General features: G+C 43.0%; 3 protein-coding genes across 7 annotated transcripts; all 3 read left to right on the top strand.

Annotated features, from left to right (window-relative positions):
• The first annotated feature begins 2,927 nt into the window (after positions 1 to 2,927).
• Positions 2,928 to 93,961, top strand: ppp1r9a (protein phosphatase 1, regulatory subunit 9A). Of its 3 annotated transcripts, none has more exons than XM_079523162.1 (20): positions 2,928 to 3,160; positions 4,883 to 6,408; positions 39,615 to 39,747; positions 41,849 to 41,969; positions 49,357 to 49,461; positions 55,988 to 56,123; positions 63,831 to 63,980; positions 65,860 to 65,913; positions 73,558 to 73,787; positions 75,648 to 75,744; positions 77,547 to 77,709; positions 79,092 to 79,177; positions 81,001 to 81,160; positions 81,342 to 81,411; positions 82,638 to 82,697; positions 84,154 to 84,202; positions 87,738 to 87,857; positions 88,616 to 88,639; positions 89,955 to 90,137; positions 90,588 to 93,960. In XM_079523162.1, the coding sequence occupies exons 2-20, from the start codon at positions 5,038 to 5,040 to the stop codon at positions 90,765 to 90,767; spliced, it is 3,492 nt and encodes a 1,163-aa protein (XP_079379288.1). In that variant the 5' UTR covers positions 2,928 to 3,160; positions 4,883 to 5,037; the 3' UTR covers positions 90,768 to 93,960. The 3 variants fall into 3 exon arrangements, with proteins under 3 accessions (XP_079379288.1, XP_079379287.1, XP_079379289.1); XM_079523161.1 differs by having other exon boundaries at positions 63,828 to 63,980; XM_079523163.1 differs by lacking the exon at positions 88,616 to 88,639 and having other exon boundaries at positions 63,828 to 63,980; positions 90,588 to 93,961.
• LOC306938641 (nucleoporin NDC1-like) lies at positions 69,571 to 71,844 on the top strand (the record flags this gene model as incomplete). Its single annotated transcript, XM_079522903.1, has 1 exon — positions 69,571 to 71,844. The coding sequence occupies one exon, from the start codon at positions 69,571 to 69,573 to the stop codon at positions 71,842 to 71,844; it is 2,274 nt and encodes a 757-aa protein (XP_079379029.1).
• Positions 93,962 to 94,695: 734 nt separating the features above from the next.
• asb4 (ankyrin repeat and SOCS box containing 4) lies at positions 94,696 to 103,141 on the top strand. 3 transcript variants are annotated; one of them, XM_079521795.1, is made up of 8 exons: positions 94,698 to 94,889; positions 95,058 to 95,228; positions 98,522 to 98,821; positions 99,592 to 99,834; positions 100,381 to 100,646; positions 101,319 to 101,432; positions 102,387 to 102,460; positions 102,894 to 103,141. In XM_079521795.1, exons 2-8 carry the CDS (start codon positions 95,171 to 95,173, stop codon positions 103,006 to 103,008), a joined length of 1,170 nt encoding a protein of 389 aa, XP_079377921.1. In that variant the 5' UTR covers positions 94,698 to 94,889; positions 95,058 to 95,170; the 3' UTR covers positions 103,009 to 103,141. The 3 variants fall into 3 exon arrangements, with proteins under 3 accessions (XP_079377920.1, XP_079377919.1, XP_079377921.1); XM_079521794.1 differs by having other exon boundaries at positions 94,696 to 95,228; positions 100,399 to 100,646; XM_079521793.1 differs by having other exon boundaries at positions 94,697 to 95,228.
• Positions 103,142 to 114,387: the final 11,246 nt, after the last annotated feature.

The raw sequence follows: 114,387 nt of genomic DNA, 5'->3' as shown, positions 1-114,387 counted from the left end.
GTTTGTTTTCATGTAGCTCCGAAAAAGTGTAACCAAATCAAATGGATGAGTCCTCCGGCTCCTCGGAATTTAATTAGCTGACTAGCACTGGTTAAAGACATTAAAGTAAAGTTTCCTGACTTTCTATTTAAGGGTCATTCAAGCTCATAGAGGCTAAGTTACAACTACATGAAACATTGGATTAAGGGACATCACTCGTCCGAAATGAACTAATACATTAGTTATAGTATACACATAGAGCTCTTCACAGGTTCAAAATGGAACACAATCAACAGCTAATGAAGGTCCCCCGGTGCCCTTTTCAGGGCCTCAAACCCAGTACCGCACAGTCCAGTTTCCCTGAAAGGCCCCTGAGGGCCAAGGACCCCTGGGGTGCGGCCCCACCGTCCAAATGGCTAATTTGGCCCTGAGAGCAGGAGAGAAAAGAAATACACATAATAGAAACAGGTCAAATAATCAAAAAGATAGTTTACCAGGGGTCCGGTACCCAACCCATGCACGTATTTGACTCAAGATCTATACTTTTAGACTGACCAGCTCAACAAGATCTACGTACCCACCAAATAAAATAATTATGCCATTGCTGAAAATAGTTTAACATTAGAGGGGAGGATTTTTTAATATATATAACTTTAATGCTACTGACATGTGTGCGTAACACTGAACACACAGTATTGCTTTGTGGGTTGCTTTGTGGGTTTGAGCTTATATGTAGTGTATGTATAAGTATTTGACAAAGAATACTACGTTAAATGTTATGAAGTGGCAGAGCCCTCATAGAAGTGGCCTTCACCCTCCATTTGTGGTCTTTGAATTGGTAGGGAATTGAAACTGTCTGTTATGTATTCTTGATCTTGACACAGCATCTTATGTTTTAAGAATCATTATGAAATGCAAAATGCATGTGCTGTAAATGTTACACAGTGAAGGTTATACTAACAATGCACCTCATTGTTCATGAGTGTAGAACATAGACTGTAAAAAAATATGGACAAAGCGTTCTCCGGGTCTAACACATAGACTGTAAAAGGTGTAGAAGTGGGTTTTAAAATGTAAAATGGGGCATGTACCCTGCAGTTCTCTCCCAGTTCTCCCCAAAAAGAGTGCCCAATACTGGTTTAAAATAGTGCCCAGTTCTCCCCAAAGCTTTTGTAGGCCTACAGTTTCATTTTCCCCAAAAGCCCAGGTCTAATTCTCTCAAGTATACGCAGTTCTCTGGGCGAGGGAGCGACACTAATAAGGCTCAGCTCCAGGGTGAATGGGGTGCAGGGGCACACATCATTTTTATATAGTAAAATAATCTGTACATGAAACTTGCAGAATTTGCAACTGCAGGTATAGCCAGGCCCCCTCTGGCACCCCGTGGTGCCGGGCCTGCACTGTAATGAAGTTCAAATTGGTCTTCATTCTATTTGAGCAAGAACTCATTGTCCTCCACATGCCATTGCTAAAAATAATGAGTTCTCAATCAACTTCCTTATAAAAACACGGATGCGGTCCACTTCTGTTGAAGAGAGACTGTTGAAATATTAAAAACAGTTACATAATAGGTAGGATTGGTATAGATATAATTATAACTCATATGACTATATCTATTCTGGACACAGGGTGAGGCATAATGAAAAACTAAACAAATTCAGAACTCTAGTCGCGAAAACAATGCCCTCTTTGTGATGTAGTCCTACAAGCACAGCATACTGTAGCTGCTGCTGCCAGGGCCAAGTCACAGTTTCAACCCAGATAAACCTTTGATTCTCTAACAGTGGAAAAACAGAATTTGTTGATTGGTGCGCATATACATTAAAGCATGTTGTGCCACATTAACCCACCCCTTCATTTAATTATGTGCTGCTAGAACATCCCATATAGGCCATGTGGTGTGTGTGTGTGTGTGTGTGTGTGTGTGTGTGTGTGTGCGCGTGTGTGCGTGTGTGCGTGCGTGCGTGCGTGCGTGCGTGCGTGTGTGAGAGAGTTAATGTGTGGGTCAACTGTGCAATGTCACGCATACCACCACCAGTCCAGCACAGTCAATTAAACAGTACAGTCCCCATTGATGTTTTCTCACCACACAGCGCGCTTCATAATTTTTTTATATACCACACACAACACAATAACAGACCCAGTGAAGTTATTGTGTGTTGGCAGTGGTATGTATAGTTTACTTAGCCTAAGTAGGCCTACTGTATTTAAGTACAATTTTGAGGTATTTGTACTTTACTTGAGTATTTCCAATTTCCAATACTTTTACTTCTACTCCACTACATCTCAGAGCCACATTTTTTACTTTTACTCCACTGCAATAATTTGAAAACTTTAGTTACTAGAGATTTTAATTTTGATTAGATAACATACATTAACCACTTTTGATCACATTTGAAAATAGCAGCTACAATTGTGAGCTTGTAGATCTGCTATTTTCAAAAGATTTTGTACACATTTTGAACTTTGAAATGGGACATTCTGTACTTTAAGTACATTTTGATGCCGATACTTTTGTGCTTTTACTCAAGTAGGCCTACATTTTGAATTTCGGACTTTTGCTTGTAACAAAGGATTATTGATACTTTTGAGTACTTATGTTCCACCACTGTGTGATTTGGTATTTATTCCAGACAGACTGCAGATATTGTTACAGTAGACTAGCTGCTGATGGAACCCCCGCCAAGCAGACCATTGGGCGAAACCATTGCAGAAAAAATATAATTAAGGTTTAAAAACACCTGTCGTACTCTAACAAAAAATAGTAGCCAATGCTTTCCTACACGGTCAACTGTACTGAGCAACGCGTCACGCGCGCGTGTGTGTGTGTGTGTGTGTGTGTGTGCGCGTGTGTGCGTGTGTGTGTGTGTGTGTGCGTGTGTGTGTGTGTCCTCCTTGTCACACAGGGAATCAGACCGTCATACGGGCGTCCAAAGCAGTATAGCGACACCCCCATTGTGCAGGTTGGCTGGCACTGGCAGCATCACACAGCACTGCCTGCCCTGCAATGGCGTTGTAGACACCCGGCTTGTATGTCTGCCCTGGATACCAGTCTCTGTGTGGGATGTTATATATATATTCGAGTGGATTTACACAACGAATGCGCTTATTTTTCACGAGTTTATCCCCCGGGATATCGTTCCGTTCCTGCCATTCGTCAAAGGAAGCCGAAGCAATGAATGTAAGTGACTCTTTTGTTTTGTAGACAGACACAGCAGTTGCAACATTGTTGCCATGTAGGCTGTACGGTTACACGGAACTTCTGCTTTTTTTTTCTTTTTTCCCCCCCGAAAATGTCAGGAAACGTTGAGCATTCAAAAGCTGTTCAAAAACGTAGAAGAGACATATAACTATGTTGTTGTGCGTTGTTTCACATGCGGAAAAAAATTGAGCTGTCATGTTTCTTTGCGGTGTGTGCGTTCATATGGATGTGCAGCGACAGGGTATATCTGGGGGGTCTGTTTGTCCGCTAGGCTCCATCGAACACACACAACATTACGGTTTAGTTTATACACTAGTTTAATCCTCCTTCTGCTCTCGAAAATGACACCGGGACAGGCCGGCCGTTCTCAATAGCATTTGCAGTTTTTGCACGAAAACATAATCTAGGTCCTGTACTGTACCCACCCAGTGAGAGTGTCTGACTCCAGCCCAGGAGATGAGTAAAGCTAGGAGAGGAGGACGTGTTGTAGGTTTAACGATTGCTGATGCTGATATGCATTGAGAGAATATAGCCTAGGTTTAATGAACTGACGTACCGCTGCTTAATACCCAGATGCTTTAATCGTATTTAATACTCTGCATACTGTTACTGTAGAGCCTACGTTGCCTATTGAGATTTAATGTACGGTAGACAGACTATAAAATGACCTACTCAAATTTGTACAGGCTAGAAGTCCTTAATGCTATATGGACCAGAGCTATAGCACAGGCCTATCCATTCAGCCTAACATAGTTTAAAATTTACGTCGTGATATATTGACCAAAGGCTCTGACTGTGTGTGTGTGTGTGTGTGTGTGTGTGTGTGTGTGTGTGTGTGTGTGTGTGTGTGTGTGACTGTGTGTGACTGTGTGTGTGTGTTTCGTGATGTCAACACAGAGATCTCTGCAGTGTTCAACAGCATTCCGTCTGTGCAATAGTAGACTACAGGCTTGTTTGTGAGCCTGCATGGTGAATGGTGATGCTTGGGTCTTACTAAAATCTCAGTCGTGGTGCAGACTGCAGAGCGCTGTGGGCAGGGGTGTTGGTGCTTATCGGTGGTGAAGGGTCAACGCACGCGCACGCACGCACAGAAGAGAAGAGGAAGAGACTGAATACTCAGTCGATTGCCAATGTTGTTATTCAACTGAAAAGTGCACATTTCATAAATGCCATTAAAACATTGTCATATTCGTAAATACAGGATAAGGTTTGCTTAAGCTCAGGATGCCTCACCAATCAATCAATCAATCGAGTATACAGTATATTTATTCACTGGTAGGCTATAGCCCAAATACACAGTGTAGCTCCCCACTGTGTAAGCACAACATGCATGTTGTCGGCAACTCGGCATATCATTGATGTATTGATTGTAGTTGGTAAACAACAGCCCACTAATGATGAATGGACACCCCATCATCACCAGAGTGCTTTCAGAGTCCAATTGGCTTTTATAGTGCTTGCTTTCATAGGAGCTTATACTGTACATGAAAAAACCAGGCTGTGATTTGCCCTTCAAATCTCAGTGCTAGTGTGTTGTAGATTGAATGTGAAAAAGTATCTTTCTGCAAGCTCTGTAACTGTCTGTCACGCTGGCTAGTGGCTATATTAGTGGCACTTTCAGCCTGTGATTTCTGTGAGTTTGTTTTAGTAGCTACTGTTATGTTTTATGTCTGTCTGATATCTTTTATCTGCTCCTCACAGGTGTGAATGGACCAGAACGGAAGTATAACATCCCTGTGATCAGATTAGACAGTGCTGCTGTGCTACAGTAGGTCAAACAAGACATCGCTTGCACACACAAGCTGTAATGAGGCCAGGGCTATGCTGAGATCCCCTCAGACACCAGAGACGCCACCATGTTGAAGACGGAGAACTCTGGGGAGAGGACGACCCTCCGGAGTGCCTCCCCCCATCGAAATGCCTACCGGGCTGAGTTCCAAGCCCTCAAGAAGGCCTTCGACCAACCTCGGATCGATGGTGGTGGCGGCGACTCCAAGCCGGCACGGGTTAAACAGCCAAGAGGGCGCCAGTATGGTGCCCACGTCAGTCGCATCAAGGACATGTTCATGCAAATGGAGACGGAGAAGGTGCCGGGAAAGACCAAGGTTCCGGAAGAAACCTCGCCGCAGAAAATGGTCAAGCCGACCAACTTCATCAACAAGGCAGATGGATCAGTGATCAAGCTCCAGCATTCTGCATCGGCCGACAGAGTCGGAGCTATCGGAGTCAAGTTTTCCGAAACCAGGAGATTGTTTGAACAGCAGTCACGTGACCAGTCACAATCGCCAGTCTACCCCTATGGACGAGACAAACGAGGATCCCATGAGCACTTGGATGATTGGCGAGGTGCGAGGTCCAATCGCGGCAGCACGGACTCCTTAGACTCACTTTGCTCCAGAACGGAAGCGTCCTCGCCAACCGTCAGTCAGCTCAGTGCTGTGTTTGAACACGCAGACCAGAACACGGGATCACTCTACAAGGGGGTCAGCAGGCGGGCGCTTTACTCACCGGACGGATTTCACCGGGACCCGAGTGAGGATGATTCTCGCCAGTCCCCGGTTCGTGGTTCCTACCCGAACCGGACAGGTGGCAAGCTCCCCGTGTCCTCATCTTCTGAGGACCTCCTGAGTCCCAGTCCTCTGGCGGAGACGACTGAGCTCTCTGAGAATAACGCCCAGGTGAAAACTGACCAGACTGGACATGATGTAGGCAGGGGGCATTTCCCCCGTGCTACCACCAACGGGGGCCAGGTGAATGGATCCTGTGAAGACGAAGAAGAAGAAGAAGAGGTGAAACTCTCAGGAATGAGAAACTCATTTGAGGACATAGTGGTGTCCGGTGCGTCAAAACCACGTACAGATGAGGCTGTTATCAGAGATAAAGTGTCCGACGACACCACGCCTGAGCCCCTACCAACTCCTGCCACACCCGCTGGGGAAAGCCAGGAGGAAGAGAAGCCTTCTAACACCACCAAAGACCAGGCAGAAGAACGGGATGAGGATTACACGGGGAACGAGCGGGTGATTTTTAATGCAGATGGGGATGCGTGTTACCAGGGCTGGGGAGAAAGCTGCACGGATCCAGATGAGGATGACCTCTATGGTGACGATGAGGATATTGTCTATGATCCGGGCTCGGAACTCACAGAGATTCCTGGCCTTCCGGAAGAAAACCCAGAGGAGATCCCTTCGAAGAGGAGGATTCACTTCAGCACTTCGCCCATGACGGTAAATCTGGATTTATAATACTTGATACTTGAAGTGTCATGCACCGAAAATAGCAGATCTACAAGCTACACAACAAATGGTGCAGGAATGGGTTGTGAGCTTGTAGATCAGCTAAGTTTAGTAATTTACTAACCAATGTAGGAGGCTAAACAGTAACAGTGTACACACACTATGTCAGAACACCAACATAAAGGCCTGCTGCTCTAACTACAAGCAGGCTGGAGCCACAAATTTGCTTTTGTGTGTCTTTTTCATGTACCACCAGTCACTGACACTGTTGAACTGATTGTTAAAATGAGCTGTTTAATCTGATTTCATACTGTGGTAAATGGAATCAACTTTAATATTTCCCAGGGACCTTGTGAAACATTTTTTAAATGTACTTTAGCTACTAGGCTATTCATACATTTATAAACACAATGAAGATCTCTTGATGATAATCTACACAGTATATTCCATCACAATCTTTTTATATAAAACAGCTTCTCTGTCAGGAGTTTGTAGCTATTTTGCGATGTAGAGCTTAAAGGTCAGAGAATTTCCCTCTGGGTAACCGACTGCATGTGCTTGAGGAGAACATCTGTGCATGTGTTAGTCACACCGGTTGTGCGCCCACACAGTTTTCACACCACCAGAGAGATACCTTGATTGTTTTCCAGAATTTCCACCAGTACCTTCTCTGCTCATTTACCTCTCTGTCTTTCATATCATCAAAGTATTGAGAGCAAGGATGTTTTGTCAGCTACAACTTGTATTGTGAAAATTAGTAATTACAGTATTCTTTGAACATCAGTGAATCCGTTGTATCGGTGCAGTGTCTGTAGAACGACATGGCTTTTGGCAGTGGAACCCTATGAAAGTGGCCTTGGCTTGTTTTCTGTTGTTGAGGGAAAGCCTTACTCCATCACATGGCGTACAGAGATTAAAATCGGGTGCATTTTGCATCCAAAAACGCAGTTTATAGTTAAGGGACGCAATAAAACAACGACCTCTGCATCCACAGGATGCACTACTGTACTGTTTTATTCTAGTTTATTTTGCTAACTTTAGTTATAATAATAATTTCTTCTTCTGTTTTCTACATAAAATATGACTCCTATAACGTCGTTGAAGTGGGACTCATAAAATGTCCCAGGGACCATCCCTGCATCCCGGGACTCATTACATTGAAAACCCATTTACATCACTGGGCGTATATTAGGATAAATGGCAGAAAACCTCCTGTGGTTATGGATCTTATGCATCATGTCATTTGAAGGCATCTGTAGAGGACGGAGATGTGATGATTACAACACGATGAGGATTCTCATTCATGAAATAGCCATGATGCCCACTCAATTCTCACAGGACACGTATCTTGTAACAAGTCAGTCCTTCTTAGCGTATTGAATTGTGCACAGAAATGTCTTGGGAATAATACTTATTGCGACCATAGGTTACATTTTTAGCCCCTCCTATACAGCTTTTTGTCCTTAACTTGTGTCACATTTGCCATTGACAATGAAAGGAGTATTTACATACATCATATGTGTCTGAACAAATCGGCTTTTTGTGGCAACACAAACAGGAGAATTTACGTCATACTGTATGTGGACGAGCAAATCGGGTATTTTGTCCTAACACATAAATTCAGTTGTCATCTTACATGATCATGGTGAAAAGATGAGTTTTTTTTAAACATTGTATCATGGTTAAAAGATAATAACATAAGTTGACAAATTAATTCATGAAGTATATTCATTTTTAATTGGATAATGTACGACGACAAGAGCGCCCCTCACTTCACACGGGTGATTTTTTTAAATTATGAAAACATGCATCTCCCGTCTGTCCGTTCGTCCGTCCGTCAGTTAGTCACCCCACGCCTCCATATATGGTTACGCCTCGTGACATCACACCTCCATATATTGTCACGCCTCGTAACATCAGTGTGACATCACACCTCCATATATGGTCACGCGACTCACGCCTTGTGACATCACGCCTCCATAATATGGTCACACCTTGTGACATCATGCCTCGTGAGTCGTGACAGGTCACGCCACCATTTATGGCCATATCCATATGTGAAGATCACAACACTGACCTCATCTAACTTTGGATACCCATACATGGAGAAGACTGGATCATCACCTAGATCTGCATATATGGAGCTGGCCAGCAACTCTACATCTGACCTCAAACCCTTAGATATCCATATTGGAGCTGACCTGTTGATATATGTTGATCCTTCCACACCTGTTCTGACATTCCATATGTTGATCTGACCTAATCAAACCCTGTACACTCAAGATACGCTCCATATATGGCCAGTACAGAATTCATTCCATATGTTGATCTGACCCATCATGCCAAAGCGCCAGTGCTCGCCCAGCAGTCTGACGTCTGGGCGTCTTACTGGTTATTACAAGATTTGTTTTCTTGTCTTTATTTTAGTCTTAAGAAGCTTAGCATATTTGTAGTATCATTATGTAAGTATCAGTACTCTAAAGCTGCTGTGTATTATTCAGACTGCAAGTTTGTTGGAAAACATATCTTGAATCGTGTGTGTGTGTGTGTGTGTGTGTGTGTGTGTGTGTGTGTGTGTGTGTGTGTGTGTGTGTGTGTGTGTGTGTGTGTGTGTGTGTGTGTGTGTGTGTGTGTGTGTGTGTGTGTGTGTGTGTGTGTGTGTGTGTGTGTGTGTGTGTGTGTGTGTGTGTGTGTGTGTGTGTGTGTGTGTGTGTGTGTGTGCGCGTGCGCCTAATGCACACATTCCACAGGTTGAGGATCCTATTAGCATGCTATATAGTGCAGCAAAACAATTAGCCTAGTTATTCCCCAGGAGAAAATGTGACGTTGGTTGACTAATCTGCCTTTACACTCACTGCAATATGCACATGTGAGTGTCTCCCCCTACCCTGTCATTGTGTTTCATGTCTCCCTCTCTCCTGTACCATAGTCCACTTTGGTCTGTCTTTGTATCTCTCTCCCTCTCTCATACAAGATTGTCTGTACAGTACAGTTGGGTGCCACCGATATTGTCCCTTATCATTTGACCCATTTAGGCCTGACCTCAACATTTTTAAAAATCCTTCTAAATCCTCCAGTTTTCAGAAATAAATATTTTCACGATTTTTCAAAAATAGCAGACCTACAAGCTCGTAGCGCGCCACTCGGTGGCACGCTATGAGCTTGTAGATCTGCTATTTTTCAATAGCTAAATTATAACATAATGTTTAAAACACCAAAAGGGGTTCCCGCCCAAAATGGGTTAACTGTCTTTTTGCGCAGATCACGCAAACCTCAGCAAAAAGAAAAGGACAATATCGATGGCCTCCAACTGTACATACACACACACACATTTCCCTCTACTCTAGCCTACTGTATAAGGACGAGAAGCTCTCTGAATTAAAAGGCTGCTTTTTGTGTTATCATCAGGTTCATCGTAATTCTTAGAATTGGATGATGACGACACAATCATTATCATCCTCCTCCGTGCTATGACCATTTTTAATTCTCAAGATTATCTGACTGTTTAATATGGCTTCATTACTGTTGCTCCACTGTGTGCTCTCCAGAATCAAGGCGATGGAGTAAGACCTTGTTTTGACAATATGAAAAATGGCCTTCCTTCACAACAATTCTTTAAAAAGTGTCGCATTATGCAATGAATAGAAAATGGCAAAGAGCATAGAGCCAGTCTTCCTGTTATAGGTCAAACAGGCAGGGAACACACCTCCTTTTATGTGGGCATAATTATCAAATAAATACGAAGGGCTCTAGGCTTTTGTTTTGAAAGGAATCTATGCTCTTTAATCATATAGATTAGAATATTCAACAGAGCCCCCCCCCCCCCCCCCTCACACACACTGCACTACGCTCACACACATACATGCAGCCAGCCCACCAGAACTCAAACCAGAAGCCCCTCCTCTCGCCACACGAGGAACAAACAGGGTTCTGTCTTTTGTTCCTTTTTTTTAAAAAGCGGAGACAAAGCTATAGTCTCAGCCCTCGGCCCCCTCTGGCCCGCTAGCCCCGCACGAGACTGCTCTGACCCCACGTGGGAGGAGACGGCAAGGAAGACATTGGAGGAGGGAGAAAAAAATAAAAGTCATGTGTAGCTCGACCCTCCCACCCACTTCATGTACTATTCCTACTGCCCTTTAAAGCGGATGAATCATTTCAACATCCCTGGCTCGGAAACATTATTTAATTTTGAAATGCAGCCAAGATTGCACATGGTCAGCAATTTTGACACAGCGTAAAACACACGCTTTCGGCTTTTTTTCTCCATGAAACGGAAGATGATGAATTGTGAATGCTTGTCTTAGTACCACATTATAAAATTAGAATGTGATGTTATTTTCTGGTGATGCGCATGTGATGGTGAGCATTTACAAAAGATATTTATTTTATTACTTATTTTAATATCATTTAGCATCTAACATAACCACATAATAAAATGAAATCAACAAATCAATTGATTGTGAAAATACTTCCAGCCCTAACCTACTGGTATAGTTTATTTTTTGAGTGGTGTAAACCACTCCTACAACTGGCTTTGTTAGTCTGTGCAGAAAAAATGAGCATGGTTGCTATGTTCACCCTGTTCACCCGGGTGTGATTTCATTACGTCAGACATGATTTCATTACGTCAGACAGGCTATCTAAGACCTTACACCACTCAGTTCACACGGGTGTGATTTTTATTTTTTATCTAGAATATACTGCATACTGCCAGCCATAGTGCATACTCCACTGAGGTATAGACAGTTTCGTGGCCCAGTGAGTGCGCCGCTAACCCTAAGGCTAAGGCAGCCTCTCTGTGTGGAAGCATTGACCTATAGAGGATAACACGTTTTCATGTTCATTTAGCCTACATTTTATCCTCTCTTGTCCATGTTCCTTCTGTCCCGAGTAGTCTTCTGGTGTTCACAGAAGTTAAACGTTATAGTGTCTTGCTCTGATCATTCTCAACCCAGCTCATATAAGCTCCAAAAGTTCGTGACAACTGACTTTTGGACAACCGATCTCGACCGTGATCTGACCCCAAAACCTTTGCACCATCTCACGCTTGGTGGTATGCCTTCAGTGTTGTTACTAGGCATGTAACGATTCACTCAACTCACAATACGATTCGTATCACGATATGAGGTTCACGATACGATTTTTCACGATATTAAAAAAATATATATTTTAAAGAAAAATTAGTTTTTTTTAATTTTATATAATTTATCTTCCCCCCTGAGATGTTTTATTTAACTACATTGCAAAAGAAGTAGCATTACTTTTGACAGTGCAGAAACATAATTGCCTTCCTTGATGAGCATCAACGACCATCATCACCTGGGCACAGTCACACACAGCTCCCCTCTACAGTGCTCTACTACTGAAAGTGACTATCATTTCTCTCCAAAAGCACTTGAATATGATGGAATATGACTAAAGCTCACATTTCACATCACACACTAGCCCCCCTAAAATAAAATAAAATTGAAAATCGATTTTTTTATTTCAATGAATCGATTCGAATCGATTCATATCGTCGGGATTAATATCGATATATATCGATATACGATATATCGTTACATGCCTAGTTGTTACTACTATAGGGTTACTACTGCCTTTGCAGATGTTCTACCTACGCAATCCTGACTGTGATCTGACTGACATTAGATCCCAGAACCCTATCCCCATCTCACACTCTTTTATGGTGGCAATGCTTTGGCACTGCCTGTAGTGTTGAGTTTCTCCATTTTGCGGAACGCCCCTCTCAGATGTTGATGACATAATAAAAATCATACCTGTCTGAAGTGAGTGGGGCTGTACTGTACTAATACTGTAGTACTGTACTGTAGGCCTACTGCACAAGCCCTCCTCCCTGGCGTGCACGCGTGGGATGCTGCGCAACAGTGCCATCCAGTGGTGAGGTGTTTCCTCACCTGCGCAATGGAGTGGCTGCACCACTCAAAAACATTGCCTCTCGCTATGCAGTGAGCCGTGTCCCTCTCCTCTAATCCCCCCCCCCCCCTTCCCTCAGAGAAATTGTGTTTTCCTCAACCGAGACATTTACGATCTTACTATCTTAATGGAATTAAGCATAGTGGGACGGGACGGGACGGGACGGGACGGGGGGGGGGGGTGACGGGGGGGGACTAGGGAGTGGAAGATTGAATGGGCATTTTGAAATCTCATTTTTCCACTGTCTGTCAGTGTATACGACGGATACCGTCTGATCCATTAGATCAGGGGTGGGCAACTTTGAGGATGCAGAGGGCCACTATATTTCCACACTCACTCCAGAGGGCCACTATATTTCCACACTCACTCCAGAGGGCCACTATATTTCCACACTCACACCCGAGCGCCACACGTGCATATTTCTGTCGTAGAAAAAATAGCCGATCTACACGCTCAAAATGCGTCGCACTGTGAATATATCAATATTTCATATCATATTAACCTGCGGTTAATATAAATTGAGTGAAGGTGGGGGCTGCATGTGGCCCCCGGGCCGGCCAGTTGCCCATGTATGCATTCGATTGTAGATTGGTGGAATGCTGAGTATAGGACCAGACCTGTGGGATATAATTGTTAATCGCATGGCACACTTTGGTGATAGTTTTTGTTCCCCCAAATAATACATTGCAAATAGTTACCTTTTGACTGTAGTGTGTAGTATTGATAAGAAACATGGACTGGAGAGGCAGCTCTCAAGGCTATCTTGAATTTGCGTTTGGTGTCTGTGCTTCCAGTGTTAAATATAACTGACATATTTATGTTTTTATTATTGCAGTTGTAAAATAGAGTAGTGCAAACAACACAGGCATTGAGGTTGTGACTATTAGTACAGTCACTGGAAGGGGGTATCATGCACCCCCCGGAATTATACTTCTAATCAGTGTTTTCTTATTGGAAAAAATGTGCTGAAAATGATGAGCTATGATAAAAAGTTGTCAAAATGTCCCACCTACCTCAAAACCCCCTTTTTGGTATATGGCTCTGGCGAAATTGTGTAAAGGCAAATATTAATTCACTAAAATTACATAAATAGACATGGTGGTCTGAAATTGGTCATGGAGTATCTTGACACATAGGGGTAAGTAGCAGAACAGGATTTGGTTGGTTGCTACCATTATATTCTTAAATATGACCCACATCATCCTCAGAAACACCAAAAAATATGGTGTCCGCTTGACTAATAACAACAAAGATGGTTATTTTCCAACACATTATGGTGAGTATCACTGCCTCACTTGTATATAGAAAACTTCTCATATCCCCAAGCTTCAATTTGAGCCCAAGATAACCTTTCTATCTTGTAAATTACTCTTTCTGTCGCCAAAATTATGAACTATACCTCAAATCGGTGAAAATTGTATATTCAGTCAGTATCAGCTATACATTTGGAATAAATGAATGAATGACTGAGTTTTAACTCACTCCACATCATGGAATATTTCTTACTTGAATAAGCTATGTTAAAAAGTTTGCAAAGTGTCCCATCTACCATTTTTATGCAAATGAGTGCCTCCATTATAAAATTATCGATTTTCACTATATCTCAGCCAATATTGCACTTAAATAAACAAATAAGGTGTCTAGACCTATGTTTTGAGGGTCGAGGATCTCAGTGAAACTATTCCTAAAGTGACCACATGTGCCCGTGGCATGCTGGTGTACAAATCAGTGCCGATTAAATCAATTCCTCTATCTCGTCGGCTTCTTGTCCATGCTCTCCAGACAGTGTCAAGGAGATCAACCAGTGAGGTTGGTAGGACTGCACCGCAGGACACACTGGATTAAAAAACTCTTTAGTTTCAACCCCCCCTGCCCTTCATCATAGGGTTTTGTTTTTTCCAAAAAAGCTTCAACAGCTCGCTTGTATAAGACACGATGGTTCTCTTCAGAGCAGAGTAGCATGGAGGAAGACGAGCCAGGTCAACTTTAGATTTAGAAATTAGTTTGTCATCTGCTCCCACCACTGTTTCACTGAAGACTCACAATTCAAATAGCTCTATAGCTCAAGCCAAGCCATGTGGCCCATAGGGCAGGAGCCTAACAAGTACACTCCCTGGCATGACTAGTATGTCGCAGGGACTTACCCCAATCCAACCCTTTGGTATTACCCAGCTGGGGATCGAACCTCTGACCATCCAGTCTCAGGGCGGACGCTCTAACTACAAGGCCACTGAGCTGTTGATGATATCCAGGGCCTCTTACGGGTGTGTAACTTTACAGTGTGTACAGAATGGAACCAAATGGACCTGTAAGCCTTGCAGAGCCATGAGGCCCATAGGGCAGGAGCCTATCTCCTGTTTCTGTAGTAGGAGGCAGCTTGATGTACAAGTACACCCCCTGGACATGACGCTAGTATGTATCAGGGACTTACCCCAATCCAACCCTTGATGCTGAGTGCCAAGCACGGACAAGCAGGGATGTACTGGGTTCCATTTTTCGGAGTCTTTGGTATGACCCGGCCGGGGATCGAACCCCGACCTCCCAGTCTCAAGGCAAACGCTCTGACCACAAGGCCACTGAGCTGTTGATATGCAGGGCCCCTTACGGGTGTGCAACTCTGAATGTACAAATGGAACCAAATGGACCTGTAAGGGTTATGGGGGTCCTTCAAATGTGCCTTGTGCTACACTATATGGAACAGATCCTTAATTAGTATAGTTGGAGCAATTCATCTGTCTGCTGTATGGACAGAGTTGCGAGTCTTCAGTATGGTAAATGGTGCATTTATAAAGCGCCTTTATCCAAGGCGCTTTACATAGACACACACATTCACACACACATTCATACACTGATGGCAGCGGAAACCATGCAAAGCACCAACCTGCACATCGGGAGCTGTTAGGGGTTCAGTGTCTTGCTCAAGGACACTTCGACACTAACTCTGGGGGAGCCCGGGTTTGAACTGGCAACCTTGCGGTTACCATCCAGCCACTCTACCCCTGAGCCACCGCCGCCCCAGTGGACGTCACCCGTGCCAAGTTGCTGCGGACAATGGTGGGGGCAAATGACAAACTCACTTCTTAAATCTAAAGTTGACCTGGCTCGTCTTCCTTCATGCTACTCTGCTCTGAAGAGAACCATCGCCTTATACAAGCGAGCTGATGAAGCTATTGTGGTAAAAACAAAACCATATGAAGGGCAGAGATGGTTGAAAATCCTTGTCATTGGAGACCATGGACAAGAAGACAAAGAAGACTGATGAGTTCTATGAACACGATGACTGATTAATGTGACGTTTGTGCATTTTGTTCTTTATGGTGCAGGCTAGGGTGGTCACTGTTTGTACACTGTTTACATTTTTGCCTTTGAGTGTGTATAGTAATAGGATGGAATACTGTTACAGGATTGTGTGACTGTTTGAATTTTGTACTGCATATTGCAGGCCATTCTATAGCGTGTATACTGCCGTATACTATTGTTCATACTAAGAATGTTTTTAGTTTTTGATGTTATGCTACAGTATATTCTAAATTATAAAGCTTGCTTAAATGCACAGCACCTGTCTAGATACCTTATTTGTAAAAGTTATATGCAATATTGGTATCTCTTACTTGGTATAAATGTGACTTTATTGTAATGGCAGCACTGATTTGTACACCAGCATGCCACGGGCACATGTGGTCACTTTAAGAATAGTTTCACTGAGATCCTTGACCGGTTGACCCTCAAAACATAGGTCTAGACACCTTATTTGTTCATTTAAGTGCAATATTGGCTGAGATATAGTGAAAATCGATTGTTTCATAACTCATTTGCATAACAATGGTAGATTGGACACTTTGCCAACTTTTTAACATGGCTTATTCAAGAAATATTCCATAATGTGGAGTCAGTTCAAACTCAGTTATTCAATCATTCATTCCAAATGTATAGCTGAAACTGACTGAATATACAATTTTCACCGATTTGAGGTATAGTTCAGAATTTTGGCGACAGAAAGAGTAATTTACAAGATAGAAAGGTTATCTTGGGCTCAAATTGAAGCTTAGGGATATGGGAAGTTTTCTATATACAAGTGAGGCAGTGATACTCACCATAATGTGTTGGAAAATAACCATCTTTGTTGTTATTAGTCAAGCGGACACCATATTTTTGTGTGTTTCTGAGGATGATGTGGGTCATATTTAAGAATATAATGGTAGCAACCAACCAAATCCTGTTCTGCTACTTACCCCTATGTGTCAAGATACTCCATGACCAATTTCAGACCACCATGTCTATTTATGTAATTTTAGTGAATTAATATTTGCCTTTACACAATTTCGCCAGAGCCATATACCTAAAAGGGGGTTTTGAGGTAGGTGGGACATTTTGACAACTTTTTATCATAACTCATCATTTTCAGCACATTTTTTCCAATAAGAAAACACTGATTAGAAGTATAATTCCGGGGGGTGCATGATACCCCCTTCCAGTGACTAGACTATATACAGTGATATATATCTTCTCTGTCCTTGGGCAAGCCTATGCTACTATAACTAGTATCATAGTGCAGGGACCAAGCCCCCAGTAAGGCTATCCAACGTTGAAGATGCCACTACCTACTGGCGAAATGTGGAATTGCAGCACTTAATGGAAGTGGACGGACGTTCATGACGTCACGTGAAAAGCCCGGACCTCAAATTTGAGGTCCGGGGCTAGGCTAGGCTAAACATCCGCTCGCTCGAGCCATTGTGTTATAATTATACTTCCGGAAGTCTTCCGGGTGCTTCAAAACGCCACTGAGCAACTTCCACTGAAATGAATAGTGGGGGGCGGGGCTAACGCTCCAGTTCGGTCTCTATCCTTCTTTATACTCTATGGCAGGGACCCACAACATGAATGATAATGGAATGGCCAAATATTTGTTTTTCAAGCTCCCGACTCCAGAGTCACAAAAAGGAGCCAAAAAATAAGTCAAATAATATACAACATAATCTATTATTTATTTTTGTATTATTGCATTTGTGTATTATTTTGTCGTACCACAGAGTATGAATTAGGCTTTTACAGTATCATGCTTATGTGATACTTTGAATCCAAGAACCTCGATATTGATTGTGGTCTGACTCTACACGGAGCAACCTTCAGCATCTACAACTCAAATCACACTAAATCAGGACTGTCACCTAACATTGCGGCTGACCGTGTTAGGCTAAATGAAATGGCCCCTAGCCACCAACGGTGGCGATATCCAAACGTTTCAGATGGAGAGGATTAGTCTACTTAGGACATCCAGGGCCTGCTTGTTAAATAACGTACTTTCTTACAGCATACTTACTTACAACATTTCTCACATTTTGGACCCAAATTTGGACATTTTTATTTTCTTTTTTGCAATGCCAAGTGTAACTAACTACTGTGGGCGGCTGTGGCTCAGGAGGTAGAGCAGTTTGTCCAATGATCCATGGGTCGGCGGTTCGAATCCCGGCTCCTCCTGTCTACATGTGTCCGATGTGTCCTTGGGCAAGACACTGAACCCCAAATTGCTCCCGATGTGCTGGTTGGTACCTTGCATGGCTTCCGCCACAATCGGTGTATGAATGTGTGTGTGAATGGGTGAATGTAATGCACAATCTATGTAAAGCGCCTTGGATAAAGGCGCTATATAAATGCACCATTTACCATTTTTACTGTAGCCTCAGATTAGCCTTTTTCCACACTGTAGTTCTGCAACTTAGAATGTATTTTGGGTGAAACTCATTTAGCACCCCTATATCACAAATATCATACAACAAACCAATCGATATTCCAAACATAACTAAATTGTCACACTGAAGAAGTGTTGCTACACTGTAACACACTGTAACGCCCCTATATACTTTTAGGGGAAGTTCTCGATATAAAGCCCTTTTGGCTTCTAACTTCTCCTGCACAATATTAACATGTAGGCTACAGTATGTGTCTTTCTTCTGTTTATTTTACGTGCTAATAAATAAAACGTAAAAACCTAAACCTAAAACCATACAGCACAGCCATTGATTTGCTTAATTTAGGCACTGCGCAACATCACTGTCTGTTGCTATAACTTCCTTCCCCCTCCTGTTATCCACCCTCACTTCACTGTGTTGCCTCTGTGTGCTCGGTGAAGCCGCATGGGCCCAGAGGCTGTGTCTGGACGTAATGGGACAGAACAGGGTTTGATGGGAGAGAGTTTAACCCATTTTGACCTGACGTCGAAATTTCTAAAATGTCTTCTAAATCCTGACACATTTTCACGATTTTTCAAAAATAGCAGACCTACAAGCTCGTAGCGCGCCACTCGGTGGCGCGCTATGAGCTTGTAGATCTGCTATTTTTCAATAGCTAAATTATAACATAATGTTTAAAACACCAAAAGGGGTTTCCGCCCAAAATGGGTTAATGGTGAAGCGTACGGTACAATGGCGCTGAACCATCAGAAATCCAGAACTTTGTACTGGACAAAAACAATTCTAGTGCTCGAGGATGCGTGGAGACTCTACTCCGGCAGCCATGATGCAGAATGTTGTAATACTGTTGGCCTACACTGTGAGGGAAATATAATTATAGGGATTTGTCCTTGTCCCTCCAGTCTTGGAAAAGGGACTATTACTCCAAATTGCGACGTCAACTCGCAAGTGTGTATATTTGAGCGTGCATGCTGTACAGTATCATGGTCCCTCCATTATTAATGCTGTGGTGTTTTTGTTTTCCTTGTTTTGGTGACACCTGATCCTCCCAGGGTGATGTATTTTTAATGATCCAGGAAAAGCGAGATGGGCCCTGCGGTTTCGTGGGATCAGTCAGTAGTAGTCAACACACAGTGAACAATGTTGTCAGTCATCATTCAACGCCTCCCAAAACCGGTCCCCTACTGAATCCAATGACATCATCAATGTGCCTGTTGATATGTGTTATTTAGTTTACTTTTCAAAGTATATATTTTTTCATCATATGACTTGGGAATAAACCTTTCTTTTGATTAAGATGCAGCAAGATATACAGTATTTGACTATATATGACTTCATTCAATATTTTCCTTAATGAACTTTGATCTGACTTACAGTACATAGGTAGTAGCTATAGTACATGCTTATCTGCTGTCACTGTAGTCCGGCAGCCGGGGGCATGGAGTGGGAAATTTGGTATACTGTAGTTGTTGTTTTTTTTGCCTAAAATATTGTCTACTGACTCTACTCTATACATTCATGAATCCACCTGCTGACTGAAATAAAACGTCTGGGTTTCCGAGGCTACCTGCTGACCGGCTGTCAGCAGTGAGCACATTTGTGACATTACACCTGTAATCAATGTAGGCAGCTACAGTTTCAACATAAATGACAAACGTCTAAAAATAAATAAATAATAGTTTTTTGAGGCAAGGCCATTCCATTTGTAGGCCTATAGCACATTTCAGCCACAAGGCAATTTCTTTACACAGGACATCAAGCAAAGGAAACACAATTTTAAGCATTAGGAGGCATAAAACAAAATAAGTAAAAATAACATTCAATTACAGTGCAGAGGAGAACGAAAAAAGAAATTCAGTAAGTAATTCAATCAGAGGCAGAGGCAAACAAAAAGTTTTTTTTTAGTTAGTTAGTTTTGAAAGAAATAAGAATGGTAGCAGACCTGCAGTGTTTTGGGAGATTCTTCCAGATATGTGGATTCAACTAAATGCTGCTTCTTGTATTTGGTTTCAGGGACAGAAAGCAGACCTTTCGCAGTTTCCCAGATGACCTGAGAGGTCTGGATGGTTCATGAATGATATCACACAAGATCCGAAATTTATTTTGGCCCTAAACTATTCTAGACCAATAGTAGTATTTTGAAATTAGTTCTTGGTCACACAGGGAGCCAGTGTAAGTGTAAGGGTTCACCATTGTATTCTTTTTGAGCAGTGCACACCGCTCCAATGACTGGCCGCGTGTGTCTGTATGTACAGTTTGTCTCTATGTATGTCTGTTTGGCGTAAGAACAGCTGCAATTCCGCTGGGTGACCTACCTTCAAGTGGTCCCTGTTGAGCTTCACAGTTCACACTATGCACTATAACTATTACAGTACAGTACAGAGTAGTACAGTACTCCAGTACAGAGTAGTACAGTACAGTACAGCTGTTGAGCTTCACACTGAGCACTATAACTAATAGTACAGTACAGAGTAAGTAGTACAGTACAGAGTAGTGAGTACATTATGGAGTACTGTACAGAGTAGTACAGTACAAGTAGTATGAGTAATACAGTACAAGTAGTACTGTACAGTACGAGTAATACAGTACAGTACCTCTGCATAGTACAGCACAGTATGCATAGTACAGTACAGAATACATGTAAAAAGTACAGTACAGTCCAGAGTGCAGAACAGACCAGAGTGCAGAACAGTCCAGAGTATAGAACAGTCCAGAGTAAAGTATAGTACAGTACACTACACTACAGTACAGTACAGAGCACCGTACGGTACAGAGATAATTGTACTGTGATAGTTACTCTGTACTGTATACAGTAACTATCACAGTACGATTATAGTTGCACTGCTCAGGTCACACAGGTGGGATTTTAATATTTTATAATAGCGTTTGGTTGGTTTTCACAACCAAGTGTCTCTGTTGCGCACGCGCGCACGCACGCACGCACGCACGCACGCACGCACGCACGCACGCACGCACGCACGCACGCACGCACGCACGCACGCACGCACGCACGCACGCACGCACGCACGCACGCACGCACGCACGCACACTGTAAGATGATGTCGGGTGTGACAGTACAGTACAGTACAGTACAGTACAGTACAGTAGGCAGGCCGGCACCAGGGTGCCAGACCCTGTGGGTCTGGAGGACTTCTGGGGACCCCCCACACAGAGTTGCACCACTCACTTCACACGGGTGTGATTTTGTTTTTGTTTTGCTCAGTGTCAGTGTGAACAGCCTTTTACAGTTGGTAGTCAAGTCTACTGAAGATGGATGCATGGAGTTTTTCTAGATCCTGTTGAGACATATAAGTTTAACATGTATATTTTTGAGGTGATAGTAGGCTGACTTGGTGATTGTGTTAATGTGGCTGTTGTAATGTGGCAGACCTGGCTTCTGCACTCACTATGTCCTTGTTTTGTAGACTTAAATTGCCGTATCAATCCAGTTCACTTGCAGACAAGTTGAGAGGAGAGTTTCACTGAATATGAATGACAGTGAAATTAAAACTTAAACGGTGATAATGAGTGAGTGGATTAAGTTTTTTTTTGCCAAATATCCTTGTCAAGAGAATCTAGTCTCTAGACACCAACTCCCTCACATGTGTGTGGTATTTGTGTTCCATATGCACAGCACATGCTGGACATTTAAATGGCCTGCATAAATACCTGAATGATTCAAATAAATATAAATAACCAAACATGCAGGTCTCAAACTGCCAAGTCATTGTAGCAGGCTAATCAAATACAACAACAACAACAACAACAACAACAATGACAACGATTACCATATCATGTGGGCATACATGAAAGAGACACGTGTGTTTGTGTGCAGTAACTAACAATACGTTCTTGTCAGCATTGCCAATGTTATTCCCACATTTCTGATTGTACCCTCCCACTTATAATAAATGACCAAGACACAACATAAAGGAAGCCATTGTTGGCTATATAGAAGTGTATATTTGTACGTCTCTAAATGTGTGCGTGCGTGATGTGGCCACAATGAGAACCACCCATCTCCTGCCGTATAGGAGAACGGACTCTACCGCTGCGTAGAAGAAGCCGAGTTTGATTTGACTGGGAAGATTGGAGTTCCATATGCTATATTATTTGGAGACGGAATCACTGCATCTCAGCCATGTCTCTGTAAGACTAATCTAGTTCTGTCTGCTCTGTATGTTTGTCAGTCTGATGTGTGTGTGTGTGTGTGTGTGTGTGTGTGTGTGTGTGTGTGTGTGTGTGTGTGTGTGTGTGTGTGTGTGTGTGTGTGTGTGTGTGTGTGTGTGTGTGTGTGTGTGTGTGTGTGTGTGTGTGTGTGTGTGTGTGTGTGTGTGTGTGTGGGGTTTAACTACCTATTATGTAATAACGCAGTCAGAGGAGTTTTGGATAGCAGCAGCTAGGTTGCCATGATAACGGATACACAAACAATTACCACGTGCAGTGAGATAACATACTACCACAACAACAGCAGCATTCTCACCTTTCCTCAAACCTACATGGGCTGTTTTATTATTATAATAAATGTTAAAAATAAAACTACATTACACTACATTACATACTGTGTATGTGCGTGATGTGGCCACAAAGAGAACCACCCATAGGCATATATGTGTGCCTAAAGGACAACTTCACCACTTTAAGTCTTCATATAATTGGTCCTCAGACTCCTCACTAATGTTCATCATGGTAAAATACTTTTCTTTTTTTCAAGTTGTATCTCCCGCGGTCAGCACCTCCCCACTATTGGTGGGGAGGCTCCTACCTCTTTGTTTGTTTTGGCATGGTAAAATACCACAATTTTTTTGTTAGTTAGTGTTAATTAGTGTCTCATAGGAGGGCTGCTGTGAGCAGTTCAGAAACCCGTCTTCCAGTGACATCATTAGGCAGATCTTTCTTGACCATGGTGGCACTATCCACTGTCCTGTGGAGTATGATGCAAAGGGGGCCAGGCCTGGCATGCCCAAGGCTCCCTTCGTTAAATAGCTTCAGTGACACCCAGCTGGACATGCGGGCAAGTATCTTGGGGTGATGAATAACAAATGCCTAGTGAATGGAGAAGAAAGATAGGGAGAAAATAGATCCCCCTCCTCCAAACACCACCTCACTGCACTTTATTTTATGCCCAAGGCCCATCCCCCTCCCCTCTTTCTTGCTGTCTCATTGCCTGTTTCACTTTTCAATAGTCCCACTGTCTGCAGCCTGTAGCCTGTGAACCATGTGAGTGCGAGTGACTCTCTCTCTCTCGCTCCCCCTCTCGCCAGGGCCTCTGTTCCATTCTCCTCCTTTCCCCTCTACTCTTAGAGCTTACTGCACCCTACCCTCCTCTTCTTTTCCTCTCTACTCTTAGAGCTTACTGCACCCTACCCTCCTCTTCTTTTCCTCTCTACTCTTAGAGCTTACTGCACCCTACCCTCCTCTTCTTTTCCTCTCTACTCTTAGAGCTTACTGCACCCTGCTCTCCTCTTCTTTTCCTCTCTACTCTTAGAGCTTACTGCACCCTACCCTCCTCTTCTTTTCCCTCTTCTCTTAGAGCTTACTGCACCCTACCCTCCTCTTCTTTTCCTCTCTTCTCTTAGAGCTTACTGCACCCTGCTCTCCTCTTCTTTACCCCTCTACTCTTAGAGCTTACTGCACCCTACCCTCCTCTTCTTTCCCCTCTTCTCTTAGAGCTTACTGCACCCTGCTCTCCTCTTCTTTTCCCCTCTACTCTTAGCTTACTGCACCCTACTCTCCTTTTCTTTTCCCCTCTACTCTTAGCTTACTGCACCCTACTCTCCTCTTCTTTTCCCCTCTACTCTTAGCTTACTGCACCCTACTCTCCTCTTCTTTTCCTCTCTACTCTTAGAGCTTACTGCACCCTGCTCTCCTCTTCTTTACCCCTCTACTCTTAGAGCTTACTGCCCTGCTCTCCTTCTTTTCCCCTCTTCTCTTAGAGCTTACTGCACCCTACCCTCCTCTTCTTTTCCTCTCTACTCTTAGAGCTTACTGCACCCTGCTCTCCTCTTCTTTTCCTCTCTACTCTTAGAGCTTACTGCACCCTGCTCTCCTCTTCTTTTCCTCTCTACTCTTAGAGCTTACTGCACCCTACCCTCCTCTTCTTTCCCCTCTTCTCTTAGAGCTTACTGCACCCTACCCTCCTCTTCTTTCCCCTCTACTCTTAGAGCTTACTGCACCCTACTCTCCTCTTCTTTTCCCCTCTACTCTTAGAGCTTACTGCACCCTACCCTCCTCTACTTTTCCTCTCTACTCTTAGAGCTTACTGCACCCTACCCTCCTCTTCTTTTCCTCTCTACTCTTAGAGCTTACTGCACCCTGCCCTCCTCTTCTTTTCCTCTCTACTCTTAGAGCTTACTGCACCCTACCCTCCTCTTCTTTTCCCCTCTACTCTTAGAGCTTACTGCACCCTACTCTCCTCTTTTCCTCTCTACTCTTAGAGCTTACTGCACCCTACCCTCCTCTTCTTTTCCCCTCTACTCTTAGAGCTTACTGCACCCTACTCTCCTCTCCTCTTCCTTTCCCCTCCCTCCCTCCCTCTCTCTGTCCACCCCAGGTGACCTACCATACCATTACAAATCCATCACAGCACAGTAGAGGCAGAAACTGAAGTTAGCTGGAGAGACGGAACAAATAAACAGACTGTTTGCAAGACAAACAGAGAGACAGATAAAAATGATTTAACGTATCCAATGCATGTACTGATTCTCTACGTACCGCTCCCGGCTTGCCCTACACAGGCTTACCCAGGGCCCAGGTTTATTATTTTGTGTACCTGTATGGTACTTGGAACAGGCCATGTACAAATACAGCTATATGCCTAGCCTACACACACACACGTTGTGAACACAAACAACACAGTGAGCGAGAGGGAGACATAACATTTGATTAAATTCCATTCAGAGTGAGAATCGAGGCTCCGTTTTATTCAAGGGATTGGTTCCTCATCCAGATATCTGCATCAATGGATTAAGACGGATATTTCAGGTGCAAAGTGTTTCTTATGTTAAGCTGGCCATGAACTCCCTACTCTCTGCCATGCTGGGAAGAACGTGATTCCCGAAATCTGGACCAACCACTGAAAATAGCCTGCTCTACAATCTGCACGTCGCATCAGGCATCAGTATCTACTTTAGAAAGAAGATTGTGTGGGTGTGTGCAGATGATGTGAACGTGTGTGTGACTGTGTGCATGTACAGTACATGGTGTTGGCGACGGCGGTATTGATCGCGGTCCTCCGTGGATGAGCGAGGGAAATGGGGGTGGATGAAGAGGAGAGGGAGTAGAAGCTGGGCTTAGTGATGTTGATTCTCCAGCACATTTTTTCAATTCAATTCAATTCAAAGGGCTTTATTGGCATGAGAAAACATACGTTTACATTGCCAAAGCAGAAAGCACAATACAACAATACATCAATACAATCGAAACAAAAAATATGTACATTTGAACGTCAGAATCTTCAATAGATCAATTTCTATATTGTACCAAGATCACTGGATGCAGATATAGTGCAGGAATATACACAATGATTAGTCTTTAGGGTGGTTGTGTTCCGTTTGATATCCTTCTCCTATCACAGCAACTCACATACTCACATACTCACAACTCACATACTGTAGGGTTCTCTTTGTGGCTGTAGGCTACATCAGATCTACATCAGATCTACATCAGATCTCGGTGAATGACGTGTGTGCACACGTTTGTCCATGCATTAGTGTGTTTATGCATGCATGTGTATGAGCAGTTTTTGCCTCCAGAACCTTGTTGTAGCCTATGATTTCAGAAATGTCTGTGGAAAATGTCCCCTCCTGAATTTCTGAATAGGTGACTTTGTTTCTCCGAAACAAGCCTTTTCATGTGACGGCGGTGTTACGCTTCAGAGTTATTCCCCCCGAAAACTCCAGCTAGTGCAAACGAATATTTTTAAATGTAAATGGTTTTGCTTAATCCCCCCCCCGCCACACACACACACACACACAGTCACACAGACACACAGACACACACACACACACACACACACACACACACACACACACACACACACACACACACACACACACACACACACACACACACACACACACACACACACACACACACACATTAAAACACCATTTCAGTTCAGCCCCAGAGGGCAGACGAAATTGGAGCATAATAGCCAGTGTCTGTTATGCTCTTTTTCCAATTTGGATTTGAATGGTGGTGTGTGTCGTTGTGCATTGCTTCTTCCGTAACAGATGAAATTACAATAATTGTTGGTAGTACGGTTCATAGAAACATGTCTTTCAAATGGTTATCGATGCACTCCCTGGGGGAGTAACACAAACGTAAGAGAAGAGCTCTTCTCAAACTCTGGACCAAATTGAAGACCAGAATGTGTCTGTTGATGTTCTCTCCAGGGTCAAGTACCGTATGTCTTTACTCAAATCAAACTTCTGAACAAGCTTTGATTGAATCAACTCTAGAATGAATCAAGAAATCCTAAAGCACCAGTGTACTAGTGCAGGGGTTCTCAGCCTGGGGGTCGCCACATTATTTTGGGGGGTCCCCAGATAATTAAAAAAGAGAAAAAATGTTTTTTGTTTTTTTGCAACTTGAATGGCTGGAAAATGGAAAATAAGAGTTTACATAGTACATGCATAAACTTTCCATAAACATAGATTGCCGTGATTTTTGTATTTTTTTTACTAGTTTTTGAGTGGTGCAGCCACTATCTTACGGAGTTCTGTGTGTGGGTGGGTGGGTGGCTGGCTGGGTGGGTGCCTGCCTGGCTGGCTGGGTGGGTGCCTGGCTGGGTATGAGCACGAAAACAGCATGGTTGTTTTTCACCACCTGTGCGCAACGCACACACAAACACACACGCACGTATTAACTGTATATATGATGATTTCGGGTTTGCCAGTACAGTACAGTGACAGTACAGTACTGTACAGTAGAGGGACCGCCACACGCTAACTTTGTCATTTATCAACCGTTTCGGACGCGGGGCGGCACGCTGGAACCGGGCCGGCACCCTGGGTGTGTTCCTGTGGGCCTGGACTTGAACAGTGCGCTGTGTATTGTGGGCCTTGTGGCCTTAACTGTATTCCACCTAGCTCACGAGTAGAGTTATTAATAAATAAATCAAACTGGACCAGGTCTCCCGTGAACTGACTTGTCGGTTTGTCTCTCGTTTTGTTTCTCCCGCGGGCCACAGGTGCCACCAACGCCTACTTTATGGTGCGTCAGTCAATCTCTGAACCCGTCAATCAAACCGTCACATCAAATCATGAACATAGATTCATTCAAACCCCCCTTCAAACAAAATCAAAACGTATATCACAAAAGATAGGACCTTACCCTTAAAGGATGGCGTTAATTAAGGACTATTATTAAATATAGACATACACTTTTAAATGCCATATTAAAACGAATCCTTTTTTTTAACCGTTTGTGGCAGCGCTACAAGTTTTTATTGTTAACTTTTGAATATTCTTTTCTCCACATTAAAGGCGGCATTGGAAATGGCAACACAACAACAGTAACAGTGCGTTTTAACAGCGGGCGACAGCTGTCAATCTTGCTTTGGGGCCCGGGGACTGTTCCCACCGCCACTGAAAAGAGGGCATGGAGAACAGTTTACGAATGTTCAAAGGTCATGGAGGTACAGGCCACATTCAAATGCTTTATACGGTAGTTGGTTGTGCCGTGCAATGGTGGCAAATAAGTAAGTAGCCTTGCCGAGCCATGAGGCCAGGAGCCTATCTCCTGTTTCTGTAGCGTGAGGCAGCTTGATGTACAAGTACACCCCCTGGACATGACGCTAGTATGTCGCAGGGACTTACCCCCAATCCAACCCTTGATGCTGAGTGTCAAGCAGGGAGTCACTGGGTCCCATTTTTAGAGTCTTTGGTATGACCCGGCCGGGGATCGAACCCCGACCTCCCAGTCTCAGGGCGGACACTCTAACCACAAGGCCACTGAGTGGCAAATAGCAGAGCTACAAAATGTGCAAACTGCAAATCGGGCTTAATGTTGACCACAGCTGTTTACCAAAAGCAGGCTTGGCGTTCGTAACTGCAGCTCTCTCAACCTCATCTCCCCAGTGTCACAACCAGCCCAGGTAGCAGTTTCCTAGCATGTGCTGCCAAGGTTAAAATACACTTGTACGCTATCGCTCTGCCCTCTAGTCTTAACTCACAGTCTCATCATGTCCCAGTCCCGTTTATTCTGCGTATTTCCCTCCATCGCTGGCTCTTTCTTTCATGAGCTGTTACTCTTTAAACCTGAGTCTGCATCTCTGTCTGATCCCCTCTTTATCTCTTTGCTCTCACTCAGACCTTCGCCTCTGGCCATGCTCCCTTTTGAGTGTACTCTTTCATTTTTTTTATCATTGTCCTTCCTCTCTTCTGCTCTGTCACTCATTCGCTCCTTTTTTTCTGTCTGCCTGGCGCTCTGTGTCTCTTCCACCTCCCCCTCTCTCCTGTCCTTTTCTAATCTCCTTTGATATATCTATATATATATATATATATATATATATATATATATCGCCCCCCCACTCACTCCTACTCGCCCCTCGACATCTCTTCTTCCTCTGTCTCTTCATTAACCCTCTCACTCTCTCCCACTCTCGCTTTCTCGCCACTCTCTCTCCTCCATCTTCACATGTCCCATGTCAAGATTTCAAATGTATGAAATCTTTTGAAAATAGCAGATCGGCAATTTTCAAATGGCCGAAATGTATGTAGGGCTGAACTTGGTTAATGTAGGTTTTGTAATAACAATCAAAATCTACAAAGTAACTAGTAACTAAGGTTTTAAAATAATTGTAGTGGAGTAAAAGTATTGGATATTGGAATTACTCGAGTAAAGTACAAATACCTCAAAATTGTACTTAAGTACAGTACTTGCATCAAATCAAATCTAATGTATTTATATAGCACATTTAAAAACAACTCTCATTGTATTTGTATCTCATTGAGATACAATCTCATTGTATCTCATTGAGGGTCCTGATAGAGGGGGGGGATATGATAGGAGGTCGGTGATGTAGAAGGGGCCAGCCCGTTTAGGGCTTTGTATACAAAAAGGAGGGTTTTAAACAGGATTCTGTACCGGACCGGCAGCCAGTGGAGAGAGGCCTGGACAGGGGTGATGTTGTGATCTCTCCTCCTGGTGCCGGTCAGGAGTCTGGCCACTGCATTTTGTACCAGTTGGTGACGGGGACAGGGATGACTGACTAATCCCAGTGTAGAGGGCATCGCAGTAGTCTAACCGGGATGATATCAGTGCTTGGATGACAATTTCAAGTTTGTGTGTGGAGAGAAATGGTTTGATTTTGGAGATGGAGCGGAGGTGAAAGATTCAGTCAAAAATTACTCCCAGATTTTTGGCATGAGGTTTGACAGAGGTGGAGAGGGTGCCGAGATTGTTTTGGTTTTGTGTAGTGGAATCAAGTGGACCAATTACCAAATAGTACGACCTCAAATTTACTGTCATTTAGTTGGAGATAGTTTTGTGCCATCCAACATTTAGGGCTCCATTTTCGTCACCGTTAACTCTTTGAGAGTTTCAAGGATTTCTATATAGTTTTTAGACTTCTCTATGGCAGAATGGCGTTTTTGAATGATTTATTGAAAATTCTCTGTTGTGAATGTGTGACAACGAAAGACCTTCAGAGAAAGCTTGGCTTGTCTGCTTCCAGGAAAAAAATGAACTGAGTTGATAAAATGTTTAGTTTTTGTGTTGGAAGCCATGTAAAAGAGCCTGCATTTACACTGGGTAGTGTTTCTAGGACAACAAAAAAAGTTATGCCCGGTTGAAGTTTTATTTTCTAAATAACTTTTTTTCTGCTGGGCGTACATAGCCATGCAATATCTCATTTTAAAGGGTGAGTTGTCTAGTTCAATTAAAATAAAATAAAAAGTTTCTCACATGTACCACTGTAGATATTTTGCCATCTATAAATAGCATGGTCAGTCATGATCAATCTGACCTATCCAGCTAAAAGTCCCCCTAGCTCTGAAATGGAACATCATATAAACTCAATTCTTTTTTGGGGTAAAATTAGACATTCTAACGCACATTTTGATATATACCATGTTTACATAGTCTTACCAGTACCTTGTCTATTCATGCATGTATCTCAAAAACCTGTTGTGAAGAAACAGTTTTGATAAAAAAACACATCCAAGGACATTGTTTTGATATGACTTTGTGCCCATGATATGTATCAAAATATAGACTTGAATGTATACTGTATTATAACAAAAAATTGGGTTCTTACCATCTACCGTTACAGAGTAAATCACAGTTGAAACTCGCTTAGTCAAACCATAAACCTCAGAATAGTGAACAAAATAGCCATGACAGGTCTAACTCATTGTAAAGCGTCTTTTATTTTTTATGACTACTAACATAATACAATTATAATAAATATTACAGAAAATAAATAGGCCTACATACAAAACAGTTGTCCCCAAACTCCCCAGTGTCCCCAAACCACTGCATTCCAGTTGTTCTTGACGGTGTGTGTGTGTGTGTAGGCTAAATTAAAAAAAAACAACAACTGAAATGAATGAATGCATCCGGTTCAGTGTCGGAGAACTCCATCGCAGTCTTGACTCTTCGTCTTCATCATCATCATCATCATCATCCTCCTCCTCTGATGCCAGTTCTAAATATATAAAAATAAACATTTAGCTGTAGTCAGCCCGGCCAATAGCCAGTTGGGGGTGGGGGGGACGTAGGCTATCTGACATCATCGTCATCATCATCATCACACGGAGACACACTAAACAATGTACAATCATGATAGTATACAATATTCAATTAATGCGATTATCATGCAAGCTCAGACGTCAATGAAACGTCATACAGATCTTATATAATACGCTACTGTTAGCTTCACTCCCCGTCCCCCCTCCGATCCTTGTAGCAAGGTCATCATATTCACACGTTGCTTCAGTAAACGATGCATGTTTGTTCTCCGTCTTTGTAGACAGTAAATAAAAGGAGCGAACATTACTCTAAAGATCAGATCGCCTATAAGGCACGCTACAATATAAAATACTTGTACTGCCATGCGTGCATGCCTGCTACGATACATTTGTACTGCACCGACCAACCGATCGACACCATTAGCCAGCACCTTTGGTGCTGGCTAATGGCTGGGGGCCATCGTGGTGAGTCATTCTGGCGTCATGATCTGACTAGTAGTAGTAATTATCCAAGCATCTATTTGTAGCGATCATCTTATGATGTCTGATCACTATAGAAGGGCATTTTCTACAATAAGATTACCTCAAAACATTCCGGGTTGATCGTCTTCTTCAATGGTTTCCCGGTATAGCTCATCGGACGACGATGGGGAGACAATGAAAAAAGGAGGGAGGGAACAGCGAGTCTCGCTGTAAGCACTGGACCACTGGGACGCGTATGGATCAATACTACTACCACAAAACTCGCTCAAATAAATAGTACTGCTTTCAACTTTTTCTGCTAGAAAATCGCTCGGGCGAGACGGGTAAACAGGCAAAACAATGAAAACTATGAAGACTCCCTCTGCCCCCACTGTTTACAGGGGGTGGGACCAGCTTCCAATGGCAACACGTACACGTGTGTCACGTGACACGGGTTTTCTGGGTAATGTAGTTGGAATATAAGCTCAGGAATTTAAACAGCGCTTCGGAGCATATTAATATGTTTAGATTAATCAAAAACGGCGAAGACGCCAATTGGCGTCATTGATCATTTACGGAATTCTGATGAAGACGCCAATTGGCGTCTTTCACCTTCTAAGGGTTAAACCCCTTATCCCTAAACTTCTTTGCCTTTTTTTACTATTTTGAAAGACATTTTTGAATAGTTCAACTAGCCAATCTACATTGACACGTTGTGAGCTTGTAGACTGGCCATTTTAACTATTCAAAAATGTTTAGCAAAATAGTAAAACAAGGCAAAGAAGTTTAGGGATAAGGGGTTTAGCGGTGACGAAAATGTAGCCCTGAATGTCAGTAAGGCAGTTATTTAAGTTGGTGAGTGTGGAGTGGTCATTGGGTTTCAGGGGGAGGTATAGTTGAGTGTTGTTTGCGTAACAGTGAAATGCGATATTATATTGTCGGATAATTATTTGGCCAAGGGGGAGCAAATAGAGGAGCCTTGGGGGACTCCGCATGCAGGAGAGGTTGGTGGGGGTGGAGGAGAAGCTGCCCATGTTGACGGAGAAACTTCTATCTTTAAGATAGGATTCAAACCAGCGCAGGGCTGTGTTGTGAACCCCAACATGGGACTGCAGGCGGTGCAGCAAAATGAAAATGGGGTGGTCCACCGTGTCGAACGCTGCGCTGAGGTCCAACAGCAGTAGGACGGCGCAGTCCCCAGCGTCAGCGGAGAGGATTAGGTCATTGTGGACCTTCAGAAGTGCGGATTCTGTGCTGTGGTGGGTTTTAAAGCCTGAAAAATGTCCATGATATTGTTTTGATGAAGATATGGCATTAACTGAGTGAGAATTACTTTTTCGAGTATTTTGGACATGAATGGTAATTTAGAAATGGGTCTGGAATATTGGGCAGGGAGGGGTCTGAGTTGGGTTTTGTCAGGAGTGGTTGAACTATTGCGTGCTTAAAGCAAATCGGGACTATGCCAGTGACCAAGGAGCTATTAATTATTGCGAGGATACTGGGACCAGCGGTCTCAGCGACCTCTTTCAGGAGGGCAGAGGGGACAATGTCTAGTTGGCAAGTGGTGGAAATTATCTTGATAATGGTGGGGAGTGTGATGTGAAGGAAGCTGTGTAATGTGGAGGTACAGACTGATGGGGCCAATAGGTCAGATGTGGGTGGGGGTATATTCTATTTCTGTCTAATGTTATTGACTTTGGAGATGAAACATTGAAGAAACTCATTGCATTTTGCAGTGGAGAGGTCCATGTTAGCTAAGTAAGAGTACTTAGTTACTTTCCACCCTCTGCCTGTTTCTCTCTCTCTATCTTTCTCTCTGTCTCTCTATCTCTCCCACCCTCTGCCTGTTTCTCTCTCTCCCCCTCTCTCTTGTTCTCTCCCTCTGTCTCTCTCTCTCCCCCTCTGCCTGTTTCTCTCTCCCCCTCTCTCTCTTGTTCTCTCCCTCTGTCTCTCTCTCTCCCCCTCTGCCTGTTTCTCTCTCTCCTCCTCTCTCTCTTGTTCTCTCTCTCTCCCTCTCTCTGTCCCTCCCTCCCTCTCTGTCTCTGTCTCTCTCTATACCCTGCCCCTGGCTGTGTGCTAATGTACAGATGTACAGAGTACAGAGCGACCGCTGAGAGGAGACTGACTTTAAGTGGTGTAGTGTCCGCCAATATTAACATCCAGGACAGGGCGAGAGCTGGGGTGAGCAAATCCGGGGTTGGCACTCACTCGTCAGCACTCACTCGTCAGCACTGTCACTGTGTGTGAGGGTGAGTGCAAGGGTAATGTCCAGTACTTTGCACGAGTGCGTGTGTGAGTGTGAGTGTGTGTGGGTGTGAGTGTGTGTGGGTGTGGGTGGGTGTGGGTGGGTGTGCGATATGTGTACTGCTGTATTTATGACAATACAGCAGTACAGATAGCCAAAATGAGATGACGAAGATGAGGAAAATAACTGACCATGAGTTCAGTTGGTGGTCCTCACTTTTGCAAGTTGGCTGTTTTAGGCTTAAAGGTTTCATTGACATTCATTTTCATTTCAGTTTGTCTTTTAGGTTTTATGACCTCAATTACACCCAAACAACCTGAACTTGGAACATTCATTGGATTTTCTGTGGTCTGGGATTTTCTCTTGTGTGCAAAAAACAGGCAAAATCCCTCAACATCTGCTGGCAAATGTTATATGGGATTTGTCAATTCACCTTCCACAGGCAAATCAGAGCACTTGTTTGAGCCTAATTATCCAGAAAACCACAGAAAATCTACTGAATGTTCAAAGTTCAAGTTTTTTGTGTGCAATTGAGCTCAGAAAACCTAAAACAAATAATTAATTACACCAGACCGTTTGGACGCCACAGACGATTATCCAAGTTTTATTTAATAATGCACAGGTTACCCAAGACATTAAGACGAGGTATGATAAATTAGGCTTAATCTAGAGTTTTTTTGAAAACATGTTTCACCTTGATTTAGCTTCGGTCGCTAGCCGCCGCTAGCATCCATGTCAGAAACAGCCAAAATCCCCAATCCTCTGCACGTGCACGCCATCTATAGTGTCTGTATGTACCATGATCGGAGCCTAATAAAACATGAATTCAAGCTCCCGCTAAACAAAACAATGATCGGCTCGCTGGTAGGCCTCTGTGAGCCTCCGTAGAACACGGCACTCTGCTACTTTCGAGCTCTTATCTCTGCTGCTTATGTTGCTCAGTTACAGTAGGTCACACAGGTGTTTAAAAAGTAATTCATTCATTCATTCATTCATTCACACCTTTATTTATTCTCGAAAGACATTGAGGTCATCCCCATTTGCATGTGTCGTCGAGATACAACATAATACAACATTTCAAAGCAATAAACAAAAACAGAACAGAACAGCAACATTTCCTCATTGCGTGACGTAGCACGCTTGTTTAAAAACAGTTGCAGACACTTGGGGGTAAGTCTGCAATCAAATATTTAAATTGACTATGTTATGGGAGAACAGATATTTAATCTAAGCTGTAGGTAATTCCATGTGGTTGGGAAAGGCTGGTTTCCCCAACTATGTGTTTACATTTGGGACCTTTAGTGGAGCGTGTCCTATATGTTACAGGATTCCAGTCCAGCAGAGGTTTAATATACAACGGTAAAGTTCCATCAATTGCTTTAAAAATAAACAGATACTAGTGTTTATTTCGCCAAGGAGGTCCAGCCCCTGTGTCATATACGGTTTGCACGCTGAATACACAGTACACCACACAGACGGACGGCTGATGGGACCGCTGTGTGCCCTTCATGAGAGTAAATAACTCCAGGCCAATGGGGGGCAGTAGTCTGAGTAGAGCATTTTTATGCTACTCCCTAGGCTCACACTCTCTCAATTCAAAGGGCCTTTATTGAGATGAGAAAACATGTTTACATTGTCAAAGCAAAAGTGGAACAATACAATACAAAAATTATAGGCCTGTGTATGTGAAATTAAAAGGGAATACAAAATAATGTGTATACAGAGCTTTGTTACATTGCCACTGAGAGAAATGTATCTTATGAAACTCTCTCTCACTTGCATGCGAGCGCACGCACTCACGCACGCATGCACGCACGCACGCACGCTTTCTGTTTCCGACTCCTGACTTGACATTAAGTCTAAGTCTGGTTAGTCATGTAGTATCTTTGGAGAATCTTGTTAGTCATGTCGTGGTGGTGGTTAAGGTTAGACTTATGCAACGAGTACAGCCAATGGAAATCAGTCACACTTCCTCAGAAGTACAATAGAGCAGCACTAGGAGAGGTGTGCGTGCGTGTGTGTGTGCTGTGTGTGCATGTGTGTGCCTGCCTTAATAATGCAGGGCTGTTGATCACACTAAATGATTGATGACAGGGAGGTCATGGATAGAAGAGAAACACAAGAGAGGAGAGCACTCTCTGGTATAGCGTCACATGCTAGCTTCAGTGTATCCACACACGCTGCGTGAACAACATCACCTAATGCGCCTTAACAGAGCACCATCTACAATCCACCTTGGGCTCCTCTGCACAACCTTTGATCAGTCAAACGCCAGGCCACATCAAAGTGTCCTTGGTCCTTATTTTTCTAGCATGCTATTTGGGATATGTAAAGAACAAATTCACTTTAATCCACTTATGCTTTATTAGATGAGACGAGGAGATTAGATTGCATCGCAGGACCTGAGCCAGCCGGCTTCATTCATGTGGTCAAGGGTTACTAATTGACAGAGCCACCATGCAGAGGCGGACTCTCTTTCAGTGCACCAAACATAACTCAAATATTGATCAAGTATTGATAAGCAAGAACCAACTTCCTCATTGTTCAGATGTACTATCTGCCTTCGGGGCACTCTGCCCTCTTTCAGTCTCTGCACAGCACGGCTAATAGATTTGTGAGCCAGCTGCGTGCTGCGCTGCTGTCTAACCTAGATCCAGCCTCATACTGGACACACGAGACCCAGATCATGTTTTTACACAGGCAGTTCACATTCACAGACGGCCAGATCGGTCTAGAACAGTGGTTTATTGAGCCAGTGGTTTTCAACCCTTTTCATATCAAGGCCCATTATTTATTCTGCATTTGAGCCATGATGGGACCACCATTTGATGACATTTAGCCTCTCAGACCCAAAGCTTACGATATTTTGTTGTCGTTGGATAATATTTTGTCCACAATTCCATGCTGTATTGATGTTAGTACCATTAGGAGAGATAACAGGCAAACGTTGATCAAAAATAACAATCATTCTATCTTATCTATCTCTATCGATAAATGCACCAAGTCTCTGTCTGTACGTACGTATGGTGGTACTGGGCCGGCACCCTGGCCGCGTTCCTGTGGGTCTGGAACTTCCGGGGACCCCCACACGGAGTTGCACCACTCACTTCACACGGATGTGATTTTTAGCAATAATTTAACTTTTGAGAGTGTAACATGTATGGTTTCATTTTACGCTCTCAAGAGTATACTGTGTAAGGGTCCATTTGGTTACCAACTCACCATCATTTAGCTGGGGACCACCTGGAACCCCCTCAAGGACCAGTGGTGGTCCCCGGACCACTGGTTGAAAACCACTGGTCTAGAGCAAACCTGTATTGTTATTTTTTACTCTGCTGTTAATTTTGCTAATGTGTCACAGGTGCCGCACAAAAAGTGCTGTTCATCTTGTTATTGGTGTGTGGGCGTTGTGAATGATATCGGTGTGTGAATGTGTGAATCTCTTGTCAATCAGAGTTTACGGTTACACGACACACGATGTGTGAATGCTGCCGTTTGGCAAATGTCACTTGTTCCTGAAATCCTGACTCAGATATACGATGGTTATACATAGCAGCAGCTGCAGTCAGTCAGGCGGAAAGGGGTTGCAGGTGTTTGTGTGTGCGTGTGTCCATGGGTCAAAGCGTCTGGAGACAATAGCCAATAACATTGCAGGAAGTAAAAAAGGTCTTTTTGACCTTAGGTCAGCTTGTGTGGCCTTACTACAGTCATGCGAGTGTTAATGGCATTTAATGTTTGTTAGGGACAAGATGACGTACATTTTCCCTTCATTGTCAATGGCGTTTTTAAAACAAACATTAAACCTATAGGAGGGGCTAGCGCCCCTCAAAAATCGGAAATGTGAAAAGGCTGCTGGCTTAGTTTTTAGAATTATAATATCTCGGATTCTTCTTCTTTTATCAAAACAACTTGACTTGCGGCTCATTTCTATAAACGATATGATCGCCGGTTACAAAATGTATTATTTGGGTGAATTAAATAACATTCGTGGGACACGTTACATAGAAGATTTTTCACTTCCTGCTTATACGTCTTAGAGTATAAATTCAGCCACCAGGTGGCGTGTTGGCGGGGAATGAGTTAACTCATTCCATGCCACGTGACGCCTTTGGACGCCTCCCCTTTATCAATAAAGAGAATTTAATGTTTGTTTTGACACCGTTTGTTTTAAATCACCATTACATCATCTAATCATATAGCAACATGAGTTAGACTTTAATATATTAGCGCCCCTCACTTCACACGGGTGTGATTTATTCCCCCCATCGCACCGGAACCAGAGTGTTACAGGTGCTAGCACTAGCAGAATGGAGTTGTGAAAACCGTAATCAATATGTATCATTTTTCTGCAGAGGTCTGCAGTACCGGTTGACAAGAGCGTGCACTTTTGAACCAGCTCATGCACACACCCGCCCAGCCCTCTCTCTCACCACTCCGGTGCAGTGAGTGTGTGGTGGTCTGCTGTGAGCACTTGGCTGTGATGAGATTGGAAGTGACGGAAGACTGTTGTTGTGGAAGAGAGGCTCCCGCGAGAAGAAATGGCCAGTGCAGTCACATCAGACAAGGCTTTAACCACTTAAAGCCCTATACTGCATACTTAAATATCGCGAATACCCGTAGTAGGCCACATTTAGACTGCAGTAACATCAAGTCAAATCCGATTCAACATTCTTTTCCCCCTCAAATCCGATCTTTTGGCCCGACCTTTCACACTGCGGTTTGCAAGTGACCAGAGTCCCGATCTGTGTGTTCAGACTGGCAGCCAAATCTAGCCTGAATCAGATCTGTGCCACATCAAGATTGGAATCTGATTTGTTTAACCCATTTTGACCTGAGATCAGATTCTAAAAATGTCTTCCACATCCTGACAGTTTTCTGAAAAAGCTATGTTTCTATGTCAGTCGTTCTTCGATTTTTCAAAAATAGCAGACCTACAAGCTCGTAGCGTGCCACTCAGATAAGATTCCATGTGACTTGTATGGGACCTGTCCGCATTTAGACTTATTTAAAATTGGATTTCAATCTTAATGTGGCACAGATCTGATTCAGGCTAGATTTGGCTGCCAGTGTAAATGTCTACAAGCTCAGTTTTATTCGCTTTTGTAAGCTTCTGCTATTTTAGAAGGCCTTTCTTTCCATAGCGGTCACTAATATATAAACAAAAAAACAAGACCAAAAAAAAAAAACTGTTATGGCCCGGACGGTTACCGCACGGTTACCGGACGGTTACCGCACGGTTACCGGACGGTTACCGGGCGGCGTGCCGCGGGTTCAACTCCCGAGCCTGACGGCCTTTGCCGCGTGTCACTCGCCATCTCTCTCCCCCTTCCCTGTCTGTCTACTGTCACTAAAACAACAGTTATTGTTGCAGAAGAATGCTATAGACTGCATAGGATTAGGTTCATTGTTGACCTGGTCTTCAAGTTTATTCGAGGCACTGCTTTGCTCTCTCTGCACTCTGTTTACACGACTATTTATTTACCTTGTTGTTTATCGATCTAAGCTCATGCTTACTCTGCTTCTTCTGATTTTGCACTTAGAGTAACACTTGTGCAGCAAGTTGCTCTGGATAAGAGGGTCTGCTAAATGCAGACATCGTAAAGTGTAATACAGCAACTCAAACATCCACATAGAACCACAGAAAACTCCTGTCTGTTTTTGGCGTAACTCCTTGTGCCCAGGCACGTGCACATATAGACATCAAAGGGGGCTTCAGCCCCTGCCCTTTTACCCATCTGTAAAACCAACTGCCCTCTCCAGACCATGAATGCAGCATTTGCTACGGTGAAAGAAATGAAAATACCACTCCTCTCCTTTCCATGCCATACCCAAGAATTGCTTTTGTGATTTTTTTTTTCTGATTTCTGATTTTTTCTTCCTGATCTTGAACGCAGCATTTTGCATTGAAAGAATTTGTTTAGAAATCCATGTCATCGGCGCATCTCCAGTATAGCAGCCAACGAGTGTGGGGTCGCGCCAGGGAAAAATAGCTGTAGATCGGCTATTTTCTTCCAAAAGTGCCCTCTTATGGAATTTCAGCATCCGACTCCAAAAATAGCAGCTCACAAGCTCACAATGCGTCCAACGAGTGCCCTTTTTTACAGCATTTCTGCTGCCTCCTCTGTATCACTCTCTGCACGTCACTGATTGTGCCCCCATTCCCGTCCCCAGGTGTTCCACACATACTCCAACGAGGACTACGACCGACGCAACGAGGAAGTGGACCCTGTGGCGTCGTCGGCCGAGTACGAGCTGGAGAAACGGGTGGAGAAGCTGGAGCTCTTCCCTGTGGAGCTGGAGAAAGGTGAGATGCAGTAAGACTCTTCCCTGTGGAGCTGGAGAAAGGTGAAATGCAGTTAGACTCTTCCATGTGGAGCTGGAGAAAGGTGAGATGCAGTTAGACTCTTCCCTGTGGAGCTGGAGAAAGGTGAGATGCAGTTAGACTCTTCCCTGTGGAGCTGGAGAAAGGTGAGATGCAGTTAGACTCTTCCCTGTGGAGCTGGAGAAAGGTGAGATGCAGTTAGACTCTTCCCTGTGGAGCTGGAGAAAGGTGAGATGCAGTTAGACTCTTCCCTGTGGGGCTGGAGAAAGGTGAGATGCAGTTAGATTGGGTTTGGTTTGATAATTCCTTTGGTTTTTGAACGAGGTCAGCCGTTCTATCGGTCTCATTCTTTCTTTCATTCATTCTTTATTTCTTGTCAGTTAAAAATTCTTGTTTTTCTGTCCTGTTAAAAAACAGTCAGACCTCTCTGAAATTAACTACTGTACTATTCTGTGCTGTACAAGCCGTGTGTGTGTGTGTGGTGTGTGTGTGTGTGTGTGTGTGTGTGTGGTGTGTGTGTGCTCACACGTGCGTGTGTACGGAAAAAAAGGAAGCTCAACAGCACCACTTTGTCACCTGTTGGTACTACAGACAGAAATAGGGACCCTAAACATAACTCAAAAAAGGTTGTTAGGCTTTGAGGCTAAAATTTCCTTAAACCTTAATAGAATATATGGATTTAATAGAATCATTCTATTCTAACTTTGTTTGCTCTGCTGTCCTCTTTCCCTGCGGACTCCAAGGAATTGAAATGAAACCTCCTTCCCTTATTCTGTGTGTTTGTCCGAGGGTTATTCGACTCAGGGATTCAGTATTTTCCACGCACCTGAAATAGAATGACGACTAGCATACAATTTGGGATTCCTCCATCCACTCTGGTGTTGTTATGTAATACCAGACCGGCTTGTGAATCATTAATACAGGATATGGTACAGAGAGAAGCGGTTGGATTCCTCAGTGAGGGGAGTTTCCCCCAGAGTAATCTAGTAAGAGAGTGACGACACGCTTTGATCTCGCCGCAAAGCGGGTGCCTATGGGCTATAGTTCCAAACATTGGAACTATCCCATTGAGATAGAATGAGCACTTTCGCATTCCATTGTTACAATGGGACTCAACGCTAGTGTCGCCACTCTCTTACTAGATTACTCTGGTTTCCCCTACGCTGCACGTTTCTCCTTTTCTGCGAAGCCCCTGGCTGTGTGTTCAGGAAATCACCCTCTGTACTGCCCCTCTCTCCATTAATAAATCAAAGGTTCTGGTCTGGTATCCATTTGTCTGAGCGTATTCATCTGTCCATCCATTCTTGCTGCGTTCAGTCCAAATATACATTGTTAATGGTACCCCAACTTTTGACCTGAAAAACCTGTTCCACTAAATCCATGAAGGAAAACTTTTAATATTTGATGTAGGAGGGTATTAGGACCAATGAAAACTATATCACATTACTATTGCAATTTATTTATCTTTTAGCTTAGATTGACTGGCCCATGATGCACACAGAGTGGTGTACCCATAGACATATAAACGTAGACCCCCTTTCTGGCTCTGGAGTGTACAGTATGTGCTCAAGGGAGGGCAAAACCTTCCCGAGATTCCTTGCGAAGCACCACGGAAGCATGAGCGTGCGTCACATAGTGCATGTTCGGGTCTGTAAGTCCCGGAAAAGATGCGCTGTGATTGGCCAGTAATCACTTGATGCGTGATGTAACGTGCCTTCCACACTTCCGGCGTACTTCCTCCCCCAGTGTAAATTCTTCCGCCCCTCCCGTCGACACACATCGCCCCAACGAACTGCAGCGGCCAATGAGGCATCTATTTTTTTTACATCTATGGGTGTACCCACTCACACACATCCAGCTAATTGCCAGTATTAATTTAACCACGTTAACTTTGGCATCCCTATGTTGGGGAAATGTTCATTTCATGATCTTTTCTTGTCCGGAATGGGCGGAGCAGCTAATCTCTGGCACCACTGGACTGATTGCCCTGAAACGTTGCGCGCACACACACACACACACACACACACACAAATAGATCTAATTCTTATACGATTTGTCCTTTTTGTCCGATTTGTGTTTGTAGATGAAGATGGCCTGGGCATCAGTATCATCGGGATGGGCGTCGGGGCCGACGCTGGCCTCGAGAAACTGGGCATCTTCGTCAAGACTGTGATTGAGGGCGGAGCCGCAGAGAGGGATGACAGGTGAGGAGAGCAGTGTTGAGTTTTACAGCACATTTTGATTTTAGTTTTAGTCATAGTCTCTTGAATAGTTTTCCTTTTTTTTGTCACATTTTAGTCACCTGGAATGTTTTAGTGTCTGTCTAGTTTAGTCGACTAAATATCATAAGGTTTTAGTCGACTAAATCTACAGTTGATTTAGTCGACTAAAATGTGTTTTGGTGGGCCTGGTGATGCCGTCGTAATGACAGATTTTACACAGATTTTTACAAAATTGCCGATCTACAAGCGCAATGCGTTGTGAGCATGTAGATCTGTGTAAAATGACTTATACTGGATCTCTTGTCCACTAGTCCCTTCCTAACATTTTAGTCTAGTTTTGTTTTCAGTTAGTTTCCATTTAGTTTTCGTGAGTTTTAGTGAAAAAAGGTACTCGACAAACATTTATTTTCATAGTATTAGTCGACGAAATCTACAGTGGGTGAGAGCTGTTCTCTGAATGGCTGTGGTCGTAGTGACAAGCCTCTGTCTATCGGTTTTAGATGGTGTACAGCACTGGTTCACAAACAGTGGGTCGGGACCCATTTGTGGGTCGCGGACATTATTATTATTTCAAAACATTTTCAAAAAACATTCCCAAAAAAGCAAAACTTTTCATGAATTAAACCAAAATTCAATGATTTTTTTTCAGTAACTTCCATAAGAAATTAAGAAATTCCATACATTTGAAGAAAATAAGTAGTGAAAATAGCCGATCTACAAGCTCATAATGCTGCGCGAAGCAGCACGTTGTGAGCTTGTAGATCTGCTATTTTTGCTAGGTTGGATCCCGGAAGAATGTCTTAATTTCTGTTTTGGGTCACGGGCTAAAACGTTGGGGAACCACTGGTGTACAGTATATATTCCATGTACAGCTCACCAAACATGCATGGTTTCTTCATGCTCAGTCCTTGTCAGATTAAGCACTATGCACGAGGATGCTTACGCACTAGGGCTTTCACTTCTAGTGATTTTTACTAGTTTCCTAGTTTGACTAGTCGACTAGTTGTTTAACTAGACCTATACCTATTATGTATATTTGAACATTTAAAAACTGTGTGCATTGGTGACTATAACTATAATCTAGCTGATCTTGAGGCCTACAAAAACAAGGATTTATTTTCTCATCAACTAGTCAACTAGTACCAACAAGGTCAACTAGTGGATTTACTAGTCGACTAGTTGAATAGTCGACTAGTTGCTTAAAGCCCTATTACGCCCACCAAAGTCCTTGTAGCTGGGCCGGCCCACAGGAGCTAAACTGAAAAAACAAGAAAGTGGCCACACACACTGATAGCCAAAGTGCCAATATTCTATTTTGGACGCAGCAGATTAAGACAGGAAACAAACGTTTGGGCCGTTAAGCCTTCCCTGATGAAGGCTTAATGTCAAGTTTAGCCGCTTCTGTGCCACGCTTTTAACGATCAATCATTTCTCGGTAGCTGCTTTCGTTTTCGTCAGAGCGCTGTTACAGTATACCGCGTCGACCGCGAGGTCGCAGGGATTTTTAATTGAGCTCCTAAAAACATGGATGTTCTGTATGATCACCTCAATCCGAGCTTCAATTCCGAGATAAACGCCGCTAAAGATCGTCGCTAAGATTAGTATGGACGGAGGGAAAATAATCAATGACATCACAATGCGGAAGCGAAGTGTTGCCAGGCATAGGAGACGCCAAGAAGAACCGGTACAAATTATATTAGCGATGCTGGATGCATTATAAACGAATGGGTCGTTCGATGTTGTCCTAGGCACACTGGGACTATTAATAAAAGTCGTCCAATGTCGCCTTTAGCACAGAATGAGTTAACCCATTTTGGGCGGGAACCCCTTTTGGTGTTAACATTATGTTATTTCATTTCAACCTTTATTTAGTTCTCGGAGAACACACTGAGGTCTGAAACCCTCTTTTCAGTGGTGCCGAGATTACAACACATCAACAATGTACAATGGGGGGGACAAAGAAAACGAAACATAAATGAATAAAGTAAATTACTGGTAATAATAAAGGAACATTACATAGTGATCAACTCAATTAAAACAGGTACAGTTGATATTTACCAACGTTGATATATCAAGTTGAAAGTGATAGAGAAGGAAGAGAGCTGTACTTTAGTGAAGTTTGTAGGGTGTTCCAGGTATGTGGGGCAGCGCACTTGAAAGCAGATTTTCCAGAAGTAGTGGAGGTATGTATTGTCTCAAGCATCAAATAATCTTGAGAGTGTGTATGATAAGAAATAGTTTTCCATTGTAAAAGAGAGTTTAAATAAGAGTGAGTTCCCAATTAGAGCTTTATAGATAAATAAAAACCAGTGTTGGTCTCTTCTTGTCGCAAGGGAGGGCCAACCAACCTTATTGTACAGTATGCAATGATGGGTGTTATAGCTGTCGCCTGTTATAAATCTGAGGGCAGAATGGTAAACTGGGTCTAAGATTTTAAGTGTGGTAGCTGATGCGTTTCTGTATATAATGTCCCCGTAGTCCAAAGCGGAGATGAAAAGTGCTTCAATTAGTGTCTTTCTAGTAGGCCAAGGAAAGCAGGATCTGTTTCGGTAAAAAAAGCCAAGCTTCATTCGCAATTTCTTTGCTAAAATCTCAATGTGTGTGTTAAAAGTAAGTTTCTCGTCCAGCCAGATCCCGAGGTATTTGTAATAAGGTACTCGTTCAATGGTGGTGCCATTTGAGGTGTATAGCTGAGGCTCATTTTCATTTAAAGCTCTTCTCTTAGTAAAAAACATAAGTTTGGTCTTTTCAGCATTTAAAACCAGTTTTAGGTCCAGCAATGATTTCTGGAAAACATCAAAGGCAAGTTGCAACATATGAGTAGATTTCTCCACAGAGTCTGAGAAACAATATAAGATTGTATCATCAGCATATAAATGTATATTACAGGTCTGTAATGTATTTACAGTATTATTGATATATATAATAAACAGTATGGGACCCAAAATCGAGCCTTGGGGTACTCCTTTAGATATATGGAGGAACTCTGATTTTACAGTTCCAACTTTAACACATTGATGTCTCTCAGAGAGGTAATTTACTAATTTTTAAACCATGTAAACCATTAAACCATTATGCTTTAGCTATTGAAAAATAGCAGATCTACAAGCTCATAGCGCGCCACCGAGTGGCGCGCTACGAGCTTGTAGGTCTGCTATTTTTGAAAAAAAATCGAAGAACAACTGACATAGAAACATAGCTTTTTCAGAAAACTGTTAGGATGTAGAAGACATTTTTAGAATCTGATCTCAGGTCAGAATGAGTTAAGCAGCATGAGTTCAGGATGGGATCAAGAGGGAGCGGCACATCCACAAACATAAAAGAGAGACACTGCCAGACAGTCACGCGATATGTTTGTCCCCGTTTTGTGCCTTGTGGGTAAAAAGAGAGAAAGAGCAGGCTATGAATTTGCACTCCTCCTGTGTGCCGCTGTGCGCACATTCATGCTGGTTTGTTTATATAGTCAACCGTGAACAACACTCTGAGCACTCAAGCTGGGGTTATATGGAAGTGATGACGGCTCCCTAGCAGGCCATTTTGGGTTAGCTTCCTCTGCTCCAATCTCTCTCTCTCTCTCTCTCTCTCTCTCTCTCTCTCTCTCTCTCTCTCTCAGGTTCACAGATTAAATATGCTACTGTATATAAGTACTCAGTGCATTATGACAGCTGTGTTGCTCTGTGTCTGCATGATGAACCATAATGTACTGGAGTCGTTTCCTATGGGAACGTTTCAGTAGCAATAATAGTGTGTGGAGATCGCCATCGCCGTGTATTGAGTACCAGCAGACCTGTGCACACTTCCTCACGAAGAATTTCCTGTTTGTTTTCTTATAACATTTAAGAGAAAACAATTTTCCCCCCGCAAGTAGGCGTACAGTACAACACACTCTCTCGTACGCACCACAATGGCACAAAACCAGACCACAATGCACCAAAACAACACAACATAATGTAACCAGTTAGGGCCCTGGTAGGGCCGGTCCTTAATTTTCGGGCCTGTTGAGAACTCTAGTTTTGGCCGGCTGCCGAGCACGGCTGCGCTAATAACTTTGGGGCAGGCTCGTCTAGAGTTTGGATGGACAGTTATCAGTCCAAAGGGAGACATCGAAGAGGAAGGACGCGTGGGGAAGGATCAACATATGGAATGTCAGAACAGGTGATCTAGGTGACCGTCCAGTCTTCTCCATGTATGGCTATCCAGGGTTTGACGTGATCTTCATATATGGAGACGGCCATATATGGAGTGTGTCACGACCGGACGGACTGAATGACAGGTTTTGCAGGTCACAATAACATACATGTACTGTACATGCACAACACAACAAAAACACAACAGACATGTGGTTCCTCTCTGGTACTGTAAGCTGGTAGAAGGGCAGGGGGGAGGTGAGAAAGAATGTAATTTCCTATCATCATTGCCTCAATCGCTACAGAGCTCTTAATGGTCTGACACACAGACACACACAGACACACAGACACACACACACACACACACACACACACACACACACACACTCACACTCACACTCACACTCTCACACACTCACACACTCACACACTCTCTCACACACTCTAAGAGGCAGACAAATGGGCATTGTACCATTATGATGTCTGTTGCTGATGACCTTTTTGTGTAGGGGTAGAGACTAGAGTCAAGGGGGAAAGGGTAATATATCTTTGCTGTGGTTTTTGGTACCTACCTCTCTCCCCCACCTCTCTCTCTCTCTCTCTCTCCCCCTCCATCAGTCAGAGAGACAGCAGCAGATTAAGATACAGCCAGAGTCATGTTCCTGTGAAGGTCACCATGTGATTGAGTTTGCAGCTGATTGGCAGTCACCTCTCTCTCTCTCCTTCTGTCCACCTGTCAGTCTGACATATCTGTGTACATTCACATGACAGCCCGTGCCTGATGTGTTTTCAACGCCACGGGCAGATTGAAGCACACACGCTGACACACTGCTGCATGCTGGGAGCGTGTCGAGTCCAAAGCGAAGGGCGACTGTCTGCAGATGTGCCCGATTTGCACGCCCTGTGCATGTATGGAACAGTTCATGGATAGGAAGACATCTGCACTTCGCCAAGTGCCATGGCAAAGTGACTTAGTGACACTGAGCAAGGCAGCATACGCACAAGTGCTCAAAATCTTGTGGGTGTGGGTTGAACTGAAGGTTGGGGGGTGCACAAACAAAAAGCAGCTAGTTTCTACTTTCTCCTTGATTGGCCTTAGAAAGAGATAGATTGGTTGATTGAACAGTTGATTGATTGAACCATTGATTGTCTAATTATTGATGAATTGGCTCATTATGTTTAAAATCACATTGATTCAGACTTCAGAGCCTTAATTGCAACAGATTAGCATTCTGCCTGCTGCCAGCACTGCAGCATGAGGGGGGTTGAGATTTAACTGTCCTACACAGAATACAAAGTTTAACTCAAGCATGTCACAATACATTATGGTCCTTTTTAATGTCAGATTACCTGAACATTAATATTAAACATTAGCATGAATACATGAATATTATTATGTATTATATTATGTGTAGCACATTGCCTGAGGCAATGTGCTACACAGTAAAATCCTCAATGTTAATTCATCCACTGTGTGGAGTACTTTGATTGATTGAATAGTTTATTGAACATAAATGTAAAAACAGCAACAGAGTACAGTCAAACACTCAGTTCAAAAGCGGTCTTGTTTCCATTAGGCCCTATGCAATCAATTCATAGACATGACATGAAGAATAACAACAAGATTCAATATCATTAATAACAACAAAAGATCAAAAACATTTCAGGGGGGAAAAAAACTATGCACAGTGTGGGAAAAGGAAGGGGAGCGGGGTGATCACCTGTTTAAGGTGGATATTCAGGCCTGTTTTTAAAGATGTAGGTGATCTGCATTTCTTTTTAGGGAGGAGGGGGTCAGGGCATTCCACGCCTGGGTGGCCTTGTTGTAGAAGGAGAATTGACCCATGTTTGTTTTGAGGGTGGGTGGTACCAGATTGTTGTTCACGCTCCCTCTAGTATTGTGGCTGTGGGTTTAGAGGTAGTTAGTCCGGTATGCAACGGACCCATAATGCGCAGGATCTTAACAGTATGCTTAGACTCCATGGCTCCATGTCGCTATTAGCCCTCCTAAAGGCCTTTGAGCCTGCTTTCCTTTGTCTGTAGGTAAGGCAATACTGGAATAATGGAATGTTTTGCGTGACGCTCTTCATAGGCCAGCTCATTTGTTATGTGCATACTTCTTGCAGTGGTTTTCCCCGTATCGTTCTGAAAAAGCCTGAAGCGTATAAGAGTATTCCATTTCTTGCTAATTATGTATTTTGGCAGTATCATAATGATCACATTTCCATTGTCACTGTAGGATGATACAGTAGTACAGTATCGATATTGTGTATCTATCTAAAAATGTCTCTGTCTGTACGGCTGTAATCCACGTAACCCAAGAACCGTTCGCCCCACCGACTTCAAATTCAACATGCACGTTGTAACGGTTTCCTCAGTAGCTTATTTGGGGTGCCAGGCAGGCGTGTACCTACCAGAGAGGAACTTAGCCTCTCCTTTTTTGTGTAGCCAGGTGGTGTCAAGGAAAACGAACAAAGGACTCAATAAAAGATAAAGATTGTGTGTTAGATTGGAACAGTATTTGTATTGAAACCAGGGTGCATGGGTTAGGTTACAACATTATTTACTTTTCAATGAAAACAAAAGCATCAAGTGGCATTCAATATTCAGAACGAAAATCAACAAATAACAAAACCCCAACAAAATAATGTAATAAATGGTCAACTCAAAATCTTGGGCACAAATGGGGTTATTAATTCAATTCACCACTCGTTTGAAATAAAGCAAAATTGGTCTTTGAGAGTTCAGTTCACACCCCCACAAAGATGCCGTGCCCGGTGTCGAGTCGGTCGGACCCACGGTTGTCCAGAACCGCAACAAGAGGCCTCTGCCCGGGCTCTGGACAGGGCCCCTGCCCAGGGTCCATATATGGAGCTGGCCTGTTCTGATATCACTCTCCATATTTGGTCATGCCTGACACAGAACTCCATATATAGAAATAAAGGAACACAGAGAGAGAGATACAGAAATCTCCATATATGGGCATAAAAGGGACACAGACAGATGGGTGGAACAGGTACTCTGACACGGGTACAACAGGTATTGCATAGCCGGGTGGGGCTAGGATCTGCAGCTTCCATCGTTACAGACTCGGTGCTCTACAGCCGGGCACCGGTCTAGTAATATCTAATAATATATAGAATATCTAATAGTATGAAAAGGGTTGAAAACCACTGCTGTTCAATCGCATATATGTATGGAGCTTACTAATGACGGCTGTCCTTTGTGTGTTTGCATGTCAGGATCAAAGTCAACGACCAGATTGTGGAGGTTGATGGGACCAGTCTGGTGGGAGTCACACAGAGCTTCGCTGCCTCGGTCCTCCGAAACACAGCGGGAGTAGTCCGGTAAGGTTGCACGCACGCACGCACGCACAACACGCACGCACGCACGCACGCACGCACGCACGCATTTTCAGACAATTAAACAGTGTTAAACTATTAGCCTTAAGTAGCTTATTTTTCTTTTTTAAAGCTACAGACGGGTTCACTTTTCATGAAGACACTGAAGGGCCTCTTTACAGAATCAGATCAAATACATTATTGTTTAATAAGGTCAGTCATAATAAGAACATCATATCTTTCATAATTTGTTTGTTTTTTTACTGTAAAATTGTACATGGCATTCATACTGTATGAGCTACAGCGTGAAAAGCCGGATTAAGAAGCCGTGCCCTCTCCTGTCACAGAGTGCCAATGAGAACTGGCAGACCTTTTAACCTCATCTCAATAACTGAAATGAGTTGAAGTTATGGTAAAGAGAGGGCCATTCATGACTAAAGACTCCTGTGTTGTTTTAGAAGAGTCTAGTCTAGTGTTTGGCAGCCAAAACCAGCAGAGAGCCAGACAATAGACACACAGCATGGCAGGAAGGCTTTGATTTGGGGAAGCCAGTTCTTGGCCGTATGACCGAGAAGACTCATTATCCAACTCTTTTGAGTTATCAGTATACTTGTTTTCCTGTTTTGGCAGCGAATGGAGTTGTGCATTCTTCTCCATTTCTTTCTTTGACAGCTAATTTAGATTTTAGTCTTGTGAATAGTTTTCATTTAGTTTTAGTCACTTCATTTTAGTCACCTGGAATGTTTTAGTGTTAAAGTCTAGTTTTTCTCGACAGTTGATTTAGTCGACTAAAATGTGTTTTGGCGGGCCTTGATGCCGTGGTAATGACTGATTTTACACTAAATAGCCGATCTACAAGCTTGTAGATATGTTATTTTCAGCATGGAACCAAGTGTAAAATGTGTCTTTTACTTATACTGGATCTCTTGTCCACTAGTCCCTTCCTAATATTGTAGTCTAGTTTTTATTTGTTGACAAAGTTGTCAATATATTTAGTCGCAATAGCGTAGTTTTCATTTATTTTCCATTTAGTTTTCATCAGTGAAAAAAGGTAGTCAACGAACATTTTTATTCATAGTTTTAGTCAACAAAATCAACTCTGCTCTCTCTGATCCAATTGGATTCTCAGTTTACTGTTTCTCTTTTTTCTGCGTGTCTTGCTTCTGCCCTCCTGTTTTAACAGATGTGATCTGTAGTTTCCTTATGTATTATCAATCCACTGTAGAGTGCACAGTGAAATGCACAATGCTCTCCGTCTTCTTTTCGGCTTTTCCCTTCAGGGGTCGCCACAGCAAATCTCATCTGCCTCCATCTCACCCTGTCCTCTGCCTCCTCTTCTCTCACACCAACTAACTTCATGTCCTCTTTCACTACATCCTTAAATCTTCTCTTTGGTCTTCCTCTAGGCCTCCTGCCTGGCAGTTCCAACCTCAACATCCTTCTACCGATATACTCACTATCCCTCCTCTGTACATGCCCAGGCCATCTCAGTCTGGCCTCTCTGGCTTTATCTCCAGAACATCTGACATGCGCTGTCCCTCTGATATACTCATTCCTGATCCTATCCATCCCAGAGAGAACCTCAACATTTTAGTCTCTGCTACCTCCAGCTCTGCTTCCTGTCTTTTCCTCAGTGCGACTGTCTCTGAAGTCTAAAAACCATACAACATAGCTGGTCTCACCGCCGTCTTGTACACCTTCCCTTTCATTCTAGCTGATACTTTCCTATCACACATCATCACACCTGACACTTTTCTCCACCATTTCAACCTGCTTGCACTCGTTTCTTCACCTCTTTTCCACACTCGATTGATCTGAAATGTTGACCCTAAGTACTTTAAGTCGTCCACCTTCTTCACGTCTACTCCCTGCAACCTCACTGTTCCTTTTGGGTTCCTTTCATTCAAGGTCCAAGAGTTAGAATAGTTAGAAAATGGTGGACCCTGTTGGACAGTTTTTGTATTGACTTGTGCCTTCGTTTGAAATGTACCCATTCTGCATACTGTCAATCAATCAATCAATACAAATGGACTTAACGGGTCTCACTCTCTCAGAGTTAAATTATCGGTGAGGATTTTACTGTGTGCTGAGACTGCTGTTTTATTGCCATTAAATAATCCGTACAGTTGGTGGTCAATTACCTTTTTGTAACCCTGAACACTCCCTGAGCCAGAATGACAGGTGGTGATGTGAAGGCCATCTACTGCATCGCAGTGGTGGAAAGTAACCAAGTACACTTACTTAACTCTTTGAGCTCAACGTTTAACCCATTTTGACCTGAGATCAGATTCTAAAAATGTCTTCTACATCCTGACAGTTTTCTGAAAAAGCTATGTTTCTATGTCAGTCGTTCTTCGATTTTTCAAAAATAGCAGACCTACAAGCTCGTAGCGCGCCACTCGGTGGCGCGCTATGAGCTTGTAGATCTGCTATTTTTAAATAGCTAAAGCATAACATAATGCTAACACCAAAAGGGGTTCCCGCCCAAAATAGGTTAAGGTCAAGTTTAGTGGCTTCCGTGCCCACCATAGAGCTCTTCAGCCGTACGCCCTTATTTTGAAGAGCCACCAGCTGATTTGGTGAACCGGAAGTAACAATCCATCATTTCCGGGGGAAGCGCTAATATACAGTAGTACTGCAAGGTCACGGGGAGTTATTTATTGAGCTCCTAAAACATGGATGTTCCGTATGATCACGACAACACGTCGCTAAATATCGTCGCTAAAGACAGTGTGGACGGAGGGAAAATATTCAATGACGTCACAACACGGAAGCAAAGCGTTGCCGGGCAACGGAGACGCCAAGAACCGATAAAAAAATAAACACTAGAGATGTTGGATGCATTATAAACTATAAGGGGTCCTAGGCGATCTGGGACTTTTAACAGCTTGACTGTGGGGATTAAATAATAATCGTGATCCAGATCTCCCTGCCTAGTTTTCACTAACCTTTGAAGAGCCACTGCGCCGACTTGATCGTTGCTTTTCATGAAAATCCGCTTTAAAATGGTGTATCGCTTGATCGCTTGTCGTAGTGTACTTAAAGGGGAATTCCACTCATTTTCAACATTTTACTATGTCATTAATATAGCTTAGAGCTGTTGTGTGGAAATAATAAAAAGTCCCCCCATTCTGTGTTTCCTAGAACTGGAGGTCTGAAAAATCATTTCTTCCCCATGTTAATGATTTTTTTCAGAAATGCCTGTTATCTCTCCTAATGGTACCGACATCAATACAGCATGGAAATGTAGACCAAATGTATCCAACAACAAAGGTTAGGTAATGGCAGAGCAGTCGTGTGCATGCTAACTGTGCCCAGCTACCACTCAGAGCAGAGTAATAGTTCTTCTGCCCGAAGGTATTATTATCAAACCCTGCTCACTCTCTGCCTCTTTTCTCACTTAACATCCACTTGCATCTTACTCTATCCTCTCTCATACGCTGCTGCTGCTGCTGCTGCTGCTGCTGCTGCTGCTGCTGCTCCTCCTCATCCTTCCTTCCTTCCTTCCTTCCTTCCTTCCTTCCTTCCTTCCTTCCTTCCGCTCACTGGAGGATTTATGGCCCACTGTCCTAGTTCTGCAGTTTCAACTAGATTTAACCCTGACTTCCAAGTGAATCAATCTAGAACTGTGTTCAGTCCCTCGGAGAGACGACCCCTTCCCCCACAGCCGATCTGTTGTGAGAACTCACCTTTTAAAAGGTCCTCCTGGCATACAGAGAGAACATAATGTCATCATATCTTTGAGGAATAATGTAAATACAAACAAAAGCTGGTAAGCATAGTATTCGTCGACAAAATCAACACTGCCTGGCACGGCCAGATTGGTCTGGTTTCCAGGCTACAAGAGGCCTGGCACGGCCAGATTGGTCTGGTTTCCAGGCTACAAGAGGCCTGGCACGGCCAGATTGGTCTGGTTTTTCAGGCTACAAGAGGCCTGGCACGGCCAGATTGGTCTGGTTTCCAGGCTATAAGAGGCCTGGCACGGCCAGATTGGTCTGGTTTCCAGGCTACAAGAGGCCTGGCACGGCCAGATTGGTCTGGTTTCCAGGCTACAAGAGGCCTGGCACGGCCAGATTGGTCTGGTTTCCAGGCTACAAGAGGCCTGGCACGACCAGATTGGTCTGGTTTCCAGGCTACAAGAGGCCTGGCACGGCCAGATTGGTCTGGTTTCCAGGCTACAAGAGGCCTGGCACGGCCAGATTGGTCTGGTTTCCAGGCTACAAGAGGGGAAGTGAGAGCAGAGCAGAGGAACGGATCCCAGGATGTTCCTGTTACTGTACATTAGCTGGTTTATTTGCCATGGTGTCACTGTGCACTTTCTTTCAGAAGAATCACTCAAACAGATTTGATTTGAGGGCCTTGAAGCCCTGAAGCCTTGTTTCACATCGCACAAGTTCGATTAACTCTCAGTGAATGTGGAAATGGGTCCACTTTTTTTACACTCTCAGAGTTAACAGATGTTGCCGACTGTGCACTTTTTATGAATTGAATAAGAAAAAGGGTTTATGAGCAAAGCCAGGGCTCTGCTCTTGGAAACGTGTGTGTGTGTCAGCACAGTGGGAGGCAGGGAAGAGACTAAATGGCTGTTTCCAGGCTAGCTGCTTCTCAGACCCCTGCTGTACTATTCCCATGAGGAGCCATCACTAGCTAGTTGGTAAAAAGGGGGTCAGGATTCACTCTCATTCTCTCTCTCTCTCTCTGGCTCTCTCTCTAGCTCTCTTTCACTCTAGCTCTCTTTCTCTCTCTCTCTCTCTCTCTCTCTCTCTCTCTCTCCCCCTCTCTGTCATTTTCAGTAAACTCTCGCTAGCATACTTGCTTGTTACTTGACATGTAGTTCAAAGGGAACTCTTCCACTGGAGCGGAAGGCATTTCCACAACAGCCATTATAATTATCTGGAGCAGCATTTCAGAGCTGAATTCATTTGATTGGATCGTGTGTGTTCTCTCTCTCTCTCTCTCTCTCTCTCTCTCTCTCTCTCTCTCTCTCTCTCTCTCTCCCCCCCTCTTTCCCTCTCTGTGTCACAAATACTCCATGAAAGACACACACACACACACACACACACACACACACACACACACACACACACACACACACACACACACACACACATACCTCAGCACACTTACAGAACCCCTGCTGTGTTGAGGAAAGTGTTCCTGAAATAACAGAGAAAAAAAATCAATGGTCCGTTATTGTATGAGGTTGAACTAGACGTGACACCGCTCTCTCAACCACTTAACCTATTTTATACTTTGCCGTGCGACAGTATCATGTGCAATAGCCTATCTACAAGCTCACACAATACACTATTTGTGTTCCGACAAAGAATATAGGGCTTTGTGGTTAGTAAAAGGCACATGTCCATTTGAGTTCACTACTAGGGGTGTAACGATACATTTTAACAACGATGCGATACGTATCACGATACATGGTTGACGATACGATACATGGACCATATTGATTACGTGCGCCCGTGCGCGGAATAATGTCAACATTTACTCCTCTACATGTGTTCAGATAGCTATAATACTGAATAATATTGGATATGCTTTTTTATTTTTTCATGTAACTGCCCCTATAGCCTACAGTTTATTAAAAGTAATGCAACTGTTACTTCATTCTATGGGTTTGAATAAGCAATAACATGAGCATAATGTACAAAGTGTGCTCATCATATGTGACCAGATTTGACAGAGTCTGCCATCGCGCAAATTCCAGCTTTTCACCAGAGGAGAAAACATCTTTTTTTCAAAATGAGTTTATAGCACAGGCAGACTCTAAACATACTGGAGCATTCTGAAATAAGTGTCAGAGCTGAAATCGACATGTATCATGTAGCTAGGTGTAATGTTAGAGACCACAGAAGTGAACCTTTCATGCCTGTTTTCTCAACTCGCTGTTTTCTGCAAGACATTACTCTATAAGCCATATCTCCCAAACTGGTGGGCCAAACTGAACAACCAATATGTCAATTTGAAGCTATGATTCAAATGGCAGTCCCTCAGTCAAATTTAGTCACATATGTTGCTCAGTAGTTGTTCAAGTTGCGCTCAGACCAATGAAAACTTAGAGGGAATATCGGATACGATACAATTCAATGATTTTAAATTGATACAGTAACTATTTAGCAAATACATGAAATATGTGTGAAACTTGTGGATAGTGCAGGTTTTAATTTAAAGATGTATTATTATGGATATAAATAAGTAAACACAGTGATTCTCTGGCAAATAGATGGACATTATATTTTAACACATATGAACAAACCCACACCTTGACATGAACACAGAGAATACACACATTTATCGATAGACCAATTGTAGCTATATGGAATAGAAAAGTAATTAAACCCATCTTTTTCTTTTTTTCTTCTTAAAATTGCTAAATACAATGCACAAGTACTTAGTATTGATTACATTGATTATTCACATTGCAAAACGATTCCATTTCAAGATGACCGTATGTATCTCTAGCAACAAGTATGTATGCTTGTATGCTGATTGTCCAGCTGTGTGTGTGTGGGTGTTGCAGGTTTATGATTGGCCGAGAGCGTCCGGGCCAGCAGAGCGAGGTGGCCACTCTGATCCAGCAGACGTTGGAACAGGAGAGGAGGCAGCGGGAGCTGCTGGAGCAGCAATACGCCCAGTACGATGCTGATGACGATGAGGTAAGACAAGGAACCACATAGGGGGGGGGGGGGGGGGGGGGGGGGGGGGTGGCTAATTTTGCATACCCCTCAAGGCTGTGTCCTTAGTCCCTTCCTTTTCACTCTTTACAATTCAATTCAAAGGGCTTTATTGACATGAGAAAACATACGTTTACATATACAATTTACTTACCATGTCCAACAAATACAATCTTACCAGCATCACATAATGCTGCCTCCAAAATCATTGACCTTTCCACCTCCAAGCCTAGCATTGGAAGTAGCAAATGACCCTGACCACCCCCTCAATCGTCACTTCACAATAATGCCATCTGGACGGAGATTGTACTTTGAGTTGGGAAAAAACATCGCTTTAGTAGGAGTTTTGACCACTCTGTCAATGCAGCCTTAAACGTGTGTGGTGGTGGTGGGGGGGTCCCTGGAACAACATATTTTCAGATGGGGGTCAGCGGCCACATACATATAATTCTGGGGTTCCTTGACATGAAATAGTTTGAGAACCACTGATATAGAAACATAGATTATTCAGAAAACCTAGAAGACATTTTGTAGAATCTCGTCTGCTTCCTAAATGGGTTAAACAGCTTCCTCCCGCTGGCTGCTAGGCTGCTGTGCTGACTCTGCTGCATGTCTTATTATCTCTGTACCTGTACTCCACACTTTTATCTATTTTTATACATCTTTTAACCACTTAAATCCTAGATACTTAGTTCATACATTGGCAACTGGTGGCCCGGGGGCCACATGCGGCCCTCACCTTCACTTAACAGTTTGACTGCGGAATTAATTAATCGCAATGCCCCGTTGACTGCCTAGATCTCACTAACCTTTGAAGAACCACCGTGGCGATGTCATCGTTTTTAGCTCATTGGGCTAAAAACAGCCATAGCCACTTGCTGACATCATCACATTTGTGATGACGACTATGGCCATTTTAGCCCAAGGAGTGTTTTATGTGCAAAACTAATGCTTGGAATGGATTCAGCATCATGTAACCCCCATAGTTTGACACGTCACATGCTACTTAAAGCATGATGAAATTTCGATTTTTCTTTCCTTATAGGTTGTTAATGATATGGTCACATATTATGCCAATTATGAAAAATTGCATAACATATGCAAGTTATCATCCGGCAGTTTCTACATGCCGGGGACCCATACTCAACATTTCTTTCTTTTCAAAATCTTTTTATTTTGGTTTTATAACAGTATGGATGTCAAGTCACAGGTTCATAGAAAAAATTAAAAATAAAACATCAGATTTTAGTGTCAGTGACTCCGAGGTAAACAAACGTATAAATCACAGAGTACTCAACATGCCTATGGGTTCACATTCTGGCAAGTGGACTATATGCAGGATACATAAAGGAAATAAAAAGTGACTTACGTTGAGTCAATTATGCACAGGAATAGGACATCAAAATGGGAAGTCTGTCTCCAAAAAAATCTGAATCTCAGAACAGAACAATCGTGAATTTATTTCCAGTTAGAAAAGTGCATTTGAATATATAAATACACACACAGGTACATCTCCACCAAGCTGGGTGGAATTCCCATTTTTGCCATCAGGCTGTGTATGGTGTCAAAAATGGCACCATGTTTGACACCATATTTGGACAAGGCTTCAGCCCTATCTCTGACTGCCATTGACCTACACATAAATTCAAGTTTAAAAAAAATCATGCAAAAAAAAAAGAAAACATCTCCCCCTGCCCCTCGGCCTTCTAGTGGAGATAATGAGTGACAACAGGGTCCAACACAGTGCATGGAGAGCTTTCCTGCAGATTGGTTCTCGTTTCCATTCCATTAGTGTCCAGATAGCTACTGGCATTCTATTTTGACAGGTAGTTCATGTTCATTCCTTCACCTTGTGTCCCAGGGCTGAAGTTAATTAGGCATTTTCATTAGATCGAAAATCAGGAGCATACTTCTGGGTCACTGGGACTGGAGTCTTAATAGTGAGAGACACTTCAGCTCCACAAACAACTTCATACACCAGTGACACCACATTAGTATTATATTCCCTGTTTATCGCCCAAGTGCCGAACCTAATCTTATGAAACAACCATGACATTTAGATTTTTTTTTCTCGGGTTTTGGAGGGGAAAATGCCTCTTCTGTATTCTTAAACTAGCCCATATTATCGTACCCCGTTCCGTAGGTAAATAAACAGAAAACAAGGCTTAGTTCATGTATTTAACAAATCTAACCCTAACCCACCCTGAGGCACACTTAATCTTGGCCACTGTGTAGACAGAGCAATCGCATTCCAAGTCATGTTCATGCCAATTTAAGACAGCTGGCATGGATCTCAAAATAGTGGAATGGTAATGAACAGTTGGACGCAGTGACCAGTTGGAATCATATGCATTGCCCATTTACCATCCAACAGCAACAGAACTGACGGCTACACCTTCTTCGATCTGCCATTATTAATGTGCTATTAGTTTATTCAAATAACCTGTTTCTGGGTAGCAGCTTCTACCGAAAGGTATTTATTTCCCCTGCATGACACCAGTGTTGATGTGGTCGACTAAAACTATGACAAAAAATGTTCGCCGACTGCCTTTTTTCACTGACGAAAACTAAATGGAAACTAAATGAAAACTAAGCTATACTTTGATGACTAAATATAATTGACAATTTCATCAACAAAACTAGACTAAAATGTTAGGAAGGGACTAGTGGACAAAAGATCCAGTATAAGTCATTTTACACTGCTGCATTTTACACTGAAAATAGCAGATCTACAAGCGTTTTTCAATTGCTAAAGTATAACATATTGCTTAAAACACCAAAAGGGGTTCCCGTCCTGAATGGGTTATTATTCATAACACACACAAAAAAAACATGTTTTTTTAAATATACATTGATGATTTACACATTACGGTGTACCCTATGAATAATGGATTCGTTTTTTCACAATAACTAGCTTTGTTTATTAATCAAATCGCTCGCAACAGTTGAAGCGAATGAACAGTATCTTGCACAGAGACTCGTGCAGAGAAGTGATTCTAACTGTGTCAACATTACCAATCCATAAATATCTGTACATCAATAAAGGGCGCTGTGGAGTGGGGGGGGGGGGGGGGGGGACATAAGGAATCTGCCCTGCCTCAGAACACCAAAGTGTCCATAACATCCTTATACAACCCGTCCATTGGGTAAACAATTATGAAGCTGTTCGAGTGATCTATGGGCCAATAATGAGAACTCATCAATATTAATATTTCTATAAATACGTATTAGAAGAAGCTCTCAAGGATTCGTTGCTATCGGGCAGACACCTTGTATCTCCACATAATATATATATTTTTTCTTTATTATTATTCTTTACTTTGTTAAAAAGATGGAGTGCCGTGATTCTTTCCACCCTAACACATGATCATCAGGTATTATTATTATATAAGGGGTACCTGGCTGATAACGTCCCATAGCTGGGGGGTACGAATATATTCGTACTTCGCAAAAAAAGAGTTAACCAACAGTGTCGACAACAATAGCCGATCTACAAGCTCACAGCACGATGTGAAGTGTTGTGATTATGTAGATCTGCATTTATTCTTTTTTTTAAATATTGAACCAATGAAAAGTAGGTTATTAACAAAAGCTTGTGACTACATACTAACTACATTCGATTTATTCGAACACAGATTCTTTTTTTCTCCATTTCCTGAAAAATATCAGTTTTGGACATACAAGGTTTCTGCCCGACAGCAGCATCTATGCATGGAAGACTGGTATTGGGAATTGGGTCTCAAGAGAGCATATAGCTCTTTATATACATGAGAACACACACAGAATCACACAGATGTGTACATGCTTGTGTGTGTGCATTATCACATGCACCATTATACATAGCGTCTTGGACATGCTCGTGTATGCACAGCTGCTAGTACACACTTATACCGTACATAGACTTGTACACCAAACACCATGCAAGAACCATGTGTGCATGTTTGTGTGTAAGCATGCCCATAACAAAGCACACAGACACAAATGTACGCATTTGTTAGAATACATACTGTACAGTATGTGCTCACACAGACGGAAGCAGATTTATGTGTGCAGCCAAGCAAGCACTCATATGGGGAGACTGCACGCACGCACGCACGCACGCACACACACACCTCCCACTCTCTCTCCTCTCTCTTCCCAGAAGACAGGTCCTATCACATCATCCTCCCCTCTACAAATCAGTGTGAACCATTATGCACATATCATATCCCATATTACGTATTCATAGTTCACATCATCAACCTCCAGACAGCCACGGTGAGCATTCCCCTGCTTAAACCATCGCTTTCCTCCTCATCATGCATGTGCTCGCTAGCAAGTGATGCATGTATTACATGCAAATTGTTTTGTTTTTATAGCCCACCCCTCCACGATTGCTGACCCCGCCTCCTCTAAATGGGGCCCGTGGTGGAACCAAGGGGGCAGGCAGACTTTCCAACGTTGAAGCTCTGGGTCCTAGTGGTAGGAGGAGGGACTACAGGCGGACCCGTGGATTCATGACCGGGAAACCCCGTGCAGCTGGGCTTTAACGTTGAGCGCTCAGTTGCCCTACGTCACTCAGGACCTCAAAGTTGAGGTCCTGGGAGGGACTTCCGGCAGTCTTCCGGGTGCTTCAAAACGCCACTGAGCAACTTCCACTGACATGAATAGCTGGGGGGGCGGAGCTTCGCGCTAGTTCAGTCTCTATTATATATATACTCTATGGGTGGAACGTAGAATGCTGTTGCCCAGGCAACAGGGAAGCCAATAATGGAGATGGGATTCTCTGATGACCGTCCAGACAAACCAATCAGGCCTAAAGACCTCTATCTGAGTATATATGAATAGAGACGGCACCCGGAGGAAACCCTGAGGCCAAATGGACATAGTGGCCGAATTTGGTATTGCAGTTTGGACCCATATCGTGAACACGCTGGTCCGTTGACTATCATTGCGCACGTTCATACGTGAACGCTGTTTCACACGTGAACGCGTGCAATGATAGTCAACGGCCAGCGCGTTCACGATATGGGTCCAATCCATATCCCAGAATGCACTCTGTTCCTGAGTGAAATCGCCTCATGCGCTTTTTTCTTTTTTTTAAAGATATTTTTTTTGCGGCTTACGCCTTTTATTGTTTTTTTTTTTTTTGAAGGGACAGACAGTAGGCTGACAGGAAACGGGAGAGAGATGGGGGAAGACATGCAGTAAAGGCTGTGTCGGGCTCGGGAGTCGAACCCACGGCACACTGCGACTGGATTACCAGTCGGGTGCCCAGACGGTTACGCCACCGCCTGGGCGCCTCATGCGCTTTTGAGCAACTTAATGCAAGTGGATGGGAGGAGAAATCCGGTGCCGTCTCTATTCATATATACTCTAAGGGTAACACTTGGGGGGAGGGGGGCGTGGCAGAGAACGGGACGAGCAGAAGAGGAAGATAAATATACAGTATGGACTAGAATGGATTAGGGCTTGGCGATAGGACTTCAAAACAATGTCAGTTATTTTCAACTTTTGGTTTCGATTACGATTAGTGAAAGATTATGGAGAGAAAAAAAAGTATATATTGACGTTAATAAGCTCAACGCGTCAAGACACTGTCTTTTTTTTTGTACTCCACCATTGAACAAAGAATTTTACAAGGTTCAGTGATCTAATCAGACCAATCAATTTAGTCGATTATTTCAAAATCAATCTATTAAAATATATTCATGTGAAATGTAAGAAAAAATATATATATAACGATCTTGATTCATCAACCTAATACAGTATGGTATTTTCTGTTAATTGCCCAGCTCTTGAAAGGATGGTACCACCAAGGGGCGGCACACGGCTAATCATGACGATGTGGGTTTGAATCAATCTTGTGTCTCTTCCTGCCTATTCACTTAATACACTAATGCGATCTAATGTAAAAACAAAGAAAGGGAGACTGAGACCGAAACTCTCCTCTGCCTCTCCTGTCCTACTTTCTGGCCACTAAAGAAATTGCACCTGCCGAGTTAAAATTGAGAGTGAATGTTTTTTTTCCTCCACAAAACTAGGTCATATGCCAAGTCATCAGTGGAATCTACATATTTCTTTTTGTATTACAAGCCACCCGAAACGGCATTTAGAATACAACATGGGGAACAGGGAAGAGTAGACACCGACGTCATTAGGCGTCCTCGGTCTAGCAGTGAGATCAATCAATCTTTATTTCACACTACATGGGCCATAACAATCAACAATACAAAGGACAATACAACAGAAATTAAAAAAACATACAGACATTCCAGTGTTTCCAGAAACAGGAAGAGTACCTGATTCTGCTCTTCTTAAGCATGGTCAAAGTCATTATGATTCCATTGTCATTCAACCTCATCATAAAACTGTACATTAGATTCCTGATAACAGCATCCAGAGTAGGAACACCACTGTTTACAAACACTTGTCCACCTCGGGAGCCTCAGCAGGATTCTGAGAGCATCATTATATGCCACCCGCAGCTATATATATATAGTCAGACACTGACTAGTTAGACGGCAGATACATTTCATGTAAGGAATATAAATGGATAATGTGGATGGATGGCTGGAGGGTTCTGTTCTGTTTGCAGTTCATTAAACAGCCTACTAACCCACTAATTAAGCATCATTGCTGAATGTGTTTCTGGGGCCTGGCAGCCAATGCAAAATGGCACGCTTGCTGCTGCAGTGACCAGCATACCCTACTGACACACACATTACATATTGTAATAGAATATTATGAACAAGAAACACGATCTGAATAAAGAGCTCTTTCAAATTGTCTAACAACTATTCTTCTACTACTACTACTATTACTATACTACTATTCAACTATTCCTTCTATTGTGACAATAGAAGGAGCTCACATGCAAGTACCTTAGGGATAATTAATAGAAGGTGGGATCCTTGTTGTATTACCTACCCACTATCCAAATCCTCTCAATCCGATTTGGGTACCTGGGAATGTAAATATAATGTACTGTATGTATTGTAAAGTGTATGTTGTGTAATGCTTCAATATGTTCCCAAAAGAAAGTTATGGCTCATTGTCTGAGCACTGTATACTTTCTGTCTTTCCTAAAACACCGTGTTTATGACGTGTCATGAACCCTATCACTTAATCTTGTTAACAGAAATGGGGGAAAGGATAGGTCACAACATTTTTTGCTAATTGTAACCGGAAATAAAACACATATATCAGACAAAAGATAAAAAGGGAATATGGTATACTCACTGTCCCAACGTCCCAGCCTTTGTCGTATTCTTCTTGTTCTGGGTTCAGGTCTTGTGCTGAGTGGATGTTATGTAACATTATTCATACGACCATACAGTAGGTGACAATCATACAGCTCCCCAAACATTATATCCAAAATATGCTAACACAAAAATTCTGAAATGTAGTGCAGGAACACTGGCAGTTCTATGTATTCTCAACATTAACAGCCAGTACAACCCGTCTCCTGAAAATGTGGATCTGTGAGTGTATTTGCCGTCTAAAAACTCCAAACCAAAAACCTTCAAAAGATCCAAAGATGCCTTCGATACGCCAAACATCTGTTTTTTTCTGTGTGTGTGTTTTCCAAACTGTGTACAAATGTAACCTAATGTTTTACGGGTCCATTTGGTTTCCATTTGTACGCCATTTGAGTTAAGAAAATGGATAGATTAACGCTGAGGATTTGACTGTGCTCCTTCAAAGCAGACAGGGGAGTACGCCACAGATGAGGAGGACGGGGGATCAGCGGTGCCGGACGGGGACAAGAACATCGAGGTGTTTGATCTCCCAGAGACGGACGACATCTTGTCCCCCTCGGACTTGGATGCCACTAAACTCTACCAGAAATTCAGAGAGGTAACCTGATCAGTTTCTCACATGTACATGTGATCCAGTCTCTTTACATAAGGTATAATGCATACAGTACATCCAACAGAATATTGTATCTTGTCACATATAAGTTTATATCTGGGGCCAGGCACGTGCGCACATAGGCATCAAAGAGGGCTTCAGCCCCTGCCCTTCTACCCGTCTGTAAAAGACTGCCCTCTCCAGACCATGAATGCAGCGTTTACTACATGGTGAAAGAAATGCAAATGACCCCTTTTTCCATGATGCCATACCCGAAGGCAGCATTCAGGAGAATTGGCTTTTTCTGAACTTGAACGCAGCATTTTACGCTGAAAGAATTTGTTTCGAAATCTATGACATACGCCACATCTCCAGTAGCTAAAAAGTGCTGGGTTTTGCCTCGAAAATAGCAGATCTACAAGAGCTTATCGATCTGCTATTTCTCAGCCCCTGTCGCTCTAACATTCTCTGCACATCCCTGTCTGGGGCCTAGGTGAAGGCTATCACATCCCCTCCTATGTCCAGCTTTGAGGGTTTGTGTAAACACAAACATTGTCCTAACTGACATTGAATGCCATTGACTAATGGCCAGTTTTGAGTGGAGACAAAAGTGGGGACACAAATTGTGATTGGCCGGAATTAAATGATGTATGATGATAAGGGCGCACCCTCACGTATATTTCCAACTTTCTTTTCCTGATGCAAAGACCTGGGGCCCTATCTTGTGGGCCACCTTACCCCACCCTTATGCCTAAACATTTGGGCCCTTTTCACTATTTAAAAAAGCAAAAACATTTTAGGTAGTTCAAATTGCTGATATACAAGCTATCACTATTTTCACTATAGTTTCAAAATATGCCAAAAGTTGAGGCATAAGATAGGGCCCAGTGTTTCAACCTGTATTTTGACTCCTTCCTTACTCCTCCCTTGCACACAAAAAACAAGCATGATACAGCATGATACAAAGATAACATCACCTCGGAGCACCACATTCCATTCTTTTGACATTTTATGCACTTTAGGCAATGGAGGCAGCTGGTCATTTTGATTGAACACGCCACGGCTACTTTTGGCACTGTACCGTTTCCAGTCTCTCTACCCCCAACTGCCACCATGGCTATGTGTGACACATTTAATTAATGGGCCAGGCGGTGTGCCGCACGCTGCTGGGGATATGAAGTGGAGACGACAATGTAATCCCTCTGTCCCAATCTCTCACCAATCATTTTGCCCTCTCTCTCTCTCGTTTTCCTGTTCTTCGTTACGTCCCTCTCCCACCGCATTGCGTATATATTTCATCACTTTTTTTATGTAAACACACTTTTGATGTGTTCATCATTCAAGTACTCGTGCGCACAGTTTCTGTTTCCTGATGGTTTGTTTGTTTGTTTTTGGTTTGTTTTTTCACTCTGAGCCGCTACCCTAGTGCTTTATTTTATCAAGAAAACATTGTAAATATGGATTGGTTGGTTGTGTTGTATTGTTATGTTGTCTTTATTTGATCATATCAAAAATCGAATATGCCAAGAGATGCTGAATAAGCCCCATTGGCACTTGGCAGTGTGCTCGTCAATATCCAACCACAAGTACTATGGTCTGTCTATCTATCTCTGGACTTCCTCTGCGTGCGTGAGTGCGTGCGTGCGTGCGTGCGTGCGTGCGTGCGTGTTAGTGCGTGTTAGTGCGTGTGCATGGTGTGTGCGCCGTGGTGCTGACTGTCATGGAGGACAGGGTCGGCTGCCTCCATCCATCACACTAGTGTGTATGGGCAGCAATGACTCCAATGAGCCTGCGCAGCCATGCGTCTGATCATCTGACCGCCTTGCCTTCTCTCACTCTGTGTCTCTCTCCCCTCTTATCTCCACTTTGCCTCTCCCAACCACAGCTGCAGATCAAACACACAGTCACAGAGGCCGAGATCCAGAAGCTAAAAAGCAAGGTAAGCCGCCTTGGTGTATTAACATGAGTGCTGGTTGTGTTTACATTTTGATTGGCAAGCTGTCAAGTCAGCTGACAGTTGACAGATGCGTGGGTGCATTAACTGGCCGCTGGAAAATCAGACGCCACTAATTGCATCAGGAAGTGGGCCGGATTAGAAGTCAGAGTTGGTTCAGGCTGGTTGACCATGAAGTTCTGTGAAGAGATGTTGATGACAGCCTGGCTTATCCTATTCAGACTGTGACCATACTAACTTGATTATAGTAACGTAGCATTATCATAAATGGACTTTGCTGTCATTATCGTCATAGCTTGAAGATGCCATTATTAACCCATTTTGGGCGGGAACCCCTTTTGGTGTTAGCATTATGTTATGCTTTAGCTATTGAAAAATAGCAGATCTAGCTAGCGGCTCAGCGCCACCGAGTGGCGCGCTACGAGCTTGTAGGTCTGCTATTTTTGAAGAATCGTGAAAAGTGACATGAAAGTGTTTGAGAACGACAGCTTTTTCAAGAAAACAGGATTTAGAAGACATTTGCAGAATCGTTCCCAGGTCAAAATGCGTTCAAATAAGTGTTAAATAGATCTATGTTCTGATATAGCATTGCTATAGAGTGTTTGTTCAGTAACGGTGGTCTCCCTGTCTCTGCAGCACTTTGGTAAACAGAATGTTGCTGGTCAGGAATCAGCACTATTATTGAAACAGGAGAGAGAACTCATGCAAAATTCAGGATAAACAAGTGGAATTGGAAGTGATTACACAAAGAAATGAGCACACAAAGTTACAACTCTATATACATTTTAAGGTGATAAATGGGTACCGGTACTTGTTCCTGATTGGATTAAATTGGCAACCCACCTGGCTGAAGCTTTATTTCCTGTTAAAGCTGGAGAGCTCTGTAATATCAGAATATTGAGCTTGTTTGTTTTAACCAAATTATCGCTTACCCTACCTTTTAAATATCTGTGAAAAATACAGGATTGCACCATCAGAAGTCAGCCATTTTAGATGTATCGTTGAAACATATATATATTTTAGGAGTAGTTCCTTTTCTTGGCTCTCAGTTTCACCAGTCTTCTCGGGGGAGAAAATAGAGGGAACAGCATGCATCTTCGCACAAGAGCTGAAGTTGTCACTCTCTCTGCATTTTGAAATCAAGCTGTGAGCGTGCATGTGTGCAGTCTAGTGTAGTAATAGTATGCATGTGGGTGTATGCACAGTTCTATGCCAAAGAATGTCCTCATTTGATTCATTTCCAGCAGAATGTGCTGTAAGTTTATATTCTAAAATGCAATAGAAGAGAAGCTGTTAGGTCCAGGGTTATGAGTCTAAACACAGACACCTTAAATGATAAATGGTGCATTTATATAGCGTCTTTATCCAAGGCACTTTGCATAGATATTGTGCATTACATTCACCCATTCACACATTCATACACCGATGGCGGAGGAAACCATGCAAGGCACCAACCTGCACATCGGGAACAATTAGGGGTTCACAGTCTTGCTCAAGGACACTTCGACACTCTGGGGGAGCCCGGGATCGAACTGGCAACCTCACGGTTCCCATCCAGCTATTCAACAAAGAGTTTCAATTAATTCAAGTCATTGTAGGATTTGTGTAGCTACTGTATAGTATCAGATAAGTTCCCAATGTTGTTCAGGTTATCATATAATACTATAATACTTACAGCTGCAATACATCAATAATAAAAATGTTATTTTGCCCAATCTGTATGGTAGAGACTAGAGTATACAGTAACTAACACAACTGCAGTGGTTGTAGTCGGTCTACCTGCTCTTCTTTTGAGAACTTTTGATCTCGTGGACCAGGACCACTACAGGTTGACAATGCATTGTATGAAAGCACAATATGTCCTCTGTCCAAAATAAATTTACGAGTAGCAATCTCTCTTCACTGCACAGAGACTGTGCTACTTTAAAGTAAAAGACATTACTTATCAGTTACACCCCATGAAGCCTTGAAGTCATGGAGGTTTCTTTGTTTTTTTAATTTGATGAGCAGCAAATTCAAGGCTTCATAGGGTTTGTAATTAACAAGAGGTTTACGCGTCTTCGGCACACTCACACACATCTAGCTTAAAGAAATACAAATGGGCCTGGGCCATGGCTCAGTGGTCCAGGCACCTTGGCTGGTAACCCAGTCTGGCAGTGTGCTGCGGGCTCGACTCCCGATTCCAACCATTAGTCAGTTGACTAATGGTTGATTTGAGAAACGGAAGCGGCAAGTGCAGCAGTGTTGATTTTGACAGCAGATTTTAGTTTGACTCATAGTCTCTCGAATAGTTTTCATTTAGTTTTAATCACATTTTCACGTGTTAGTCTTGTTTTAGTCGACTAAATCTACAGTTGATTTAGTCGACTACAATGTATTTTGCCGGGCCTTGATGCCGTCACAATGACTGATTTCACACTTGCTGAAAATAGCCGATCTACAAGCTCACAACGCGCTGTGAGCTTAAGTTGTAGATGTGCTATTTTCCGCCATAGTATTTATTAGTCGACGAAATGAACAAACGGAAAGTAAGCTCGGTTGAACACTCAGAGGTGAAGTGAGCGACGTCAGAGCACAGGCGTGGCACAGGAAGGAGTAAACGGCACTTCCGCTATACTGCGCATACGGCTATGACTTGGCCACGCGATGGTGAACGCAAAATGTGAGCAGCCTACGGAGATTGTCGTATACATCATACAATATAGGATAGAAAATAAGTCATTTTTAGGTGAACTACTCGGACTTTAAAGTGAATCTTCCAAATAATTTAACAAGAGGGGAATGCTTTATTTGAATCCTTTTAGGCTCATTCAGGCATTTTATCAAGACACCTCAAAAACCTTTTTGTAACCTCAAAAAGATCCCACAGTAAAGTGGCAGGGAGGGTGAGAAAAAGAGGTAAAAAGAACACGTGCTCTGTTTAATGTCATATTATACCATATTTGAACCTGAGGTCATGTGACCTCACTATGACATGGCTATGTAATATATAGAGCAACCCTAGGTCAAATGTACAACAATGCTGGAGTCTATAAGGGCTGAACTACCGAGCACTATCGAGCCATACCAGAAAGTATTCCACTGTTTAAGACTGACCGTTTAAAAGGTGCCAACACGAGGGAACAGCCATAACGGTCTGTAACTTTGAAAGGGGAGCGTTTATTATTGTAGCTCTCCACCTGTCTCAACATGTCACCTATAGAGCGGAGATGTTGGTTACGTGAAGTGATCAGCCGTAGAGCCGAGTACTGCATCATTTGTGCCGTCTTGTCGATGCTTCCAACCACAGCCGTGTTCGTAGCGCTCAGCAGGTTCAGTCTGCTCCATCCCATCGCCTGGTTGGTGGACACCGTCCTCCCCTGCATTCTAATGTTCGCCGGGTTCCTCCTGGTCATTGGAGTAGCTGACTTCCTCCTGGTATATTATACGGTAGTCCCTTCTATTGCCTGTTCAAGGATGGATCTTTTTGATCAGCTACTTCACCCTCGTCGGTACGTCCGCTCTCTCTTGCATTGCGTCATGGGAGTCATGGTGGCCTGGTGTTGTGCTGTAGTCGTCTATGGAAGATATCGGACGATATATCTGCTCCATCCCATTGCCTGGTTGAGCGGTTGCCTGGACACCGTCTTTCCGTGCATTCTAATGTTCGCCGGGTTCCTCCTGGTCATTGGAGTAGCTGACTTCCTCCTGGAATATTACACGGTAGTCCCTTCTATTGCCTGTTCAAAGATGGATCTTTTTGATCAGCTACTTCACCCTCGTCAGATCGTCCGCTCTCTCTTGCATTGCATCATGGGAGTCATAGTGGCCTGGTGTTGTGCTGTAGCCGCCGATGGAAGATATCGGACGCTCGGCTACCCGTGCACGCGCTGCGACGGTGGCGGCACCACTCCGCTGTGTCTGAACGAGCACTCCCTTGTCCTGCTGTTAGCGGGGGCCTTTTTTGGCCTCAGTCACAGCCTGCTGGGCGTGGTCCACAACATGAACTACGTGGCCTTCCCCGCTGTTCAGCAGCACAAGTTCCCTCGCTTTATGGGCGCCTTGCCTTTGGCGATCAAATGCAGTGCTGCCCAGAGCGTTTATCTTGTCAGCAACTACCTCGCCGTGTATTACTTCCTGGGATATGTTCCAAGAACGTGGATCTGTGAAACACTGAATCTTCAGTTGGACAGCTCCGTCTACCCTCTGGATTCCATGGTTGGGATGCTGGACATTCCTCTGGTGTACCACCTATGGATCAGTGGTACCTTCCTCCTGTTCCAGTCGTACGTCACCGTGCTGATCTTCAGAATCTTTGTGACGGACGTGCTCAGTTTTCCCGTCCAATCGCCGTCTTTTAGCGAGGACGAACGTCACTGTCTTGCCGCGGTTATCGCCGGCAAGCAGCCAATGATTTTGAAGTTTTTAGCTCTGCAGGACTTGGCGTTACTGTCCCAGCACTCTCCTTCACGACGTCTTGAGGTCTTCAGTCTGAGTCGTCCGGGTGGCCGTCCCCATAACTGGAACGCCATCAGTGAGGAGTGTCTGTCTCTGCTATCCGACCTGACCCAGAGGCTTGTTGCTCACCATGACGCCGTAGCCGCCACTAATAGTAGGGCCGAGTCCCCCCAGTCTACCGGCAGCATCAAGACATCTGTGCAGTCGGACAGCTCCGTATGCTCGCCAGACCTGGACAGTCCTTTGTCCCACCCAGCCATGCGGCGCCTCGCCGATCCCTTTGAACAACCCTCAGCCTGTTATGGCTCTGAGCAGAGCCCGCACATTACGAGGAGGGGCCCAAAACTCTGGTCCACCCCCACATGCTCACAGGCAGATGGCGGTTGCCCATCAACCCCAGACCCGTTATTCCAGAACAGACAAGAACAGGTTAGTCCTTTGATCTCCCCAGCCGTGAGGCGCCTCACCGATCCCCTGGAGCCCTCCTCACCTTGGTATGGCTCTGTGCAGAGCCCACACATTATGAGGAGGGGCCCAAAACTCTGGTCCACCCCCCCCACATGCTCACAAGCCTACGGTGGTTGCCCATCAATCCCTGACCCGGTGCCCAGCCCAACAATAGCAGTCTCCAAACCCAGTCTCCTGGCTCGGTTCTTCCAGAACAGACAAGAACAGGTTAGTCCTTTGACCTCCCCTGCCCCGCGGCACCTCACCGATCCCCTGGAGCCCTCCTCGCCTTGGTATGGCTCTGTGCAGAGCCCCCCCATTGTGAGGAGGGGCCCCAAATTCTGGCCCACATACTCACGGGCCTGCTACTGTGGCAGTTGTCCATCACCCCTTGCACCAGCACTCAGCCCAACAACTCAAGTCCTCAAGAATGGACTGGAACAAGTTAGACATTTCTTCCTCCAGGACGGACAGGAACAAGTTAGTCAGTTCCTCCAGTACGGACAGAAACAGGTTAAAGATTTCTTGGTAAAACGGGCGCAGAAAAACCGCTTGGCAAAGTGGGGTCTGAACATGTATAATAAGTTCCCGGAAGTGTATAACAAGCTCCCAGAAGCCTCCAGTCAAGCTCTCTTTGCTGACAGCCAGGCCCACATCTGGGCACTGGAAGGGCTGTCTCACCTAGTAGCAGCCTCCTTCTACGAAGACCAGTTTGGCGTCGTACAGACTACGCTACCCAGCATTCTCAGCTGCATGCTAGTCCTTCAGGAGGCGGTAGATATGCACTTCAAGCTGCCCCATGTCTCCAGCAGGCCTGCGAGGTCATTCTACAGCATGGGAGACCCCACGTACAAAACGCTGCGCTTCACACTCAGATCCACCCTCAGGACCGCCATCGACAGGATAACGTCCACCTTTGGGGAGCACACACATGCTATACAGCTGTCGGCGGAGCACCAAAAGAGATTGCTAGAGATTCTGGAGTACAACAAGAAACACCGCACCTTGACTGCCGAGCCTTTGAATCCTTAAACTCCACGCAAATTCTATTCATAGAGCACAATGTACATGACCAAGATCATAAAGGTGCTGTACAGGTTAAAACAAAACAAAATAATGCAATATAAACAGACATTAGCATGAAATGGAAACAAAACAAAACATTAGTGCCAGTAATGGAAAATGGGTGTCGGGCTCAGCTGTCACTAAAGGCCAGTGAGAAGAGAAATTAGTCTTTATTAAAGATTAAAGAAATATAGTGATATAGTGATATAAATCGCAATACACAACGTATACTATAGGCTGTCGACTAAGAGAATGTAGATATTATTAACCACTACAGCCTAAAGTGTACGTTGTATATTACTATTTATACTGCTATGGTGTCAATTGTATACTGCTGGGTTTTACAATAATATTACAGAAATGCACGGAATGTACAGTAAGTACCTACTGTATGTACTTGCAGCAGGGCTACTCAACTTAAGATGGCTCAGGGGCTACTCAGCAAAATACCAAAGGTCCAAGGGCCGCAAGCCCAAACTATGTTGGTCCTATATTGGATGTTTAGTCAGTGATTTTCTACCACACTATAAAAAATGAGGAAACACACATAAAATGGCCTATAATTCCATCTATATAAGGCCAGACCTCATTGAACAAACATTGTCATGACATGGAATGATTAATGATGAAATGAAGTGAGGCAAAACGAGGCTTTTACTCGTAAAATGTGAAGAGAACATGAACAGATTACTGTTGCAAATAAATCAAATATCAGAGGTAGGTAAGAGGCCAATACTACTGAAATTAAGCCATATCACAGTCTCATGGACTAGTACAGACAATAACATACCTAGCTACCTTAAAAAAAAAATATATATATATATATATATATATATATATATATATATATATACATTTATTTATTTTATTTTTGTGGGAGGTGCAAGTCTAGTTAGCAGGCATAGACATCAAAAAGAGAAAAAACCTTCCAAGGAAGGGACTGCACACTCCAGGGAACACAGACGGACAACTTACTGCATCAACTTATTTATTAGCATGACGCGTTTAGCTGTGAGCTTCGTCAGGTGCTATATATATATATATAATTATATATATATATGAATTGGTGGGGCTAATGGTTCTCAAGTTACGTGCATTACAGCCGTACCCCTGCTATTTACGTACATACAGACAGAGATAGATAGATAGATAGATAGATAGATAGATAGATAGATATACTGTATATTTCAAAACAACCGCTAATCCGACCGGCTTCCCATTCGGCACTGCACTCCCACGGGTCCTCTGCGATACAAGTTCGAAGTTGATCAGTCGGGCTGTTCTCGAGATATGTATGGGGGGGGGGGGACAGACACGCAGAGATTCCGTGCATTTATAGGTGGATTAAGATATTAAAAGATCAGTGTGCTCCAGTGTCTTGCTCTGGGTTAATCTTTATAATGCCTTCCTGTCGCTCACCGAAAATTGCAGATCTACAAGCTCACAATGTGTGCAAGTAGACCATATCCATTTAGGTACAACGTTACGGGTCTTCGTCAAGCATACCTGACGAAGACCCGTAATGGTCGAAACGTACCTAAATATTTTTTTTCCTGGGAGCAGAACAGCAGATACAGTGTGCGGACAACCCTTCCTTTTCATTGTACGTATATTTTTGTCCAGCACCTGTAGAATTTCTATAGCTACTATATAACCACATGACCTTTGCCCCCTCACCAGCTAGCGTCGGTGGAGAGGGAGAAGCAGCGCTGGGAGAAGGAGAAGAGTCAGCTGAAGGCCAGCATCGAGGAGAACAAGGAGAGGATGCTGAAGCTGGAGAGCTACTGGATCGAAGCCCAGACCCTCTGCCACACCGTCAACGAACACCTGAAGGAGGCCCAGGCCCAGTACCAGACCCTGGAGAAGAAGTACAACAAGGCCAAGAAACTCATCAAGGACTTCCAGCTAAAGTGAGTACAGAGCTCCATGGCTAAAGCTATAGTGAGATATAAATGAGGCTTAAGACAATATTTGCCACACATGCCAAATCTTGGTCATTCGTGCTCGCAACCGCCTTTGCCAGCACGAGAAATCTCGGGTTTAGTTAAATGTGATCTAGTCCAGTATTAATAGTGTTTTATTTACTGTCCGTTCCATCCATCCACATCCAAAATCTCCACAAGCACGCACACGCACGTGATCTAAAGCATTTATAACCCATTTAGACTGTGTGACGTGTGTGAACATCATAACTAATAACATCCTAGCGCATTTTCATTGATATATATATATATATACCGCTATTCAGATTATTATTATTATTTTTTAGTTGCAGGCCTCTCCTTCTGCACCATAGTCCTTGCTCTTTCGCGCATGCGCGTTGTCGTTCACTTCCCTGTTTACCGTTCAGAAAGAAAGGCTCGGCGCGGAAGGGGGGGGGCTTACAGACTAAAAGCGGCCATATCTTCCCGGCACCCCGAGCTTCTATTTTGAAAGAAATCCTGGCGCTGATTGTGTTAAGGAACACTGAGGATTTCACTGTGTGAAAAGATACCGTAGAGATCACGGGTTAGTCAGAGCATCTCTTTCATGATGCGAGCCTTGTCTCTTTTCATTCCAGTTGAACACAGAGGTCCCATTCTCATGCAGGGATCCGTCCTCTGCTGTTCAGTGCACTAATCACTCTGGTCAGTCCATCACAGCCCCTCTCACTCCCCTCTGCTCTGACTGCCTATAATTGGCTCTGAACCTCCAGGCAGGCCAATGATCTTTAGCTAAACGGCAAAACATCCTGGAACCATGAAGGACAACAAGGACATGTTGCGCAGTCCTATATGTGTGTGTGTGTGTGTGTGTGTGTGTGTGTGTGCGTGCGTGTGCGTGTGCGTGCGTGTGCGTGCGCGTGCGTGCCGAAGTGAGTAACATTGACAGTCTGAAACAGCCTTGGTTCCTTGGATGAGAGAGACAGGCAGATCTTTTTCTGAGTGTCTGTCTCACTCACTCACACACACACACAGCTTCCCTCCCAATAACGAGATACACAAGTTATGTTTTCATTGTTTAATTAGCGTTTTTAATATGTTTTAAGACTTACACGGTTTCCATCAGACAGAGTGGGATAGGTGATACGTTTTGATGACGTCATCGCAAAAACATCCGTGGCATGCAAAGGGTTCTGGGAAATTGAGGCCCATTGCAATGGCGGTGGTGGCGCGCGAAGGAACACGCCCTTAGAGTATATATGAATAGAGACGGCACCCGGAGGAAACCCTGAGGCGCAATGGACATAGTGGCCGAATTTGGTATTGCAGCGTGGGCCAAACACATGAACGCGCTGGTCCGTTGACTATCATTGCGCTCGTTCATGATGACACGTGAACGCGGTTTCAGTACAATGGCAGCGCGTTCATGTGTTTGGCCCAATCAATCCCAGAATGCACTCTGTTCCTACCCGGAAGGAGGAGTGAAATCGCCTCATGCGCTTTTGAGCAACTTAATGCAAGTGGATGGGAGGAGAACTCGGGTGACGTCTCTATTCATATATACTCTAAGAACACGCCTCCTTCTCCGCTCTGTTGTTGTTGATCGCCACTTTGGAATATTTTTCAACACTACGACAAAGGATCACAGTCACACCATTTTAAAGTGGATTTTCATGAAAAGCAACGATCAAGTTGGCACAAAGCAACGATCAAGTTGGCACAAAGCAACGATGAAGTTGGCACAGTGGCTCTTCAATAGAGCCACTAGGCAGGGAGATCTGGACCACGATTATTTCATCTCCGCAGTCATTGTGTTAATTTCCCCCCCCTCCCCTTCCGCTGTTTCAGAGAAGTGGAGTTTGTCCAAAAGGAGGATGCAGAGAGGAGGAGGCTGGAGGACGCTGAGAAGGCTCACCTGGCTGAGATCCAGGGTCTGCAAATCAGGGTAAACCTGAGCTCTGTCCTTCCATTGTCGCCACCTGTCATTGTGTGTGTGTATATTTGTACTTGATTTGTTTTATGATTGCTTTGTTTAGTGCACTTAACCAATTTTTGACCTGAGAACAGATTCTACAAATGTCTTCTAAATCATGACAGTTCTCTGAAAAACCTATGTTTCGGTGGTGCTCAACCTTTTTCATGTCAAGGACCTCAAAAATCATATGTAATTGGCTGCCTGACCCCCATTTGAAAATATGTTGTTCCAGGGACCTCCCCAGAAGCAAAGATTTGAGTTCAAAACGTTCGCTCTGAAAGAATATATATTCAAAGATTTGTTTCAAAATAGCAGATATACAAGCTCGTAGCGCGGCACTCGGTGCTGCGTCTACGATTATTTATTAGGACGCAGAGTGAGAAACCAACGTTTCGGCAGATGCAACTGCCTTCTTCAGGGTATATGATACCCTGAAGAAGGTATATATCAGGGTATATGATACCCTGAAGAAGGTATATATCAGGGTATATGATACCCTGAAGAAGGTATATATCAGGGTATATGATACCCTGAAGAAGGTATATATCAGGGTATATGATACCCTGAAGAAGGTATATATCAGGGTATATGATACCCTGAAGAAGGCAGTTGCATCTGCCGAAACGTTGGACCTTGTTGCACTTATGACCTTATGACCTTGTATTTAGCAGATGCTCTTAATCCAGAGAGACGCGATGTGTGTGTGTGTGTGTGTGTGTGCGTGCGTGCGTGCGTGCGCGCACACACACACACACACACACACACACACACACACACACACACACACACACACACACACACACACACACACAGAGAGAGAGAGAGGGCGATAAAAAACAGCTCAAAGGCTTTTGTGAAGAGAAGCGTGTTAAGCCTGCTTTTAATAGAGGTCAGAGTTGATTCACATGTCCTGTCATCTGGCAGCATATTCCAAACCAAGCAGTCCTTAAAAAAACAGCTACACTCTATATACTTAGTTGACGGAAGTCCCTCATGTTTCCTTCTACACAAAAAATTGTCGCCATTTCTTCTTACGCCTTGGATGGTAATTGGATGATTTGAGGCATTTTGTTCCAAAAATGTGTTTTGCAAAAATCCACCTGTTGGTGGCGCTATAACAGGAAAACAGGATTTCACGTAAATTGCACGCTGCTTTCATGATTTGAGGCTTTTTGTTCAAAACGGGCCAATCCTGCAAACTTTGAAAGCCAATGTTAGCTGATTAGGATGGAATATAAAATATCGGACAGATCCGTCTTGAACACATGACTATAGAGATACTGTGTAACTGTGTTTTGCGGGATTTTTGGACAGAATCTGGAGGAGTAATATAAAAAAATGTGTTTTACAAAAGTCGGCCTCCTGGTGGCGCTATAACAGGCCGTTCTGGAAAATTTGGGGCAGAGGTTCATCGTTGGCATCCAGGCAGTGTGATTGAAAAATTTTGCATCGACCGGGTTAACGGTGCCGGAGATTAGCTGTACACAGACGGATGGACGGACACACAGACGGACGGACGGACACACACACGGACGGAGTGCAAAACATACTCTCTCCTCATGCCTTCTTCGGCCTGGTGGAGACAATAAACTATTCAAGAGACTATGACTACAACTAAACACTGCTAGGACATCCGGATTCTTCCAACCGGTTCACACGGCGCCCACAATAACAGCTCCACCCCCTCTCGTGTGACTTTGGATTCAGGACCTGCGTTGTGTGTGTATGTCAACCCCTCCCCTTCTGCTGTCTCCTCTCTCTTAACCAACCAGATCGCAGCGTTGGAGTCTGAGCTGATGCAGTTGATGAAGCAGAACGGTATCCAGGTCAACAACAACAACAACAGCAACAACAGCGGCGGCGGCGGCAGCGCCACTCAACACTACAGCCCCTCCAGGGCCGCTGCAGCCCAGCCCACATCGTCCTTATTAAGTGGTGAGATTAGTTGTACGCAGCCCACTGTATGGACAGTTCTCTTTTTTTTTTAAACAACTTTTTTATTTTTTCCACTTTAAAATACAGAACATACAAGAAGGAACAATACAAAACATGAAATAATACCAATTACACAGATCCACCCACCCACCGACCCTGAGGGGAGAATTGAGTTAAGCATAATTAAATGTGTGTAGCAATAGTAATAATAATAATAATAATGGTAATTAAAAATATAAAGTAAGAAAAATATGTATAGATAGAAAAAAGGTAGAGAGAAAAAAAGACAAACTAAATAATAAAAAGAAATCAATCAATCTCAGAGAGAGGGTTGATATAGGAAAGGAATGCATATTTTAACTGTACTGTATGTACAGTATCCACTATCCACAGTATTCTCCTGCACTGTATGTGTAACACCCGGGATTCGAACTTGGGTCTCCCACGTGAATGTGTCCAATATTTTAACCACTACACCAAAGGGATATCCGGGAGATATTAGACTTTTGAGGCCATCAGGCAGAGGCTCTGAGCCACTCTGCTACATACTGTATGTAGTCCATCATGGTTGTACAGTAGCCAATATGCTTCCCATAACCCTGTCTGAGGTTGTCAGTTTACTGTCAACAACATTGAGGAGATATAAGGATTGTCTCATTTCATACAGCAAACATCAGCTTTAGAGTAGACACACACTCTCTCTCTCTCGTGTGCGCTCTCTCGCGCGCACACACACACACACACACACACACACACACACACACACACACACACACACTGAGAGACCTGTCCTTGGATTAAGAATGGCTCGCATTATAACTCCTCTTGACAAATCCTCTGTCTTCCCTGTTAGTTACTGCTTTACGATCCCCCAAACATATTTTCACCCTTCACCTCTGCAACCCAGACAAGTAATCTGTTTACAACACGTCTGCCTTTGTTCTTTTTAAGGTCCCCTGGCATAATTTTTCATGTCTGCGTGTCAGATGCGCCGCGCGTCGTCATCGTACCAAAACACGTTCTCATGAATGACAGTTGACTGGCCCTTAAATACCCGCTGCTATATTATTATATCACAACATAATGTTAGCCTATATCATTGACCTAAATGGCGTTATATCAACAATGAAAAAAAGGTTTTCATAAATTACCATAAATTCCCTTCTCGTGTACCAGTGGCACATCATGACCGGTGGTTGGGGACCTAGAGTACCGGGGCACTCTGAGTGTATATAGGGTTTACATGATACTGGCCAAAAAATGAATAAGAGCTTGTATAATAAGTCACTGTAAAATGAAGGTAGAGGCCACTTTAATAAATAATACTGATATATTTGTCCTCAATCCAAACTGAATCATCATTGTTGTCATGTTGTTCGCAGATTTGAGGGAGAGCTCTTCTCTGTCACCCAGTAAAAATATCCACAAAGCCATGGTCAGAGACAGCATCAGTTCTGCAGAGGGAGAGGTTTGTATTTTATGTAGCTCTTTTTAACACTAAGATTTCAGGATCTTTATTCCATTCAAATCTTTGAATATATCTTCTTTCAGAGCGAACATTTTTAACTCAAATCTTTGCTTCTGGGGTGGTCCCTGGAACAACATATTTTCAGATGGGGGTCCGTGGCCAAATGCGGATTTTAGGATTTAGAAGATATTTTTTACCAGCTGCTATACAAGTGCGCGTGCGTGTGTCTCATGCCCGGATGTGACGTTTGTGGGCGTTCCTGTCCATATCCGTGTGTATGTATAGTCATGTGATCAGCACGGATCTGTTCCATTTCTCATATTATTCCATCCTAATTGGCTAACATTGGCTTCCAGTGTTTGCAGGATTGGCCCATTTTGAACAAAATGCCTCAAATCATGAACGCAGTACGCAGAGTGCAATTTATGTGACATTGTGCACGCACATTCACACTAGGCTGAGAGCAAAATGCCACTTGAACATTTTCAAATCAGCCACATGGTGGCGCTATAACTGGCCGATTAGAATTTTTGCCTATAACTGCACCGATCTGTGTGAAACCTTGCATGCACACTCCCTAGAGGCAAAGGAAAAACCTTTGACTTAGAGTTGTCCCGGTCCGATCACGTGATCGGAGATCGGCGCCGATTGCTTTAGCTGCACGACGGTACAACCCGTCCCTCTGCTGAGCAGAGCCATAGTTAGGTCTGAACTCAGCAGAAATAGCCTACACTGTGCGTGCGTGCGTGCGTGCGTGCGTGCGTGCGTGCGTGCGTGCGTGCGTGACTGTGTTGTTCTGCAGCACTAATGAATTAATTGTTGGCACCGTCTGAACCCACAGTCTCTCCCAGTGTGATAATAATAGCCTCTGCCTGCTTCTGAACAAAATGCTCTTGTCCACTTCCATTACTTCCTATTTTGATTGGCTGGATGGAAAGTTACGAAGCCTTAAGCACTGTACTGGAAAGAGTGGAGACCTGAGACCTTGGAGAATGGAGCTAGTGTGTCAAGGTTCACTTTTATTTTCTTTGCTCACTTCATCACCTTTTTGATCAGGCTGAATCCTCACTTCTTTAAAGGTACTCCAAGTGATTTTCTTTGGTTAAAATAAGTGTTAAAAAGCGCTATATTATGATAGTACTCATTGCTATAGAGTGTTTGTTCAGTAACAGGAGTCTCCATTTCTCTCCAGCTTTTTTATTAAACAGAAAATGCATTTTCAGAAATCGAAACTGAAACTGGGATTCCAATTCTTTCAAAAAACAGGATAGAGAACGCAGTCAGGATACAGATTAAACAAGTGGAATTGTAAGTGATGACACAGAGAAATGAGCAGACATAATTTGAACTGGAACACTATCAAAATTAAGCTCATAAATAGCTACTCTCTCCTGATTGGCTGAAATTTTGTCACAGGTGAAAATTTATTTTCTGTTTATTAAAGAGCTGGAGAGACAGGGAGACCTCTGTTACTGAACAAACACTCTATAGCAATGATTACTATCAGAATGTAGTGATTTAACCTTTTAACAAATAACATTTTGTTTAAACCAAAAAACATATCACTTACTCTACCTTTTAAGGCACCATGTACCATGTACACTGTACGTACTGTATCTGAATTCTGCACCCTTTCTCTCTTCATCCTATTTCTCCCTTTCTCGCTGTTGCTCTTCTACACCTTTTTCTCTTCTCTTCTCTTCTCTTCTCTTCTCTTCTCTTCTCTTCTCTTCTCTTCTCTTCTCTTCTCTTCTCTTCTCTTCTCTTCTCTTCTTTTCTCTTCTCTTCTCTTCTCTTCTCTTCCTCTCCGTCTCCGTTCTCAGGTGTCAGAGGGCCTTGGAAGTCCAGCCCACAGTCGGAGTGGTTCAGTGCGTAGCACAGCCTCATGTGAAGGTGGAGCAGCAGCCCTCAGGGCCCCAGGCAGTGCTGAGGGTTCCCCCAGACACACACTGCTTCCGCAAGCTGCAGGAGCCCACCATGATGGTCAGTACAACCCCACCCACCTTCTCACTCACTATGACAATATTCTCTCTAAAGGTACACATTAAAACCTGAGTTAAATGAACACAAAATTGTTTCTGTACTGCGTTAAATTGTTTAGCGGTATACTTATCTCCAATTGAAACTAAAGTACATTTTCAATTATGATGTGTCCTGTCCACAGGGTCTCAGTCTCCGGTGGTGTCCAGCCCCTCTCTCAGCCTAGAAGAGAACAGACAAGCCTTGGACACTGGGTAAGAAAATCTTGTAGCGCAGATTTTATTGTGGTAATACATAAGGTACTTGCATACACATAATCCAGAGAAGGACAAATATAGTTGAGGGGGGGGGGGAGTAGGTTGATATGAAGAGGAAATAGTAATATAATAATATTACTATTAGTAATAATATAAGGAGGAAGAACGTTTTCCAAAAAGTGTACAGTATTTGTTAAAATCATGCTTTTATGTGGACACGCCCACCACTTCATTAAGTATGCCTGGTTTGCCTGGTGAACTGAAGCCGCACCCACAGCTGTAGTTGTATATGATAAAGGGGTTAGGGGAGGGGCTGATAGTGTGATGTCACTATATTACTGTTTATTTCATTAGCCCGTTTGACTGTCAAGGGTTCAGCCTCCAGGAAGAAACCCTAAATACAAAGTTAATACACCATTGCACATAAAAACGAATCCAGGGTGTCTACTGTCTAATGAAGTAGCCTACTGTCACCTCATAGACACATGAAAAACTGGAAAAATACAACAATTGCGGCACTCCCTCTTTAATAGCAGACCCCTAGCATTTCTCCCAGGATGGAGGAACGTGTTGTTGTGCTGTGATTACACCAGCTGCTTGGTTTAGCAGTGCCCTTCATGGAAAAGGCATGAAGTACAAGTAGACTATTTGGATTAAACGGTATCAAACATTGTTTTGTCACCTTACCCAGGGGCGGCAGGTTCCTATAACGGCAGTGGGTGCCCCCCGGCCCCCGCCTCCCTGCCCCCCCCCCCCCCCCCCCCCCCCGCCGCAGCGCTTTCAGTTAATCACTTATTAACGAACACATTAAATTGTTTCAGCATCTTGTTTCAACATTTCAGCATGATCAACAGTAAATAATTAAATTGTATTTTGGCTGAGATGGCTCTGTTTGTCAAGTCTCAAGTCATGGCTCTTTACAGACGGGCCGACGGTACACAGACAGCAGCCTCTCCGCTGACTGTGTTAGTGTTGTGTTGCTGCAGGAGACGGAGTGTGAATGAACCGTGCGGTCACTGGAACAAAGCCACCGTATTAGCATTTGAATACCTGTTCTGTGAACACCGTAAAGGTGTGTGCCTACGTGACAAAATGACCAGGGGAGGGGATCTTCAGCCTTAATCTCAGTGGGTGCTATTTGGTTTATTATTTTTTCAGTGAGTGCCCAAGCCCTCAGGCACTCCCAAAGTTGACGCCGCTGACCTTACCGCTATTCCATTCAGGTTCTCCCTCAGGAAAAGCAAGATGAAGGACAGAGACCCCCGGGCCTCCCCTGGAAATAGGTAATAGTCCTTTTATCAGATTAGATTATTTCATGCTTTCACCAGATTTGATCAGTGTCTCTTGTGCTACAAACTGGGGCTTAAACTGTGTGTGTGTGTGTGTGTGTGTGTGTGTGTGTGTGTGTGTGTGTGTGTGTGTGTGTGTGTGTGTGTGTGTGTGTGTGTGTGTGTGTGTGTGTGTGTGTGTGTGTGTGTGTGTGTGTGTGTGTGTGTGTGTGTGTGTGTGTGTGTGTGTGTGTGTGTGAGAGAGAAAGAAAGGGGAAGGTCTCACACCAAGTGAACTGAAATATAGTTCTTACATCCATGTTTCATCCATGCTATTAGCCCTTCACTAAATCCCTCCCCAAAAAGCGATTGTCCAATCCAAAAAACTATTTGGATTGCCAATCCAAATATTTTAGCAACTCTTGCTATGCAGGTCAAGCTTTCGCCACCTCGTAGCTGTCAATGTTATTTTGCATGGCTGTTTTGTTGAACACATACACGGCTTAATGTCGGGAAAGTTACATGACTGACTCACCCAGGTGATGGCAATAATACTAATGACCGTAGTCTTACCGTGAAACATGAAAACTCGGGTGGTCGTTAAAAGTTGATTTATCCCTCTGTCATTTCAAAAAAAATTATATAATGTCATGCAAATTTGTCCAGCAGGCCTGGTTGACTTGATTTAGAAGACATTTTGATGCTCTTTCTACTGAAATGATTTATATGGAGAAATCCCGTCATTTAACATGCATCTCAATGGGAGAGAAGGACAGCTTGCCCTGTCTCCTGGCTGCTAACGTGCCTATTGGACAAGGACGGGTTGGGGAGGGACTTAGAGAAGGGCTAATTTCAGCAGAGGGAATGATGTGCAGCATTAGCCATGTTGCATCGCAGACACTACCCCAGATGGGGCTCTGTAGTGACATTCAGGGGTCACTAATCTCCCTCTCTCTCACACACACACACACACACAAACACACACACACACACACACACACACACACACACACACACACACGACAGACTGAAGAGCAGAAACACAAGCACACAAGTACACACATTAGTGCTTCAGGGTGCACATATTATTCACCAGTGCGTATACTAATCACATGATAATGGAATGTGTATTACTGTGTTGTCTATGTCTAGACACTGTGAAACTGTGATAATTCTATCCACTAATCTCTGTTTCATCCTCTCTGTCGGTCTCCCTCCCTCCCCCGCTCAATTCACAATTCATATCTTTCATACCCTTTCTCCCTCTCGCATGACTCTCTCCCCTCTCTGAATATCCCCCCCCCTCTCTCTCTCTCTCTCTCCCTCCCCCATCTCCCCCTCTTTCTCCCCTTGTGTCTCTCCCTCCTGCATCTCTTCTCTTTCATATTTCTATCTGCCTCTTTCCCCCTCTCTTTCCTTCTCTCTGCCCCCCAACCCCCCCATCTCATCTATCATTCTCTATCACTATCAGTTCCACAGAGCCCTCGCTAGAGGACAGCCCAGAGAAACTCAAGGCCAAGGTATGTACAGTATGTGAGGCCAGACTCACTGGTTGCATTAGCTTAATTATGACTGATGATTTACTGGCCACTTCGACTTCACAGTCGATGAGGAGCACTTGTTATTTGTCTCGTTGCCAATGCAGACATCTGCCTAGGTCCTCATGGCGTCCCTCATATGATAGGCCTTGTGAACTTGTAGATCAGCTATTTCTGAGGGGTGCCAGCCCCGCCTCCTTTGCCCAGCTTTGTCTGTTTGTGTGAACACAGACACGATGATTTGATTGGCTGATCACCCCATAGCGTCGATGGATTTGATTGGCTGAGCAAAGTACATATTGAGAGTAAAAGTGAGGGCAGTAAAGTGAAGACGCCAAAAGTGATTGGCTGGAATGACATTTGGTGATGATTTGATTTGAATGGCTGAGCGCGGAATGTGATGTATGATGATAAGAGCGCCCCTCACTTCACACAAGTGTGATTTCCCCCCCTGTTATGAATACAGTTGTGTGCAGCCTTGAGATTTTGACTTGCCCATTGGTTGGCTTTGGGCACATCTATTCATGTCAAGGACCCCAAATTGACACTCATTAGCCTGCGGACCCCCATTACAAAATATATGCTAAGGACCCCCATAAGAGAATATCTTTACAGTTCTAGCAGTGATTTTCAACCATTTTTATTTCAAGGACCCCCAGTTTGACCTGAATTAGGCAACGCTCCCCCATTTTTCGTCTTAGTTTTAGTCGACAAAATCAACACTGCAACCACTGCTATAACGGCTATTCATTATCTACATAGGTGTGATACATGATCATTGATTATGTTCTGTTGTCGTTTTTAATGTTTTTGACTTGCCTGCTGGTTTCTGTTTGAACAGAATGCTCTTACATGGCCACACTTCTTCTCCTATTCATATTATTTGGTATTGTATTCCTTATTTTGTGAAATCATATTGTACCTTCAGTGGTTTTCAACCAGTGGTCCGGGGACCACCAGTGGTCCTTGAGAGGGTTCCAGGTGGTCCTCAGCTAAATTATGGAGAGTTGGTAACCAAATGGACCCTTAAAGATCTTCAACTCTTGAGAGCATGAAATGAAACCAAATGGACCCGTACGGGGACATTTGGTTTTATTTTGTTAAACATCAGCATTACTTAATTTAGAAGAAGTCTACACAATTAGAGAATGTAGAAGAATTGTTATTCTGATCAATGTTTGCCCGTTATCTCTCTTAATGGTACCACATCAATACAGCATGGAATTGTGGATAAAATCTTCTTAACCAACAACAAAATGTTTGATGTTTTGGCTTTGGGTCTGAGAGGCAAAATCTCTTCATGGACTTGAATGCAGAATAAATAATGGGCCTTGACATGAAAAGGGTTGAAAACCACTTAATGTACCTCAATTCACTGAAAGGCAAATTGCTATTGTAAAAGAGGTAAATGGAGTATCGTGAAAATGTAACAAGCGTGATGATAAAAATTCATAATTTGCATCCTTCAATTGGACAAATATTTATAAATTGACTCGGTGAGGTGGTTTGATTTGAGTTAGATGACTTAAATGAGTGCATCATCTGAATTGTCCGTAACCCTGACTAACCTTTCCTCTCATGTCACCATATCTTCACACAAGAACTTAAAAGAATATACAGGAGGAAAAAAATAATCTCTTAGACATTTTTATTAACACTGTGGTTCACCTTTGATGGGCTTTTTCGTGGCCTTGATGAAAGGGAACCTCCGGTTGTCGTCGGCGTGACAAATGCGATTTTATTTTATTTTGTAACCCTCGTCCTCTCCACTCTCCCCTGAATTTGAGATGAAAGCATTTCAGAACTTACTGTCGGCTACATTGATTTAAAATGTATGCACTTTTACCGAGTCTTCTGTTGTTGAAGTGGAGACCTCAAAGAAAACCACGAAAGGATAAGCTCTTTATGGTTAAAGTGATAGAAGGCAGAAGTGGATGAGTCAGGTTTAGACAAGACAAGAATATAAGGTAACACTTTAACCCATTCTGAACGGGAACCCCTTTTGGTGTTTTAACTAAGTATTATGTTATGCTTTAGCTATTGAAAAATAGCAGATCTACAAGTGAGTGGCGCGCTATGAACTTGTAGGTCTGCTATTTTTGAAAAATCGTGAAAATGCGGCACAAATCTTTGAATATATATTCTTTCAGAATACTTTTTTTTTTCCATTTCGACGTCAGGTCTGAATGGGTTAACACGCTTGGGGGGGGGGGGGGGGGGGGGGGGGGGGAGATGAGGTCGCCCCTGCAGTCCATAGCAGAGTAAAGAAGGATAGTTTTCAACACTCATTCATTTCTCTCCCGAGAAACTCATTTAAAAATCAGTTATGACTGTCTGGGATCTTAATAAATAATCAATTATGCCGGCACATCCCTAATGCCTCATGGATGTCTATCATAATTTCTTGTTTCTTTTACAAGAAATACGTTAAAACGTTATAGAATATACAAAGCACACACCAATTAATTACTTACTAATTTAGAGGCATAACTTCTTCAAATTATTATTATTTGTAGCTGAGAATACTCGGCTTACTCTCACGGTCTCACTCTTGCCAAAATGGTTCTGTATACTATGTAGCCCATAACATAGTTTCAATTGGATTTGTTTTTCTGATAGCGTCTTAGTAGAAAGCAGATTATAAACAGTTCCATATCCAGTAGGACCAATGAACCGACCAATCAGTTCCATATCCAGTAGAACCAATGAACCGACCAATCAGTTCTATATCCAGTAGGACCAATGAACCGACCAATCAGTTCTATATCCAGTAGGACCAATGAACCGACCAATCAGTTCCATATCCAGTAGGACCAATGAACCGACCAATCAGTTCTATATCCAGTAGGACCAATGAACCGACCAATCCATCTTTATAAACAGTTCCATATCCAGTAGGACCAATGAACCGACCAATCAGTTCCATATCCAGTAGGACCAATGAACCGACCAATCCATCTTTTCTTCTCAGTTATACATGCAGATGTCCAGTAGCTAGGATAGTGGTTTTCAACCAGTGGTCCCGGGACCACCAGTGGTCCTTGAGGGGGCTCCAGGTGGTCCCCAGTTAAATTATGGAGAGTTGATAACCAAATGAACCCTTATAGATCTTTAACTCCTTGAGAGCTTCAAATGAAACCAAATGGACCCGTCATCATGACCCGTCATTTTACACTCTCAAGAGTTAGATTATTGTTAAACATCTGCATTGCTTCAGTTACAAGAAGGCTACACAATTAGAGAATGTAGAAGTTGTTATTTTGATCAATGTTTGCCAACCGCTTGGAGTTATGGACAAAATCTTATTTAACGACAACAAAATATTCTTTAGTTTTGGCGAAATGTCATCAAATGGTGGTTCCGTGGCTCAAATGCCCAATAAATAAATAATGGGCCTTGAAATGAAAAGGGTTGAAAACCACTGAGCTAGGACATAATGGAGGCCTCGCTCCCCCCCCCCCCCCCCCCCGCCTCCAACAATAGTCCCTTTTCTAGCGTTGTGTTTGTTCTTGTTCAGGGTCCTACCATGAACCACGATCTGAGCGCCAGCAGCACCAGCTCAGTGGAGATAAGTGGAATGCTGAACGAGGCCAAGAGGTCCGGACACTCTCACACCCCGGTGCTCTCCTCGGACGAGGTATATGCTTTAGCCTGAGCTGTACATGTGAAACCAAGCATGTGAGCCTGAGCGCACAGGACGAAGTTCTCCGCCTTTTCAATTAGTAACGCCCAGCGCTCAAGACGGAGATTGATCAAAAAGACGGAGATTATTGATATAAAAAAATCGAAAAAACCGATCGCATCGCTCCACAGGCTGGGAGCGCAACATTCAATTCATGTTATTTTCCGGTGGGACGTCATCGAAAATGTTCCGCCCATTTTAGCCGACGAGATGGAAAATCTTAAAACTTGAATAACTCTTGATCTAAATCATTCCGTCCAATTCTAAGAAAAGATCATGTGTTATAAGGCGTGGGCCATCAATTCTATCGCTAGTCGTGATAGAATTAATCATACCTCCCGTTGTTGTCGATCGCCAGAGTGTTTTGGCTACATCTAGCTACTTCAGCCACATCCGGGATAACATCCGGTCCGTCGCGAAATGTGCTCTGCTGCTATAAATCGCTGGGCGCTCTGATTTAATGGATTAAATAACCCCGGGCGTTCGGGGTGTTAACAAAAGCTCATGCCTAAATAACACATTTTCCAGTGGAACACAGTATTTAAATTATTATTAATAATTATTATATAATTGTTTTTCTCCTGAAAAGTAATGGTTTGGACATTGTAAGAGGTTCCGGCCTGACATGGATGATAAATATACTAGTTTTGAAACTTGTAAAGATATGATGCATGCTAATCTTCTTCTGTTGTCCTTTCTGCTGCCGTGCTAAGAGTCTGGATATGATTGACGATGAGGTGAGACTGACTTACTAAGGAGATGTGTTGTTTGTACTCTGCATGCTTATTTCTTAGGCCTCACTCAGACCTTTACTGCATTGCTGTATGCTTGTTGGATGAATGTTGTGTAGTGTCATGGCCGCCCCAATGCATTTCCAATGGAAGTCACATGGTTTGTAGTCCACATTTTGGACTACAAGCTGTTGTATGGCTTTCGGCTGTGTTTCGACTGCGCCCCTCCCCCTCATACAACACAAATGTTGTGTCAAACCATGTGACTCCCATTGGAAATGCATTGGGGCGGCCATGACACTACACAACATTCATCCAACAAGCATACAGCAATGCAGTAAAGGTCTGAGTGAGGCCTTAGGTCTTTCTGGTGCCCCCCCTCCCCTCCAAACAAGCCCAATTGACTGACTTCTATGTAAACCAAGATGCATTAGCCCCAACTCTAAATAGCCAGCACCCCCATAGCAGCCCCAGTCGAAATGTTCTGCAGCCGTCGCTGATTTTGATTATAGTTGCAAAACATACATTACCCACTTCAGCCCTATATTTCGGCCATTTGAAAATAGCCGATCTACAAGCTCACAATGCGTTGCATCGCAATGCATTGTGAGCTTGTAGATCTGCTATTTCCTAAAGATTTGTATACATTTTGATCTTGTGAAATGGGAATTCTGCATGAGGTGATTGTGTACAGTGGGCTACTTTATACTTTTGGTACTATAAAGGTTTCATGACATTAATTTTCATTCATTTTTATTTTTATTTTTTATTGTAGGTTTTATTACCTCAATTACACCCAAACAACCTGACCTTTGAACATTCAGTGGATTTTCTGTGGTCTGATATTTTCTCTGTCTGTGAGCTGCAATGAAAACGGGCAAAACAGTGACATCTGCTGGCAAATCCCATTGTCATATATGGGATTTGCTGGCTCTTACAGTACATCACACTCCACAGGAAAATCAAAGCACTTGTTTGAGCCACTTGTTTGCAGAAAATTGTTAAATCTAACTAATTAAAAGTTAAAAGTTCATGTTTGTGCAACCAGGTGCAATTGAGCTCAGAAAAAAATCTAACTAATGTTAAAAGTTCAGGTTTGGAAAATAACAAAAACTTGTTTTTTTACACTGCCACAATGCCTTTTGATACCAATACTTTAGTACTTTTTATTAGTATTTTTTATTCAAGTAATTTTTGATTACCATAATTGTACTTGTCCCGGAGTAGTTCTACATTGCAGTATTGATACTTTCACTTAAGTAACAAATATGAGTACTTTTTCCACGTGTGTGTGTGTGTGCGTGCGCGTGCGCGTGGGTAGATCTTAGACGAGGCTCCGTTCCCTAAGCAGCACCAGGGGCAGCACCGCAGCGTGTCCGAGTGGACCTCCCAGCAGGTGACCCGCTGGCTCACGGGCCTCAACCTGGAACACCATATCCCAGAATTCACTGCCAGAAATGTGGGCGGAGATCGGCTACTGCAGCTGGAGAGCGCCGAGCTGAAGGTCAGTCAGTGGGATGTACCACAGCAGTGGTGTTCAACCAGTGGTCCTTGAGGGGGTTCCAGGTGGTCCCCATTCAGCTAAATGATGGAGAGTTGGTAACCAAATGGACCCTTAAAGATCTTTAACTCTTGAGAACGTAAAATGAAACCAAATCGCGAGACATGACCAAAGCATATCTGGGGGTCCCCAGCCCCAAAACCAGAACCCCTGCATTAAGCCACAGAGCCCCATTTGATACAATTATTTTGTTTGTCTCTTCGAAAGCCCAATCTACACGGTAAAATCATCAGCGTTTATTTAACTCTGAGAGTGTACACATGGAACAGAGATGTGTCCACTCTCAGAGTTACAGACCTATGAGGGGCCATTCGGACCCCTTGGTGGTCCTTGACCTCGGACTTGACATTTAGAAACGTGTGTGTGTGTGTGCGTGTGTGTTCGTGCGTGCAGGCCCTTGGCGTGACCTCCTCCCAGGACCGAGCCCTGCTCAAGAAGAAGATCAAGGACCTCAGAGTGCTAATGGAGAAGGCCAAGAGGAACCACGACAAAATGGAGAAACAGCGCGAGAAGCTACGGAGGAGAGAGACGGAGCAGAAACAGGCCGGCAAAGAAGAGGACGCGGCAGAGTGAGACAAATCTTTAGAGACCCCCCCGCCCTCCTCCCTCTTTACTGTAGCGTCCACTACCACGGTAAAGTAGCATCTCTAGGAAGAGATGGGGACCGAAATGGGAACCCCCCCCCCCCCCCCTGGGGGATGTCTACTCAATATATTGTTCAGTAGCTCAGTGGTGGAGCCCTTTGCCTCGACTGTTGCAGACGGGCCAGGGCTGACTTTATTACCAAGCAAACTAAACCAAAATGAGTGTACAGTTGAATGCTGCCCACCTCTAATCCCACCCCGCCACACCACACCTCATCTTACATCCAGACTGCGTTTCCGGGTTATGTCTTAAGACCCTACTCGGTATACTATTTATTTTGCTGTTTAATAATGCTGTAAATTGGGTTTATTTATTCTTATAGAGTATGTTTTAGGAACATACAAACACACAAAAAAAATCACCTCATTCCCTTTCCTGAACATATCAGCTTTAGAGCAATCCGTGTTGATCCGTTTGGGACGTGTATCAAAGCACCTTTTAGACATAATGTACATATGCAGCGATAAAGATACGACGATCTGTCTACTGTGCCATTTTTGATAGAAGGAACTATCTATAATCCTGTTCCGATTGCGTGGATCTATGGACTCTCATAGCTTTGACAAAGCACACTGTACACAGGGACAGTGGCGAATATACAGTATATATGATATATACGGGGCAATTCTCACATGTCACCGCAAGGTGTCTCCATGCTGCTCACCTGCACTGCTGAACGAATGCAACACTGGAACTTGGAATCCTTTTGTGGCGAGAGTGAGACTACAGTAGGAATCGAGTTTTTATTGAGAGAAATGAGTTTCTCTTTCTCTCCCACCTTTGAAGAACACTGGAAGACGAGTTGAAAACACTGGATATTTCAAACTACTGCACCGGGTTTGTTCACTGCTCCTCAGAGTATGTCTGTACCATGCGGAAGCATTCCCCAAATTATGAAGGATATTACAAAATAAGACTTGGTACTGACTTGGTACTGTTTGAAGAGTGCGGGTACAACGTAAACTGGACTTTGTAACATACCTGTACACTACAAACAAAAACAAAATGGAAAAACAGGTTGATGAAACCTCCCGCATATGCATAACATGCTTTGACTCCTCCTATAACCTGCTTTTTGACATCTTTATCTTTTTCTATTCTCTTAATAACAAAGTAATACCCAACCGCTGCCTTTAGAAAAATCTAGAGTCTAGAATTCTTCCTTTTGTTTCATTTTTTTTGGTCTGCAACAATGTCTGCTTCTTGTGTGTGTTGGGATACAATACACCGACCGGTCCAGTCACCTGGTGATGGTTTTGACTTGGTTTTATTATACTTTTGTTTGAAAGGTAGGCCAGCCTTCATCAGAAAGGCTGGCCATGTCAACCTTTCACTTTGATTTGATTTAGCACTTTTTATCTCTGGAACATTTTGTTGAAGAAAAGTATTTATATCTATGGTCATTGTTAGAATGGTATAAGGATGCAGTATTGTGGCGGTGCGAGGTGCAGGACTTTGTGCTTGTTAGACTGTCGGGCCACTAGAGTATCGTTGATTCAAACATTGCAGATAAAAGAAACATGTAATGTACCTACGTATGTCACTTTGATTTCCTTGTGAGACTGGAGGCTCAAAGCATTTTTATTTTGTACTGGCTATTTAAAATACAAATCACCGCGGAAAGATATTTTTGTCAGTTATTATGCAATACTGTATAATTGTTCTTTTGATTACATAAGCTCGCTGAAGCAGTCGCTGCCTGTAATCCTCACGCCCTGCAGGAATCATTCCATGCGTTTACATGTTTTAATGTCATGAAGGCAGTGTCACTATGAAGCTACTGAAGGCAGCTTTGGTCACAGTTCCTGTTTTTGTCTCATGTCTTAAACTGCCTGGTGTTTCTGTCAGAGGGTTAAGAGCCACAACAGAACAACTTGTGAAGTGATACCTTACTCTGGCATCATTAATATGTTATTTATTAATTTACGTATTTAATGAAGCATCTAGCACTATTGTTTATGATAACTTATGCAAGAGTAGAGTATTAACACCTAATTATAATTTATCCAGAATTGTATAATTACTACCTTTTGCAAAAAAAAAAGAATTAAAACTGTTCTTGAAAAAAAATGATTTTTAGATTCTAATGGTTGTCATCAAATGAAGTGATTAGCAGTGATGATTTGTATGTCGACCCGTTTTTGCGTAATAACGACGGCAAAAGACCAACCTTCTCCACTGAGCTGGTTGTTAACTAGGGTTGTCCCGATCCCATCACGTGATCGGAAATCGGGACCGATCACGTCATTTTCAAATGATCGGAATCGGATCGGGAGCAAAAAATGATCGGGACATCCCTAGTATCAATATTATATCCTTTTCACGATATTAGACTGGATAATGTCTGTGATTTTGGATATTGTATTATTGTGATATAAGTGTTCTATAAAAAGTATAAATTTCGGATTGGGAAAAATCGGTATCGGCAGTTACTAAAATCAAATGATCGGAATTGGATCGGGAGCAAAAAAACGTGATCGGGACATCCCTATTGTTAACCCATCCTCTCTATACTGCTTATAAAGTACAGATTTTCCTGGCCATAATGTAACCTTAGGCCTAAACTGTTTTGTAACACTTCCGCCATTGTGTGAATACCCCCCCCCCCCCACTGACCTCCCCGTCAGTCTGTCGAGGGACGGCGCACTCTCGTGACTTTTGTATTTATTTACAGAAATATGCTCAAAGCAATACTCTCCATTAGCCCTGAAAGAGCCTTGTTTCATATCAATGAAACCACCCTCAGAGTGGTGCACTATCGGGGTGGCTGCTGGGGGTCGATTATAGTCACACGCAGTTGGTCAAGCTTGACTGGTCTGATGAAACCAGCGTATTGATGAAACCATGTTATGGTCTCCCAGCAGACGAGGGGACTTTAGAAAGAAACGGATATTGTTTTAAGTATACAGTTTTATCCTTGTCTGCAAGGTTTTTATGGGATGTTTAGCTTTCCTGTGCATCTAGGAAAGTGTAGAGAGCTAAAGATAATCACCACAAACGGATAAGAGGCTTTCACTGTTTAAAAAGCTACACTTATACTCATCTCATATTTTATTATTTTGTCTTTTCCCTTGCTCTCTCTCTCTCTCTCTCTCTCTCTCTCTCTCTTTGTTTTGCATTTTGAAAAGATGAAAGGGCAGCTACCTGTCACACTGAATAAAAGGTGCTGTTACTATCAGCCGATTTGCTTTTGTTTCTTCTGTTCACTATTTTGTCATAGCCCTCCACAGTGTCATTTTGCTGTCAAATAATTCATAAAAGCACAATTTCCAAGCAATATACAGCGCTTCCCAATGTGTACTAAATAACTTAACATAAGTTCTTGATCCACACCCTATTGGATGTGGTAAACCTCTCCAACTTCACATTCATACACGCAGTGGTGGAAAATAACTAAGTACATTTACTTTAGTACTGTAGTACGACCTTGTAGATTTAAAAACTTGAAATTTGCAGACATTCTGCATAATGAGTACTTTTACTTTTCGTACCTTTAAGTACATTTTGATGTCAGTATTTTTACTCAAGTACATTTTGAATTCTGGATTTTTACTTCTAGTACTTTTAGTTCTATTTAGCAGTATTAGTACTTTGAGTTATTTTTCCACCACTGCGATACGTATAGAGGCAAATATACAGTATTTAAATGTCCTTTTAAGTCCATAGTGCTCCATAAGAATTGAATGGCAAGCTTTTGTCATGTTTTTGCCCTGCCATGCCCTCTTGTGTCCACATAGGACAGGGTCTATATTCCTCATGATGTCATAAGAACTGCGGTATGATGACTGTGTGAGGTACAGTATACTTTCGACGGTCTAGCTTTCAACCACACTCACTTTTAGCTCTCTAATCCCTCCCTCCCTCCGTTCTATTTATATCCAGCCTAATTCTGTTTTAGGGCCACTGCCACTGTCTCTCCTTTCACTTCACTCTCAACCTTGTCTTTATTTTTGTATTTATTTTTGTATTCGTGTTCCCTTCTATCATTCTAGACCTTCACCCCTTCACCCCTATGCGGCACGGTTCACAGAGGACCATCAAACCTCTTGGGTATGAGACTATGAGGCATGCTTTCCACCACAATATTCACTGTCTGTGAGTCCATTGCACATTTTCTCCATGGTGTGTTGTTGAGAGCATTACTGCCGGTGTCAGCCAGGGTGGGCAGAGCCATAGGCCCGATCCACTGGACATTCATTCATATTTCATCCATGGAAGAGCTGAGCGCCCCACAGCAGGCCCTCAGGGAGCTGAAGGCACGCTTCCTAAAGGCCGTGCTGCGGAACGATGCCCAGGAGGTGCAGACCATCATCCTCAAGACCAGCCTGGACATGGACACGGTGCTGGAGGTGGAGGATTCTGACATGGTCTTGGCTTCATACATGAAAGGTAAGGGCAGTGGTTTTCAACCAGTGGTCCAGCGGGGACCACCAGTGGTCCTTGAGGGGGTTCCAGTGGTCCAGCAGGGACCACCAGTGGTCCAGCAGGGACCACCAGTGGTCCAGCGGGGACCACCAGTGGTCCAGCGGGGACCACCAGTGGTCCAGCGGGGACCACCAGTGGTCCAGCGGGGACCACCAGTGGTCCAGCGGGGACCACCAGTGGTCCAGCAGGGACCACCAGTGGTCCTTGAGGGGGTTCCAGCTGGTCCGCAGTTACAGTATATTAGGATGGAGAGTTGGTCAAAAGAAAATTTGACCCTCATTGGATATTTAACTCTTGAGAGCGTAAAATGAAATTTTACGCTCTCAAGAATTACATTATTGTTAAACAGTCTGCATTAGGCTTACTTAATTTAGTTTACACAATTAGATCCTGAAAAATAATTATCATTTTGATCAACGTTTGCCTGTTATCTCTGACTCTCCTTATGGTACCAACATCAACACAGCATGGAATTGTGGACAAAAGGTATCCAACGACAACAACATATTCTTCAGTTTGGGGTCTGCCAGACAAAATCTCATCAAATAGTGGATCCATGGCTTAAATGCGGAAAAAAAGAATGGGCCTTGATATGAAAAAGGTTGAAAAGCACTGAGTAAAGGGTACAGTATGCCTGCAGTGCAGGTTGTGTGGAGTGCCCTAGTGCCCTATAGCAGAGCAGCTCAAGCCAACCAAATCAGTTATGTTTGAAAGCACCTGCACTTGGGTTAGGGTTAGGTGTATGGTTCTGTTTTTGAGGGGTGCCAGCCATTTGCCCAGCTTTGTGTGTGTGTGTGTGTGTGTCTGTGTGTACCCCATAGCGATGATTTGATTGGCTGATCGAGGGCTTGAAAGGTGAGGATAAAAAGTGAGGACAGAAAAGTGAGTACGCCAAAAGTGATTGTTCGGAATGATAAGAGCGCCCCTCACTTCATACAGGTGTGATTATTTTTAATTTAGATGCCTTAATTGTATTTCCTACGGTTGCATTATTGCAGTATACTGTAAAGTCTTGGTTGGTGGGTTATAAATGAGGACCATTTCAAGGACTGATTCATGTTAATTACTCATTTGGAGTGTTCCAGTATTTATTTTTGTCAAGCCCAGATAATTATATAATTGTATCATACACAGATATAAGAGCACTATTTCATACAGATGTTTAGAACCTAGTAGTATAGCACGTGACATAACAATAATAATTATAGTGGTTAGTAAGTTGCTTATTATTTGAGCATTTCAATGCCATTGCTTGGACACAACTTCTAGAGTTTAGCGGCCACTAGGTGGCAGTAACTCCCCACTGGAGACAGTATAGCACACAGGTCCTGAGCTGGACTGTACTGAATTGTCATAGTATTGTTGAGGGACACTAGCCCCTCCTATAGGTCCCACTTTTCGTGTTTGTCTAAACACAAACATTGAAGACAAATTGAGGACAGAAAAGCGAAGACGCAAATTGTGATTGGGTGGGAGACGGTGTTGATTTTGTCGACTAATACCATACTACCATACTATACTATTAAGGCCCGCCAAAATACATTTTAGTCGACTAAATCAACTGTAGATCTAGTCGACTAAAATCATATGACATTTAGTTGACTAAAACTAAACACTAAAACATTCCAGCTGACCAAAATGTGACTAAATGAACTACTAAATGAAATGAAAACTATTCAAGAGACTATGACTAAAACTAAAACTAAAAATTTGCTGTCAAAATCAACACTGGTGGGAGATGTGCCATAGGTTAAGCATCGCATAACGCGATTGTGACACCTGTTTAAGTTTCTGGTAGAGATAACATATACTAATACTATGCCCATCCTATGCCCATCTTACACACAAAAGTTGAATATAAAAATAAAGACGAAATAGTGAGGAATTGTGATTGGCCGGAATGAGATGATGTTATGATGTTATGTATAACGATGATAAGAGCGCCCCTCACTTCACACGGGTGTGATTTTATTGTGGTCATCGTAATGGATGCGGCAACCATTTTGACCTGTAACACCAAGTCAAACATCAATTCTGCTTAAACATATCACTGCTAGTTACACAGTAAGTCAAACATTCTTGTTTTCCTCCTTATAGTATATAGGCATTCTGGATAATGAGGGGTTAACCTCAAACAAATTGCAACAGAAACTCTTTCAACTTTTTGTGTTTAAAAAATAACAACATATCAAAAATCCTAAGAAATCCCTGTAGGTGAACATATTGAAAAATGCTTTTAATATATGGTACCCCTAACAACCTATATATGAGGCAAAGAGTAATAGAGTAGCATATGTGACGTGTCAAACTAGGGGTTTTCATGATTCGGAATCCATTCCAAGCATTATTTTTGCACGGAAAACACTCCTTGGGCTAACAACAGCCATAGCCACTTGCCAATTTGTGATAACCATCACATTTTGTGATGACTGCTATGGATGTTTTTAGCCCAAGGAGTGTTTTTTGTGTAAAACTAATGCTTGGAATGGATTCAGAATCATGAAAAACCCCTAGTTTGACACGCCACACGCTACTCAAATCAGAATTCAATATTGGGAATTTGGCCTTATATTAAGGGTATACCATCACCTATTTTAGTATTTTTCAATATGTTCCCCTACCGGAATTTCTTAGGACTTTTGATATGTTGTTACTAACCTATTTATGAAACAACAACAAAAGTTGAAGGATATTCTGTTGCAATTTGTTTGAGTTTAACCCCTATATATTAATGGCTATACTATTATCTGTACAGGTAACTGGTTGAGTTTAACCCCTATATATTAAATGGCTCTATACTAGTATCTGTACAGGTAACTGGTTGAGTTTAACCCCTATATATTAAATGGCTATACTATTATCTGTACAGGTAACTGGTTGAGTTTAACCCCTATATATTAAATGGCTATACTATTATCTGTACAGGTAACTGGTTGAGTTTAACCCCTATATATTAAATGGCTATACTATTATCTGTACAGGTAACTGGTTGAGTTTAACCCTATATATTAAATGGCTATACTATTATCTGTACAGGTAACTGGTTGAGTTTAACCCTATATATTAAATGGCTCTACTATTATCTGTACAGGTAACTGGTTGAGTTTAACCCTATATATTAAATGGCTGTACTATTATCTGTACAGGTAACTGGTTGAGTTTAACCCCTATATATTAAATGGCTATACTATTATCTGTACAGGTAACTGGTTGAGTTTAACCCTATATTAAATGGCTCTATACTATTATCTGTACAGGTAACTGGTTGCCAGACTACAAACTGGAGAAGTCGTGGGCAATGGGTCTCCACGTGTGCATGAAGCACAATGCCTTGGAGTCGGCGCTGGTCCTCCTGGTGAACGGCGCGTCCATCAACGGGGTGCCCAACGGGAAGACCCCGTTGCAGATCGCCTGCTCGCTCTCCCACGACGACTGCGTGGCTCTGCTGTTGGCCCACGCCGCCAGGGTCAACAGTCTGTCGCTGAGCGGACACACGGCCCTCCACTACTGCACCACCAGGGAGTCTGTGGACTGCGCCAAGCAGGTCATTCTCAAAGGTCAGACCCGGGAGAGCAAAATGGTCGTGGTTGGATGGATAGATTTTAGTTTTTAAGTCAGCGTCTCTTCTCTCTTGAATATTTGAGTGGTGCAACCACTCCCTTACGGAGCTATGTGTGTGTGTGGGTGGCTGGCTGGCTGGCTGGCTGACTGGCTGACTGGCTGGCTGGGTGGCTGGGTGGCTGTGTCTGAGCACGAAAACAGCATGGTTGTTTTTCACCACCTGTGCGCAACCTAACACACACACAAACACACACGCACATATTAACTGTATATATGATGATTTCGGGTGTGCCAGTACAGTGACAGTACAGTACAGTACAGTACAGTACAGTAGAGGGACCCCCACACGGTAACTGTCATTTCTCTACCGTTTCGGACGTGGGGCGGCTCGCCAGAACCGGCCTGGCACCCTGGGTGCATTCTTGTGGGTCTGGATTTTATAGCCTCTCAGACCCAAAACTAAAGAATATTTTGTTATTGTTCCATGCTGTATTGATGTTGGTACCATAGGAGAGATAACAGGCAGATGTTGATCAAAATAACAATAAGTGTTCTCTAATTGTGTAGACCTCTATAATTAATAGAATTCAAATAGAATAGAATTAATAAAATTAAGTAATGTAGATGTTAAACAATTTAACTCTTGAGAACCAAATGTCCCCGGCCCGTACGGGTCCATTTGGTTTCATTTTACGGGCCCTGAGGGACACTGAGTGCATAACTGACAGTTATTGTTATTTTATTTTTATTTTTAAATCCCTCATAGGTGGGAATGTGAACATGCCCAGTCAGAACAGTGAAGAGGACACACCACTTCACGTAGCGGCCCGGTTCGGCGTCCCGGAGCTGGCGGCTCTCTACTTGGCCCACGGAGCGGCCGTGGACGCAGTGAACGCCCGCCTGGAGACGGCCCTGTACACGGCCGTCTACTGGGCCTTCGACATCAGGGAGCAAACGTACAGCCAGAACCATCAACTGGTCTGCCGCATTCTGCTGGACCACAAAGCAGGTGAGAGCAATGCAATGAGGGGCCACAATAAGGGCCTTTCACCCCGCTCCCATTGTTTACATTGTGTTTAGGAACCAAGATGGCCGCAGCATCAGGGGGGGGGGTGATGGCAGAGGGGAGCAGGGCGGAGTCGACATATATGCCCTTACTGGGCTGCGTTCACACATTCAAGACACCGGTCTTCTGTTTTGTCTGTGTTTAATGGCCGCTCCTGATTTTCTTTTTTGCTATTTTTTTATTGGAATCCTGAAAAGTAAAATTTGTATTTAATTTCAAATGGTACTTGTGTTACCTTTTTTGTGAACTTAAATATAAATACATTGTTCAGAAAAAAAGACAATAAAATGTTAATACTATAATCAAACTACTAATATAGACTTAAAGCGGGTCATGTTTGGAATTGTAACAGCTGAAATCAATAATATATCAGTATTCCGATATTAACCTGTGGGCCGCATTATAAGTGAAGGTGGGGGCCACCAGTTGCCCATGTATGTGTTAGACAAAGTGGGTTTGACTCATATTATCATTCTCTCCACTCACTAGAGAAGCCCTCTCTTCCAGACCCCAACCTCAGAGAGATAGACCTCAAGACGGCTCTTCACAAGGCAGCCTGGAGCTTCGACCACGTCCTCATACAGATGCTGCTGGAGGCCGGGGCGGACACCCACGTCATGGACATGAACGGCTGTGGCACCATCCACTACTTCCTCAAGGTGATCGACGTGAGGCCCATGGCCATCCATGAGCTCTGCTTCCAGCTGATACTCAACCACACCACCGCACGCTTCTACCCGCCACAGTTCCACAAGGTAGGCCTATACAGTTTGAGGTGAATGCAGACGGGACTAGTGTCGATCAGACAATTCTTTTGTATTCCACTTAGACAGGGTGGCAATGACTCCAGTCCAGAGGTACAGCAGTTATCTTTGAACCGGAGGGGGTGGCTCCTCTTGGTATAAGTTTTGAAGTGTCCTTGGCTTGAGCAAGACATTATTGAATTGTTCTTGATGAGAAGGTTGGTGCATGGCTGCCTCTGCCATCGGTGTATGGGTGAATATAATGCATAATTTGTTTAAAAAGAACTATGGATAAAGACGGAAAAGTATGTCTTTCAGCCTCTGGTGTTACTGTCTTTCAGGCAGTGACCTCTGTTACTCTTTTAAATCTCTGAGGATGACTTATTGTTGGGGAAATGGCTCAAGTAAGCAATATTACACAAGAGGGTGTTCTTTATCCCTCGAGTGTAATATTGCAATTATACAACAGTTACCCTTAAAACTAAGATAATCGCGCAAAAGAAATCATAATTGTTTAATGACAGATGTAGCCACTACTACGACCACAAAATGTCCCAAGAAACACGCTAGCCTAGCCACCGAGTCTGCTGCACTCTGGGAGAACTGAGCAGGTGATTTCTTCCTCGAAACACCTGTTGTATAATGGTCAGTCAAAAGGTGAAATGTCTTGTGTCGGTATCCCAGGTGTTGCAGGCGTGTCATGACTACCCCGGAGTGATAGAAATCATGGTCAACACATTTGAACACTTAAAACCAACCAGGAAGTGGAGAGCTGCCATTCCAGATGAATGCTACCAGGTGAGAGTCTGTCTAATTAATATTGGATACCTAGAAGAATATTACAATAGACTTGCTACTGTATCCTGTATCGTGTGTGTGTGTGTGTGTGTGTGTGTGTGTGTGTGTGTGTGTGTGTGTGTGTGTGTGTGTGTGTGTGTGTGTGTGTGTGTGTGTGTGTGTGTGTGTGTGTGTGTGTGTGTGTGTGTGTGTGTGTGTGTGTGTGTGTGTGTGTGTGTGTGTGTGTGCATGCGTGCGCAGCGCGTGCATAAAATGTATTAACAGTTTGACTGCGGAATTAATTAAATAGCAATGCCACGTTCACTGCCTGGATTTCACTAACCTTTGAAGAACGACTGCACCGACATCATCGTTCCTTTTCATGAAAATCCGCTTTAAAATAGTGTAATCGCTTGGCGTAGTGTTGAAAAATAATCCAAAGTGGCGATCAACAACAACAGAGCGGAGGAACGCTACCGCTGCGCGCCACCGCCGCCATTGGAATCCATTGGGCCTCAATTTCCCAGAACCCTTTGCATGCCAGTGGATGTTTTTCCGATGACGTCATCAAAATGCGTCACCTATCCCACTCTGTCCGATGGAAAGCCTGTAAGTCTTAAAACGTAAATTATACAATGAAAACGTAACTTGTTATTGGGAGGGAAGCTGTTCTACAATCAATTAACTTGTGTAACTCGTGAATGGGGGGGGAAGTGTTCATTTATTCCAACTGTAAATTCTCCCTTTCTATTATTACCCTTTCAACATTCATGTCTGGCTCAGGAGTAGAGTGGCTGGATGGTAACCGCAAGGTTGCCAGCTCGAACCCCAGAGCTCCGCCGCCATCGGTGTATGAATGTATGGGTGAATGTAATGCACAACTCTGTAAAGCACCTTGGATAAAGGTGCTATATAAATGCACCATTTACCATATGTCTCATGTTGTCCCTGTTTGTTTTGGCCTCTCCCCTGCAGCGGCATGAAGGATTCTATGACTCTCTCTTCGCTGTGTGCAGCAACACTCCTCGTACCCTCCTCCACCTGGCCAGGTGCGCCGCACTGTTGATTTTGTCCACTAATACTATGACGAAAAATGTTCGTCGACTATACCTTTTTTCACAGACGAAAACTAAATGGAAACTAAATGAAAACTAAGCTATGATGACTAAAACTAAGACTAGTCAATATATTGACAATTCCGTCAACAAATAAAAACTAGACTAAAATGTTAGGACGGGACTAGTGAACAACAGATCCAGTGTAAGTACACTTGGTTGCATGCTGAAATTTATTTTCAGCAAGTGTAATATCAGCCATTACGACGGCATCAAGGCCCGCCATAATGCATTTAGTCGACTAAATCAACTGTAGTCGACTAAATTATTGTGATATTTAGTCGACTAAAACTAGACTAACACTAAAACATTCCAGGTGACTAAAATGTGACTAGAACTATATGAAAACTATTCAAAATCCACACAGGTGTGCCGTCCGCGCCCAGCTGCGTGGGCGCTGTGACACGGGCGTTGGACAGCTGCCTCTGCCGCCCTCCATCAAGAAATATTTACTCCTGGAACCCGAGGGGATTCTGTATTAGAGAGACGGTGTCTCAAAAACATTTCAATGGAATTTGAAGTCTTGTTGGAAGATATGTCGACAGACTCTTGCTGTCGATGCAGTGTTGGTTGTGTCTCGATCGTAACATTGACTGCTGAAGAGGGAGTTCAACAAACCACGTGCAGATTCGGCTCAAACAAGGGATTAAATTCATTTCGCTCCATATGCCACTCAAATGTGGAATTCCCTACCAAAAGCCATTTAGATATGTGAATCCCTTGACTCCTTCAAAACCCGCTCTCAAAGAGCACCTACGGACGGCTGCCATTTGAAACCCCCCACACCCCTTTTTTCCCCCATACTGTATGTTTTTCCCTTTTTTTAACTTTCTTTATATGATGATTTCCTGTTTTTTTTCATAGAAGTGTATATTTGTACGTCTTTAATTATTGTTATTATGAATTGAAAGTGGTGGACCCTGATGTAACAAAGTCTTCGTCCACAAAGTAGCACTTTTTGTATTGACTTGTGCTTGCGTTCGAAATGTACCCATTCTACATACTGTGAAATAAAAAAATCAATCAATCAATCAATCAATCAATCAAGCTCTTTGCGCCCTGTACGTCGATGAACGCTGTGTCGGCAAAGCTCGCGGGAATCATGAAGGAGGCTTATTGAGATGCTGCCAAATGGAAAACAGCTTGGCAGTCTCAAAGCTACTGGAAACAGACTGCATTAAGCTTCTTTCCCCGAACAATCAGATTCATGAACGAACTGATAAGAACCAGAGCCAGTAACTACAGGGAAAACTAGGGCGTGGGACAATCCCTCATTTCATTTCCAAGACTTTTCAGCCACAAATCGAGACCCTGTCCCACATTGTGACTGGCATGCAGGGCAGCATCAGCGTTCAAATTCCCTAATAGTTAGTCCCTAATAGTTGACCTTCTGTTGTAGAGCAGTCTCGTTGTCTCTTTTCCTGCAAGATGTGTTTTTAAGCCGTTTATTATAACATGAGAAATTTCCCCCATTAAAGACATTTAATAGCAACTTAAGTAGGCCTAATAAATTGCTAATCCAGTCCCGTCCCCCTGCCCCACTTGTCCTACACAAGCGATAATTCTGTCCCTCAACTGAACAGTTTGGATCTGGTCACCCTAGCTGCTAAATGCCGTTGGTGTATACAATATAGTATATACCAAGACTTATATGCAGATGTACATGATGGTCTTTTATTCTTTGGTTTTTTTTGCACTCTTTTTGCTGCTATTGTTGTTGTTGTCTACGCTGCTGCATTGTCTGAAGAAACCCAAACAAGAATACGTTTTATGGTACCTGTACACAAGATGTAACAATAAAGTACAACCTTGAACCTTGACAAATTGGAAGTTAGGCCAGCAACAGGCAAAGGACACAGTAGTGTGGTTATTCATTTATATTCTGGAACCCGTATTATGTCAATGGTCACTGAATAATGTGAATGATTTTGTGAAAGGTTGTGTCTGTTTATGGAAGACACAGTGATGTCCTGCATGTCTACAATTGAGAAGAAAAAAAATCACAGCAATAACAATATCGGCATCAACAAATATGTCAATGCTGAATAAACAAGTAACAGTTGGTGTATGAGCTTGCAATGAGTGAAAGGTCAATCACCATTGTTGTGGAATTATATGTGAAGATATCCCCTCTTTATAGTGGATCTGGATCACAGGTTATCAAAGATCAAACATGGATCGCTGCGCTGATGAATGATTCACACACAGCTGACGTTTGCACTGTAGTACCGACTAAATCTGGATCTAAACGAACCTGGCCTTGCTTGTTGTGCAGTGCAGGGCCATCTGACTGTTTATTATATGAGGCGCTGATCCTCTCTTTTCATTGCACGCTCCTCCTTCTCTCTTGAAGTCTGTTCCTCTCTCATCCATTCCTTGTAGGGTTCTCCCGATCCGATCACGTGATCGGAAATCGGGGCCGATCGCGGCATGGGGACAAACGTGATCGGGACGCTAGTTTTTTATTCCTAGGATAGCTCAGGTTTAGGAGCGCTCGTTTTACCGCTCCGCCACATCTTTTACTACCGCGGATTTTTTTAATAGTTTTTGGATTAAGGTTGGTGAGGGGTACGTTAATAGTTTTTGGATTAAGGTTGGTGAGGGATGCGTTGCTCCCCTGCTTGCGGTTATGTTTAGGTTAGAGTTAGAGATAGGGTTAGTACTAGTCATAGAGTACTAGTAGGCATAAACACTTGTGTGCGGTCCAAAACACAGACCCAGCGCTTCCTACTCCACTGACAACCAATCACAGCGCTCCAAATTCCCTCCCATCATAGGAATAAAAAACTCGCGATCGGGACATCCCTAGTATCGATATCATATTCATATCATGATATTAGACTGGATATTGTCTGTGATTTTGGATATTGTACTATTGTGATATGGCATAAACGTTATCGGTCTAGGAAAAATCGGTATCGGCAGATACTCGAAATCAAATGATCGGAATCGGATCGGGAACAAAAACACGTGATCCATAATACCTTGTATATCTTTGTTTATTCTTTTTCTAAGCCTCAGCATTTTCACTTCTCTCTCCTTCCATTCACAGCATTTTGTTCCCCACACATTAAAGTCCTGAGCGTTAAATGAATGCCTATGATGAGTGTGCACTGATCCTTTCCCTCTATTTGCCTTCCTGTCCTTTCCCACTCCTGTAACTCATCATTGCGCTCTCTCCCTCTCTCTCTCCCTCTCTCTCTCTCTCTCGCTCTCGCTCTCGCTCTCTCTTTCTCTCTCTCTCTCTCTCTCCCTCTCTCTCTCTCTCTCTCGCTCTCGCTCTCGCTCTCGCTCTCTCTTTCTCTCTCTCTCTCTCTGTCTCTCTCTCTCTCTCCCCCTCTCTCTCTCTGTCTCTCTCTCCCTCTCCCTCTCTCTCTCTCTCTCAAACTTCCCTGGCAACCAGCTGTCGACCTGCTAATTCTCAAACATCATGCTCTGATACTCTGCAATTGGCAGAGCAAACACTTGACAAGATACTCCAGAGCAAGTGCTTTTTTTCCCCTTTTCTTCCACACATACTTTGTCCATGTTTGACATGTATACTGTGCTAGTGTTACACACGGCTTCATCTGATGGTCTTGGTCCTTCCAATCCATACAGTTAAAGTGACTATTCTTACAAAGGGCTGTAATGTAGTGTTTTTTGTTGTTTTTTAATAGCAGATCTACAAGCTCACAATGCATTGTGAGCTTGTCTAATGACCAAAATGTATAGGGCTGAATTTGATAATGTATTTTTTTCCCTAAGAAATATTGGAATTTGAAATACTCAAGTAAAGTACAAATACCTCAACATTCTACTTAAGTACAGTACTTGATTATTTTTACTTATTTGAAACCTTTATTTCAGGGGAATCCATTGAGACCAAGGTCTCTTTTTCAATGGCACCCTCTGTACAAAAAGGCACATTTACAACAAACATGACATAGACAGATATAGTTTACTTCACACCACTGCCGTGTCTGACTTAAGTTCTTTCACAAGCAATTTGATAGTCTATTATTATTCTATAGGCTACTGGATGCATATAGAATGCCTCGTCAAAGATGGAATATTTAATATTCCATCTTTTTGGTTGCATTTTCTTTATATCCTAACAATTCAAGAGGTTTTTAATAGGCAATAGATAACCTGTACATCCTGTAGCCTACATTGATACTAATTAGTGACTCTGTTTGATGTGAATGTAACAGAGACCACATTGATAGCTTACAGGATGTATGTAACATTACCCTAATATTTATGTCAATATTGTTGCAACCTTGCAATGAAAAAGATGGGCTATGTATCACTGCATGTGTGTGATCCAGCCAGGTCCAAGGTACATATTTGCACTATAATATGACCCAGACAAAGAGGGGAAATGATAAACGGAACAACACAGCATAAGGATAATAATAATAAATCTTTATTTATTAGCACCTTTCAAGAACAAGGTCACAAAGTGCTTAACAACAAAGGGAACACAATAAAGAACACAATAATAATAGCATAACATTGGATAACAGAAAGAGAAAAATACATAGGAAAATACGTAACATTGACAGCTTTATAAAAATGGGTCTTCAGGAGTGATTTAAAACGTGGAACCGAGTCGGCAATTCTGATTTCCAGGGATGATGGCTCCAAAGGAGAGGACGAGAGATGAACCACCATCAATTTCTAGTGAGAGTTGCACACACTCCTCCCCAAACACCAAGGTGTTCTTTAATTCACCCATTTCCTCAGAGTGAATCTAATTGTACTCACTGTTCACTGTGTACTTACAGTAAGAGAGCTAGTGATATCTTCATGTGATACAATATAAATACACTGTCAGGTGGTGTTATATGCATGTAGACCTACTTTATAATAGGTGCAACTATAGTACTTAATAGTATGCTTGTGTTGCTGAAATGTCTTCTTAAATCATACTTTCTTCCTAACTATTCACTTAAAAAAAAGTACAAGAGAAATTTAGAAACAGTTTTCCTATTTTTGACTGTTCAAGGGTTCATCAAAGATTCATTCTTATTTTCTTTCTTAATTTTTTTCTTTTTTTTACTTAATTGTAATGTAATTTTGTCCAGTAAAACAATATAACTTATACAACTTGGGTGGTTGTATTTTGCTCCCTGCTCTTCTATGAGACATTTAGATCGTGCCAAAGGTCAAAGGTCATGTCTAGACACAGGGGTCAGAAGTTTGACCTGATGGTCAAGATATTGTTTTAAATTGAAAATCATTATGATGCATTAGACATTAAGGGCAATATTATGCGTGTCTTAAGTGCCAGGTCTTATTACTTAACTTAAAGGACCACTTCACCACTTTTCAACCTATCTTCATATAATAGGTCCTCACTAATAATCGTGAAAAGAATTGTGCAATTTATTTCTACTCGGTCTGTGTCTCATAGGAGGGCTGTGGGCAGTTCAGAAACCGTCTTCCAGTGACATCATCGATGGGGAATACAAGCTAATAGAAACTGCAGGCTTTCTAGTCCTGAAAAGTTGCAATGCGAAAGTGGAAGCCATCGTTCTCACGATAATGAAAATCTAAATATTTTTGTAAAAAAAATCTTGTTAAAGAAAAATCTGCCTAATGATGATGTCACTGGAAGACGGTTTCTAAACTGCCCACAGCCGTCCTATGAGACACAGACTGAGTAGAAAAAAAACGTGCCATTTTTTCATGATTATTAGTCAGGACCTATTATATGAAGATAGGTTGAAAAGTGGTGAAGTGGTCCTTTAAGACCTGGAGGCGTGATCAATGCCATTTGGCTATTCTAACAGCATTGACCACGCCTCCGGGTCTTAAGTTAAGTCATAAGACCTGGTACTTAAGACATGCATAATACTGCCCTAACAGTCTAACAGATATTAACATACATTAACAGAGGCATTTATTGTAGGACTTAAATTCCAATAGCATATTGTTTAGCTAGGCTGCTGTTTATACACTACACTGGCAGCTGAGTCTACTGTATAACGCTATGGTTAGATAGAGGTTAAATAGGTATTGTTACTTCATTTCTATACAATTAGAACAGTGATTAACCTTGAGACAAATCCAGGGTAAAAATATAAATAATCTTAATAGGTTTAGATTTAATATTACATAAGACAACCTCTTCAAAATCTAGATACCTATATCCAGTCCACATCTATAGACTATAGAGCAAGAGTTCCATTATACTTCATAAGTTATATTTCATAAGCTCTGTTGTGAATCCCGGCTATAGCCTTGCATAGCCATAGGTTACTAACATCACTGCCTGGATATTACTGGAGCAATTTGAATTGCAAAGGCAAAGTGTAGAAGCACGTAGAGTCGTAGACGTTTGATTTCCCATGTGCTACAGCTACACACACACACACACACACACACACACACACACACACACACACACACACACACACACACACACACACACACACACACACACACACACACACACACACACACACACACACACGGTGCTGTAGTATCATCCTGGAAGTAGGCCAATGTTTTTCTAGTCCAGGGTGCAAGACCCAACATGCACTCTTCTTATCAATACCAGCCCGGTCGTTGGCAACAGAGTGCACTGCTATTGATCATTAAACTACAGCTAACTAACAGAGTTACATAACTGAGTTGTTGCTGTATTCCAGAAGATATACAGGCCTACATTTATTACGACCATGAACAACATTACCACATGTCTCAGATTCCACAGAGCAGTCACAACAATCAATTATTTTTGTCTGTGTGTGTGTATATATATATATACTGTGTATATATATATATATATACACATATACACATATGTGTATATATATATATATATATATATATATATATATATATATATATATATATATATATATACATAATACATGCATGTCCCAATGTCAAACAATGGGTGCTGATAAAAAATAAAAAAAATGTTTTTTTATTACAGTGACATTTTGGAGCCATGCTCTTCCCCAGACTTCTGGATTCATACAATGAGGACATACTAAGAGAATGCACGTGCTGACCATTGGGAAATCTGGGACAACTCCCGAATTTTAGGAAAAGAAATTTCCTAAGATCATTTTAAGATGTATTTCTTTTATGGGCCTACTGTATGTAATTCGGCCAGGCGCCTTTCCCAAGCTGAATTAGAGGCCAAATCACTGTCACCTTTCATCCGTTAGTATTTTCTTTTTCGGTGTCGGCAGCCAAATTAAGGGCCTAGCTCCAACTCCATTTCCCAGAATTAGAGGCCCAGCACATCCCTCCATATATAGCAATGTGAAGCAGAAACAACATGTCAATGTTTTGAGGGGTCAAAACTAGATAGAGGTGGAGTAAAATACCACTGTAAATTTAACAATAGGTGTGTAAAAATGGACCTCACTCTGGTAAATGGTGCATTTATATAGCACCTTTATCCAAGGCGCTTTACAGAGATTGTGCATTACATTCACCCACACATTCATACACCGATGGCAGCGGAAACCATGCAAGGCATCAACCAGCACATCGGGAGCAATTAGGGGTTCAGCGTCTTGCTCAAGGACACTTCGACAGTAGCCTCGGAAACCCAGACGTTTTTATTTCCAGGGAGGGAGTTACTTCGACAGTAACTCTGGGGGAGCCCGGGTTCGAACTGGCAACTATACGGTTACCATCCAGCCACTCTACCCCTGAGCCACCGCCGCCCAGGAAAAACTGTGGAACTGTGAAGTGTGAGTCAGCGGCAGGGGTCCAACGGCACACACTCCAGTGTAGGGATTACAACACTAAAGTAAAGCAGAACAGGACGGCCTGTTCTCAGCCCCTATTGGAGGCTAGCCATAAATAACCGCGTTCCGGCCCCTTGCTTGTCTCAGTGCTCTAGCGTAGAAGCGAAGTGACGTTTCAGAAAACAAGTTGCAGAGACAGAGAAGTGAGTGGAAGGCATGTGTGGGAGGACAATAAAGGTGACAAGTTTAAAGCCATGAGGAGAGCCAGAGGAGCATGTGTGTTTATAGTACAAACAACATCCAAACAGATCTTCTTGGCCAAGTCCCTCTTGTAAAATAGATTTTTATGTTTGTGGACCGTTTTGTGTGTTAGTCGCTGTGATTGTTGTCTATAGAAGCTGCTTTCAGAAGCAAACATTAGTGTGACCGTGTGGCGCTAGAGCAGGGGTTTTCAACTGATTGTGAACGAGGGACCACCACCACTTACTGTTGTGTTGGATGGGGATCAGATAGATTAGTGCTTTTGCAACACTTGCTATGCATCCCATATGCTGTGTATACATCCCACTGTTTCTCAACCAATGGTCCACAGTCATTGACTACTAATAATTTCCTAATAATAATGACTCAACCAGACAATCTGGTGAACTTCCCCCTCTAAAGATTCTAACTCCCATTTTCTGTTTAATTTAAAAAAGTTGTCAGTAAAATGACTACATGGACACTGGACAGACATCATAGTTCACCAGGTCACTGTTTCTCAACTATGTGGAAAGAAAATTAAAAAAATCAACAAATCCTACATGAATGCTCAGGGGCCACATACTTCCTCGGACACCAGTGGTCCACAGACCACCTGTTGAAAACCCCTGCGCTAGAGCTCATTCTTGCCAATCACATACATTTTCCAAGCCTGTTAGATTGAGATAAGTTTTGTATGTAAATGGACATTTTGGCCTAATGGTGGCACTAGGGCAAAGGCTATTGGGTTAACAAAATCAGTCTTGCTCAAGAAAGACACTTGCTTTGTCATAGAGTTGGCTGCTTGAGGCCAGATCAGACAGTCACGTAACTTTGTTTTGAGATGCTTTCCTTTCTAAGTCTCCTGCTGTAAATGCTGTAAATGCAGCAGGAGACTTAGAAAATAAATCATCTCAAAAGAAAACGTTACTGCCTGATCGGAAATGTTTATGGATATGAATTGTGAACGCTGCCTGAAACACTGATGCTATTAGGTTACAAAACCCAGACGAGAATGGTTTTCACATTATTGATTTGCTATTTCTGTCTGACCATACTCCGCAACGGTCATTTATCATCTTCACTTTTATATATCCTGCAGTTAACATTTTCTTCTGCTCCTTTTTGTTTAATCTCTTCCAATTTCATTATCCCGTATGACTCCTGTATCCATATGATTGCTATTGGAAAATATATCTATTTACACAACCTAGAAGTAACTTCATTTCGTTTTTATTTAGAGTAGCCAATTATTTTTGTTCCAATTTGTTCCTCCCACTGCTCACCACTTGCCAGTGAGGAGCCCCCGATGGGAGGATGTACTAGCACCTACGTCCTACTCCTCCTGTTCAACATCCCCTATACAACAGGTACCTCCCCAGCCTGCAAGGGCTACATGATTAGCCTGGCATAGATATTGAGAGAATAGTCTGGAACTTCGGTGTGGAAGATTCACTCCAATGTGTGGCCCACTTTGAATAGTGGGCTCTGATCGGTCACCCACAACACCCAGCTTCCCTCCCCCAAACGCAGCAAATTAAGACGCTTTCTTTTCCCCAACGATTTTGTAACCCATTTTTTCACCCAGTGTCAATTATCTAATGTAATCCTGGCCGGGCGCTACACTTCCTCTGCCAACCTGGCAGCGGACTGACCTCATGCTTCCTCATTCATAATGCAAATGAAGTTGCTTGACAAGCCGGATTCACTGTGGTGGTTGGCAGATACTCTACCCCTGCACCACACAAAGTGCCCAAAACAGAAAAGAAATAACTGAAAAGTAACTTCATAACAAACAAATCCATCTTAAAGACCTATAAAATCATAGTTAAAGACATTGTAAGTCTACCGGTATTAAAGGACCAAAGTTCCAATTTTAGACCATAGATTTTAGACCAGGGATATTTTACTTTAAAAAAAAACGTCATTTCATCATCTACTCAGGCTTATGTGAACACCCCAGACGTTTTAAGTTGCTCCATTCAGTATTTAGATATTTGCTGCCCCGTCCCCTTCCTATACAAACTCATTGTAACTTGAGGCAGCGGTGGCCGAACGGTTTGCGGAGCGGTCTTGATACCGGAAGGTCGCCAGTTCGAATCCCCGGACCGGCACGTTAAAATTACCACCGCTGAAGTGCCCTTGAGCAAGGCATTGAACCCCAACCATGAAATGTTCTATGAGCAGGGCGTGGCTGTAAACAAAAATCTCGAGCTTAGTCCACTTACCCTGGGTAAACAAAGAACTTTGCTTTGCTTACTTCGAACTTCGATTTTAATCATAATAGACTAATCGAAAACAACCGTCCTTATTTCTGGTGACTGATATTATTGTCCTTCTAATACGTGAAGGGGCCGTGTTTTTTTATTTACTGTTTTCTCCTCCTCCTTATTCTTTTCCAAAAAGAATGATTAAATAAAAGTGAAAACAGTAAATAATACAACAGGGGCACATCACGTATTAGAAGGACAATTTCAGTCACCAGAAAAAAGGACAGGTGTTTTCGATGAATCTATCATTATTAAAATTGAGTTTTTGGTTACAATGGGTTTGTATAGGAAGGGGGTGGGGCGGCTAATATAAATATCAAATATCTAATCGAGCAACTTAAAAACTGTCTGGGGTGTTCACATAAGCCTGAGTAGATGATGAAATGACCAAATGTTTTTTTGAAAGTGAAATATCCCTTTAGATCAAGCTTGTACATTTTAATTATATAGCCTACTAAGAAAAACAAAACGGGAAGAAAAAACAACCTTTCATAATACCATTTTGAATATCCATCGTAACTAAATACATAGGCAGTTTGTTTTAGTGTTGGGTAACACAACATTTAATGATATTCTATAATGTTTTTTGTAAAGCACGGACAAACGATAGAACTGCTGGTTTATAATAAACCTTAAAAACCTCAAAGGACCAATTCATCTATACATGGAAACATTTGTTTAATCGCCATCCAATTAATCTAGTATCAGCATGCTTATATACATGTAATGCGTAACAGTTTAGCCTTAAACAATTGTCATATGGATCATCATGCTACACTAGGTTATTTGGATTTGCTGATGTTTCTCACCCGCTCTAATGAAGCTCTTGACATAATGTTCACACTAAACAGATCCATCGTTCATAAGTTCATAACGTTTTTGTTGTCTTGAATTAGTAAAATTCTTCCCACACTGACCACAAGGGCCAGTTTAAATCCAATGTGTACAACCCTGTGAATTGATTTAATTACTAAAAGCTTTTCCTATATCACAATTATTTGGGTTTCTCTCCTGTGTGAATTCTCAGGTGTGTTTTAAGGCTGGACATTTGAGAGAAGTGTTGTCCACACTGATCACAGCCATAGGGTTTCTCCCCTGTATGAATTCTCTGGTGTGTTTTAAGGCTGGACATTTGAGAGAAGTGTTTCCCACACGCATCACATCCATAGGGTTTCTCTCCAGTGTGAATTCTATGGTGTGTTTTAAGGTTTGACAATGTAGAGAAGTGTTGTCCACACTGATCACATCCATAGGGTTTCTCTCCAGTGTGAATTTTCTGGTGGCCTTTAAGGCTGGACATTGTAGAGAAGTGTTGTCCGCACTGATCACATCCATATGGTTTCTCCCCAGTATGAATTCTCTGGTGTGTTTTAAGGCTGCTCATTCTAGAGAAGGGTTGTCCACACTGATCACATCCATAGGATTTTTCTCCAGTGTGAATTCTCTTGTGTGTTTTAAGGATGTACATTCTAGAGAAGCATTGTCCACACTGATCACATCCATAGGCTTTCTCTCCAGTGTGAATTATCTGGTGGCTTTTAAGGCTGGACATTTGAGAGAAGTGTTGTCCACACTGATCACACCCATAGGGTTTCTCTCCAGTGTGAATTATCTGGTGTCTTTTCAGGGTGGACATTTGAGAGAAGTGTTGTCC

Source organism: Electrona antarctica (genome assembly GCF_951216825.1).
Source record: "Electrona antarctica genome assembly, chromosome: 15".
In the NCBI taxonomy this organism is placed as follows: domain Eukaryota; kingdom Metazoa; phylum Chordata; class Actinopteri; order Myctophiformes; family Myctophidae; genus Electrona; species Electrona antarctica.
The sequence above is the reverse complement of the archived record's forward strand: the minus strand, read 5'-3'. Positions and strand labels throughout refer to the sequence as shown.

Bases quoted from the DNA above. Each gene is read 5' to 3' on its own strand.
- ppp1r9a (XM_079523161.1), top strand. From the start codon at position 5,038: ATGTTGAAGACGGAGAACTCTGGGGAGAGGACGACCCTCCGGAGTGCC. The intron at 65,914-73,557 runs GTAAGCCGCCTT...CCCCCTCACCAG, and splicing joins TCCAGAAGCTAAAAAGCAAG to CTAGCGTCGGTGGAGAGGGA. The intron at 90,138-90,587 runs GTCAGTCAGTGG...TCGTGCGTGCAG, and splicing joins TGGAGAGCGCCGAGCTGAAG to GCCCTTGGCGTGACCTCCTC.
- asb4 (XM_079521793.1), top strand. From the start codon at position 94,907: ATGCTTTCCACCACAATATTCACTGTCTGTGAGTCCATTGCACATTTT. The intron at 95,229-98,521 runs GTAAGGGCAGTG...TTATCTGTACAG, and splicing joins CTTGGCTTCATACATGAAAG to GTAACTGGTTGCCAGACTAC. The intron at 102,461-102,893 runs GTGCGCCGCACT...AAATCCACACAG, and splicing joins ACCCTCCTCCACCTGGCCAG to GTGTGCCGTCCGCGCCCAGC.